At 37.0% G+C, this 144179-nt stretch overlaps 4 protein-coding genes and 1 pseudogene across 7 annotated transcripts; 3 read left to right on the top strand and 2 right to left on the bottom strand.

Annotated features, from left to right (window-relative positions):
• The first annotated feature begins 18061 nt into the window (after positions 1-18061).
• LOC127423976 (charged multivesicular body protein 7-like) lies at positions 18062-26129 on the top strand (annotated as a pseudogene).
• Positions 26130-31261: 5132 nt separating this feature from the next.
• Positions 31262-49804, top strand: LOC127423963 (ectonucleoside triphosphate diphosphohydrolase 4-like). 3 transcript variants are annotated; one of them, XM_051668690.1, is made up of 13 exons: positions 31262-31701; positions 31828-31996; positions 32400-32597; positions 37564-37769; positions 40556-40706; positions 40808-40911; positions 42825-42884; positions 42995-43149; positions 46018-46184; positions 46565-46889; positions 47257-47342; positions 48159-48320; positions 48456-49804. In XM_051668690.1, exons 2-13 carry the CDS (start codon positions 31989-31991, stop codon positions 48691-48693), a joined length of 1860 nt encoding a protein of 619 aa, XP_051524650.1. In that variant the 5' UTR covers positions 31262-31701; positions 31828-31988; the 3' UTR covers positions 48694-49804. The 3 variants fall into 3 exon arrangements, with proteins under 3 accessions (XP_051524650.1, XP_051524651.1, XP_051524649.1); XM_051668691.1 differs by having other exon boundaries at positions 31262-31996; positions 42995-43125; XM_051668689.1 differs by having other exon boundaries at positions 31262-31996.
• An 18318-nt stretch (positions 49805-68122) lies between these two features.
• Positions 68123-132052, top strand: LOC127423974 (mitoferrin-1-like). Of its 2 annotated transcripts, XR_007894401.1 has the most exons (6): positions 68123-68412; positions 88649-88877; positions 89755-89811; positions 95196-95821; positions 125839-125925; positions 130032-132052. XR_007894401.1 is itself a non-coding variant. In XM_051668713.1 (4 exons), exons 1-4 carry the CDS (start codon positions 68221-68223, stop codon positions 95741-95743), a joined length of 1026 nt encoding a protein of 341 aa, XP_051524673.1. In that variant the 5' UTR covers positions 68124-68220; the 3' UTR covers positions 95744-104033. The 2 variants fall into 2 exon arrangements, 1 of the variants encoding a protein (XP_051524673.1); XM_051668713.1 differs by lacking the exons at positions 125839-125925; positions 130032-132052 and having other exon boundaries at positions 68124-68412; positions 95196-104033.
• LOC127423982 (homeobox protein Nkx-3.1-like) lies at positions 118768-120600 on the bottom strand. The gene is made up of 2 exons (XM_051668722.1): positions 120113-120600; positions 118768-119768 (listed from the first exon to the last, which is right to left on the bottom strand). Exons 1-2 carry the CDS (start codon positions 120255-120257, stop codon positions 119335-119337), a joined length of 579 nt encoding a protein of 192 aa, XP_051524682.1. The 5' UTR covers positions 120258-120600; the 3' UTR covers positions 118768-119334.
• Positions 132053-138031: 5979 nt separating the features above from the next.
• Positions 138032-141591, bottom strand: LOC127423977 (homeobox protein Nkx-2.5-like). Its single transcript, XM_051668715.1, has 2 exons — positions 141047-141591; positions 138032-139170 (listed from the first exon to the last, which is right to left on the bottom strand). Exons 1-2 carry the CDS (start codon positions 141354-141356, stop codon positions 138671-138673), a joined length of 810 nt encoding a protein of 269 aa, XP_051524675.1. The 5' UTR covers positions 141357-141591; the 3' UTR covers positions 138032-138670.
• Positions 141592-144179: the final 2588 nt, after the last annotated feature.

Genomic DNA, 144179 nt, shown 5'->3' with positions numbered 1-144179 from the left:
ATTGAAATTAACTGTTTGAAAGAACCGGTTCACGAAAATGAACTGGACTTCCCATCACTAAGGACCATGACATCTTGACATACATATGATCAAAGATTTTCTTTTGCTCAGGGACAAAGGGAAAAGTTCCCCTCAGGCTATCATTGAACGCTTGTTAAACATGCGCATATATAAAAAAATTAAAAAAAACACACACACACACACTCAGGACCTTAGAGAACAAAGATGTCTACATCAAAAAACTGCCATAAAAATATTATATCTTATATATTAATATTATTTTCCACTTTCACTGACTTAGATTTTTTTAACCAACATCAGTCCTGATCATAACTACCAAATATTCCCTAAATAATAACCCTTTAAATGGCAATTTGTTTATATAATGTCACTGTTGTTTTTTACACAAACACATAAATTAGAGGCAGAAGAATTGCTGGCAATATGACTTCAATCTAGAAAACCCAACCTTTTAATCCTGGAATTCCTCAATGTCATAAATTAAAAGAATCTGTTGACTAAGGCGTCAAGAAGCCTAGCTGATGCTCACATCTGGCCAATAAAACTATACAAAAGAGACTTGTCCAGATTGCACATGACTTGAGAACTTCTCTGCAAAGAGGCCCTAAGTGCAAAGGTTACGAGCAATAAAAGACAGAGAACACACTCCCTGTAATTCCTGAGAAAGACTCAAATCAAATCACTTTTATCACTTTAGACTCAGAACACACTCTGATTTGTCCTCCGATATAAACCAATTTGCTACACTTAGGCTCATCAGATCACGAGACATCATGATTATTATCCTGCAAACAGCAGCTAAAAAGGAATCCATGAACATTGTACTTCGCAGAGTTAACCCTCTAAAATGTATAAAATGTACAAAATACCTAGACTTGCTAGATAATTCTGAAAATTACTTTGACCTGTGATTACTTTTATAACTGACAAATTAATGATTATAGCCGATGAACATTTTAAAATGTGTAGCGATTTGTAATCACTTCTAACTGACAAATCGATGATTATAATCTTTAATCTTGTATGATTCATCTCATTCTACTAAGAATGGTAACTATTCAAGGTTTAACCTGATAATATTACCCAACAATCAGGTTTCTCATAATGTGTAATGTTTTATCCATGTTGTAAAACCAATGAATTAACCAGTTTTGTTACTTACACGTATAATAGTCATGAAAGTATGTCACATTTAGTATGTAAATGCTCGCTTGTTTACGTAGAGAATGTTGATGACAACGAATGTCATGTCTCGCACCGTTTTCAAGATATAAAAGTTCATGATTAAACATGCACTATTTTTGAGCGGAAAGTCGTAAGAATCCTCCACACAAAGGATTGTAAATCAACTTTGAAAAGGACAGACCAGTCGACCATGTGAAAAGCCACTTCTGATTGGCTCAGGACACCTTTGGGGTACGGCTAATTTCAGTTCAAAAAGTTTCCTACCGAGGAACAATGCCCGCTCTTCTTCTCTCTAAGAACTGCCTCTCTTGGTCTTGTCTCTTGGAACGGTCTCTTGGTCCTGTCTGCAGCTCTTCAGTTCCGCAGCCTCCGTGCCATGTAGAGTCCAAGGAAGCCTCTCACTCTCTGCTCTACAGTTCACACACCCAACGGGAGTCACGAGTCTTCCTTGCAGAAGGCCTCGCTTCAAAGCCCACTTTATCAGCCATCCAGACAATAACTATCTGCGATCATAATGGAGTCCAAAACATCGACGGAACGAACTTTCTTCAAACGCCAATGAACCAAGCAACACAAGGAAACGCAATGACACGCAAGTACATCTCCAGACTTTTGCTCAAAGTGCTGGTGTATTAGTTAAATACTTTGGGTAATCCGATTGCAAATCGATGTAGACTCAAAAGGAGGATAAATGGTTCTTAAGGCATTGTCAACAGACTCCATAAAGTTCATTTTCTCTGTATTGGTCATTTATTTCACATTCTGTCACTTTACTCACCAACCTGTTTCATGTTGTATGTGTTAGATTAGTTTTATGTTTAGAATAACAATTAAGTTTGTCTGTATTCAAAGATAATTTGACTGTGGTATATTTTGATAAATAATCTCATCCCTGTTTTTAAAAGATTTCACTTCAAAGCTATACCTAAATGTCTGTGATATTAATTTCAATAAGCCTTGAGAATAATATTACTCCAATAAATGAATTAATCATAATTCCCTTATTAAAGCTAATTCCTTACAATAGAAATTGTGAGCGGATACAACGAGACGTTATTATGATTTTAATGGTGGAGAATTTTATACAGACAAATAATCTAGTTATTTGTCATTTATCTAATTTGTGATGGTTATCAAACATGACTAATTCCATTATAAATTTCCTTACATAATAATGATGTAGAATAAGAACAGTTTAATTTAATCCTAGCTCACACATACCGTTTCCCTACATATAATGGTGGGGGTACGCGTGCACTTTAACCCATCCCGTGTACATTTATACTACCAAATTTCCTTACAGGGGTGTGTGTATGAGTAATTCAAGATAACAAACTGTATAAGAATCAGAGTCTGGACTGAGAGAGTCAGAATGGACAGCTGGCCTTTCTCAGGTTTGTTTTTTTGCTCAAACTCTAACCTTTGACACCTGGAACTCCTGACTTCGAGAGTTTTCTTACTGAGAGAGAAAAGAGTCTTCAATACTCCACAACATAATCATTGGTGACAATGAAGGGACTGGTGTATTAGGCTTTGTATTTGATAATTGTAAAATGAATGATGAAAAAAGTGTGAAAGAAGTTTCATTTCAAGAACTAAAAACGTTCCAAGATATTGGCTTTGTCAATTATTTGAACATCATCCAAATTGCAGTTGGTGTGATCCAGATAAAGAAACAATTATTAATAAAGAAATGAAAAGTTAAGAAAAAGCACCTGTTTCTCTCTCTTTCTCTCACACACACAGCGAGAGTGAAGAATGCAAGGCTGATTGTGTGAGGTGAGGACCTGTGACTGAAAACAGAAAGAGCGAGAAGGGAGGGGCTGTCAGCAGGCAGATAGAGGAGGACTTTTTCCTCTTTTTTCCTCCTTACTAAAATCTAATATGGACCCAAACAACTGCCGAGTTTGAAAGAGTAAAATCGGCTAGAGTAGCTGAGGTAGAAGAAGAGAGAGAATTAGACAGAACATAAATAGAAACAAAAGGGATCAACAATCATTTCTGGAAGGAGTTAGAATATATAGATTGTACAGGACAGAAAAGGGAATTAACAGAACAAAAGAAGAATGAGTTACTGAGGAAGCTGACTAAGATCACAAATTTGAGGGGAGTAGAACATGAATGGCCATGGGTAGACTGGCAAGCAGTAGTAAATAAACATTTAACAGTTGAGCCATTGGTAAAACAATTGAAGGGACTTTATATGCAGAGTCCTACTCAATTGGGGCAATTGAAAGTGTCAGCAGAAATACCCATTAACTCAGTGTATATCCCCTTAGATGTGAGATTCCCTATTTCAGAAAGACTTCAGTGAGTCATCAGACAGAGGGACTAGGAGGAGGATGATCAACTTTCTTAAAGAATGTTGACCTTGCTGTCTGCTCAGACATACGACCAGTGCAGTGGGAAAGGTGTTATTCCATAGAGACAGCGATAGAGAAATAATGCCCATCTACACAATGAATGGGACGATAGGAAGGTTGGAGGTAACAATTGGCATAAGACACCCAGAACAGATAAGACAGATGTGGGTGGAAATATACAGAGGAAAGAAAAAATAAAAGTAACATATTTAGCAATCAACCATTGTAAATAATGAGTGACATTTATACAAATAGAAGAGGAAAAGGGAGAAAATGAGGGAAAAAAGGAAGGGGAATTTTAAACAAAGAAGAAAAGGAAGCCCTTATTGACTTCCTTGAACCTTTTCATCTAGAATACTGTGATAGAAGTGAATTAAATGTTTCTGTGGTTCTATGGGGAGGGTGTCAAGTAGAATTAACCCCATCTCTTACTTTTATGCATTGGGCAGGAGGAATAGCTGCCACAGGCTGCTGGTTTGCTGATGATGAGCTTTGGATTTTTTACATAATTAGCCTAATAGGAGACATTATCTGGATGCATAACAATTCACATTGGTTAGGAGCAGAGGAATTACCTGTAAAACCATTAACTAGAAAAATAATAAATGCTGTTCTGAAATATCTGAGAAAGACTAACAAATTACTTTAACTGTGACAAGTCCTCAACCCAGCAAAAGCCCAGGGGAAGTCAGAGGTCAGATACTTTTAGTGATCCTCGTCTGACCAGCCTGGTGAAGACTAGTTAAGAATAGACACGAGCTGGGGTTAGAGAGGTACGTTTAAACATAACATACATTGTGATGATAATTTCAAGCAACAATGACATCAACACCAGTAGAGCTGATGTATATCCAATATGTAAGGACATCATAAGGAACATTTGATGTGGCTATGTGTAGAGAAATGGAGACATTATTAAAAAACCAAGAGGTATTTAATTTATTCAAAAATCAGAATTGTGAAACAGGCAAAAAGATTATTAGATGATAAAACTGAAAAAACAGAGAGACCAGCTCCCTATGCACCACCTATTGACCAATCTGGAAAACAAATGTCTGTCATATCAGGAAAAGTAGAAATAAGAGGGGACATAGAAGTAAAAGATGAAAACAAGAAAGGGGCAAGTAATAGAGAAGAGCTAGGAAACATGACATCAGAAGGTGTGGAAATTATGAATGCCTATCAGAATTCTAAGAGATGAGAAAGACACAAGAAGACCAGGTTATATCACAAATGCAAGAAGAGTTGAGAAATAAACAAGAAAAAGAATGGAAGGAAAGGTCAAGGGCAAGATCTACACCTAAGAGACACCTAACAAAAATGCTAAAGACATTGGAGCAGGAGATAATATAGACTGTGGAACAAATATCAAGAGAAAAGCAAGCAAGGAGAAGAGACCTGACAAGATTGGAATCTGAAGAAAAACGCAGATTCTTAACTCCAAGAGCATGCTCAAACAGCCCTAAAAGAGAATATAAATATGTTACAGGCAGCCTGCTCCTCGAGGATTTGCCAAAAGAGAAGCCATGCTGGGAAAGGAGTACAGCAGGAAGATTAATAAGAACAAGTCTGGATCTACCAAGTGAGTACCCAAGCAATGTGCATCTAACTAATTATTTTTTTAACCAGTGTGGGACTATCTAATGAACATTCAAGCAACATGGACATGCCCGGAGAAGATTTGAACTATATGCATCAACCCAGAGGATATCCAAGCGACATGCATCCACACAGTGAGGAATTGGAACAATATTCCATGAGTGATGCAGAGATGCCCAGTAAATACCTAAAACAGTGTCCAATTTTAAATCAAAAGGCACACAAGGACAGTATGTGCCATGAGCCAATCAGGATCTTGATGGACTGATAGCCCACCTTCCAGACATCCATGAGGGGGCTGGAAAATGGATCAGAATGGTAGAAGTAGAAACTATGGGAAAATGACTAGCAATTGGAGATCGCAAGTAGTCAAAGCACTACTAGCTAAATGCTTGGGGGGGATCCAAGCTGAATGAGATCCTTAGAAAAATAAATCTAAGAGGAGCAATTGACAATACAAGACTGGATGGGGTTGCATTTGACAGATATCGCACTGAAATATGGGAAGCATTAAGAAACGAATACACAACAAGAAAGGACCTGAAATCCCTGAGAGGAGAACCAATAGGTGAAACAGAAAATCCTACCACTTATATTCCGAGACAACTGAAAAGATGGAAACAAGAGCTGGAGAGAACCCCAGAAGGAGATCCAGTGATGACTACGTTATTCAGAACGGCCATAGTGGATGCTATGCCACCCACAGTAAAAGGACAAATTGGAAGATGCAGTTGGACTGAACTCCAAGTTACACATGGAGATCTGTGAACATGTGACTCATGCTGTGAAACAACACAGGAAGAATGAGTTGAGACTGAAGCACCAATAAAGAGAACTACAGAGAATGCTGACACAACTACAGCTCGAAGAATTAACTGGGAAAAAGAAGATACAAGCTGCAGTAAAAGAGAAGGAAGAACAATCAGCAGTAATGGCTCCTGTAAACATGTCTGTACCTGCTGCCAAGATTTCACTGATACCACCTATGCCTGTTGTCCAGAATGCAATGTGACCAGCTGGAAATATGTCATAGCCACCAGCACCAATTATAATATACAACCAAACAACACAAACTGGAGCAGACCACAACAAGGAGGAAGACAGAACAATGGCCCTAGAAATAATGGCCACCAGGAATATGCTGGGGATGCAATCAGCCTGGACACAACAGAAGAGACTGCCCCACTAATCCATGGCAAAATGACCAACCACCAAGTCCAAGCAGTAATCCATGGCAGCAAGTATAACAGGCTCAAGCACCAGGTCCAGTCAATACATGGCGTGGACCACAACAGGGCTACTAGGGCTGCCCAGAGGATCCTACGGGGAGGGGTCAGCTTCCAATTATATTATCTGATGCTGATCAAGAACCTATGCTGCAGGTTAAAATAGAGGGCAAGACAACACCAGTTTTGCTAGATACTGGAGCTACGTTCACATGTATAAATCCAAATTATGCCTCTCACCTCCCCAAGTCTGGAAAATATGTAAAGACAGTAGGATTCTCAGGACTTACGCAGCTAATTCCAATGACAGCTCCAATCAGTATAAAAGTAAATGACACAGAAATAATAATTCCCATTCTAATACCAGAACAAACACCTGTTAACCTGTTAGGGAGGGATGCTATATGTAAAATGAATTTGCAGATATGGTGCTCTCCAGAAGGAATATACATAGACAGTAAGGGAATAAAACAAATGACTGTCACAAAATCTCAAGAACCTCAAGAGCCGCAAGCAAAGATATATTGGTTAGGAGATTTAAGGAAAGATGTAGAAAAAAAAAACAGTAAACAAATGGGGAAAATATATTAAAGAACAGCTCTGTGAATCAAGCCTGCCAAAAACTGAATTCCATTGTACCATAATATTTGATCCAGGTAGGGATCCAGAGCTTGAAAATAAATGGTTGAATGACACAAAAGAACAAGAAGCTCCATTGAGTTCACAATATATAATTGTAGGACCAGAGGGAGCTGCATTACAAATTGAGAAATGTAGCTTCATTGAAAAATGGTTCCAAGTATCAAATTCAGCTCCAGGTTACCTTATATGGTAAATGGTTTGCACTTATATAGCGCCTTTTTTAAATGAGTGGTTCTACAAAGCACTTTACACTGTGTCTTATTCACCCATTCATACACACACACACAAATGACTGCAAGTAAGGGAAGTCAGGCAAAAGATTTAAGGCTAATGATGAAGAGAGCAGAAAGAAAAAAGTGGGAAGCCACAGAAAATCCTTTAATCTTTGACTCAGCAGACAAAACATACCTCAAAATTCTGCATACTACTGTTATGACAGGCATCCCAATGGTTTTGGTGACTACTAAAGAAAAAGAAAAGTTGGATTCAAAAATAGCAGAATTAATGTTAGAGATAGAAAAACATGTACCTGCCGAACTGTGGTCTCAACATGATACAGACGTAGGTTTAGTGAAATCTGCTAATCCAATTAGAATTAAACGTAGACCAGGAGTACAGCTACCAAGAAAACAACAATATCCATTGAAACAGGAAGCTGTATAAGGAAATTAAAAAAAACTATTGAGGGACTGATTAAGGCAGGGGTGCTAATTGAAACAGAAAGTCATTGGAACACACCCATATTGCCAGTTGCTAATGCAGACAAATCAAAATGGCCTTTAGTGCATGATTTAAGAACAGTCAGTGAGGTAGTGGAAGACTGGCCTGTAGAAGTTCCAAATCCACATACACTGTTGACTAATGTTCCTCCTGATGCCAATTATTTTACTGTTATTGACCTGTGCTCTGCTTTTTTCATCATCCCTTTAGCAGAGGAAAGCAGACACCTTTTTTTATTCACCTATCAAGGTAAACAGTATACATACACCAGAATGCCCCAGGGATTCAAACACTCACCACATGTGTTCAATCAAGTTTTAAAAACTGATTTGGAAGATCTTAGATTGGATAGCATGTTGATACAATATGTAGATGATCTGTTGATTTGTTCAACAACATTAGAACAATGTCATCACGACTCTATCAAAGTGCTCACTAAATTAGCTGAAGGAGGCCACAAGGTCTCTAAAGAGAAACTGCAGTATTGCCTACCATAGGTAGAATATTTAGGACGAATTATTGCACACAAAACTAAAGCTATATCACCAAGCCAATTGGGAGGCATAAGCAAAGCACCTTAACCACTAACAGTGGGACAAATGATGACCTTTTTAGATATGACAGGGTTTAATGCTGATTGGATAGAAGATTATGCTATCAAAACAGCTCCCAAAACAGACAGGGCTCAACTAACATGGGATACTGATGCATTGATTGCCTTTGAATCATTGGAAAAAGAGCTTCAGACAGCTCCAGCTCTAACAACCCCAGACTATACCAAATCATTTCATTTGTATTTAACAGATAGAAGAGATGGCTATGCATCCGCAGTCTTAATGCAGGACATTTGTAGTGGAAGAAAAAAGCAACCAATTGCTTATTATAGCACCAAATTGGACAATGTAGCACAAGGCTACCCACCATGCTATCAAGGACTTGCAGCAGTGTATTTTGCTTATGACAAAGCTTCAACTGTGACAATGGGCTACGCAGTAATAATTTACACTCATCATAAAGTAACAGAGCTGTTAGAGCAAGGTAGGTTTGTTTTAACCCAAGCTAGGTGTTTGACATATTCAACACTGCTGACTTACCCAGACATCACCATAAGACGATATACAACAATAAACCCAGCTAATTTCATTCCTCTAGAAGGGGAGGGAACACCTCTTGAATGTGTAATAGAATCCCTAGCTTTTACTCATCTAAGACCAGATTTAGAGTCAACACCAATCATTGATGCGCAGACAGACTATTTTGCAGATGGGTCATGTTTCAGAGACCATTTGGGGAATCATGCTGGGTATGCTATTGTCAAGAGAGAAGACAAATGTTGTCCCAATTGTGTCACAGCATTGTGAGCAGCCATACTGTTTTATTTACAAACATGGAATTCCCCCCTCAAAAAAAAAAAAACAACTGGAAACGTGAACTAACCATGGACACGACCCTTGGTGAAGCACCTTCACAATACCTCACACCAGACAATGGCAAACATAAGGGCTTAAATACAAGGACATGGGTAAAGAGTAAACAAGACAACCAATCACAAGACTAAACTAATAAACAAGATAACATGACTAAAACTAAATGAACTTAAACCAATGAAAAGACAAGACTAATAACAAAGTAATCAAACAAAGAACCAATGAAAACAAGACACATGAACAGGGGAAACACATGACATGAACAGGAACTAAACTTGAAAATAAAAGACATGTAAAACATGAACCAAAACACATAAACGTGACACTATAAAAGTGTCCCTGTATTTACACAATATCACCCCATGGGGCCCTTTTACCCCACATGTGGGAGCCCCCTCACTCCCTTTTCTAAAAAAAAATTATAAAATACAATATTTAGAAACAAAACAATCTTCCATTATTATTTTTTATTTCACACATTTCCCTTTATGTTGCTCCATCAATATTCAATATATTTCTTTTTTCAACCTTGATAATATTTGTGACCATAAAAAGAGCACATTTTCCAGAAGGTGTGCCTTTAGCCCTATTTTACTCTACTGTAAATGCACCATCTGATACCAGTTACTGCTCTTGCATTAGTGTTCTTGCAAAGGTACTGTATGGCATCGCAAAAGCTAGCTCTTTCTGATCCTAACCCGGAAAATAAAAAATAAATAAATAAAATAATGGAGTGCAGTGATTTTTCATAAAAGCCAATTAAAATCTCATCAGTATAAAACACATGGCCACTATCCTAAAGTCTCCGTTATTTAAGCTGTGTCACTGTATGTCCTACATTTTTGTCCATTCAACTATAATTATTAAGTTGAAACAACAACATTTAAATAGCAAGTCTGAGTTTACTCTACTTGCATCTAGTTACCTTAACTTGTATTGTTGTTACGTTCATTCTACATGAGCACCAAGTTAAGTGAACTTAATTTCACAAGTTTTGGAGATGCCTTTACTCAATTTAATTCAGGGAATGAGTTTACTCGATCAATAGAGTCAACTTATTAGGGTTTTCAGTGTGGTGTTAACCTGTTAAAAAAGTGTTTACCTGTTTCATAAGTTTACCATAAAGAAAAGTGCTTAAGGTAATGTTAATTTGACCTGGCTGAATAAGATGTTTGAAGATGTTATTGTTTTTTCATGCGAGCATCTCAACATTGATTCACAGCTCCTAAGAACATTATAGGCCTGGTAAGCATATGGTTTCTTGCTAAAATGGTAGCCGCATTATATTAACTCATGGACGCACTGAAATGTATTACAAATATGAGCATTCATTTGCTTTTCACAATGATTAAAATGTTTAAGCCAAAACATGATATCCGAAACGGCTCGTTCCTGAAACTGACATTATTTGCAACATTGGCAGATATTTTTTAATTTTTTATTTCTGATGTGTTGTGCATAAAGGGTTTTCAAACTTTTCAATGCCAAGGACCTTCAATATGGTGATTGATACACTTGCGTGGGACCTCCTTTCCTAAACTATAAAGTCAGCTTTATACAGTATTTTCGTGTATAAAGACCCAGTTGTACTGTGTGATATTACAAAGATAATGAAGAGATATTAGCGAAATTAAATAATTGGCTTTTTATAATGCCATTGTGCTAAAGCAGAAAAGAAAAGAGAAAGAATAACCTAGGCTATTTTCTGTAAAATATTAACTCAAATATTTAAAAATTAAAATATTTATTTTGTATTAAGTTTACAGTTTATATTTTTCCTTATCTTATTTTACTGTTAACATTTGTATATAAACCTGAAAATAATAACCATTTTAAATTAACAAAAGTTATTGTTCCGAAGCAGCTTTACTGAGAATATGGCTTTACAAGCCCCAGTGAGCAAGTTAAAGGTGACAGCTAAAGATTCAAGAAATATTTTTTCCATCAAAAAAATAAATAAATAAATGTATTATTATTTCTTACGATTAAAAACTGTCTGTGAATAGAATGAAATAATCATGATTAATCTCATGATTTTTAACCACTCTTTTGCTTTTTCTAATTGTATTATTATTATTATTATTATTATTATGTATTTTTCTTTTATATTTTTTCACTTTTTGTTTTTCAAATTTTTCCCAGTGGGTCCCCGGACCCCAGTTTGAAAACCCCAAGCATTATTTATTTTTTGGGAACAGTTTAGTTTCGGCCATGAGGGGGCAGTGACTTACCATCAGTAGTTTTATGATGTGAAGCATCAGAATCAGAATCAGCTTTATTGTCAAGTATGCTTACACATACAAGGAATTTGTCTTGGTGACAGGAGCTTCCAGTGTACAACAATACAAAAACAATACAAAAACAGCAGCAAGACATAGATAATAATAAAAAATAAAAAATAATTATACACATACATACAGACACACATACACATAGGTAGTGCAAATCTAATACAATCTGTTATCTGTTATGTACAGTGCAAATACAAATCTGTTATGTACAGTGCAAATGTTTTTTTTTTTTTTTTGTTTTTTTTTTTTCAGAGGAATGAAATGGCAGAAGAGGTTGGATATGTTGGATAAATATAAAAAAAGACTAAGCTGTGTATTGCACATAGTTATTGCTCAATGGGGCAATTTAACTGTTCATGAGATTGATAGCCTGAAGGAAAAAACTGTTCCTGTGCCTGACGGTTCTGGTGCTCAGAGCTCTGAAGCGTCGGCCAGAAGGCAACAGTTCAAAAAGGTAGTGGGCAGGGTGAGTGGGGTCCAGAGTGATTTTACCAGCCTTTTTCCTCACTCTGGAAGTGTACAGTTCTTGTAAGGGGGGGCAGGGGGCAACCAATAATCCTCTCAGCAGGAGGGAAAAAAGCATTGTAGCGTGAATTTGACACGGAAATCATGACACGATTCTCGGAGGAATGCAACGGTCATCAGAGGCGGTGTGCTTGATGGCGGCGAACGCAGCAAAGTCAACAATGACAAAATATCGAAAAAATCGTAATGGAAATGGACCAGAGACACTAGTTAGTGTTGATGAAACAGATGAGGAGGATGATCAAATGGATGTTGGTAGGACAAGAGATGAGGGAAACAGAGATACGAAGGAAGATGCAAGCTCAAAGAAAAGAAAGAAAAATCAACAGGAAAGGGAGGTAAGAAGCTCTGGGGAGAGTGGAAATGAACAAGAAGTGAGGAATTAAAATTATTTAGAACTGAGTTGAAGGTAATACTGAAATTTAAAGAGGACGGTGGAATACAAAAGGTAAGTTCAATTGCATTAACAAAAGAGTTGAGGAAAGTAGTTGGAGAGATTAAGCTTTCAAGAGCGTTAAAGAATGGAGATTTGATGGTAGTATGTAACAATGAAGAACAAAAAAGGAAAGTAATGTGCAAACAGGATGTGGTGAGTAGCAAACTTGTAGATGAGAGGTGGGTAAGTGGAGTAATATCTGGTGTGCCATTAGGAGTGTCTATGGAAGAGCTTAAGAATAACATAAATGGAGGGCATATAGTTGGTGCTAGACGATTGTTATGAATAGAGAAGGGAATAAAATAGAGGGTCTCTCAGTTGAGCTTAGATTTGATGGAGTTATTTTGCCGGAAAAGGTCAAACTTGGATTTATCAGTTACATAGTGAGACCATATATGCCTCCTCCTTTAAGATGCTATAATTGCCCAAAGTTCGGGCATGTGGCTATGGTGTGTAAGTCTAAGAAAAGATGTGCAAGATGTGGGGGGGAACATGATTATGGCAAATGTGAAGGAGCGGGGCTTAAGTGTTTTAACTGTGGTGGAGAACACAGTGTTGCGTTTGGGGGATGTGAGGTGAGGAAGAGAGCTATTGAAGTGCAGAATGAGAGAGCTAAGAAGAACATATGCAGAAGCAGTAAAAATGGTTGTTGCAAAGAATAAAGAGAAAGGAAAAGAGAGACGTGCAAATGGAGGGGAGGAATGAGTTAAATTCAGAGATGGAGGGTAGGACCACAGAGGATACGATGATTGTGAATAAAGTAAATTTCTTGCTGTTCATAGCTGAAGTAATTAATTGTACTGCGCAAACAGAAAAGAAGACAATTAAGATTCAAATTATAGTCAGGGCAGCAGAGAGATTCTTAGGAGCAAAAGGTATGGGTAATGATTAGGGATGGGCTGGTGACTGAGACACAGTCAAGTCAGGAAGCTTGGTTTGGATAGGATGATTTTAATATTACAATGGAATGCGAGAAGTCTTGTGGCTAATGGATTGGAGTTTAAAAGCATTATTAATGAGATGGAAATTAAGCCTGATCTGATATGTATACAAGAGACGTGGCTTAAACCCACATTTGATTTTGTTATAAAAGGTTATGTGAGTGAGAGAAGAGATCGTGGGGAGGGTAATGGTGGAGGGTGTATTACTCTGATCAAGGAAGGTCTACATTATAGAACATTAGGGAAAGGTATAACAAAAGAGTATGTGGTAGTGGAGGTGTGGGTGAGTGGAATAAACTATGTAATAATAAACTTTTATAATCCTTGTAAGAAATTAATGTTGAATGATTTAGAACAAATAGAGGGCCAAAATGGAGATAGGGTGATTTGGTGCAGGGACTTCAATGCACAGAGTACGTTATGGGGAGGTTTAGTGAAAGATGGTAATAGCTGGTGGTGGAAGATCTGATGGAAATTAGGAACTTGGTGTGTTTGAATGATGGGGGTTATACAAGGATAAATGTGGACTCAATTGCAGGGAGTACTGAATGGGAAATAATGCGACGACACTATAGGTAGTGATCACTATCCAATATTAACATCAGTAAGAGTAAATACAGGAAGAACTGATGTGAATCAAGGAAATATGGGTAAATGGAGGTATGATAAAGCGAGTTGGGAAGAATTTATGAGTTTGAGTGAAGAGGGATTAAAGAACATTATAATAGAAACAGATAGATCGGTAGAGATGATGAGCAGAGAAATAGTACAAGCAATTCAAATAGCAGCAAATAAGTATATACCAAAAAGGAAAGGGGGTAGAAATATTAAGATAGTTCCCTGGTGGAATGAGGAGTGTGCATGTGCTATAAGAAGGAAAAGGAAAGCATTTAGGAGAGTCATGAAATCACATAATTTTCAAGATTTGATAGAGTATAAACAAGCACAAGCAGTAGTAAGAAGGATGGTAAGGAAAGCCAAGAAGGTGTATTGGATGTCATATTGTTGTGAAATAGGGAAGAATACATCAGTAGAGGAGGTGTGGGGCATGATTAAGAAAATGAAAGGAATTCAAAAGAATAATGGATATCCAGTTTTAAGCATGAATGGAGAAACAGCTGTGGAGGATGGAGAGAAAATGGAAATGTTTCTAAAGGTGTTTATTAAAGTAAATAGTTCAGAAAATTTGACTGAGCAGAGTAAGGAAATAAGAGAGGATGTGTTGAAAGAGTATCCAGATTTAATGGGGGAAAAAGAGACCGTTAATCATCTGTTGGATGTCCCATTCTCTATGAGTGAATTAAAGAGGGCAGTGAGAAGAATTAAACAATCTACTCCAAGTTTGGATGGAGTTAGTTATTGTATGATGAAGCATTTTAGTGAAGTTTCTATAAAGGTGATTTTAGCATTTTATAATAGAATATGGATAGAAGGTATACTTCCTCAAAGTTGGAAGGAAGCATTAATTATACCCATTATAAAGCCAGGGAAAGATCCAAGTAATCCAATAAATTATTGTCCAATAGCTCTAACCTCTCATTTATGCAAGGTAATGGAGAGAATGATAACTGATAGATTGACATATCATTTGGAAAAAGGGAGCTGTTTTTCTCCTTATCAAAGTGGGTTTAGGTGTGGAAGAGGGACTTTGGATCCAATAGTATTTTTAGAAGCTGATATAAGGAAGACATTTATAAATAAGGAAAGTGTCATCGCTGTTTTCTTCGATATAGAAATGGCATATGATATGTTGTGGAAGGAGGGATTATTAATAAAGCTAGGAAGGATGAATATAAAAGGAAAAATGTATAACTGGGTTAAAGAGTTTTTAATCGGGAGAAGAATTAGGGTGAAGGTTGGCGGTGCTATATCCTCTAGTGGTGTGATTGATAATGGAACACTCCAGTGCAGTGTAATAAGTCCACTTTTATTTATCATCATGATTAATGATGTTTTCTCAAGGATACATACAAGTATGGGGAAATCATTGTTTGCTGATGATGGGACTCTCTGGTTTAAAGGAAAGAATTTAGAATATAATATAAAGAAAATGCAATGTGCGTTAAATGAAGTAGAAAAGTGGTCAGGGGAAAATGGATTCAAGTTTTCAGTGGAGAAGACAAAAATAATACTTTTTACAAATATGAAGAGGAAGGAGGATGTTAAATTAAAATTATATAAACAAGAACTGGAATGTGTAAATATAATAAGATTTCTAGGAATATGGTTTGATAGCAGATTAACCTGGCGAGAATATATAGAAAATATGGTGGGAATATGTAAGCAAGTAGTGAATGTAATGAGGTGTATTTCAGGACAGGAATGGGGAGCAGATAGGTTGGCTTTAAAAACCATATATAACTGGATTATGGTTGCATAGTATATGGTTCTGCAAATAAATCTTATTTAATTAAATTGGATAGAATTCAGTCTCAAGCCCTAAGAATTTGTTGCGGAGCATATTTGACTTCTCCAGTTTCAGCCCTTCAAGTAGAGATGGGTGAAATGCCTTTGAAAATAAGAAGACAACAATTAATGGTGTCTTATTGGGTAAATCTAAGAGGTCAGAGTGGGAATCGTCCTACAAAAAAGATATTTATGCCTAGTTGGGAATATGAGAAGAAAGAGTGCAATAGTTTTGGATGGAGTGTGGGGAAATTAGTGAAAGGTATGAGACTGGAAGAATTAGATATGCTACAATAATTCCTTTATCTCCAGTGCCATTGTGGGTTATGCCCCAATCAGAAGTGGATCTAAATTTATTAGAAAGAAGGCAAAAGGAAGGTCCATATGAAGCTGAGGTATATGATGTAAGGGAGTATGTGGGGTCAAGATATGGGGATTATATGCACATTTACACAGATGCTTCGAAAGATCCAAAAACAGGTCATGTGGGTGCTGCATTCATAATTCCAAAGTTAAAAGTGTATAAGAATAACAGGATTTCATATTACCTATCAGTGTATACTGGAGAGATGTTTGCAATAATTATGGCAATAAGGTGGATTAGTGTAGTTAAAATATCTAAGGCAATAATATGCTCAGATTCTAGTTCAGCTCAAATAAGTTTGAATGAGCAGAAGTCAGAAACAAGACAAGATATGATAATAGAGATTATTCAAGAATTATATTCACTTAAGCAAAATAGTATAAAGGTACAGTTTTTGTGGGTTCCGGCTCATATTGGGTTGAGAGGTAATGAAGAGGCAGATGTTTTAGCAAAAAAGGCCATAGAGCGAGAGATAGTTGATATCCAGATTCCTTTTAGTAGGTCAGAAATAAAGTCAATAATCAAAAAGTATATTCTGAAATTATGGCAACAGTATTGGGACACTGACACAAAAGGTAGACATTTGTATCTCATACAGTCAGTAGTGGGTAAGGGAAGAGTATCAGGTGGGAGCAGATTTGAGGAGAACATAATTACAAGATTAAGATTGGGGCATACAAGGTTGAACAGTACAATGCATTTAGTAGGCAAACATCCAACGGGTCTATGTGAGGTATGTGGTGTTAATGAAACAGTTGAGCATGTTATAATGCACTGTAGGAAATATACAGTTGAAAGGAACGAGTGGAAGGATGAACTAGTAAATAAGGGTTGTTTACAATTACAAATTTACTAAATCCAGGTAGAAACATAACACCATTATTGTTACAATATTTGGGAAGTACAGGTTTGCACAAACGTATATAAGTATGTAGGTTAAGAATTGTTTTTTTTTTTCTTCTCTCATTTATTTTACCCCTCCATGGGGGCTGAGTGTGGGAACGGAGGAGCTGAACATGCAGCGCCGGACGAAACCTCAGCCTCTATGCGGGTGTAAGAATTAAGGGTGATTGTAGTATGTAGGTTGGTGGAGTAAGGTAAATCAGAAGATTGTACGTAGAGTGTCAATGGTCCATTTGGGTGATAGGTGGCGGTAATGCACTTATGTGTTTGCGATCCGCCGTAAAACAAGAAGAAGAAGAAGAAGAAGAAGAAGAAGAAGAAGAAGAAGAAAAAGCATCGTTGTCTTCCGGGTGGTTTGTTCTCATACACTGAAACGATAAAAACAAATCTGTTCGTGTGCCTTTCTCCCCTTACCTGTCATTTTAACATCATGTGGACTCCCGCCAATGGACGTCACGCCAAATACATTGGAGTATTTAGCTGAGAAATTCATTCAGCTGCTGGAAAATTGTTCTTTAGAGTCGGTTCTTTCCAAGAATCGATTCACAAATTAGCCTGAATGATTCCTTAGCGAATCAGTCTGAATTTTAATTATTATTATTATTATTATTATTATTATTATTTTAATGGAAAAGTTAATTGGTCAAAAACCATGGGAACCCTGAATTACCCTCATGCACGTCTTCATGATGCATGGCAGTAATCACAAACTGTCTTTTTCTTTCACAGCACAATGTCTGTTTCAGTACAGCAGAGAGATGCGTGGTTCCCCCCGGACTGGAAGAATGAAGAGCGGATGGCTTTCTTATTCTCTGCCTTTAAAGAGAACCGAGATGTAGACTGTACAGACTGGGATGGGAAGATCGACTTCTGGAGCCCTCTGATCATTGATCACTGCAGGAGACGCGGATCAGTGTGTGTGAATCTGCAGGACCTGAACGAGAGTTTCAGAAGAAAAGGGTCTGTACCTCTGGGCTTGAGTACTGTCATTCAGAGCATGATCAGGTAATTCACCGTCACCTCAAATATAGTGGGTTTCATGTACACAAGGGGCCTCCACATGACTTGCATCAGCTTTGCCCAATACATTGAACTCTATGGAGTGCATTTGACCCTGTTGCCGCTGACATTTCTTAGCATCAGCTAACGATTTACCAGACAGTTTGAATACATGCAAAGTCTGTTTTTGCAGTGACCGGTCCAAATGAACACCATAGTCATTTTCACACGATTAGTCGTTTAGAGTGCAAAGCAACAATAAATATTTTAAAACTGTCTAACATTATGAAGAGATGTTGAATGTTTCATAATTTATTTTTATTCATAAACATTTTGTTTCCTAAATATTCTTACCGAGCATTCAGAGACCTCTGTTCTTTTAACTAATTTAAAATTTACCAAAAACCTCTGAAAACCTTAAAGGAATAGTTCACCCAAAAAGGAAAATTCTCTCATCATTTACTCACCTTCATGCCATCCCAGATGTGTATGACTTTCTTTCTTCAGCAGAACACAAATGAAGATACTTTGAGGAATATGTATCAGCTCTGTAGGTCCTCACAATGCAAGTGAATGGTGACCAAAACTTTGAAGCTCATAAAAGCGCATAAAGGCATCATAAAAGTAATCCATACGACTCCAGTGGTTAAAGCTAAAATATGTAACTTTTTCAGATTTAAAATACTTTCTTCTATCCAGTCGTCTTCGGCTTGCTCACTGGGGTTCTAAATACAATTATTATTTAATTATTTACTTAATTATTTATTTTTATACACAATTTACAGTCATATTTTTATCAAACTACACAATGATGACTCTAAGACTTTATAGATATTACAGTTTCATTTTTTTGTTAAAGCATGATTTTCTGTAAAGCTGCTTTGAAACGATGTGTGTTGTGAAAAGCGTTATACAAATGAAAATGACTTGACTATCCCAGCTTAATATTCAGGGACAACTATAAGTTAAACTGTTAGCTCTGTGTCTCTGTGGCACTATACAAATTCCTGGGTTTGTTTTTGAACGACCCACTTAGACCCGCCGCAACAACCATTGGTTTAGTTGGGGGCGGGACTGTCTCATTGTTTGATCATCGGCAGATGAGGGGCGAATTCAGAAAGCTGTTTTTAAAACATTGTTTAACGATAAATAGCTTTTACTTAAGAACTGTATGGTTCTATTGCAATGGTTCACAACTGGTTTTGTATTCGGATCGGACCTAGATTTTAGATTAGATCAAGTGGCGACCCAACACACTACCAAAATTGTTAAACAAAATGTCCTCAAAATCAAATTCCGAAATGTACTTATTATAACATGTAATGCATAGGTCCAACAATGTGCAACATTTTGGAGCATTCAGTTTCTAAATGTCTCTTAAATTCCGAAGGTTTCACATTCTTTGAACTAAATGAGCATTTTTACATGCACGTTTTTACATCGATTATGCTTAAAAAAAATTTTTTTGGCCATTACCCAAATTTCGTGTCACATGTAAACCTTTTTACTGCCTTTCTTACTGGCTCATCCAATGTGCACATTTACGTTTTGACTTCAAAAGCAGAGAATAACCCGATGATTTCAAATCTCATGTAAACACAGTTTCCTTGCACTTATTTTTCAATAAGTTGATTTTTGGTAGTTAACAGCATATTGTTGTGCATGTAAACAAACTCAATAATTCAATGCATGAAAAACACTGCATTCCGCACAAACCATGTTTATCCACGTTCATGATTTTTGAGGCATGCAACCTGTCCATGTTGGCTTCTGCCTTATTTGGCCAGCTTCTACCAAGTGACAGATGAAATGACAAAATACTGCAGAGTTTAACTAGACGCACGGCCTTTGACGTCAACAACAAAAGATATGGGAAGCATTTTCACCTCCCTTTTAGTCTTTTTTTGCTATCATAATTATACACGGTTATATGGTTAGTTGCATTTTTATTATTTGCATTTAGCTTTGTTTTTTCCCTGCAGTCCACGACACTATCAGAACTGCCATGCACTGGTTGAGAATCACTGCTCTAGAGGTACTTATGATAACTCATCTCCATCTTAGCATTAACATGCACAATCTTTGAAGAGCACTCCCGGATGCTCAGAACATGATTAAAACAGTCTTTATGTTATTTATATGGCCTGCAGGTAGTTATCAGTTAGAGCTGAGTGTAGGTTGTTTCCCACTTGTAGGAAAAGTCTGCAGCACTTTTGGCGGCATTTCGGAGTTCTCTGTTAGCGGAGCACTCTCTGCTGTCTTTCCACGAGTTGCGTGCTCTCTCCTCTCACATCTGCCCTGATGAAAGCAAGCTCTGCATGGCCCTGCTACAGCTACAGAGAGAAAAAAATGTCACCATCTCACTCCACGAGGGCGAGAAGGTTTGTTTGTGTTGGTGAAAGAACCTGCTTACAACCACAAAGACTTCCGGATAGAAAACTTATGTATTTTCTGAACATTATGGGATAAAAAGAAAAGGTTAACTATTCATTTGGACACTTTTGGCTTTCTAAGTAACACTTAAAATGTCTGAGTAACATTGTGTTCGATACAGTACAAAATATCAAACCAATTGCCACCTTCGAACAAGTAATACCAGAGATTTACTCTGAACTAACTTCACTTTTCTTAGCCATTTGTTTTTTGTTTTTTTCAATTTCAATCAACTGGTGTCAAGCTGACTTTTAGTGGAGATATGAAGTCAGTTCCCCTGAAGTTCACACAGGTGTTCAAAAAGGGTCCAGATTCGTATTAATCTTATTTTTTAACAATATTTTTTAATAGATTTATTATTTTATGCAACCTAACAAATTTCATTTTGTGAAAAGTTTGCTTAAGGGCCCAACCCAGTGAAAAAATTTTTTTTTCTGTCATGTTGGATCTTTTTTTTTCCCATTGCTGGAACCATTAGCTCAGCAGGGAGTCCCAACGGTCAAGTGATTAATGACCTCCCGCTGGCAGACACTAATGCCCGCTCCGTCTCTCAACTACTGGCTGCCGATTGTGCTAATGAAGCTTACACCTGAAAATCACTGGAAAAATCGACTAGTGTGGCGCCGGCTTTTTAAAAAAAAATTTGTTTATACTGTACTTGGTTTGATATTATGTTACGTAATGCAATGAAATAGATTTATAACCATTATATATATATATATATATATATATATAGAGAGAGAGAGAGAGAGAGAGAGAGAACGAAAACGAACAGAGAGCTGAGGCTGCAGTTGGCACAGCCTCACCAAAACTGGACCATTAAAGAGTGGAAAAACATCGCCTGGTCTGATTTGTCTCGATTTCTGCTGAGGTACACATATGGTTGGCCCACTGCAGCCTCAGCTTTCTGTTCTTGGCTGACAGAAGTGGAACCCAACGTGGTCTTCTGCTCTTGTAGCCCATCCGCCTCAAGGTTTGACATCTTGTGCATTCTGAGATGCTATTCTGCTCACTGTACAGAGGGGTTTATTGAGTTACCGTTGCCTCTCTGTCAGCTCAAACTAGTCTGGCCATTCTCCGTTGACCTCTCTCATCAACAAGGTGTTTTCGCCCACAGAGCTCACTAGATGTTTTTGGCACCATTCTGAGTAAACTAGAGACTGGTGTGTGTGAAAATCCCAGGAGATCAGCAGTTACAGAAATACTCAAATCAGCCCATCTGGCACCAACAATCATGCCATGGTCGAAATCACTGATATCACTTTTTCCCCCATTCTGATGGTTGATGTGAACATTAACTGAAGCTCCTGACCCGTATCTGCATGACTTTATGCACTGCTGCCACATGATTGGCTGATTAGATAACCGCATGAATATGTAAGTGTACAGGTGTTCCTAATAAAGTGGTCAGTGAGTGAGTGAGTGAGTGAGTGAGTGTGTGTGTGTGTGTATGTATGTATGTATGTATGTATATATTTATTATTTAATATATTTGATTATATTTATTTATACATCATATTCTGTATACATATACTACTGTATATATCATATCATTTTAAATAACTTTCTGACCTTTGCCTTTCTGTCCATGTGTAGCTGGTGAAATTTAGTAAGGCAGGGCCGTGTGTCTCCCGTCAGTGAGGTCGATCTGGGCACCTATCAGCTCCAGCACAGTGAGAAACTTCTGGAGGAGAGGGTAGAGGCACTGGGACAGGAAGCAGAAAAGTGAGCCGGTTCATCCAAATTGTATTGCGATTATTTTGGTGATCTGTCATTTTTGTGTCATGCTGGGCTATTATTACAATGCTGCTGCAACTAACTTACGTATGTTGTGTGACATGTGCAGGTGCAAACAACAGGCAAAAGCTTTGCTCAAAGATGGGAAGAAATCCTAGGTATAAGCACACTAAATATCCTTTTTGTGTTGTATACCTATTTGTTTTAATAGACAAGTGAATGCCCTTTCTTGTGACAGGCACTGAGGTGTTTACATGGAGGCAAGCGGGTGGAGAAGAAAGCAGATCATCTGTATGCTCAGCTGGAGACGGTGAAGGGGATCCTGGAAAGGATAGCAAACTCCCAAACAGACCATCTGGTGAGACACACAAACATACAGATGCATTGACAGTCAGGTGTGAGTGATAACACATGCTGTTGACCAACACTAGCCAATGTCAACCACACTTTGTCATGCTGCATTTGAATTATTACAGTACATGAAAGACAACACTGGATTGAAATTCCACATACCTTCTTTATTTTTTCTCACAATTTTCTGCTATTATTTTAGCGCGAGCTGCTTATAGGAATAGTTTAACCAAAAATTAAAATTCTGTTGTCATTTACTCATCCTCATGTCTTTCCAAACCCATATGCTATTATTTTTTCAGTGGAACACAAATAACAGAAATTTTACAGAATATCCACGCAGCTCTTTCCATAAAACAGCAGTTTATAGTGACTACTGTTGTACAGCTACATAAAACCACTGTTTCAGAAAAGTAGTACATACGACTTATAGCTTTGTGGAAAGACCAGAACGAAATGTGAGTTGCCTACATACTGTTAATGTTTTTTGGCATCATACGTATGTTCAAATGTTCAATTCAAACGTGCCGATAGTGATCAAAACATTTGATTTGAACGTTCGAATGTGAAGACGTTTTTCACTGAAAATCATTTTATGGTGTTTTTTTTGTTTTTTTACTTTTTGGAGTGTTGTCTTAGTGTGTTGGAAAATAGATGTCTGAACATTTTTCTAAATTTCTCTTTTGTGTTCCACAAAAAAAAAAGCATACGGATTTGGAACAACATGAGAGTGAGTAAATAGACATACACAATCACCCACAACATTAAAACCACCTGCTTAATATTGTGTAGGTCCCCCTCATGCCACCAAAACAGCACCAACCCGCATCTCAGAATAGCATTCTGAGATGTTATTCTTCTAACCACAATTGTACAGAGCGGTTATCTGAGTTACCGTAGAATTTGTCAGTTCGAACCAGTCTGGCCATTCTCTGTTCAACAAGGCGTTTCCATCCGCAAAACTGCTGCTCACTGGATGTTTTTGGTTTTTGGCACCATTCGGAGTAAATTCTAGAGACTGTTGTGCGTGAAAATCCCAGGAGATCAGCAGTTACAGAAATACTCAAACCAGCCCATCTGGCACCAACAATCAGCCAATCGTGTGGCAGCAGTGCAATGCATAAAATCATGCAGATTCATGTCAGGAGTTTTAGTTAATGTTCACATCAACCATCCGAATGGGGAAAAAATGTGATCTCAATGATTTGACCGTGGCATGATTGTTAGTGCCAGATGGGCTGGTTTGAGTATTTCTGTAACTGCTGATCTCCTGGGAGTAGAGAGTTGGTTATTTCGAAGAACAATGGAGGCCTTCATTTTGTGATTTCATGGGTTTCCATGGCGATCATAAAAAAATAAAAAAAAGAGTTCCCCAGCAAATGGTCTGATCAGTCATATGATGAGTTGGGGGTTTACCTGATTAACAACAAATACGGAGGAGTTTCGGTGTGCTTCACCCGCAGTTAGTATTCGCCAGATGTAACAAACTCAGACTTGCTGGCACCAGTCCGAATTTCTTTATAGCTCAGGAGAATGTCATTGTAGATTCTGGATTTAAGTCGTTCTGCGTGGAATTGTTCAATTTCTCGTAGTTTTCCTCTGCCTTTTTCTACAGTATGGTGCCCATTTATATGAGTGTTTATGGTAATTCTGATAAATCAATCCCCCAAAAGTCTGTCTCCTTATTGTTAACAAAGAGTAATGCACTTCTAACAGCTGTAGTAATGCATTAAACAAAAATGAGGGGATAAATTAATAGCATGTAGCAAACATTGAACAACAAAACACACAAACAAACCCTAATCTCTGTATACATGGTGTAATATTTATGCTAGCAGCCAGACTGCGAGTGTAGTGGTGGTTTGCCTGTGTTATGTGTGTGCACAATAAATACTAATACACATATATACAATGTTTTTAATATATGGAAATAGGTGATGCAGGCATACCAGGCTGGTGTAGCAGCTCTGAGAATCTCATTGAAGGGTGTAACAGTGGAGCGGGCAGAGAATCTGGTTGATCAGATACAGGAGGTGATATATTAGAAATTTGCATTGTAGCTAGCTGTGCATGGTTATGGTATAACAGTTACAGTATAGTTTGACTTTTAAATAAAGTTTTCTTTTTCCATTCATGCTTGTATCAGTTGTGTGACACTCAGGATGAAGTTAACCACACTGTTGCCAGTGGATCGCTGGATTCTGGTATGTCAGTTTCAATTTACATTTTTCACTATTCCTTGGAAGATGTTATGTCAAAATGGATACATCTAAAGCTAATGAAAAGGTCTTTTAGATGTATTATATATCAGCTATGTTCTCTAAAGTTCAAATGTGTGTGGTGAGACTGGAATCCTTAGCTCTTATATTTTCTATTCAACAAATTCTCCTGTTCTGCTATGATTGGAATTGCTGCCTTACGGGCATCTGTTGCTCATGAATTAATGAGAATAACTTCACCTTTTACAACTGAATTGTATTGAGTCTTAACTATAAAGTCACCTTAAAATTTAAAGCTTCATGTGCCCTTACTGTAGGTGGGGACTCAGAGGAGTTGGAGGAAGAGCTGAAGTCATTATTGGAGAAAACCGATGTGCTACCAGAGGTCTCCACACACCCTTTTTCTCTGGGAAGGAAAACAGGAATATCAGGAATATCAGTGCCTGATGGCAGTCTAGTCATCACAGATGAAGAGTTGGAAAGAGAACTAAGTCGACTTGCAGTCTCTGACACAGGTTCCTTAGACCTTTTCTTTACTTTGACAGGTTTTCCTAAATTCGCTTGTTGCCTAATTGTTAGACTTGGTAGCAGGTGGTAGATGTTAGATACCAGATTATATATGGCATTTGAAATAAGATCCAATCAAATTGTTACATTTGTAATATTTAATTATCAAGTTCTCTTATAATGTATAGCTGTACAGCAGACTTGAGTCAGCAGATGACTGCGAGTGTGAAAGTTCCCCTTTTTGAGTGTTTTTCTTAATATTCTTTGTCTCTATTCCTCAGCTGTGCAGAAAGGAAACATCTCTCAGAGGAGGCTCGAGCCGGCACAGTGACGGTTCAGCACAAGTAACCACTAAAATGGGTTAATCGCTATCTATTGAAAAATCCATTAAATACAGTACAATACAAGTCATTGCATTGTAATAAGTCATTATTCATGTTTGTAATAGCATATTTATTTTTGTTTTTTAAATTAATTTTTAAGAGTGGCCTTTTTGAGTTTGTAATGTCTGTCAAATGTATTATTCTAATAAAAAATACAAATTATATGCCAAGTAAAATAATTTTCTTAGTGCATATTGTTTTGAGGAGTGAGTTGCACACAGAGATCTGTATTTTAAATCATACAAATATTGTGTTTATATGAATGATTTTTATTGCAAACGAGCAAGACATGTTTAGTTGACCAGATGCGTTCTATGATCAATCAACCAACAGGGATAAACAGACCACCCCCTTATTGTAATATTGGAGGAAGATGTACTGAAATAAATATGTAAATAAATGAAAGCGTTATAAACATATAAATGAATATGTAACTACAGAAATAAATAAAGAGAAAAATATAATTAATTTTAATGATCAGTTTTGCATTTCCTTCAGCATTTTTTGTATTTCCACATCCATTTATTAATGTATTATTTTTATATTTATGGCTGCATTTTTTTTATTTTTATATTATTGTTTGTTTGTTTATTTATTTATTTCATAAGGAATAGTTCACCCAAAAATGAAAATTCTCTCATCATTTCCTCACCATCATGCCATCCCAGATGTGCATGACTTTCTTTCTTCTGCTGAACACAAATTAAGAGTTTTAGAAGAATACAATGCCTGGCCAAAAAAAAAAGTTGCATACTCTAATATTTTGTTGGACTGCATTTAGCTTTGATTACGGTGCGCATTCATCGTGCTATTGTTTCGACAACCTTATGCAACATCACAACATTTTTTTCCCTCCAGAGTTGCATTAATGTTTTGCCGAGATCTTGTGTTGATGATGGGAGAGTTGAACCACACCTTAAAGTCTTCTCCAGCACATCCCAAAGACTTTCAATGGGGTTAAGATCAGGACTCTGTAGTGGCCAATTCATGTGTGAAAATGATTTGAGCGCGATGAATCTTGGCATTAACAATAACCTAGTTTCCATCCACTTTTCACACTGTTTTGTTAGCTTCTCATTTCTTAAACAATTTGCCCGTTCTGAAAATTATTGGCCAGCATCAAGCAAAGAAAACAACTAGGGAGATTGCTGAAATCACTGGAATTGGGTTAAGAACTATCCAACGCATTATTAAAACCTGGAAGGATAGTGGTGAACCATCAACTTTGCAGATGAAATGTGGTCAGAAAACAATCTGGAATGATCGTGACTGGAGATCACTAAAACGCTTGGTGAAGTCACATAGTGAAAAATAGACAGTAGAACTCACAGTTATGTTTAATAGTGAAAGTAAGAGCATTTCCACATGCATAATGTGATGAGAATTTACAGGATTGAGACTAAACAGCTGTATGGCCACAAGAAAGCCACTTGTTAGTCAGGCTAATCAGGAAAAAACGACTTCAATTTGCTAGGGAGCATAAAGATTGGACTGTGGAGCAATGGAGAAAGGTAATGTGGTCTAATGAGTCCAGATTTACCCTATTCCAAAGCGATGGCGCGTCAGGGTAAGAAGGGAAGCGCATGAAGCGATGCACCCATCATGCATAGTGCCCACTGTACAAGCCTCTGGAGGCAGTGTTATGATCTGGGGTTGCTTTAATTGGTCAGATCAAGGCTCAGCCACATTATGCGGCAATAAAATGAAGTCAGCTGACTACCTGAATGTACTGAATGACCAGGTTATCCCATCAATGGATTTTTTCTTGCTTGAATGCCTGTTTCAATTCAAATGGCTTTTTATCGATAAAAACGGTGTGCGTGATGTCATGCTTAAAAATACACTTTGTCAAGTTTTGGTTTATTGCAAAAGAAATCTGCTCTTAAGCCATTTCCATACAGAAATGTATGTATATCGCTAATTGTGTACCTTTCGCCTCCCAGATGTCCCTAATTTTTTCCCCCTAGAAGTCTTTGTAAAATGGGGAAAGTTTTGAGACAATTCATTGAAATTAGCCAGCTTACTGTCATTTTAATTTCACAAATAAATGCAATCAGAATTTTTTGATGCGCTACACATTTTGTCGCCCTTGGATGGAAACATAGTATTTAATTTTAATTTAAAAAAATCTTTGTGCACAGAAATTATGTTTTTTGTATTGTGGGCTAATTCCATGACTACCGTCTATTCGTCAGGCTAGCGATTGGGGTAAATTCTGTCATGTGACACTACATTTTTCCAATAATGCCGATTTTCTCCACAAAAAGTGTTTCCAAACCAGTTTTTCATGACATTTGAAGTATCGACATAGAGTTTATGCACTAGAGTTAAATGGAAAAATATTATGTCGACACTTGTGAAATTTTTAGCGATAATTTGCGTTTCTGTCAGCTATATCAGTAAACTTTTTGATGTGCTACACTTTTTGTCGCAAAAAAAAAAAATAAAATAAATAAAAACTTGGATGGGACAAGTGCACGGAGAACAAATGGTCACTCTTTATTAAAGTTGCTTTTCCACACCATTCAAAATAATAGACGGCAGTCCTGGAATTAGCCCAGATGTTTTAAATTAAAATTAATACACAATACTAGGAGAAAAGCATAATTGTGCTTTTTTGGAACACTAACATATAGCCCAATTCTATAAAATTATTATTTAGCTAAAAATGCCAGCAAAATTCACTGTATTGAATTAAATAAATTACCAAACGAATAAAGCATTAAATTAAACAAAAATAATTACCAAATGAAAATATAATATTGTTAGGCCTATATAATTGCCGTTTCTTTACACAAACTTAAAGTAGCCTTACCCTGTTCTGTAGACGAAAAAAGTCAGCTGAATGTTCTACACTCTTTTCAAGACTATAAACTATAAGAACTATTTGTCCAATGCTGAGTTCACTTTCAGAAAACTAAGTTTTGAAAATTTTAAAACTTTTAAATATTTTAAATCTAACCCCGTTTACCTCGGATCGAATTTGCTGGGATTCTTCATAAAATGTAAATTGCATTATGATGCTAAAATTAATTTTATATGACAATCAAGGTCAGTTGGTCATTAAAAGCTGCTGGACAAATATGCGGGACATAATGCAGCTGTGATGGCATTGCTTTAGATTAGATGATTGATCAAAATATCCTAATGAATATCAGGAATGTATCATATGTAACCCTGATATTACACTGCATCAATTTTTATTTAATAGCTGTGCATACAGCATATACACATCGATCACTTAGTTGTTTTCTTTGCTTGATGCAGGCCAATAATTTGCGACTTCTGAAATACAGAAGGGGCAAATTGTTTAAGGTTGTTTAAGAAATGAGAAGCTACACACTGCATCAGTTAGGGTTAAAATAATTGTTGCCAGCTGAAACATATTAATCACTGCAATAATGATCCAATCATAAGCTCTTAAGTATCTGCTTATTTAAATCCAAACGGCGACTTTTTTTTGGCCAGGTAGTGTATTTCAGCTCTGTAGGTCCTCACAATGCAAGTGAATGGTGACCAGATCTTTGAAGCTCCAAAAAGCACATAAAGGCTGCATAAAAGTAATCCATAAAACTCCAGTGGAAAAATCCATGTCTTCAGAAGTGATATGATAGGTGTAGGTGAGAAACAGATCAATATTTAAGTATCTTTTTACTATAAATCTCCACTTTTGACCAGCCCTCCTATGCGCGTTCACAAGAGGACCAAGTTCTTCTGTTTTATGGCGATTCACATTCTTCGTGCATATCGCCACCTACTGGGCAGGGAGGACAATGAAAAAAGGGATTGAAAAAGCAAAGACTGAATAAATCATGTTTGTACAAAAGCCCAGTAGATGGCAATATGCACAAAGAATGTGAATTGGCAAAAAACAGAAGAAGAACTCTGTCCTCTCGGGAACACGCATATGAGGGCTGGTCGAAAATTGAGATTTATAGTAAAAAAGGACTTAAATATTGAACTTTTTCTTGCCGACATCTATCATATTGCTTTTGGAGATTTAGATTTATCCACTGGAGTCATATGGATTACTTCAGTGCTGCCTTTAAGTGCTTTATGAGCTTCAAAGTTTTGGCCACCATTCACTTGCATTGTATGTACCAACAGAGCTGAAATATTCTTCTAAAAATCTTCATTTGTATTCTGCATAAGAAAGAAAGTCATACACTTCTGGGATGGCATGAGGGTAAATAAATCATGAGAGAATTTCATTTTTGGGTGAACTATCCCAATATCTCATTGTGTGTTTTATATATTTCTTCATTTTGCGGGTTTTAGTACAATCAACAATTGTCAAATTGAAAAATTGTTCAATACAAACTTACGTTCATATCACGTTTCTAAAGAAATGTACACAAACAGGGTTGGGGAGTAACGGAATACATGTAATGGGATTACGTATTTAAAATACAAAATATAAGTAACTGTATTCCACTACATTTACAATTTAAATAATTGGTAATTAGAATACAGTTACATTCAAAAAGTATTTTGAATAATGAAGAAATTACTTTGCATTTTATTGTTATTTGTTTAATTTAATATTTAGTCCTTTCAGATGGAAAACATTTATACATATAAATGATGCGATCCAAAGTGCATTTGAACAGCGGTGAAACACTTTCTTATGATGTGTTACATTCATCGAGCAGACAGAGAAGTAAGTTTGAAGTAAGTTTGGAGCAGAAGAAATAGAAATAAACCTTGTGTAAATTGTCAGCTTTACGCTAAGCTAAAATGCTATTTCTCGCCGTTTTACATGCACATGTTACCAGGCACGATCATATTTTTTTTATCAAGAAATTTCACGTTCATAATTTCTTTTTTTCTAGTTAGACCTTTGATATTAGGGCAAAAATCGTATTCTTTATAATAATTTTTGTATTGTTTTCCTGTAAAAATATCTGAAAATCCTTAAAACAAGATCAGTTTGATTTATCTTGTTTTAGAAACAACACTGCATAAGATATTTAGGTTTTTCAGAGAATGTATTTTTAACATGTATTCTGTCTTACTATACTGGCAGAGTTTTTATAGTCAAAACAAGTGAAAAAATCTACCAGTGCTGAAGAAGTAATCCAAAGTATTTAGAATATGTTACTGACCTTGAGTAATCTAATGGAATACGTTACAAATTACATTTTACAGCATGTATTCTGTAATCTGTAGTGGAATACATTTCAAAAGTAATCCTCCCAACCCTGTACACAAAATATATAACATGAGATTACATACAAAATAAAACATAATAGGAATGCAAAAAACAAAAAACAAAAAAAACAAAACAAAACGATATAATACATTCAAAAGAAAAGTTGGTTCAAGAAAAATCTCAGTTCAGACGTGTTATTAATTATTGGCCTAAGTGTATTTATTAAGTGTGCTGTTTTTAAAAAAAGAAATAGAAAAATCTATGTATCTTTTTTTTTTATCTCTTTTAAAAAAGTAAACTTTTTATCTGTTTTAAAAATGTAAACTTTCTCAACAAGGAGAAAATAATAGTTTTCGACAGGCACTGAACTTGACAGACTGGAAACGCGTATGACGTCAGTGTATACGTAGACTCACACGCATGCGCACTTACTGGCACTACTGAACTGTTGGTCGGTAACTACAGAGAATCAGCGGCTTTTCTCGGCCGAACGTGTACTGCATTCCCTACCTGAAGGGTCAAACTGCCATAACTATGTGTTCACCGACAGGATTTGAATCCGTGGAGTCTTGAATTCACAAATCAGCAGAGAATGACTCGGTTACGTACGCATCCTTTCCAGATTTAGCCGAACGGTGAGAACATATGCCAGTTTACATACCGGTACTTATCCAGTCAGACAAACCTGAAATCCATTGGACAGCTTTTTATTAGCTCGCTCTGTCGGTCCACAACACCACAGGTTAGTTATTAGGTGTCAAACAGAGATTTGTTCATTTGTTTAATGATTGAGCGTACTGTTTCTGTTTTCGGCCTGGGAAGCACACAGCTGATGAAACAGATATTCACTACTGCTGCGTTTTGAAACCTGGTGAGGCAGCATTGTTGGGCATCACACACGTTCAAACGATCGAATCGTTATCTGGGCAACTCACTAGGTTGTAAGACAGCAATTAAGACTGATACAAGTGTACATCTCTTCCCTCACTTCCTCAAGTCGGGGTATGCCACGTCTGCTCAACACACCTGCACACGTGTTAAAGCCCCTGATGATGGATGACTTGAAATATGACATAATGCTGAACCGCACCTGCACAGAGAAGAGGCTGCCCGTGAAGGCTTGAGTTCATCCACCTCACCTGTTCATCCACTCCAGCAATGGGAAGGCAAGTACACTCAGAATAGTGATTCCCAAACACACAATTGCTGAATATAATCGTGACGACCCAATGTTGTCAGTTCATGTAATGGAATCTTCCAGTTTAGGTCTCTTGAGCTAGTCTGCATGCGTTCACACACACTTTTTAATGCGGCACATTAATTTATGTGTGACTTGTGGTGTTGCTGTCTGTGTAGAGCATTCCTAATGAGGTTCCATGTTGATTCGGATGCTTCCACTGTGAGGAGGCAATGTGGCAGCTCAGTCGGCTTTAGAAAAGAACCTGGTTTTATGTTCTCGGTGTTTCCCAAAGTTTTATTTATTTATTTATTTTTTTTTAGGTTAACATCATCTGATTTCTCATCATCTGTTTTTTTTTATTTATTTTTTTTTTATTTTTTTCTCTGTAGGATTAGTATTTCCTGCCTGTTTCCAGCTTCCTGGCACTTCACCCTGTCTCCGGTGGTGGTGCCCCGGTTCCTGTTGCCTTCCTTCAGGCAGTTGCTGCTTCTGGGTCTGCTGGCTAGTGTGATGGGGCTGCTGTACCTGCTGCTGGTCACGGGGAAGGGCCAGTACAGCTGGTTAAGAGAAGACAGGCACTACCACACGTAAAACGCCAGTTCTGAGTTACATTAATTTTCTGCATGCTAAGTAGGGCTGAGTCGATACAATCAAATATCGATATATCGCGTTACTTTTTCTCACAATATTGTATCTATACTTAGATCCATGTATCGTGATATTTTCAGTGCAGTCAGAGATGCTTCTATGAGGCACGAAATAGACTAACTGATCCTGCAAGATTCACGGTTATGCTGGACCTCTCTCATGCGTTTGGATCTAGGGCCGGGCAAAAATATTGATTTTCTACTTGATCTTCATTTGTACTATCCCAATGTCAATTCTTAAAATGCCAAGCTTGCTCATTCTTTCTATCTGCAATCCCCTACAATCATATGTGTGAATACTTCCCATATGCTACAAAACATGTCTGCGATTAGCCACTGGCTGTTAAATTGTTTAGATTTCACTCACCAGTGTTTGAGTGGTGTAGTGGCGAAGAAATTCAGCACAGAGATCATTTTACTGCGTGCTGAATGTAAAAGTTTTGACTCTTTCTGTGTGATGTGAGTCAAACCATTTGATTAATAATGTCTCTCTTAATATCCTTGCTGTTCTTTCCAGTCAGTTATTTATCAAAAACAACAAAAGAAACATTTAATTCTAACCACATTTCATGCATGCTGTAAAGAAGCCATTCGACCAAACAGATACACTACAGTCAATATCCCTGCCACAGGTCTTAAAGAGACAGTACCGTTTTAGCGCTTGTTCTACAGATCTAAGTAAATACGTGTAAATAGTACAAAGCAAGTAAAAAACAAACTTGTAACAATATACTGTATATATGCAATTTTAATACATCATATTTATTGATGTAATACATGGACTATATTTAAAAAAAAAAAGCTAAAATGTGACCAAAATGGTGAAAAACTAATGATAAAATACAATTTGTAATATTGATACTGTACGTCCGTAATTTAACAAGTTAGAAGGTTCCCTGTATAATGAATAATAGCATTAGCTGAAAGGTAATTTCTTTCATACTTTATCAAATCAAATCACTTTTATTGTCACACAACCACATACACAAGTGCAGTAGTGTGTGAAATTCTTGGGTGCAGTTCCGAGCAACATAGCAGTCATAACAGTGATGAGACAAACCAATTTACAATAACATCAGATTTACACAACACAATTTACATATCTAATATACACATATTTACACACAACACAATATACAAATAATAATATACAATGTACAGTATACAATACACACAATATAGAATATACAATAAAAATATTATATATAGTATATATCAAATATTCAGTAGGCTGTATTGTACTGTATTGACATTCAGGCTGTCGGAGAGTGAACTAACCTCTGTTGCTTTGGTCACGGAAGCCCTCTCCGCGAGGGCGGTGTTATTTCCCTCGAAACAAGCATAAAAAGTATTTAGCTCATCCGGGAGAGAGGCAGCGGTGTTCACGGCGGAGTTTTTATTCCCTTTGTAGTCCGTGATGATATTAATTCCCTGCCACATGCTTCTAGAGTTGGTGGTGTTAAACTGTCCTTCAATCTTGTCCCTGTACTGGCGTTTGGCTGCTCTGATAATTTTGCGGAGTGCATAATTGGCTTGTTTATGCTCCTCTGTATTCCTGGAATTAAAAGCAGATATCCGCGCATTAAGTGCCACGCAAACGTCGCTATTTATCCATGGCTTCTGGTTGGGGTAGATCCTTATTGTTTTGGTCGGAACAACATCCTCTATGCACTTTCTGATGAAACACGTTACGCTATCAGTGTAAACCTCGATGTCGTCATCAGAGGCGGACCGGAACATCTCCCAGTCCACGTGATCTAGCAAATAGACATTGTAACTGATATATTCCCAAATTAATTGAAATTAAAAGCGAAATCTAAATCTAATCATGATATCGTGATTTATCACAATATATATTGAATCATGACGTGTATCGTAATACGTATCGTTAGGTGGCTGGCGATACCCAGCCCTAATGCTAAGGCTCAGTCACAGTTACCTTTGCACATCGAAATTCCGCAGGCAAAGAATCTGCAAAAACTACTTTCCAAGCAGCCTCTTTTTTCTTTTATGCTGCACTGTATACTCTGGGAGTGTGAATTTGTAAGGAAACTCACCGCAAAAATTATTATTTTTATTTTTTTTATTTTCTCCCCAATTTGGAATGCCCAATTCCCAATGCACTTTAAGTCCTCGTGGAGGCGTAGTGACTCGCCTCAATCCGGGTGACGGAGGACAAATCTCAGTTGCATTTACTGTCAATTCACACATCATATGTGGCTTGAGCAGCGCGTTACCGCAGAGACGTAGCGTGTGTGGAGGCACATGCTATTCTCTGCGGCATCCACGCACAATTCACCACGTGCCCCACCGAGAGCGAGAACCACACATTATAGCAACCATGAGGAGGTTAACCCAACATGACTCTACCCACCCTAGTAACCGGGCCAATTGGTTGCTTAGGAGACCTGGCGGGAGTCACTCTGCATGCCCTGGATTCGAACTCGCGACTCTAGGTGTGGTAGTCAGCGTCTTTACTTGCTGAGCTACCCAGGCCCTGCAAAAATTATTTTCTTGTTTACTGTGAAAATACAGTGTAGTTATGTGCGTAGCACTGGCCGCACAGGGCTCACTGCCAAACCAAGCAACTTACTATTGGTCAACGATGCAAATTCATGTCAAAGTTCAAACTTGAACCCAACACAAAGTTCTCATAGGAGCATTTTTCGCAATTCCTGTTGAGCAGGGTTTCCCAAACGGGGGTTCGTGAGAGAGTGTAGAGTTTGCATTCGAAAATATTCCCACCATTTACAGATGTTTTAAAACATTGATGGCTGATGTTGTTGTCCGTCATTTGACAATAAAAAAAACAAGAATGAACAGAACTTAAACCAAGCATGTCAATTTTCCTTTTAGCCAACCTTGTGTACTATGGCTTCAGTAACATTTTCTCACCGTCGATTGTATGCGAGCGTGTACTCTCTCTCGCTTTCTCTGCATGTGTGTGCGTGAACAAACGTTTTTCACTACGTTAATTGAACGTTGAGAGTGCGTGCGCTTCAAGTGTGAGTGCAAGAGTGCGCGCTGTCATGCTGACTGACAGTGAAAAAATGCCACTGTTTAATTCAAAAGTATATATGCGCTACTCACATGCAAAGTTATGACGTAACAAAGACTTTCATTATCAGCAATGCAATCATGTCTTAAAAGTAACCTTCATTAACATGACATTGTTTGCCCTGTAGTCCTGAAAAGCAATAGGTGATGGCTGTACCTCCTTGGTCTGTACTGTTAACCACTTATGTGTTGGTTCTGTTCACAGCCGAACCGACCGGTTGATGGAGGCTTCTGATGGGTCTTAAAGGTTTTCAATGAACTTTTCAATGAAAACACATTTTTAGTTATTGAAGATGTACATTTTGGCTATATCATATCAAGATATCAAATGTACATACACAAATGGAATGACACGCAAAATTTTCTAGGAAATTAAAAAATAAATGACAGTATATAAAATACATAATTTGACAAGTTGTGGTTGTTTAATATATTTTACTACTGTGATTATAATGCAATATCTGATTGGGATAGAAATACCTGTGCTAAATAAAATAAAATATAAATATTAAGAAAATAACAATAGAGGTTATAAAGGTTCATTAAAATATAACGATAAAAAAAATAAAGTGCAAAGATGTCAAATGAATTATATTTCGAAAGGTAAACATTACTTTAAATATTTATATAAAATATTTTCCCCTGCTGTAGAGTAATTTAGTAATTTATTGTGCAGATTTACATTGAGATGACAGATTCACCCACTATATTTCACAGTGCAAAGGTAAATGTGACCAAGCCTTTACATTTTTAGGAATCCTATGGGTGAATCTCAAAACCTGTAAAGAACATGTCCGGGTCATATTTCAAGTCAAAATAAATAAGAAATCATATTAGCTTAAAATGAAATGAAGCCTATTTTTAGGACTATATTTATTATTATAAGCCCCCTATTCTCATGACCTGAATTGTGAAAATGGCACTTTTGTTAGTATTTGTTTTAGAGGTAGACCGATATATCGGTTTTACCGATTAATCTGTGCCGATAGTTGCTTTTTGGAACTATTGGCAAAAATCGACACAAGTTTATTTTATTTTTATTATTATTTGTGATTAACAATCGCATGAGGATTTGCCGTTTCTAATAACTCATCAAATAATAATAAAGCAAAGCAAAATAAGAGCCCCTTGTGTTTTGGGCTTGTTTATAGTTAAAAGTCCCACATTATGCACCAAATCTGCATTTTATTTTTTCAGATTATCTGGATTTTGGTTGTACTAGCTGTATCTGGGATTTTGTTAATTATGGACTCTCTCAGCCTATATGTCTGCGCACGTCATAGTAAAGTTTTGTAACATTTTATAAGTCGATTTTAAAATCTATAGGCCGATTAATCGGTTATCGGACATTTCCACCACCTTAGTTATCAGTATGGGCAAAACCTCAGATTTGTTGTACTGCCAAGTTTTAAGCTGGTTTTATTTAATGTAATACAGTGAAAAATATATTAAAGTAATGAGGAAAATCTTTGACAATAATGAGAATTACAGAACTGTCTGGATGCATTCTGGTAATAGACATTTGGGGTGAAAATGTGCTTGATTTGCACAATTGATGTCAATGCAAAAAATCTTAATGGACCTAAAATCAGGCTTTTATTTTTTGGGGGGTGAAATTTAACCTGGGCATGTTTCTGACAAGTTTTGTGAGATTTGCTTCATGTTTTTATTGGGCAATTTTATAATTAATAGACTGGTATTGCTGAATGTAATGCTCATGTTTTGAAATTCAGAGCAAGCGTAGTGTTTTTCCAGTACTTCACTGTCTGAGTGTAATGCTAATTTTCTTTTTCCAGTTGTGCATGTCACTAAATCTAATCATGGCCTTGTGATGTTTTGTCTCCACTAGACGTTTGGGTCGCGTGCCGGACATGGAGGCCACGGACACCAATAACCCCAACCTGAACTATGGGCTGGTGGTGGACTGTGGCAGCAGTGGCTCCCGTGTGTTCGTGTACACCTGGCCCCGGCATAACGGCAACCTGCACGAACTGCTGGATATTAAACAGATGAGAGACAAGCACAGGAAGCCTGTAGTGATGAAGATCAAGCCAGGTTAGTGTATGAATGAATGAACATTGACATTTGTATGGAATGGTGAATGAGGGTTAGGAAATAATTGTAAAAGAATTTAACAATTCTGGTTCTGAATCCACTTAACAGTCGTCTTTGATTTGGAGAAAGCCTATGACACGACATGGAAACGTGGAATTTTAAAGGATTTGTACCAAATGAATTTTAGAGGTCGACTGCCAATCTTCATTGAAAGTTTTTTTTTATTGAACAGACTTTTTAGAGTTAAAATAGCAAACACCTTGTCTAACCTACATAAACAAGGACTTGGAGTACCTCAAGGAAATATCCTATCAGTAACCCTCTTCAGTATTAAAATAAATAGCATTGCAAAAGTCATTGGCTCTGATGTCCTCTGTAGTTTATATGTAGATAATATCTGTATTTGCTACAAGAGCAAGTGCATGAATACTATCGAGTGAAAAATCCAATTGAAAATAAACAAAATGCACTCCTGGTCAACACAGAACGGTTTCAAGTTCTCACAAACAAAAACCATCTGTATGCATTTCTGTCAGCTTTGTTCACTACACCGTGAACCAGAGCTGTTTATGGATGGAGTCCCCATTAAAGTTGTTAAAGAGAAAAGGTTTCTTGGTATCACTTTTGACAACAAACTGTCTTTTATTCTTCACATTAAATCACTAAAAAAAGAAATGTTTTATAGCTATGAATGTTTTAAAGGTTTTATCCAAAGCCAAATGGGGAGCAGACAGCTCAACTCTCATGAATTTGTACAGAACCATGGTATGCTCCTACACATCTGAGGAACCTGTATTATTCAGTTGATTCATTTGAAAAGGTTTTTAATCAAATGAATCCAAATTTAGTTTTAAGGTTTTTAGGAAAAATTAATCTTAAACACCTTATTTTAAATAACTAAACCTGGTTCCCGCCATGAATATAGCCATAGAAGTTGGCATGGCGTAAAAAATGAAAGAAACAAACAAGAATCCACTTAACGATTCCATTAATGATTCTTTTATTAGCTTTGAAGATGTACACCCCCTCACACACACACCCATAATTATGCCTAACTATATATTAAACAAAAATAATTTGTTCTTTTTGGTAGCTTTTTGTTTCTTCATCTTCAAGTACAATTTATTACAGCAAAACTCTATTTTGAATGTATATATTTAACAACACGTTGTCATGTGAGCAAACAGTCAGTAATTACACTGATTTAAGTCTCAAAAGCTTTAAAGGAATATTTCATCCAAAAAATGAAAATTCTCTCATTTACTCACCCTCATGCCATCCCAGATGTGTATGACATTCTTCTGCTGAACACAAAGATTTGTTTATATGGGAAGTTAATGGGGAACAAAACTCCAAAAAGCACAAAGGGGGCATAAAAGTAATCCATAAGACTCCAGTGGGTAAATCTATATCTTCTGAATTGATACGGTAAGTGTGGATGAGAAACAGCTCAATATTTATTTCTATTTTACTAATTATTCTCCCTGCCCAGTAGGTGGCGGTATGCACAAAGAATGCAAATCACCAAAAACAACTTACGACTTAAATATTTATCTTTTTCTCACCCACATTTTAGTCATTTTGACTTGATTCATTAAAAGAACTCACTCATAAGAGTCATGCGTTCCTGAAACGGACTATGCTGTTTGCGCTATATGTTTGTTGTTGTATGCAACCAGCAAGGACAACACAATAAAAAGAGGTTGTCTATTTAATTGTCTTGCGCCCACTCTTTCCCTCTCTACGTATTCAATTTAGACTGTAAGCTCAGCTAAAATGTCACCTTTTTTTTTTTTTTAACATGGTGCTGTAAATTCAACTGAAACACCTCAATCTTAGTGTTTTAGTGCCATGTTCCACCCGCAACGGCAGAAGAATGCAGACCAGCAGGAACACTTCTTGGGACCTAACATCATGAAATCATTTGGTTTTGGTATTTATTTTTAAACAATGGAACTAGTTCTTGATTCCCAACCCTAGCTTGAGGTAAAACTAGGACTGTCAAGTTAACGTGTTCATTTAGTTACTGTTAGAACACCATTATTCATTCCCTCTCACCAGTGCGTGAACTCCATAATAAGGGATTTTCCTACCAATTCTTTTTGAGCAATTCAAGAAGTTTTGAAGTAGCACTAAGAGACAACTACAGGTAACTAATCTTATGAAATTTTTTTTTTTCTTTAATTTTATCCCCTTTTCTCCCCAATTTTGGATTGCCTAATTCCCAATACTTAGTAGGTCCTCGTGGTGGCGCGGTTACTCACCTCAATCTGGGTGGCGGAGGACAAGTCTCAGTTGCCTCCACTTCTGAGACAGTCAATCCGCGCATCTTATCATGTGGCTCGTTGTGCATGACACCGCGGAGACTCACAGCATGTGGAGGCTCATGCTACTCTCTGTGTTCCACGCACAACTTACCACGCGCCCCATTGAGAGCGAGAACCACTAATCGTGACCACAAGGAGGTTACCCCATGTGTCTCTACCCTCCCTAGCAACCGGGCCAATTTGGTTGCTTAGGAGTCCTGGTTGGAGTCACTCAGCACGCCCTGGATTCGAACTCGCGACTCCAGTGGTGCTAGTCAGCGTCAGTACTTGCTGAGCTACCCAGGCCCCCAATCTTATGACATTTTTTAATCAATTAACATGACTAGTTTAAAAAAAAAAAAAACTTTCCTTATGAGCTTTATTTTCATGTTTGGTATCCACCTGCTAGATGAAAAATGGGCTTCTCTACTGTATGTATGAACAGTTGTTTTGTTCTTAAACTTGTTCATGTGTGTGCAGGTATCTCTGAGTATGCATCCACACCAGACAAAGCCAGTGACTACATCAGCCCTCTCCTGAGTTTTGCTGCTCAGCACATCCCGAAAAACAAGCACCAGGAGACCCCTCTGTACATCTTGTGCACTGCAGGGATGAGAGTCCTGCCTGAAAGGTGTCCGATCTGTCCATCGCACTCATGCAAATACAAATTCAAACCGTGGATGCACACAGTGCAAAAGCCGCCACATGTGCTCAGATTGTGTTTGTTTGCAGCCAGCAGGAGGCCCTGTTGGAGGATTTGCGGACTGACATTCCTGTGAATTTTAACTTCCTGTTCTCCGACTCCCATGTGGAGGTCATCTCAGGCAAACAGGAAGGTAAGAACCAACTGTTCTTAAAAGCAGGCGTTAATATGAATGGTGCACACATAGAAGACTCATTAGTGGTGTTTGCCAAGGCAAGCATCACTGTCACTTGTGAATATTTAGGGGAAGGAGCAGGGATGCCACGTTGTTTTTTTATTTTTTATTTAATTTTTTTACCCATTATCATCTAAGAAAAAATTGCTGAAATCAATTTACGATTATTTGCTAATTTTCTTATGCAACAGCACTGAGGTCTTTGGTATGGCTTGAACGTGTGAGTGGACACGTTTCATAGGGATGGATGGATGCTAAGCGCAGAGCTACAGTAGGAAAACTGATTAAAACGCAAATTAAAACAGTTCGCCAGGGCAAATTTTCAGGAAAACTTCTTACCGGCTGTTAAACTCCTTACTGCCATTGGTCCACATCATTGGCAGGTGTGACCTGGAGCTCCATCTACTTTGAGGCCGACATCTTAGTTAAGTCAGTTAAGAACATGAACTAGTTATTAGCGAACTGGTGCAAATTGACCTACATCTGTACAATCGTTCAAGTAGAGACGTTTTGTTTAGTCTACAAAAGGAATCAAATCTACTCAAATACTCAAGTGCCCATTCACTCTGCTTAGTATGTTACTTCACTCATCTGCATCCGAAAGCCATTCACACATCTGCCCAAAGATATGCCAGTCATCATTCTTTTTTCTGTATTCTACCCATTAACACTCTTTTGTACACCCATCTTTGCAGTAGTATCAGTGTCATCATAAATTACAATAACAGTGTAATCGGCGCATATTATGAATGCGTATAGCCTGTTAGTGCATTAGTGTTATGAATGCAAAAGGTAAACATTACAAATTACACATTATCTACTTCATATATATTACTTTAAATCATTATCGTGTAGTTAAAACAGCTTCTTTTACATATCTCGTGTGAATTCTACTCCGAGAATGAGGCATGAAGTCATTGATGACACATTTAAATGTCATATTAGTTGATGTTTCACATGTAGTCTTGAGTGCCTTCATATTTAAATGCTCCTCTAAATACCTCCACCATTGGTGTCACCGTTGTCTGAATGTTCCCAAACATTATGTTCGTTGCTCAGCTGTTCCGAACATCTTTTTGGCTCTGAGCGATTAATGAAGAACTACTACTTTGTGAGTGTGCTGCGGCCTTTATGCTAGTAAACATCCACCCAGAACACCCTATAAACCGTATACTGTTGCAACAAACTGAACAGGGTTCCCACGTTCATGGAAAACCTGAAAATATTAGGAGATTTTATAATTGTGATTTCCAGGCCTGGAAAAGTCATGGGAATTAATCAAATCTTGAACAGTCCTAGAAATTTTTATAGCAATAAAAAGTTTCTGGTTATTTAATATATGAAATCTTTTATCGGCTAGAAATAGCTTGTTTTCAGTGCAGTCTCTAGAAAATAAATGAACAATTAATTAGATATTTTTAATTATCTTTATTCAGCCATTTTGTAGTTTTTATGTATAATTGGAGCAATTTAAGCAATGTAGCAATTATGTAGCTAATGTATTTGAATTAGTGTCTTTTTTGGGGGATTTTCTCAGCAAATATTGGTATGCAATTAAGTTGATTTATTAATCGACATTTAATTTGATTGACATCCAATGGTCAATGGTCACAAGGTGTAGGAACCAAATGTACTTAATTTACAATGTACTTAATTATTCATAAAAAATCTACTAGCAACACTTTTACAGTGTCCGTGTTACACATATTACATGTTATGACTTAATTGCTATAGTAATAAAAAGTGTGTAAATTCTGATAGCTCAACAAAATAATTACACTGTAATTACATGTAGTTCAACTCAGTAATTACCTATGTAAATGCACAATAACATGAACACCTTAAAGTGTGACCAATCTACTTTTTGACAGGAGTATATGCATGGATAGGAATAAACTTTGTTCTGGGGCGTTTCAATCATGTCGAGGATGGTAAGTGTTTCGTCACATAAGTAATGAATAATGATTTACAACCTGCAGAAAGATTATGCAGCATCACTTCTCGCCTTTCCTCTCTACCTCTTTTTTTTTTTTTTTTTCAGAAAATGAGGCCGTAGTGGAAGTGCAGGTTCCCGGCAGTGACCAGCAGGTGACACTGGTGCGCAGACGTACGGCCGGTGTGTTGGACATGGGTGGTGTCTCCACTCAGATCGCATACGAAGTGCCCAAAACTGTAAGCTTTGCTTCTCCACAGCAGGTTATTATCTATAATAATTTCCCGTATTTTTGAAGCTAAAAGTTTGGCTTTGTCATTTACATTCTCTCCTTCTTGTTCTCCTGATACTCTGCTGTCCATGCCCCAGTGCAGTATAAAGTCACGGTGAATTTGTTGAACTGATGCCTTGGACAGAGATACGCCTGCTGCATGCATATAACGCAGCATGGTGATTAATCTTTGAGGATTATACTAACTTCTCTTCAACACAGAACTATGTATTAGAGGGGCCATATCATACACTTTTGTAGCACTGTATATTTTCCCTAAAGTCCACTTACAATGTTAGTCAAGGTTTATTGCACCAAAACATGTGACCATTTCCATTACTGTACTGTTAACTGGTATGGGTGGACGGGAGAGGGAACTTTGTATGTCTGCATAGTACATTAAACTCAGTTGTAGAGCAATGATCTAAAATCATGTTTTCCATGAAATGGCCCCTTTAAACAATATATGATTTAATTCATTCTGGTAGAGTGTAAAGTGCCAGTAATTTGGAGAGTTTTTAAGTCTAATCTCTGTAGTTTGAATTGTGGTGCACTTTTGAATTGTTATTCTTCTGCTGATTTTGTTGTCTGTCTTAATATGGTATGCCTAATCGTTTTATAGAAACACAACAAATAAATAGGATGTATAAAATAAGAGACACATCAATATAGGGCACAATACTGCTTATGCGTATCCTTTGCGCAGAATGTTGCGATTGTAATGTAATCGGAGCTCTTGGCGTCGCAGGGCGATCTTCGCTTCATATTCAAAAGTGCATAACTGTAAGATGATTTTTCTGTGAATACGAGTACTGCAAAGCAAATTCATCATTTTCAAGTTTGTGTAGCCCTAGTTTCACGTGGAATGAAAGTTCATGTTCAGTTTAATACCTGGCAAAACACCATGCGGACACCGCCTGTAACCATAGTAACAGCTGAACTGACACACCAGGCACAAGCACGAGATTTTCACATTTAGGTTTACACAGAAAATTTCCAACCCTTAGGATTAAATTTCAGTGCATAACTCGCACAAGGTTTGTTCTATGGACATACAGTATGTAGTGAACAGAATATTATAGAGACTCGGGGGTGGACTGTTTCCTACGCACTTCCTACGAAATCAAAAACGAATGGATGTGACGCCATTTAGAACAAAATCTGGCCAAAATGAATCTGTTTCTGAGTTCGTTTCTGTGGTTTGAATGCCACAGATGGCCCCCTAATCTGACATAACAGGATGCTGTTGGAATCAAATGTGATCACAGTCAATAAGAATGAAGTGTTCAGTGTTTTTATGTTCTTCAGAATCTTTCTGTGTCTGGATTGGACCCTGTGAACAATTAAAGAAATGTTCCTGGTTCAATTCAAGTTGAGCTCCATAGACCGCATCTGTGACATGCTGTCGAAAATAATCATGTTTACAATAAAGCACTTGGACTTGGTCTGGCTTTTAACACAATTTGCAAATTTTTTTAGGATGCAAATTGAATAAAGTTATATCTTTTTGCTAGACCCTTTTCAGTCTGTTTTGCAATTCAATGTGTAGTTAACTTTTGATTTTTGACTTACAATAAAGCACATACAATGGAAGTCTATGGGGCAAGACATTGCACTGCAATAATAAATCTTAAAAGTATATTAGTGGGATAAAAATCACTTCCGTTTAATAAAATACAGTATTTCAATACAAGTTAAGCTCAATTGACAGCATTTGTGGCAGAATGTTTGTTACCACAAAAAGTAACTTTGTCTCGTCTCTTCTTTAAAAAAGCAAAAATCGAGGTTACAGTGAGGCACTTACAATGGAAGTGAATATATAAATGTTACAATACTCACTGTTTCAAAAGTATAGCCACAAGATGTAAACAATATGCGTGTTAACATGATTTTAGTGTGATATAATCTCTTACCAACCTTTTCTACTTTGTTGCCATGACGACATAACGCTTTAAACCCTTAAACAACCAAAATTACAATTAAAAAACCCGCAAATTTTAACAACTTTATAGCTCAAACGAAAGATGAGTTTTAACAGAAGAATTATGGTAAGTGCTTTTATAAAATTATAAGCTTCACATTTCTGCTTTTATACCCTCCAAAAATGTACCCCATTGATTTCCATTGTAAGTGACTCACCATATCCTCGATTTTTTTTTTTAAGTAAAAAAAAAAAGTAATTTTTGTGGTAATCAACATTATGCCACAAATGCTGTCGATTTATTTTAACTTGTATTGAACCCCGAATATTTCTTTAACATTGTTTACGCAAAGTTATATCTAGTCTTTCAACTACTGTCATGACCATGTAAAGCCGATAAATCCTGTACTTTCACATATAAAGGGACTGTTTACAAGTTCATTTGTCTAGAACATTAGTCCCACCTCTAAAAGGATGATTTTTACAGCTTCAGAGCTCAAATAGTACCCTTTTCTGTGCAAAAGAATTTAATACAAGCACTTAAAAAAAATACTAGCTGCACATTTTAGCTTTAAACCCTTCTGAACGGTTTTCCCCCCTCGGCTTCCATTGTAAGTGCATACTGTTAACTTGTTTTGTTTTTTTGGGACTAGTTGAAATTATTTTGTAGTAATTGACAGCATGCCACCTACGCTGTCTAAGGAGATTAATTTGTAACCTGTAACACTCCTTTAAATAACAGTACAAATATGATATGCTGCTTCTCACTTCCATTGCCTTGCTGTCTGTTTAAAAACAAAAATGCAGTTCAGTCATTTTTCACAGTAGTAGTTTTAGTATTTTAGATGATGATCCCCAAAATTATGTTTCCTAAATGGAACCTCTTTTGTCTGTTTTCCACTCTTATATTTCTGTCTGTGTTTTGCTGTGTGGCATCAGGAGGAGATAGCCAAGAATTTACTGGCGGAGTTTAACCTGGGTTGTGACGCACACCGGACAGAACATGTGTATCGTGTTTACGTCTCAACGTTTTTGGGTTTCGGGGGAAATGCAGCCCGTCATAGATATGAGGAAAGCCTCATCAGCAACACGCAAATCCAAAACAAGTAAGGTCAAACATATCTAGGAAATTCTGCAGAACTTGGGATGTTAAGATGGGTAGTTGATATGAAATACTTTGGAAAGTTGTTTATTGTTGCTGTATAATTTCTAGCTATTATTGTAAATTTAAAAACCCTTTTTGCTGACAGAATACTTCTCATTTAATGAGAAATATAAATATGAAACATTCAGGAACACACAAAAAATACATAATGTCGTTAAAATCTTTAAAAAAGAAAAAGAAAGAAAAAAGTGACCATGAAATAAGAATCAAGAAGAGAAAATATATCTTAGAGGTTTTCATCTAAAATCTTGATTTTGTTCAAAAAATGTCCATGGACACATTATGCATCAACTACCCAGAATCTCTTCCCCATGTCTCCAGGCTGCTGGGTCAACATCAAGGAGAGAGCGCAGACTCTCCCGTCCTGGACCCCTGCCTGCCACTTACCCTCCAGGACGAGGTGGGACCTCCGGACCAGAAGGTGCACCTGCGAGGCACTGGAGACTTCGAACGCTGCCGCTTGCTGCTCCAGCCGTTTCTCAACCGCACCAATGACACAAACACATCGCTTAATGGAGTCTACCAACCACCTATTGACTTTCCCAACAGCCAGTTCTATGGCTTCTCTGAGTTTTACTACTGTACTGAAGATGTGCTGCGCATGGGAGGAGACTACAACTCCTCCAAATATGCCAAAGCTGCTCAGGTACACATTCAGATAGGACAGTGGCACATAGAAGATGCAGATATAGATATTCGTCATTGGGCTTTGTGGATAATATATGTTGATTATATAAATCAGGGAGATTTACATTTATTAGATCTATTTGGTCAAAATTATATATATATATATATTATTATTATAATAATAATTTTTTTATTTTATTTTTTTAATAAAATATTTAGTAATATTTTGTTAAAAATGTACATAAAATTTAAAACCCTACAATGTTTCCTGATGAATATTATTTTTCACCTGGAAATACAACAGATTACAGAAGTGAAATGCATTGTGAATGCAGTTTCACATTATTTCTAAAGTTATTGATTACCTGATCCATCTCATTTCACAGAATTACTGTGCCACCCAGTGGAAAACTCTGAAAGAGCGTTTTGATCGTGGTCTGTACGCCTCACATGCTGATGTACACAGACTGAAGTGAGTTTAAAATGTAAAACTTCTATCCAGGCAGTATTTTTTTATATTAAAGTGCATGTTAGGAAATTACTGTCAATCGGTTAAAATGTTTATCAAATTAATTAAATGATGTGCTGATTAATTCATCATACATCATATACTGTATTGTGGGAACAGACAAGTAAAGCATTTAGCAATTAAAGCAATTTCAAAAAGTTGCTTTAAAAGTCAAAGTGTAGTTTGTTGTTTTATTTCTATATAACGCTACATACCCTATATAACCCTATTATTGGCCAACATCCCCCTGCTCTATTTTTAATTGTTGGTCTATATACTTGTGTGTCTGGTTGTGTTGCTCTCACTAGTTTTCATCATCTGTAGTCATGAGCACTGTTTTCTTTGTTGTTTTTTTTTGGATGTGCCATGTTAAACGTAGTTTAAAACTTTTAAAAACACGTCTCGGGATCCCTGCATTCTGCTATGTTCGGTCCAGCTGTCTGTGAGTGCAAAAATCCGTCTTTGGAAGGCTGAGCTGCCTGTTGCTGCCGTTGATTTGTCGAGGCATGTTGCATGTACAGCTGGAGCGTTGACTGCCCCCTAATGCATCAAGGTGGTACATCAAGCTTGAATTACTCCAATGGTAGGAACATCCTTTATTACGGAATATGCGTACAGGTCGAGGGCATGATTAATTACGCGTTATTTTTTTAGCACGTTATTTTTCACATCGTTTTGCACTAAATTAACGCATTAAATCGACAGCCTTTATATACTTTGTTCTCAATGAAGCACAGTTTCAATGAAAAGAAAAAACTGACAGCTGCTCCCCTCTTGCAGGTATCAGTGCTTCAAGTCTGCGTGGATGTACGAGGTGCTCCACTCAGGTTTTGCATTCCCACCGGCGTATGAGAATCTCAGGACGGCCCTGCTGGTCTACGATAAAGAAGTGCAGTGGACACTTGGAGCCATTTTGTACCGCACACGTTTTCTACCTCTAAGGTACAATATTCTCTTTATTTTGATATAAGGTAACATTTCAACCTATTCACCTGTAGTACCTTCCCAGAATTTACTAAGGGACTTGTGTTGTTGAGAGATCTGCGCATGATTTGATTTATTGTATTTTTTTCTCAGGGACATCCAGCAGGAGATTCTGAAGGGCACTCACTCTCACTGGCATCACAGCTTCTCTTTCATGAATAACCACTATCTCTTCCTGGCCTGTTTTCTGGTGGTGGTTTTGTCTATCCTATTGTACCTGCTCCGTCTGAGGCGCATACACAACCGCTCGACACTTCACCGTGGTGCCTCTGCTTCTGTCCAATGGCTGGAGGAGGGCCTGGGTTCGTCAGACCTCCCAATTACCCTATAGGGCCTGGACCCTGTCAGTCACAACAACTGACCAATTGCCAGAAGAGAGCATTCACTCATGTCATTTGAAACTCTCGACATACCTCTCTAATGAAGGCGCTTTGGTTTTTGTAACTTTTTGTCACCAAACATGGTTCTGCACCCCAGCTAGTCCCTCTCCTACAGTCTTCATTTCAGCCCCTCACTGGCCAAATATGTCTATGTGAAGACTATACTTATTGCAGATTCACTAAATTAACTGCAAGGGATTTTTATGTTTAAATTATATTTTCAGGCAAGGCCAGTGAACTTTTACCATAATGTTCATGCATTAAGATTGCAGCTCCACTCGTGGCCCGGAAAAGACCGTATGCAATGATTAGGTTGCCTTTGCTCAGCTTTGATATTAATATTTGTTTATTTATTACTTGTATGGAGAATTCTGGGGCTTTTTGTTTTTTTTTTTCTTAATTTTCAGTGTTACTATCAATGTAAAAAAGGTCGATAACATAGAGTAGGGTTTATATATGTGTTCTCTTGATTTACTGTATACAACCCAAAGTTTAGACTCATATTTGCCTCAAACTCAAGATTCCGCACGTAATTAAAAATGATTAGAAGATGTGGTGGTGTCAAAGAGAAATGGAGCGAGTTAGATTGATTTTAATTGAATATTCAATGCTTTTAGCACCAAACATACCACAGTGGGAAGAGTTTTTGTTTTTCTGTATACATTAAGAGCTTTTGCTCTTGGATTTTAGACACTCATAATAGAATGCAAAACTGTTTTGAATATCCTTTAAAACTAAAATACCAGGCACATTTTGAAAGTTTTGGTACATTTTTAATACAGTTTGAAAGAAATTTTTCCATCTGAAGATTTTACCATAAATTGTAAAGAACATCATAAAATATCCATCTATCTTGTTTCACAAAGCACTGTGTGCATATTTGAAGGAATATAAAGGGTGAAAGAGAAAAAGTAAATGTAAACTTTCTTCATGTTATAGGGATAGTTCACCCAAAATTGAAAATTCTCCAATCATTTACTCACCCTCATGCCATCCCAGATGTGTATGACTTTCTTTCTTCAGCAGAACACAAATTATGATTTTTAGAAGAATATTTCAGCTCTGTAGGTCCATACAATGCAAGTGAATGGTGACCAGAACTTTGAAGCCCCAAAAAGCACATAAAGGTAGCATGAAAGTAAACCAAATGACTCCAGTGGTTAAATACATGTCTTCAGAAGCATTATGATAGTTGTGGTGAGGAACATCAATATTTAAGTCCTTTATTACTATACATTTTCCTCCTTGTCCAGTAGGTGGTGAAGAATGTGAAAAGCCAAAAACAAAAGAATGTGAAAGTGGAGATTTATAGTAATAAAATGACATAAATATTGATCTGTTTCTCATCATATTGCTTTTGAAGACATGGATTTAATCACTGGAGACTTATGGATTACTTTTATACTGCCTTTATGTGCTTTTTGGAGATTCAAAGTTCTGATCACCATTTACTTGCATTGTATGGACCAACAGAGCTGAGATATTCTTCTAAAAATCTTGAGTTAAAAGTCATGCACATCAGGGATGGCATGAGGGCGAGTAAATGATGAGAGAACTTTCATTTTTGTGTGAGGATGTAAAATAAGGTTTTATGGTAGATAATACAGTGTTGCAGTTTCAAAATTACCGCTTTATCATACTACATTTGTTGCTTGTCTGTGAGTGTATGTGGGATTATGAGCATGTATTTGTGTTTGAAGTATGCGCACTTTGAATTTTATTTGTTTTTTTGTTTATTGCCCGGGGGGCGGGGGCTACTCTAATTTGTGTTATATAAACCTGTAGAGGTAATCCGATAAGAATCAGTGCAATATTCTTCATGTTTTCATGTCTTGGGTTCAGCTTCTGTGTCCCAGAATGCTTACGATTTAAAAGATAATTACTTTTTGTAGTTTTGCCAAGGTCTAATGGGATTATGAAAGATTCCAACGATAAATGACAAAACATGCACCTATAAGCCATTTTTATGAGGATGACTGAACTGAATAGGTACGTCCATGTGTTTCAGTGCTAATTCTCAACTTGTCTCTTACTATCTCTGTCAATTGTTTTTCATTGCTCACTGTGAACTGTTGGTATTTATGAAAGGTAAAAAAATTCATAACTGTTAAAAAGACATATTTACTTGCAGAAAACATCAATCCTGTCAATGTTGATAAAGACAAAGAGAAATTAAGAATTCAAAATGTGTTAAGTGGGCTTATTTCCTTATTTATGGTGCTTGCTAAGGAGAAAACATCAGTGTTGGGTAAGTCACTCTAAAAAAAAAGTTGTAATTAGTAATTAATATCTTCTACAGTGTAATTAGATTACTGTACTAATTACTCTGTCTGAAAAGTAATTGCATTACTTATTACTAATTACTTTCTTAAACCCTTATCAACCTTGACCAGATGAAAAATACAAGGATAGACATGAAACTGTTCTTTTAATTCTTTCAAATAGATCATATAAAATCAAATAAACGAACTGTCCAAAGAATTTAAGGGGGCTGCATTAAATTAGAAAACATATTTTAACATTAGACGTTAAATTTCGATTTTAAATTCACTATTGTTATATATAGAATTGTTCTATAGTCTATAAAGTATTTAACACAATTACATCAGAAGTAACTAATTAAATTACTGAAAGTTTCAGAGTAATCCCTTACTTTTTCAATAAAGTAATTTAATTACAGTAATTAATTACTTAGTATTGCATTATTACACCCAACACTGGAAAACATTCAGCAGGCTTTGAAGGAGGGACCCGAGTCATAGGAACCAGAATTATACTTGGGGTGGGTTCTTTTTACTTGTGCCTGTAAGCAACCATTGAGTAATATAGAAACATGCTTAAAACCACTCAGAACACCTTAGCTACACTCTTAAGTCATGGTGCTGACTCCTTACTTACATTTGCTGTTTCGAAGAGCAGGATTTTTCTTCATGATCAAATTGAGAGGCTTTGAAATCAGGGTGGTAACGCTACAATATGGTTGTATTCATTAATTAAAGACGTTAACTACACCACAAAATATCCAGTGTTTTTTGTGTGTGTGTGTGTGTGTGTGTGTGTGTGTGTGTGTGTGTTAAAGGAGCAATATGTAACATTGATATCAAGTGTTTAAAATGGGTACTGCAGAGAGTTGTCTCCCCCGCCCCCTCATCCCCAGACTCGAAGCTCACGCGGGTTGCCAGTTTGAGGACACGCAACAGGAACAAGCAAACTGACAATGGCAAGCGACAAGCCTTACACTGAAAGTTGATTAGCTAATGTATACGTTTGCAATGTTTTTATTGTTTGTAAATTATAAACCAGCTCATGTGGATTTTTTTTATAACTCTGTCAATGTTAGCTAGATGTATTGCTGGCTTCCATGGCTGCAGCGTGCTGTGTTTGCTCGCTGACTTGTTTCAAATCTGGCAACCCAGGGTGTTGAAATACTATTGGGAAATGGGCAGTGGGTGGGATCACACAGGCCAAAACACAAACAGAAATTCCAGCCCGGAATGGACATTTCAAAGTAGAATATACTAGCTGTAGCACTGTTTTCGGAGAAGCCAGTATTTCAACTTAGCATGTTAAATATCTGATCATGTATATATATATATATATATATATATATATATATATATATATATATATATATATATATATATATATATATCTATATATATCAAATTGATTGAATTTTTTTATGAAATTGAAATGTGTAAATCTTAAAAACAGGCTAAAAGATTTTTTTGAGTGTACATAAGCTGAGACTGTATTTAAATTAATATAAATGAGCACAGCGTAGTTGTCATGGGTTTATTATGGTACGTGAAGAGAAGGAATCAGTTTTGTAAGTATTGAAAAAATTGGCAATAGGTCCGTGTGAATGATTTGTTGTTGTGTATAGATGCAGTTAATTTTTTCAGAATGGACTGCACTGATAACAAATTGAGCCAGTGATTTATATTATATATATATATATATATATATAATATTTTTTTTTGTCTTTCTAGTTAAGGAAACATTTGGTTTAATCTCATTTAGATTAGAGACACGTCTCAAGTAAAGCTACAGTGAAATCGTTAATAGTAGGTTGACTTTTTTTTTAGCTAAAATCATTCTGTAATGTGAAACACTGCCCCCAGTGGCTAAAGTGGTAAGAGTTGTTGGGCGTATGGGCACGTGGGAAATGTCCACAGAGGGTCGCCAAAAGCAAGTTGCGAAGCGAGTTGTTTTCAGCTGTACAGGCTATAATACAGTCAAGAGGAAGGCATGTTTTATAAACTGAACCCCCAAACCTAAACTTAACCATCACTGGAGTAAAAATGTAACGTTAGAGGGGAAAGTGCAACCTTCTAAATGTGCCCACCACTGATTATGCGAACACGATTACTTACTGGTTTCAATGCAGGATTTGTCCCACAGTGCTTGTGTGCTTCCGGTCGCGCCACAAGAAAAGGTAAACACACTTGAGCCGATGCAAAAATGTCTGATAGGAGGCGCCGCTTGTCAGTAAGTCGTCCTAATATGGCTGGTCCAAGGGTACAGGACCTCTTGGAAACAACATGCCAACTTCCTGTGTGATCATGTAGGGGATGATGAGGTCAAAAATCTCTGACAGCCTGCTCATGACCTCTGACCAAAATAATGAACATGGATGTTGATTCGGGAATGTGGACAGGTGTTATTTTGTGTGTAACCCATGAGGTTACGTTTGTATGTTGTAATGTGTGTCCTATGGATAATCTTGTATTGGATCAGTTGGATTTTGGTATTGCATGACATGGAGTATATGTTGTTGCAGACTGTTTGCCAATTAATATTGTGGTCCGACCAATGTCATTAAACCATTTTTGGGTTGGAAAAAAAAAAGACTAAGTATGATTGAAGTTATGATTGCATGATATTCCAAATAAACAAAATGCTTTTCCTTGTAATCTTTTTCTCAAAATAACTTGATCCGTCTCTGAAACGACTTTTTGGCTAACATCACAAATCTCACTTACTTTTTGACCCCTGGTAGGTATGTCACACCTAATTTTCATGGTCCAATCAATTGCCAATAGATAAAATAAAGTCCCACCCTAAATTTTTACATATTGAATATCCTGTTTCACTCATAAATATGTCAAAGTACAGAAGTAAAGGGGCCTGGGTAGCTCAGCGAGTACTGACGCTGACTACCACACCTGGAGTCGCGAGTTCAAATCCAGGGTGTGCTGAGTGACTCCAGCCAGGTCCCCTAAGCAACCAAATTGGCCCAGTTGCTAGGGAGGGTAGAGTCACATGGGTTAACCTCCTCGTGTTCGTGATTAAGTGGTTCTCGCTCTCAATGCGGCGCATGGTAAGTTGTGTACGGATCGCGGAGAGTAGCATGAGCCTCCACATCCTGGGAGTCTCCGCGGTGTCATGCACAGCAAGCCACATGATAAGATGCGCGGACTGACTGTCTCAGAAGCGGAGGCAACTGAGACTTGTCCTCCACCACCCGGATTGAAGTAAATAATTTAGATGTGCACCTCAGTTTGTAAAAATAAACTAAATGTGTATTTACAGTTATGTACTTACAATGGAAGACTATTGGCCAATTTATGTTCGTTTGCTTCATTAATTTATTCAAAAGACTCTCCTTACTGTCTTCTGCAAGCCTGGAGATGACAGAGGGGTCCTTCGATTGCATAACATTAAAGCAAATGTACACACTGTCCCATAAACAGTTACTTAACAGCATGTTAGCTTAGAGAGGGAAAGAGAGAAAGTTTATCCAGCAGACAGCAAACTGCGTATAGGGAGCTTTGGAGCTCAGATTTCATCCTGGGAAGAGGATACTGCTGGTGAATGAAATAGAAAAGAGCTTTTCCATGATAATATTTGTTGTTCTCCACAAATAGATTCATGTTGAGATTAAAGTGATGTTCCGGGTTCAATACAGTTTAAGCTCTGTCAACAGTGCCTGTGAAATGCTGTCAATTATCACAGAAAAAAAGTCTCTCGATTTGTAAAAACAATCAAAAGTCCTGTGTACAGTAGTGCAATACCAAAAGCCTATAGGGCAAGTCACTGCACTGGAATAAACATTAAAAAATATACATGGTTTCAAAAGTATAGCCATAACACTTGAACATTATACTGTATGTGTTAACATAAGACTTGTGTGACAGAATCACTTACTAACCTGTGAAAGTTACATACAATTTTTCAACTACTGTCATGACCATGCAAAGACGGTAAACATTGTTTCGTATGATTTATGCAAGGATACCAGAAAGAGACTGTTTACGTAGGGAAAAATACTGTAGTCCCACCGCTAAAAAACTTGATGAATTTGATGATTGAGGATGATTTAGACCAGAGGTTTTCATACTTTTGATGTTATTGTTAAAAAAGGACCCTCAAATATTTTGATTCTCTTGCATGGGACCACCATACAATGAATTAATATAATATAATATAAGATTAAAAAAAGGCACCAATATAGGCTACTTTCCTGTATAAAGACCCATTTATACTGTGTGATAAAAATAGTAAGCATGATATTGTATTATAAAAAAGTATGTTTTTGCAAAATGAAATAATTGGATTTTATATTGTTCATTGTACTAAAGCCAAAATAAATTATTAAAAACAATTCTAGCAAATATTTACTCTGCATTAAGTTGACCACATATATTTTTTCTACCCACTGTTAGAGTACATTTAGATGTGTAAACCTATAAAAAATAAGAAAAAATTTTTTCAATTGTAATCTCTTTGTAGTAGTAGTAATTAGAAAACAGGCTCAAATTTGGTAAATGCTTACTTTTATATGCATTTTTTTACACCTATTTTTCTCAGAATTTTTTTGTGGACCCCCACCCCTTGCGGCCCACCAGTTCGAAGACCCCTGCTTTAAACAGCTGTACAGCTCAATAACAAACATTTTGAGTGGAACAATTATTATGTGCTTTAACAAAAATACAAAGTTCATGTTTTGGTTTTTAAACCCTTAATACCTTAATCCTTAGACTGCCATTGTAAGTGCATTACTGTAAAAACATGTTTTGTTTTGGTTTAACAAACTGTTATTGAGGGACATGTTAAAACTGTTGCCAGCTGTAATTCACAGCATGCACAGATTCTGTCGATAGATCTTAAAGGAATAGTTCACCCAAAAATGAAAATTCTCTCATTATTCACTAACCCTGATGCCTTCCCAGATATGTATGACTGTCTTTCTTCAGCAGAACACAAATTAAGATTTTAGAAAAATGCTGAAGCTCTGTAGGTTCTTATAATGTAGGTAAACGGGTGCCATCAGGTTGCTGGCTGTTTGACGGTCCAAAAGGCATATTTAGGCAGCATAAATTAATCCACACAACTGCAGTCAATCAATGAATGTCTTCTGAAGCAAATCGATAGGATGGTGTAAGAAACAAACTGATAATTAAAACCAGGGGCATAACTAGAGGGAGGGCAGGGTGGGCAGCCACCCTAGAGCCCGGGGTGAGTGGGGGTCTGCAACGGTTGATCAAATGAAACTATAAAAGTGACCACGTGTCCGAGGGGTGATGAAAAACAACCAAAGGCCCCCCAAGGAGAGATCCAAGTTACGCCACTGATTAAAAAGTTTTTAATTTTAAATCGCTGCTTCCGCCCAGCGCTGTATTGCTGTTTGAAATGACCTAACTCTCCAGTGACATTCGTTCCTCTGTTGTAAACAAAGCACGCACTTCCGACTTCTTGCGTGAACGCGCCATAGAGCTTACGTCACTGATGCGTCGACTGCTGGCAAGAAGGGATTTTTTAAAGTTAATAAAGTTTTAATTATTGATTTGTATCATACACCAACCTATCGATTTGCTTCAGAAGACATTCATTGATTGACTGGAGTCGTGTGGATTACTTCTATGCTGCCTAAATATGCCTCCTGAACCATCAAATAGCTAGCAGCCTGATGGCACCCATTTACTTAAATTACAAGGACCTACAGAGCTTAAACATTTTTCTAAAAATCTTCATTTGTGTTCTGCTGAAGAAAGACAGTCATACACATCTGGGATGGCATCAGGGTAAGTGAATAATGAGAAAATTTTCATTTTTGGGTGAACTAATCCTTTAAGGTGTTTTAAACCCAGAACATTCCTAATATTATAATATTATATAATATGCAATATGACCCAACAATATTCATGAGAATACTAACTGACTGATGAACTTTTGATTTGACTGATTAACATGCATACGCTCCTCTATTCTGTCTGGCCTAATGTCCCTGTGTTATGTCTGCCGGTGATGTGTTGTCTTGGCTGCTGGGTTAAGACAGCAGAAAAGAATGAGGCCATTTCTCTAAACCAAATGTAAATTCACCATGCAGAAACGAGCTCTTTGTGAACTAAGCATGAATAAGCGCTGTGCTCTGGGGGAAAACACAATACACTCAGTGTTGAGCTCAAACTAAACTAAAATTCCCTTTCGCCCTCCCAATCCCACCCCGACCCCAACAAACATCCCTGTGGTCCAACTTGAGAATACAAACACACACACACACAAAAATAAAAAAATATAATAATAATAATAATAATAATATTAATATATAAAATCACACATTTAAACTACACATCTCTCTCCACTTCCCCTCCCCGAGAGCCCTCCAAATATGCCAAATAGCTGCCCCATTTTCCATTAAACAATTCCAATTTCCCTGCCTATATATGACATTTCTTCGAGTGCCGCCACCCTGACCATCTCTATGCACCACTCCTGAAATTTCACTTACTGAAATGTAATCTGGGACGTTTACCATTCCAAATGAAGGACTTTGCTAAGCAATCAAATTGCTTGAAATAAGAGAGGGGGACATCTACAGTTTGAGATTGTAGCAGGTAGTTGAATTTTGGAATACAATTCATTTTAATAACATTAACCTTCCCAATCATAGATAAATGTAATGAAGCCCACATTTCTCGAAAACCTTTCTATTAAAGAGTCAAAATTAACTGACTAAATCACACAAATTTGCTGGGAATAAAATACCCAAGTACTTAATGCCCTGTTTGGGCAACTGGAAGGCGCCCGGCTGAAAAGCCGTTACTGGGCAGTAAGCTGTCAGAGCCAAAGCTTCGGATTTAGACCTATTCACTCTGTATCCTGAGAACTTAGAAAAGGAATTAATAATTCTGTGGAGGCAAGGCATAGATCTAGTAGGGTCGGAGACGAATAATAAAATATCATCTGTGTAATGCAAAAGCTTATGTGCCATACCTCCTGCCACCACCCCTGAAAAATCATCCTCCTTATTTAACGCAGCTGCTAATGGTTCCGGGGCAAGACAGAACAATAAGGGGGTAAGAGGGCAACCCTGCCGGGTGCCCCTATCCAGAGTAAAATAATCTGAAATTAATCAATTTGTTTGTATCGCCACTACCGGGTGTCTAAAAAGTAACTTAATCCATCCAATAAAAGTATTCCCGAACCCATACATTTCCAAAATCTTAAAAAGATAATCCCATTCTACTATATCAAACGCATTTTCGGCAGCAAGTGAGATGGCAGCGACCAGAGTCTGATCATTCACCACTGGCCACATGATATTGATGAAACGCCTAATGTTATCAGAAGAGCTATGGCCCCGAATAAACCCCACCTGATCAATATGTATAAGAGATGTCATAACTTAATCGGTTAGCCAAAAGTTTTGACAATATTTTAACATCTAGCTGGATCAGGGAAATTGGACATTAACTCTTACACTCGTTTGGATCTTTGTCCTTTTTAAGAATCAGACTGATCCGGGCTTGTGTCATGGTTGGTGGAAGATTTCCATTCTTTAATGATTCCGTATAAACTTCTGGCAAAGGTGGAGCCAGTTCTGTAGCATAAGATCTAAAAAATTCAGTGGCAAAGCCATCTGGCCCTGGAGCCTTGCCTGTAGGCAAGGCCTTAATTACCTTGCCAAGCTCCTCCAAGGTTATCTCAGAATCAAGAGAATTGTTTTGCTCAGTTGTCAGTTTAGGAAGTTCTAATGGTTCCACAATGTTTCTAATATCTTCATCAGTAGACGAAGACGTGGAACTATAGAGATCAAGATAGAATTCTTTAAAAGCATTATTAATATCCATGGCTGAGGTAAATATTTCACCACCAGCAGATTTCACTGAGGAAATGGTAGAAAAAGACTCTCTCTGTTTTATATATCTAGCCAAAAGCTTCCCTGCTTTGTCCCCTGACTGAAAGTATGACTGTCTTGCCCCAAATAGCCAAAACTCTGCCTTCTGTGACAAAATAGTATTATATCTGTATTTCAATTGGGTCAATTCTCTGAGGCCACTAGACGACATTCGGTGCTTCAGCTCTGCCTTGGCACTTTTAATATTCCCTTCCAATTCCACAAGTTCTTGTGCTTTGGATTTTTAGGTGAATGAGGCATACTCTAAGATCCGGCCCCTAAGAACTGTTTTAAGTGCCTCCCAAGCCACGCCCACAGAGGACCAGTTGGTCTCCATATAGACATTGATTTTAGCCTTTAGCATTTGTTGGAATTCAGGATTTTGCAAAAGGGATACATTAAAGCACCAACTATATGATTTCTTTTTCTCCGTATGTGGCAACACCTCTAAACACACCAGGGCATGATCTGAGACTAAAATGTTTCCAATTGAGCAATCAACAACAGATGAAATGAGGGACTTAGATTATATATATATATAAATAATCTAGAGTAAATCTTATGGACTGAAGAAAAAAAAAAGTATAGTCCCTACCAGATGGGTTCAAAGGTCTCCAAATATCTGTAAAACCAAGATTTTTACACATCCTGTGAAGAATCACTGTTGCTCTAGGGGGCTTGGACACTTTAGCTTCACTATGATAAAGGACTGAGTCCATCAAAAGATTAAAATCTCCTCCCAATATTATATCACGAGGGGTGCCAGCGGCTTGCAACATCCCTTCAAGATTTATTAAAAAAAAAAGCCCTGATCATCAACGTTAGGTGCATAAATATTCGCCAAAATAAGACTCTGTCCCTGAATTTCAGCAAAAACAATAATGACTCTTCCTAATTTATCTTTACTCTGTTTGAGACATTTGAATTGTAAATGTTTACTTATCAGTGTAATGACTCCCCTGCTCTTACTTGAGCCAGCACTATAAATAAAAATGCCCACCCCATATCTTTCCAAATTTTTCAGCTTCCTGCGGGGAAAGGTGCAATTCTTGAAGAAACACTATATCATATTTCTTATGCTTAAGAGAAATAACCTTCCTTCTTTTTATGGGGTACCCCAACCCATTCACATTCCACGTGGAGAGAGACAATCCACTCATATTAACTTTTTTGTGTGTCAAAAACAGGATTATAAAGACCACATTCCAACATTAGTGCAACAGTCAAACCTCGAACATTCCCCAGAACCAAAAAAAAAAAAAATAAAGTGCACCTTTATGGCCATCCTTACCATCTATTCTCAATTTGGCCGGGAATATCAGTGCAAAAGCGAACTTCCGTCGACCTTGCAAAGTCTGGGAACAAGAAAATGCTGTGGTTCGTCCAAGAAAGCCTTCCTTTACTCCTCGCCTCACTTAACACAAGATCTTTATCGGATGATCTCATACATTTGGCCAGAATTGATCGGAGCCTGTCTCCCTCAGCGGATCACCGAGCTGGAACCCTGTGAGCTTGCTCGATTTCCAGCTTATGGCCTGCTATGTCGAGCAGAATCGGAAAGAGCCCGTCCAGGAATTCCACCATATTTTGTCCCTCTGCTCCCTCAGGGATTCCCACGATACAGACGTTATTCCGCCAGCTACGGTTTTCCATGTCCTCCAACTTCTCCCAGACAATAGATCTGTTTCTCGACATCCCCCACTCTCGTGACCACATCAGTAAATTTCACCTCCATGGCAGTGATCGATCGACGTATCACAGCAAGATCCTACAAGTCAGCAATGACCTTCGTCAGCATTGCCGACATGTTCAACATTTCTTGCCACATTTCTTGGAACTCTCCAACCAAATCGACTCCCTGGTCTGCGGCCTTCTCAGGTGTCAGTCTGAGCACGTAAGTGTCTTTTAATGTCTCCAGAGCCCGAGGATTTAGAATTCTTTGACATATTGTCCTCCTAGAACAGTTATGGAACAGAATGTATCGCGAGGTATCAAAACCAGCAAAGTGCGCAGAGATCACCGTTCACATGTCCGATCCTCGAATGGCATCACGCGACTCCCCGTTTTGTTTAGTTATTTAACAAAATTGTTAAAGAAGCAGTACAAATGCCTTTGGAGAATGTTTGATACCCATAAACTCAGTTTGTGTTTCACTCAAACAGAATAAGGGAAGATGCCTTCCAGGGTAAGATGACCCCACCACCTAAACTCTGTTCAACACATTTATTGAATGGCTGTACTCCTCTTAATCTTGATATTTCATCTGAATATTAACTTTTATGGGATTTATTCCACTGGAACAGTCTTGAGCTAAATTTATCTAATTTTGTGACATAAAATAGTGGTCTGTAATGTTCTAATATGCTGGATATTAAAAGTTTTCATGTCTAATCGTTAATGGTGAATTTGTGGACAAAGTAATACATTTAGATTTGTGGAGTAAAAAAATTTTTTTTAATGCCCCAGTGGCATGTTTCTTGTGTTGTTATTATTATTATTTAATTTAATAACTAATATAATTCATGGGGCTATTGTTAAAAAAAAAAATCCATGCTTTAGATACACATTTCAGTCATCCTCACTATTCATCATATAGACTAACTGAGTGGAATTTAATCTGAATTCATAGTTCTGCTATTATGACATCCCTTAAAAATATGGGTGTCTTTGTATATTAATTCATAGGCTGGCACAGCATGTAATTATATAGTACATAATGGAATAAGTTTACCGTTCAGATGAATCTATTTGACTGTGATTGTTATTTGATTTATCTGTCATTATTAAGTTATTAAAGGGAAAGTTCACCCAAATATGAAAAATTCTTTCATCATTTACTCACCCTTATGCCATCCCAGATGTGTGTGACTTTCATCTAGAAGACAAATCAAGATCTTTAAAAGAATATCTCAGCTCTGTTGGTCCATACAATGCAAGTGAAAGGTGGCCAGAACTTTGAAGCTTCAAAAAGCACATAAAGGCAGCATAAACGTAATCTATATGACTCCAGTGGTTTAATCCATGTTTTCAGAAGAAATATGATAGGTGTGGGTGAGAAACAGATACATTTTAAGTCCTTTTTTACCATAAGTTCTCCCTTCCCAGTAGGTGGAGATATGCATGAAGAATGTGAATCGCCAAAAACTTAAGAAGATTAACACTTAGGGGAAAAGAGTGCTTTGCAGGGCTGCTTGAAAGTGGAGATTTATAGACTTAAATATTGATCTGTTTCTCACCCACACATATCATATCGCTTCTGAAGACATAGATTAAACCAGTTGTAACAAACTCAGACTGGAGGTCGGGTTAGAATCCATTATACAGAAGAGTTTAATGAACAAATCCAATCAGAAGGCTCAAATGTGGTCAGTACAACAGGCAGCGGTAGGTAACATGCAAACAATCCAATAAGGTCAACAAGACAGAAAGGGTAATCCAGAAACGTGAATCCAATAAACAGGCAGATCATAACATGAGGCAAAACAAGAATACACTTGGTAAGGCAGGTGAACTGGCAATACTTCACAATAAGGGAGTGTGAATGCATGGCTTATATACAAGGCAAACAGGAAGTGACATGGCAGAAACTGATGTAGCAGAAAAAAGGAAGTGACAGTTCAGAATTCAGGTGAGGTCTTCCTCTGGTGGACGGGAGACCGCTCAGACGTTACACCAGTGGAGTCTTATGGATTACTTTTATGCTGCCTTTATGTGCTTTTTGGACCTACAGATCTGAAATATTCTTTGTTTGTATTTAGGAGAAGAAAAAAAGTCATACACATCTGGAATGGCATGAAGGTGAGTAAATGATGAGAGAATTTAAATTTTTTTGGTTAACTATTCCTTTAACCTCTTAACTTAACCCTGAGGGATGGAGTGGACACAGCTATTATAGGCTTAACACTGAACTATAAGGGGTTAACCATGGTTAACCCTTATAGTGATTATATAGTAATTATCCTGTACATGCTATAAGTACATACTGTATAAATATGATACATTTTAAAAGTAAATGCTAATTGATGTCTTCTTCAATGCTAAAATCATTTATTTTCTGAAGAAAAAAATAATTAAAAGATGACTGTGCCATCTGACATGTTACATTTACCTGCAAGCTCACACTCACTCAGTCATTAAGTGTAAAAGGTTCATGTAACAAAGATTATGTAAATGGGCTACCAGTGGGTGTTAAAATGATATAAAACTCTCTGAAGACCAAATTCATCCAAATTCAAGTTTGGTTGAGTAATTCAAATTTTTAAATACAGCAATTATTCTAATGAATCCTTTGATCCTATTGTTTGTTCAGACACAGAGAGTTAAGATGCAATTATTTTACTTATATTCAGGGAATGAAAAGACATTTATTCATTCTCCTATCTTATTTGAGCCCAAATATTTCCACAGAGTGTTGTCTGAGTTTGAATATTGGTAATATATATATATATAAGTGTTTGAGAAGCTGTGAGTTTTGAACCCTTCCTTTATATTAATTAGCTCTAATCATCCATAATCAGGAGTGAGCTCTGATGTGAAAGGTTCTAACCAGTGATAATCGGGACAAATTATTTGTCCCTCAATTTACACAAAGATTTTATAGTCAAACTTTGAACTGCTTTTATGATGAGCATTTTCATCACAAATGGCCAATGACATTGTATAATTATTTACACGTGATTGTGAACAGAGAGAGTTTGTCTGTGACTTAAGGTGAAATTTTTAACTGAAACCAGTTCAAGCCCAGGCATTTCTTGGTGACGCCCTTTAATTCCTCAATCGAGAGAGCGTTATCTTCACATCTTTAAGTGAAATGCAAACTTCACAGCAGATAGAAGATACGATTAATGCTATGTGCCTCGTGATGAATTATTGAATGAGTCTATTCAAAAACAGAAGTGGTGTACAATGCATTTCTGGTGTGTGACGAGGAGGAGGGCGGGACCAGACTGGGCCATGACTAAGCACGCCTGGCCCCCAATCGGGCTAATCAGCCGAGATGAGGGATAAGTGCAGCGGCATGCGGCAGTTTGAGAGAGATCGCCACACGCAGCTGCCGTGTGTGTGTTTGTGTTGTGTGTCTTTTTAAGTTTTCATTACCATTATTACAACCCTTATTTTGATGGTTCAGCCAGTTCCCGCCTCCTCTTTTCCCATTTTGAACCTTGTTACATTGGTGCTTAAGCCCGGGAAGGAGGAGGGATGCGCTGTCGTGGAGTCCTCACCACTGCCATCCACCCAAAGGAGCAGCTGCGACCGTCCGCGAGGGGAGGAGGGGCTCGCTATCGGCCGCCTGGAGTGGAGGGGCATTCCATCCACCAAGGGTCGGAGGACATGCTCCAGTCTGCCAGGGGAGGAGCGGCTGTCGTCCACCAGAGGGTGGAAGAGTGGTTGAGGACCAGGCGACGGCATGTCTGGGAACCGGTGAGCAAGGTTTTTTCTCTCTCTCCTCTCTCTCACTGTCGCTCCGCCTTGCCCTTTCCCTGTCCCTCTCCTCTTTTTTTTTGTTTTTCCCTCCCCTCGACCACCTCTTCAGAGCTGGGGAAAAGCCTGCCGGCAGGCAGGGCCAGAAGCCCCAATCGGGCTAATCAGCCGAAGAGAGGGATAAGTGCAGCGGGATGCGGCAGTTCGAGAGAGAGAGAGCCACATGCAGCTGCAGTGTGTGCGTTTGTGTACTGTGTCTTTTTATTTAAGTTTTCATTAAACTATTATTTTGACAGTTCAGCTGGTTCCCGCTTCCACCTTTTCCCATTTTGAACCATGTTACATTGGTGCCGAAGCCCGGGAGGGAGGAGGGATGCGCTGTCGTGGAGTCCTCGCCACTACCAGCCAAACGAGGAGCAGCCGCGGCCGTCCGCCCAGGGACGGAGATGTCACTGCCGGCCGCCAAGGATCTGAGGCACGCTGCCATTTCCCCCCATAGAAAAAAGACACACAACACAAACACACACACGGCAGCTGCATGTGGCTCTCTCTCTTTCGAACTGCCGTATCCTGCTGCACTTATCCCTCTCCTCGGCTGATTAGCCCGATTGGGGGCCTGGCGTGCGTAGTCACATGGTGTAAAATGTATATTATAAACACCAAGACATTAAACACATTCTTGTTCAGGAAAGGTTTTCCATGTAACTTTATATTCGCTATGTCCCTGAGTTTACATATACTGCTTGTTTGGTTCATGTCTTTTCTCTCAATCAGTGGGTGAATCATAAGATATGCTCACTTGGAGGTTGATAAGCACTAATGGTGGTCATTGGTAGTGGCTATATGTGGCTTTTCATGCTCCTGATGACTGCTCAAAAGTCAGCTATGCTATTTTGCTAAGATTGGAAAGTTTCTGAGAAAGGGGGTAATACTCCAATTGATAAATCATTTGATCGAGCGTCTGTGCTAAACTACTAAGTGTTACATCAACTGCTCTCACCTCTGAACTCATTCCCAAGTATTACACAGCACGAAAGGGACTGCAGTTTTAACGTGTTTTGTGTTTGTGTGAGAGTGCATGCTTGTAGGGTGGGGTTAAATGGACATCTGGTAAAAACCAGATTCTCTGTGGCATCGATGTTCACAAAGAGAACAGATGTTGCATGATAACAAGTGAACTCTTTGGAGCTGGTCTTCAGATCCATTCTGAGAAAGGCTATGCCTAAACTATCACACTCTCACATATGGTTTAGACCAATATCTAGATATCATATAAGGGATGACAAGACATCACAGTCAACATCTGACTTTAACTAATTCAAATGAAGCATAGCAGATAGCCTGATGCAGTCTGATATGTTTGTTTACAGAGACATTTTATAGTTAAAATAGTTAATAGTGAATCGTTCTTTTGAGTTGATTCTTTTAAATGATTCCATTGTGGTCTAACTGATTCGCATGACTGTGAAGGAAGAAGTTTGTTTCAGAGTAAAACTACATAATAAGTGATATATTGAAACCATAAACAATGCAATATTTGACAGAGTATTTTCTTTGAACTTGCCGTAAAATGCTATTTACTGGAACAAACACAATCAGGATGTGTATTAAACTGGAAAACGTAAGCCTACATTTTCAAGCAATGCAGCATAAACATCCTAATTTATATTCATTCACTGAAAAGTTGTGATAAACAGCAGTAATTAACTATATTTAAATCATAACTACGGTGGCCCAGGGGTGCACAACACAACTAAATTAGTAAAGCAAAAAAAAAAAAAAAAAGCTGAAAACACAACCAAATTAAGCCAGAAGGCTTATTTCTGGTGTGTTGTGGCTTTTCCATTGTGTTGTGCCTTAATTTAATTGTGCATAAATTCTGTTAGGTTTCGCTTACGTTTGTTGTATTGAGCTTTTCTGTTGTGTTGTGGCTTAATATTGTTGTGTTGTGGCTTTTTTTGTTGTGTTGTGGCTTTACGGTTGTGTTGAGGCTTAATGTCAATGTGTTGTTGATTAATTTTGTTGTGTTGTGGCTTTACTTTTGTGTTGTGGATTAATTTTGTTGTGTTGTGGCTTTTCTGTTGTGTTGTGGATTAATTTTGTTGTGTTGTGGCTTTTCTGTTGTGTTGTGGCTTTACTGTTGTGTTGTGGATTAATTTTGTTGTGTTGTGGCTTTACTGTTGTGTTGTGGATTAATTTTGTTGTGTTGTGGCTTTTCTGTTGTGTTGTGGCTTTACTGTTGTGTTGTGGATTAATTTTGTTGTGTTGTGGCTTTACTGTTATGTTGTGGATTAATTTGTTGTGTTGTGGCTGTTGTGCTGTGGCTTTACTGTTGTGTTGTGGATTAATTTTGTTGTGTTGTGGCTTTTCTGTTGTGTTGTGGCTTTACTGTTGTGTTGTGAATTAATTTTGTTGTGTTGTGGCTTTACCGTTGTGTTGTGGCTTTTCCGTTGTGTTGTGGCTTTACTGTTGTATTGTGGATTAATTTTGTTGTGTTGTGGCTTTACTGTTGTGTTGTGGGTTAATTTTGTTGTGTTGTGGCTTTTCCGTTGTGTTGTGGATTAATTTTGTTGTGTTGTGGCTTTACTGTTGTGTTGTGGATTAATTTTGTTGTGTTGTGGCTTTCCTGTTGTGTTGTGGATTAATTTTGTTGTGTTGTGGCTTTACTGTTGTGTTGTGGATTAATTTTGTGTTGTGGCTTTTCCAATGTGTTGTGGCTTTACTGTTGTGTTGTGGATTAATTTTGTTGTGTTGTGGCTTTTCTGTTGTGTTGTGGTTTTACTGTTGTGTTGTGGCTTAATTTAATTGTGTTGTGGATTAATTTAGTTGTGTTGTGACTTTTCCATTGCATTGTGGTTTAATTTCATTGTAATTGTGGCTTAATTTTGTTGTATTGTGGCTTAATTTCATTGTGTTGTGGATTAATTTTGTGTTGTGGCTTTTCCAATGTGTTGTGGCTTTACTGTTGTGTTGTGGATTAATTTAGTTGTGTTGTGACTTTTCCGTTGCATTGTGGTTTAATTTCATTGTAATTGTGGCTTAATTTTGTTGTATTGTGGCTTAATTTCATTGTGTTGTGGTTTAATTGTGTTGTGGCTTAATTTCATTGTGTTGTGTCTTAATTTCATTGTGTTATGGCTTAATTTCATTGTGTTGTGGTTTAATTGTGTTGTGGCTTAATTTCATTGTGTTGTGGCTTAATTGTGTTGTGTCTTAATTTCATTGTGTTGTGGCTTACTTTTGTTGTGTTTTCAGCCTTTTTTTTTTTTTTTTTTTTTTGCTAGTTTTGTTGTGCTGTGCATCCCCTGGCCACCATACATAACACGAAAACTGTCGCTCTGTGACTTCTGCAAACACATTTGACAGATGACTCGAATGAATCAATGAATAATTTCGCTTAGACCAGTTTACTGAAACGAACCGTTTGAACGAACCGCATCCCTTCCAAGGGTCAGTGAGTGAATAACTGAATTAATTAGATTAATGAATATATACAAATAAATTAGTGTAAATACTTATTTATACCCCCAATTAATGCACAAATGTGTGTTACTTCCATGAACACATTGGTGACATATAATAATCACAAAAAGGAAATATTTAAAAGTGTGGTGAATGACTGTACTCCTGAAAGTGCCCGTCGTGATACTGTAAGTATCAGTGGTTAATAAAAGATTATTTTAAAATCTTGACAGGCTTTCCATGGTATACTTTTTATTGGGCACATGAGTTTTGACTTTTGAACCCCGCCTTCACTTCATACTTTACCGTTCTCGTTGCCTGGCGCGGGACCGCTGCGTCACGGTGACGTCACGGTGTCGCTGAGATGACGACGATGCTGATAGTAATGTGCTCGTTCAAGTTGCCGTTTCACATCGTTGCCGTGTCTCATCCGTGCGGTTGAACCTCGCTTTCCCAGCGCCGTCTTTCACGCATGGAGTTGCGCACCGACACATTGCTGGCGAGTCTGGAGATGTCGGAGTTAAAAAAAGACGGTGGATCGTCGGAGGGCGACAAGGATTACGAGTGTTTGCCCGCGCACGCGTCCCTGTTCACGCACATGACAGCTGGCGCCGTGGCCGGAATTCTGGAGCACACCGTCATGTACCCTGTGGATTCGGTTAAGGTAACTCAAAAGACAGGAGGACACGAACACCTTCACTAACGTGTCAGATGTGCTGTTAGCAGCCTGAGACAGCTTAATGCAACGTTGCCTTCCTGCTAACTTATAAAACAAAACTTACACATTAACTTACAAATCACTTGATGACTCAAATCTTCTCAAATTGGTTAAAAACAACACACAAGTTACACAATCGGGCATGCTTTTTGCCGTTAACAAATGTGTGGATTGTCACCCTGCCATACAACATTCAGATTGCAGCTGTGCACTTTCCAGCACTAGTACAAAAGTACGTTTGAGAGTGACTACTGCTGTCACTAACAGCTGACCTAAAGGACCTTCACTCTTTAAGATCCAAATCCAGAGCTTTCTTACCATACTCTACCCATATAGAAATCTGATTTATAGCAATGTATGCTAAACATATGAAATGTATGTTCATATATGGCTTTCTTTGATTTAAAAAGTCTCATACTTGAACATATGTGCAACATATGTTTTAAAATACTAAAAACATGGCCATTTTCATATATGTAACGTCTATTTTTCCAAATACAAGTGGAGTTTGAAAATGTCCATACATGCTCAAAAATATTGTTATAACGGTTTGGGTTCATGTCTAGAATGCAGTGCAATTAATTACTATTATGTACCTTTCATTTGTTGATTTAATCAAAATCACAAACTTATGCAGTGTCTGTATACAAAAAGAAAGCATATTTTCCTTCGTGAGTGACCCATTTGAGTTTTTCAGTAGCAGACATACATGATGTAAAAGTGCTGGGTATTGTAACCGATTTTTCGATTCCGATTCACAAGCTTTTGATTCCGGTGGGTATAGATGGGTATATTTAAATTATACTGTCCACTTTGCTTACATATGAAATAAATTATTTTTCTTAAATTCCTTAAATTATTTTACATTACAAAAATATTCGTTTTACTATTTTATTAGTTTTTCATAATTTTGGTCACATTTTAGCTTCTAAAAATGAACAAATCCATGTATGCCATTAATAAATATTATATTATATTGCATATACTATAATTTGCAACATATTTAGTGTTTAATTGCATAATTTGTTCTATTTACAAGTATTTGATTTGTTGAACACCTACTAAAATGATACTGTCTCTTTAAGAAAACCAGCAGTTCTGTAAAGAGCTGTAAATGTACGCATATTAATATGAACTAGAGAGGACTCAAATGGCTTTATCTCATCTGTGCTATGTGTGATTATTAGAATTAAATGTTTATTTTTTGTTGTTTTTGATCAACAACTGACTGTAAAAAAACAGAAATGGTATTAAAAGAGACATTATTCAATGACAAATGGATTGCGTGAATCACACGGTGCTGAACATTTTCCCCACAATACTACACAGTCACTTATGAGTGGAATCTGAACATTTACCAGCCAGGTGCCATATATACATTTTAGTTGCATAGCACGAAATTTGAAAAGCGATTTCCTCTCATTGTAGTAGACAGAGTAAAAGACTGATCTAGGGATTTAAGAATCTATATCAAAATTGTTCAAATGAAGATTGTGATGCATCGGATAATCAATATTTTTACCCAGTCCTATGATGTAGTACAATTTTATAGTACCAAAATGAGAAGTACATTAAATTGCTGAAACATTTTACTCAGTCTACTTGCAGTATTTTAAAATAGTAGCCTATGTGCATTCTCAATAGACAAGGTTGTTAGTTAATTTTGTGAATGACACTTAACTGCAATAGGGCCTATATCAATAGATATATCAGTCCACCACTAATTCTCATCCACATTCTTGGTTATTTAATGATCTACCTAGAGATAGGAGCATTCGGACTGGCAATATTTTAACTTGTATTATAATTTATAACTTGTAAGAGGGACATGGATCTCACCTCACTGAACTTTGAACTTGTGGGTACTTCCGTGGATCTTTTACTGCAAGCCATGGCTACACTTTTAACTCAGCGTAACATTGCAATGAAACTGATATGGTGGCCTTACAAATCCTGTTCTTTTAGAGGAACAAGGGGTTATTTCTGTTTTCTCCCTTAGTAAGTTTGTTTTTTCCGAGGTGAAATGGCAGTCTCATGATGTTGAGTGGAAATGCCAGGGTGTTTTCCTGTAACGGCAGCACTAATCTTTGGGCTAGCCTCAGTCGGGGCTTTAAAACAACAGTTCTTTCAAACTTGCCGGTTAGTTCACTGAACAAAACAGTCGTTTTGATCCAGTGCTTTTCTGTAGGAATTCTAGGCCTTTCTCTTAGACAGAAGTTTGTTATGGGTGGGATAAAAATGTTAGGCTAAGGTTAGTGCCAGGGCTGAAAATTTGCTCTCCTATGTGAGTCTTTTTGGGAAACTTGTGAGTGAAAGTATCTATTGAAATTGAAAGTCTCAGTATCTATTCTGTGGGACTTGCATAGGCTATTGTCACCATTTCCTTAGAGGCTGCAAGATTTCACTCATTTGCTGGTCACCATAGAGCTACGTGTTTTAAAGGCACATACTACGTGTCTGGAGAGCACAGAGACCTTTCAGATTCCTGACTGACCGAGGCCCTGCTCTTCACCTGGAAGGAACTGGCCTGTAATTAGTTTGTGTGTATGAATGTGTGTTTGACAGTGGCAGTCAGAGATCAGAGAAGAGATTGGCTTTAATAGGAAAAAACGATTTGAGTAAAAAGTAGAGATGTGCATGCTAGCCGGTTGTAATATTCAGGTTAACCACGAGGGTTCTCGAACGGTTATTTTTTATTTTATTTTTGTCGGGATTCGGGAATAAAGAATGTTTATTGCAATGGATATGCATCAAACACTACTCAAAATAGCAGGGAATGAAGTTCACAGTGAGCCATGAGTCAAATAGCACAATACAGATCTTCAAATGAAAAATCACTCACATTAAAGTCAAGGAAAAAATAATCAAACTGTGACTGCCTGCAGCATGGTATTCTTAACCTATGGAAAATACATACAGTAATTTAAGTGCCAAACTTGCATGTGCTCTGCCCGGGCAGGTTGGCATTTCAGCGACATGAGGCAGCGACAAGGGTGTAGATTTGTCTTGAACATTGGGGGGGGAGGGTTGCAGCATGAAGCACTTGCATGTTTCCATTAATCATGGTATAAATAGTTCCATTAATCATGGTATAATATAAAAATTACATGTTTTGATTATTGGAGGGGTTACCTCCACCCCATCCCCCCTGGAATCTACGCCCCTGGGCAGCGAACACTAGTTTTATCATGTGCATTGAGTTACTCTGCTGCGGTTTATAAGCCTCTCTGGGATGTTTTGATTTTTAAATGGTTTAACATTTCCCATGTGTTTCAAGCGCTGAAACTTGTGAAAAACATTCAAATCATGTTTAACAGTCCCATGAAGTCCTCTTTGCAACCTGAACATCTTAAGAAGAATGTCAAAACTTCAGCCCTATTTGAATGGGATTATTTTTCTAAGCAATGTTAGAGGTACAGTTATTGTCACCCGACGTCTGTAATTTCATGTACTGATTCGGACGGGACTTAGTTCTCCATGTTTATTACTGAGTAATAAACACTCCTTACTGAGGAGTGTCTTTTTTTCTAGATGTGGCCGTTACAGAAGGTTGAATACATTGAATTAATTTAGGTGATAAAATTAATTTATCATTTTTTTTTCTGATCTTTTAAACTTTATCTGTTTAAATGTACAATTATCATTTTAAAAATAGATTTAAAAAAAAACTTAATTTATTGATTTAATTTGAATGTATTAATTATTCATTAGAACTTATTATTAAAACCCTTTTAAAATAAACTTCACATGTGATTATAGAAGTAGCTGCTTATAATAAACCCACTGAAATAAACAAGACTTATCTGTGAATTATATAGTTATAACGTTACGTAACTGAGCTGAAAAATTAAGGTGAGTGTCTTACCTGATGCTATTACAGTGGCCAGTCTCCGCAGATTCCGTGATTTGGCTCCTCTTATGGATTTAGTTTTCTTATTTGTTAAGTCATATTTTTGTTTGGTGATATTAGGAGCTCATATTTTAACTTAAAGGGATAAATTAAATTTTTGGGTGAACTATCTCATCATTTACTCACCCTCATGCCATCCCAGATGTGTATGACTTTCTTCTGCAGAATACAAATTAAGATTTGTTCGAAGAATATTTCAGCTCTGTGGGTCCATACAATGCAAGTGAATGGGTGCCAAAATTTTGAAGCTCCAAAATCCAAATAAAGGCAGCAAAAAAGGACTCCTGACAATTCTGGTGGTTAAATCCATGTCTTCTAATGCAATATGATGTGGGTGAGAAACAGATCAATATTTAAGTCCTTTTTCCTTCACTTTCACTTTCTCCTTCTGTTTTTGGTGATTCACATTCTTCGTGCATATTGCCCCCTACTGGGCAGGGAGGAGAATTTATGACAAAAAGGACCTAAATATTGATCTGTTTCCTACCCACACCTATGATATCGTGTCTGAACACATGAATTTAACCAATGGAGTCATATGGATTACATTTATGCTGCATTTATGTGTATTTTGGAGCTTCTTGGCACCTATTCACTTGCATTGTAGGATCCACAGAGCTGAAATATTCTTCAAACAAATCTTAATTTGTGTTCTGCAGAAGAAAGTTATACACATCTGGGATGCCAGGAGGGTGAGTAAATCATGAGAGAATTTTCAATTTTGGGTGACCTATACCTTTAAGTTTGTTGATAGTCACTGTTATTAAGGTTTGTGTGTTAAGGGTTGATGACTATTGTGTGTCTTACCAAATATTGTACATAGTGGCTTGCAAGATATACCTTTCTTCAGAGGCTAAGATTGCAGTTAACTTCATGTAAAACTAGTGGTGCACCGATCAGGAAATTTGAGGCCGATAACCGATCTCTGATTTTTTTAACACTAAGATCGGCCGATTTATTTATTTATTTTTTTCTTAAAGTGCCCTTTGCCACAATTTTGCAAGTTATATGCTGCAGTTATGTTTATGCCCCACACAGTAAAATTATGGTAACACTTTACAAAAAGGTTCCATTTGTTAACATTATTTAACACCATTACTGTAGTTAACATGAACTAATGAACTTAATGTTAGTTACAACATATACTAAAACATTTTTTAAATCAATTTGTATTTGTAACATTAATGCACTATGAACTAACAATGAGCAATTGTATTTTTATTAACTAACATTATGATTAATAAATGCTATAAAAAATATACTGTTAATTGTTTGTTCATGATACCTAATGCATTAACTAACGTTAAAGAAATGGAACCTTTTTATTAAGTGTTACCAAAATTACATAAAAATTACATTAATTGTGAATTGCTAACATGTATTTGTATTGAAAACAGTTATTAATAGATCTGTTCCCAATATCAAAAGGTCATTGTGACATACTGGCAACCAAAACCCATGAGAGCATCACACACAGCAGAGATACTTTCAAAAATAAGAAAAATATATCCATTACAAGCTCTAAAACTGCTCCAGTGAGAAACCATTAACATCTATGATTTGTTTACTGTCTTTGGCGTTTTGGTGTAATTATTAATCAAATGCGTGAAGACGTGGTGCCGTTATTGAAGGTTAAACAGTTACATCTGTTATTAGTGGTATTATGACCAACATTAATCTGATTTAAATTGGGATCCTCACAGAAAAGCGCTGGGATGAGTGACTGATGATGAGAATTTGAGAGCACCTGCTGAGCGCGCATGTATGACACTGAGAGTGCTCATATTGAAGGGAGTGAAGCTAAAAGCACTCATGATGGCTCAAACAGTCTCTATCGCTCAACACAACATCTGATTGTGATGACTCGCGTTACATCACGTGTACTCAGATTTGTATTTGCATGTTTATTTGTTGTTTAATTCGTTTTTATAACTGCTAGCAACCTCTTTATCCTCTTTCTGCTCACTGTGCAACGAGTCAGAATAACTACTGTAATGACTCTAGAAAATATCAAATCAAATCAAATCCCTTTATTGTCACTCACAATACTCACACAAGTGCAACAGTGGGTGAAAGTCTTGGGTGCGGTTCCAAGCAACATAGCAGTATGACAATTACAATAAACATCTGATTTACACACAACACAGTTTACACAACTGTTACACAACACAATATACACCTAGGTATACACAAAATAAGAAGACTATACAAAAAAAAATAATAATATACAATATACACAAAATAAGAAGACTGTATACAATAAAAATACACAGTACAGTGGAAATAAATATGAAGTGTAATGTTGACATTCAGCTGTCAGTTGTTAGTCAGTTGCCAGTGTGTTATTAAGAGAAGTATAAAATGTGAGTCCAGTCTGAGGCTAATAAAGCGCGGTGCTGATATATGTATCGTGATCGATCAAGAGTTCAAATGATTGCTTGGGGGAAGAAGCTGTCATGAATTCGGCTGGTGCGGGTCCTGATGCTGCGATACAGCCTGCCTGATGGTAAAAGTGAGAACAGCCCATGGCTCGGGTGGCTGGAGTCTCTGATGATCCTCCGAGATTTTTTACATAAACTTAATATTCATATATGTGTAATTCTTACACATTTCTAAAAATAAAATGGCATATTCATGTGAATTACATCATGTCTGAAAGTTTAAATTTGTGAATGCTTAGAATTGCCAACAACCTCCAAAGGCCACAATGTTATGCTTCAAGAGCTGAGCAAGCGCTCATTCATTAGATTAGCTGTGTATGTGTGATTCCCTGCGTGCTGCAAAAAAGATTGGCCCTGATTCTAGGCACGATCGCCGATCACGGATTTAAGACGAATATCGGCCGATTTCGATCAGTGCACCCCTATGTAAAAGTAATTGAGATGGTGACAAATGAAAGTTCTCGTATCGCTAATTGATAGTTGGCTGAACAAGAAATTAGTTATTTGCCCAACAAGAATTTTTGCATTTAATGAACAAATTCACATTGACTAAAAGCAATGCTACTGAGGACAGTTAAGGACAATCTTACTGCATCTTGTTTCCTTTTTTTTTTTTTTTTTTAGTTTGCTAAATATTTTTTACAGTGTAGATTTTACTTGATAGTGTAAATATGTTGTTTGAAAGTCCTTTGATTTTGTTTACATGGTGGTCAAGGTCAAATGAATGTTTAAGACCAGAATTACTTATTAAGAGCTTATTTATACTTACTGTAAGCAGAATTAAGTTGAGGACTTTTTTTTTTTTTTCCTCTCTAACACTAACAAAAGATACAGTTTAAGGCTTGTAATGAGTTATGATTCAGGCCTATAAATCATATGTCAGAAATCTAGAAAAAGATAAGCTGTAAAACTTGCCTCTGTTTGTGTGTTCAAAGTTTAAATATATGTAGGGTTTATGTACAAATGAATATGTTGATCAATGATTGGCTTAGATTTATTATCCATTTTAAAGTTCACCTGTATGTTTTGTACTCTGTGTTGTTGTATTGTAATGTTGAAATGCTACTCAAACATGATGTTGCAATTCAGTTACTGGAGCACATGTGTAATAGCACAGACTGCACAATGAAACTGGAATTTCCAGTGTGTGAAAAACTGTGGAGAACCTGCCAACTGTGTGAGGTTTGTATCACTTCCTGAGAGTACCTTTAAGGATCATTTCAGGACCCTTGGCCGATGCAGTCATGCTTTCATTTTTTTCCATATTTGACCTTTACACACACACACACAGTGCTTCCAGAAGACCTCTCCTTCTATTTCTTCTGCCTATTAGGCTGTCTCTGTGGGTGTCATGTGTGCATGTGAAAGTTCCTCAAAGGATCACAAGGTTCTGTACGGAAGTGTTTGTTACCACTATTGTGACGCATTTACAGTAGAGGCAGCGGGTGATTCAGAGAGATGCAGCAATAACAGAAGAACCAACATTGAGAAACCGCAATAATGACGTGTCTTTTCCTCCCCAGATGTAACCCATTATAAACGCAATAAAACGCAAAAAGTAATTTATCCCCCTTATTACATAAGTGCACCCACAACACAAGCTTTGTGTTCTTTGTGCATTAAGTGAAGAATACAGCCATATATGCAGACTATTTATAATATTAAGAAGAGTAATACTTTATATTTAATAATAATGTAATGCTAATATTAAGACAGATGCTATTTGCACCCTGGTGCAAATAATGGTATATGCTATTTAAACCCCAGTGCAAATAGTGTCAGATACTTTTTGCACTAGGGCTGTCACTATTGATTATTTTCAACTTTTTTTACTATCACTTGCATGCAAAACGGAACACAATATTCACTAAATACGAAAATTAATGGAATATGAAATGATTCACCTACAAGTGTAAATTCTGTATTCATGTGAGAGAGCCTAAATTTTTTTCACTCTTGCATTGACCTGCAGCAATTGCGGGCACTGTTGCGCTTGTGCGACGTACTGCAGATCGCAAAAGCTAGTCACTTGCCACTTACCGTGTGAAATGCCCTTAAGCAACTGGACATTCAGTACCTTACCGAGTAGAAACGTAATAATTTCACATGCGGAGATGGCCATTTCTCCCTCAGGCAAGCCAAAGTTTTATATTGCATCTGTGGGGCGTGAGATGCGCAGCTGTGGCTTTAACAGCACACTCACGCTGAGCTTTGACTGACAGCATACAGACAGTCCTGCGGTTTTATTCAGGAAATATAGTTCTCTAGATTCCCACATTGAGTTTTACCTGTAATAATGGCCATAAACTATAAAATATTTATTGGAAGTGGAGCATTGCGACCTATTTTTTAAACAATCATCACGAAATCTAATTTACACAAGGAGAAAATTGCATTTCATTCAAATGGTAATTAATTTACACAGAACAGAACTCAAACGATAATTTGCTGAAAGTAACCTTCTTAGATTTGTGTGGATTCAGTCAGATTTATTGAACAGAATGTTTGTGCATCCGTAACTACGTGTGTAACTTTAATCTTTTTTGTGAATATTTTATGTTGCTTCATAAAAGCCTATATTGCAAAACGATTGTGTAGATAAAAAGGTTAGAGTGCATTCCAATGTGTTTTTTGCGGAGTTCAGCGTGTCCCGCTCGGCGATGAAGGGCTCCTCTCGCGCATCTGGACACGCAGCACCACAGTCGCATGCAGATGAGCTTACCGTTGTCCAGGTGTGGGTAATCCAGTGGGTTTGTGAAAACTGGATGTCACCTTTTCAAATACTGTTGCATTGTTGAAGTGATGTTTTTTAGGTCCTCATTGTTTTTCAAATCTAAAGTGAAGCGCTGTCACACAGCTGACACCTCTCGTCGTTGTGTTTGCACCTTCGTCCATGGACTGCATCACTTCCGCCTTATTTTCGATTTCTCGATTCGGTAATTTTGTAATCGATGAATTTTTGTAATCGAGTAATCAAATTAATTTGAGTAATTGTGACAGCCTAATTTGCACCCATATTTAAATACTAACATACAGTATGGACATCACTGCAGTGTGTTTATTGTATTTATTTAGAGTCCCACAGACACACAACTAGTGGTCTGTGGATATGGGTTTTTTAATGGCCGATGCAAATATCCAGACAGCAGGGTAGCCGATAGGCCGATACAGTACTGATATTTCACACAAAACTTTAACTTCTGTAAAACTTGTAAAAAATACAATTGTATTTTAAATGGTAGAAAGCAGTTTTTTCTGATTTCTGTTTAGTCATCAAATTTTAGTCATTTATTTGCACATGAATACATTTAATATATTAGGATGAAGGAAATAACAGTAAACTTAGTAGTCCAGCAACCATGGATGGCATGTCCACATTAGCAAATGCATTTTCAAAAAAAACAAAATACAGAAACAAAACAATTGTACATACAGTGCGTAGTGAATAAAACATTTATTTATAGCACACGTGAAGCGCTTTTACTTTGAAGTTGCACTCAAGCACTCGTGCGGATCCAGCACGAGCAGCAATCTCCTGACAGTTTAAATGGCCTGGATCGCCTGCTTGGATTGTCACTGACTGACCGCCATGATTTGTGAATCAGAGGAACTTTTGATCCTGATCCTAAAGTTTTTGATTCTGGCTGATGGAATATGCACTTCAGAGGAAGAGATTAGATGAGCACTCGACGGGACTAAAACGCTGGATTTTGTTGAGGTCAGTGAATGACATCTGTTTAAATGAGATATCTGCATATTTGCAGACAGTATATAATAGAAGTTTTATTTATATTTGCCTTTTATCATTGCCTTATATCATTAGAAAAGAAAGTTAAAAGTGACGGGGAACTGCTGAGGAGAGGCTGATAGAATACATGCTTTAGAGGTAAATAAATGAGCGCTCCACAGGATGCTGGATTTGCTCAAGTTTTGTGAGGTCTGCCGTTTAAATGACACTGTGTTGCACACCGGTCTATTATTGTAGTAACACGATGGCACGTAGCAACAAAATGGACCATGACTAGTTGTTTACATGTCTCAGTCGCTTCACATGCAAGCAGGCGATTCTCGGCACCCTCAAGAAACAAATCGGCCAAATGGGAAAATTTATTGGCCAATGTGATAATGAAAAAAGTCAGAATATCAACCGATTTAGTGACCTCGGCGATATATCGGTCGACCACTACACACAACATCAAACTCTACCCCTAAACTTAACCCTAACTGAACCACGGTTGCTAGGACAACACTACACATTCACACACTGTCTTTACACCCCACACCACTTCAGCGATATCTTTTGATTAGTTTGTCGTATATTTCTGCAGTTCCACCAGACTAATGAGGTTCAAATTGTTGACCTCTGTGGCAGATGCTATTTACACCAGGGTGCAAATAGACACTCCGTAATATTAAACTGGTTGAGTGTATTTAAAACTGAATGCACTTCATTTTACAAGGAAAATTATGTATTTGGAAGCAGATTTCAGTGTGTATATATACTGTACAGTTGAAGTCAGAAGTTTACATACACTTAGGTTGAAGTCATTAAAACTTATTTTTGAACCACTCCACAGATTTTATATTAGCAATCTATAGTTTTGGCAAGTCGTTTAGGACATCTACTTTGTGTTTGACACAAGTAATTTTTCTAACAATTGTTGACAGACAGGTTGTTACACTTTTAATTGACTATATCACAATTCCACTGGGTCAGAAGTTTACATGCACTAAGTTAACTGTGCCTTTAAGCAGCTTGGAAAATTCCAGAAAATGATGTCAAGCCTTTAGACAATTAGCCAATTATCTTCTGATAGGATGTGTACTGAATTGGAGGTGTACCTGTGGATGTAATTTACGGCCTAACTTCAAACTCAGTGCCTCTTTGCTTGACATCATGGGAAGATCGAAAGAAATCAGCCAAGACCTCAGAAAAAAAATTGTGGACCTCCACAAGTCATCCTTGGGAGCAATTTCCAAATGCCTGAAGGTACCACGTTCATCTGTACAAACAATAGTACGCAAGTATAAACACCATAGGACCACGCAGCCATCATACTGCTCAGGAAGGAGACTCATTCTGTCTGCTAGAGATGAATGTATTTTGGTGTGAATCAATCCCAGAACAACAGCAAAGGACCTTGTGAAGATGCTGGAGGAAACAGGTAGACAAGTATCGATATCCACAGTAAAACGAGTCCTATATCGACATCTCAGCAAGGAAGAAGCCACTGATCCAAAACCGTCATAAAAATGCCAGACAACAGTTTGCAAGTGCACATGAGGACAAACATCTTACTTTTTGGAGAAATTCCCTCTGGTCTAATGAAACAAAAATTGAACTGTTTGGCCATAATGACCATCGTTATGTTAGGAGGAAAAAGGGTGAGGCTTGCAAGCCAAAGAACACCATCCCAACCGTGAAGCATGGGGGTGGCAGCATCATGTTGTGGGGGTGCTTTGCTGCAGGAGGGACTGGTGCACTTCACAAAAAAGGAAAATTATGTGGATATATTGAAGCAACATCTCAAGACATAAGCCATTTTATATATATATATATATATATATATATATATATATATATATATGAGAGAGAGAGACTATAATTACTATGACAGAACCAGAGATGAGAAGCTGTATGAAAATGCTAAGACTGAAGTCTGTTGTTTGGATGATTAAAATTAATAATCGGTTTGTCGAATGGATGGGGTGGTATGTTCTTATTGCTTATGGGTGGACCGGGGTGGGGGTCTTTATCTCACACATCCAGAAGGGTGTGTGCGAGCGCAAGAGTGTCTCTTACACGTGGGGAGGAACCTATTGAAGCTGATTAGCAGACTGCTATGAACACAGATGCATACTTGCACTCACATTACTGTTGAGTCTGTCACCTCCCTGTTACTATTGCAGCTTGGCATTATCCAGTTCAGTTTCTGTCATAATGTCACCTCACAACAGCTGCTTAAACACAGTATAAAAAGGCTTAAAGGAATGTTCTGGGTTCAGTACAAGTTAAGCTCAATCAATCAACAGCATTTGTGGCATAATGTTGATTAATTTCAGCTCGTTCCTCCTTGTCTTTTAAAAAAGCAAAAATCTGGGTTACAGTGAGGCACTTACAATGGCCAATTTTTGAACGTTAAAATAATCAGTTTCAAAAGTATAGCCAAAAGACAAAAAGGATATGTGTGCGAACATGATTTCACTTACTAATCTTTTCTGTGTAAAGTTATAGCCAATTTTACATCTTCGTAACCATGACGATGTAATGTCCACAAACCCTAAAACAACTGTAAAAATGACAATTTAAACAACTTTACAGCTCAAATAATACCCAAGTTTTAACAGAACAATTAATGCAAGTGCTTTTATAAAATTATAAGCTTCATATTTGTGTATAAACCCTACAAAAATTGGCCACATTCACTTCCATTAACCTAGTTTCTATCCACTTTTCGCACTGTTTTGCTATTGACAAAGTGAAAATGCATAAAACAGTTTTTTATTTTTTTTACATTTGCCATCTTCTGCCTGTTTCCATTCAAATGGCCTTTTATCGATAAAAATGGTGTGCGTGATGACGTCATGCTTAAAAAAAACACTTTGTCGCATAAGTTTAGGCTTATCACAAAACAAATCTGCCATTAAGCTGTTTCCATACAGAAATGTGTGTATATCGCTAATTGTGTACCTTTCGTCTATTCGACAATTCATTGGAATTAGCCAGCTTACTCTCATTTTAATTTCACAAATAGATGCAATCTGTTGATGAGGAATTGCAATCAAAAGGGAGCAGTTGCCCTTCTGATAGGACTGTAATATTGGTCCTGATGTTGCACCTATCGCAGGTTGCCACCGGTTCCGACCCGAAAGCGAATCGTCATGGCCCTGTTCAAGCTGGCAACCTGCAACAAGTAGTGGGGAAAACTTTTGGTCTTAGTATAAGGACCATCCATTGATGTGTATATGCTGTGTGCACAGCTATTAAAGAAACATGCGGTGTAATGTCAGAGTTTACATATGATACATTCCTGATATTTCGATCAACCATCTAATCTAAAGCAATGCCATCACAACTGCATTATGTCCCGCATATTTGTCCAGCAGCTTTTAATGACCAACTGACCTTGATTTGTCATATAAAATGAATTTTAGCATTATAATGCAATTTACATTTTACGAAGAAGCTCAGCAAATGCGATCCGAGGTAAACGGGGTTGATTTAAAATATTTAAAATGTTCAAAACCTAGTTTTCTGAAAGTGAACTTGGCATTGGACAAATAGTTCTAATAGTTTATAGTCTTGAAAAAAGTGTAGAACATTCTGAGAGTGTCATTCAGTCAACTTTTTTCATCTACAGAACAGGGTATGTCTCATTTAAGTTTGTGTAAAGAAAAGGCAATTATATAGGCCTAACAATATTATTTTTTTGTTTGGTAATTTATTTTTTTAATTTAACGCTTTATTCAGTTGGTAATTTATTTAATTTAATACAGGGAATTTTGCTGGCATTTTTTTCAAAAGTAAGCTAAACAATAATTTTATAGAATTGGGCTATATGTTTGTTCCAAAAAAGCATAATTATGCTCCTTGTGTATTTATTTTTAGGGTTAGGGTTTGTGCACAGAAATTATATCTTTTTTGTATTTTGGGCTAATTCCATGACTGCCGTCTATTATTTTGAATGGTGGGAAAAGCAACTTTAATAAATAAACAGATGGCTAAGAGTGGCCATTCATTTGTTCTCCGTGCACTTGTCGATGACAGGTGCATGATACGAGATATTTGTGTTGGCACTCCTGGAAGTGTCATGACACAGATGTGTTTGCAGCATCAGATCTGTGCAGGTATGCCATTAAGACCAATCATAATAGTGCAAGTAATGCTTCACGTACAATAAATTGGCTTTCAAGGATGTATACCTTGTCGTCATGATTAACACAGGCTAACAATTGTGGTAAATTCTGTCATGTGACACTACATTTTTCCGTTAATGCCGATTTTCTCTACAAAAAGAGTTTGCAAACCAGTTTTTCGTGACTTTTAAAGTATCGACATAGAGTTTATGCACTAGAGTTAAATGGAAAAATATGTCGACACTTAATACACAATAATGCATGTCCATCAGCTATATCGGTAAACTTTTTGATGTGCTACACTTTTGTTGCAAAAAAACCCTTTGGATGGAAACGTAGTTATTGTCTCCATACACTTTCATTGCAAGTGTCTCACTCTAACCTCAATGTTTGCTATTTTTTTTATTTTTTATTTAAGAAAACGAGGCTAAATACATTTTTGTGGTAATCAACATTATGCCACAAATGTTGTTGATTGATCTTAACTTGTACTGAACCCGGAACATTCCTTCAGTAGAAACGTTGGATACTATCAGGATGATTCAAGAAAAACTATGACTTGCAGTAATATAATATCAGTTGGTGTCCATGGTAAACAGAAATTTTAGAGCTTGTGTTTGTGTTTCATTTTCACCTTCTTATTTCCCACAAGGGCCTTTTTTTAATTTTTAAATTTTTTTTTTTTATCCCTGGAGCTTCCTGTGGTCCACACCCAAGGGAAAGACAGTGCCAGTTTTTCCACCTCACTGGGGACAACTCACTGATCTGGTGTGGACACCGCTACCTGCTCACATGCGCATTATTTGTAGTTTGTAATGATTACTTTTTAACAAGGTTAACAATGCATATTTTTTTTTATTTTATAATTTTTTTTATTATCATAACTCTAGAACTCCTTGTGGCTCCTATGGAAGTATACAAATGACAAAAGTTTTTTGTAAAAAAAAAAAAAAAAATCACACTGAATTGGACTACTTGAAAAATAAATGCATTGTATTAACAGTGCTTGCATTTTTTTTAGGGATGCAAATTTATAAGGTTGTGTATATATAAGATGTAAATATTATAATGAAAAACTTTTCAAAAACTTTTCATTTGAAATTCAATAAGAAATATTCACCTTCCAAAGTTATAAATATATACACCGATCAGCCACAACATTAAAACCACCTGTCTAATATAGTGTAAGTCCCCCTCGTGCCACCAAAACAGTGGCAACCATGCGATTATCTAATCAGTCAAACCAGGTGGGCTGGTTTGAGTATTTCTGTAACTGCAGATCTCCTGGGATTTTCATGCACAACAGTCTCTAGAATTTACTCTGAATGGTGCCAAAAACAAACAAAAAAACATCCAGTTAGCGGCAGTTCTGTGGACGGAAATGCCTTGTTGATGAGAGAGGTCAACAGAGAATGGCCAGACTGGTTCAAACTGCCAAAGTCTACAGTAACTCAGATAACCGCTCTGTACAATTGTAGTGAGAAGAATAACATCTCAGAATGCTACATCTTTAAGCCGGCTCCGCACTTGCGATTTTTCCAGTGACTTTTCAGGAGTGCGTGTAATTTTCATCATTAATCACTTGACCGTCGGGACTCCCTCCTGAGTTAAAAAACTGAAAAAGGACATCAAGCTTGCTTGAAAAACTCGTTTTGTCACCAAAGCGGGCTCTTTTATTCTATTTAAGTGACCAATGAGCTTCTTTTACTGAAGAACTCGCAAGACGTCAAGCTGATCTGAACGTTTTCATCGCACTCAGCTGCACATCATCACAAATGCAATAGTAATCCGTAGTGATTGTGTCACCAAGTGTTTTTCCTGCCTTTTTTCCTACACTAAAATGACATCAGAAAGCGGAGGAACAGTCTGTTTTTATTGAACGTAATTTCTTTACTCAATGAAATCTGCATATGGACATACGCGTTCGACAAGCCTGGAGGGGATAAATACTCTCACACTTTCATGAGATAAAGTTACTCCATTAATCACTTTCTAAATCAATCTTTTACAATTGTTTATGCTCACGTGGTACTCCTGTTGTTATTTCTGCAAGCTCCACATGACAGTGAATCAGAGATTGTGTGAGTTGTGGTGAGTCGGTATGTTTGTCACCCCTCCACCATTTTTTTATCAAGTGTCATACCTCCAACTGAAGAGAGCGAGATTTCAGCAAAACAGTCCGCATATGTGACACACTCGATTAGTAAATAATCATCTGATGGCAGTTATTTGATCTAACTGGATATTTCAGATAACAGCAATTATTGTGCACCTCAAATTCCAATCACATTTTAATGCCTAAATAAGAGAATTTTAAGCAAATATACTGTATAAATGCCATCAACAACATGTTTGTGTGTCATATAGTTGAACTCCAAATGTCACTGAGCTGCACCCTGATGCGCGCCGTCAGCAGTAGTGTTGCGCGATTTACTGGTACTAACGAAGTACCGTGATAACAAAAAAATAAAAAAAATTAAAATGGTACAATATCATCTTGATAATTTCGGTGCCATATAACAGTATGCTGTCATTAGCAAAATGATATGAGATGTGACAAATTTGAAATGAAATCAGTGACAATTTGAAAATAAAATAAAAAATCTCTGGATATGACCAAGTGCGAACTTTAAACAGCAGAAGGATGTAATTGAATTAAATATTATACAGTCACATGTGCTGCACGCTACAGAATGAACAAGAGGTGCTGCTCTGCTCTGTCAGCTGATTCCCACACACACACGTGCGCACACACACATGGGCGCAGGCATGCGCACACACTCACACAAATGCAACACACACTACTGGTGCTTAATTTTCATGCAGTGTGTTTAGAGTATAAATGGCTATTAACACTTAAATGAACTCCTTGGGTGCAACTCGGAGATTTCAGCTCGACAGTCGCAACGAGATTATCCCAGCATTAATGGGAAGCTTGATATAACTAACCTGTCAAAGACATGAAGAACTCAAAGGTCTGTCAAAATAAAAGTCCCGCTAACATGAAAGCTCTATTCAAATGGATGCGTGAAATTGAAGACTACTGTATAAAAATGTAATATTCAAAAAGTATGGTTGTATTATTATTATTATTATATATCACGAATGCAAGCAGCCTTGTGCCACAGGTAATCAGATTTTCAGATTTTCATTAATGTTTTCATTAATACTGTGAAGCTCTGTTGTGCTGTATTTTATTTTACCAAAAATAAAATTGCAGTATTAATAAAATGGAGTACGAGATGCATGCATGCTTTTTTTTTTGGAGTGATGAAATGATGAAACAAAATCTCCGTTTGCTTACTGAGAAGTAAGGGCTCGTGGGTTTAATCAAAGTTAATGTGTGTAAGTGAAGAGAAATATTTTACTATTGCATGTTATATATATATATATATATATATATATATATATATATATATATATATATATATATATTTTTTTTTATAAAAAGTATAACATTTGAGTCCCAAAAACAGAAAATGTAAAATTGTCCAAAAGGAGAGACATATTTTAAGTGTTTAGAAATATTTTGATACATAAAAACATTTTTCATGTCATTCATTAGTTGTTAAAGCCTTAAAAGGAAATCATATATCCCTATTTTATTACTGATTTAGGTTATGTATTTGAAGTTAAATATGTGAAAATGACATCTTAAGGTGTATGAAGCATACATGCACCTTAAGAAATATGTAAATGTATATGTCAACTAATCGTGAAAGCCCTAAAAGAGACAATTAATCGTCATAGCCCTAAAACAGATAATCGTCATAATCTCATTTATTTGTTTGACAATTAATTGTCAGCCAAATTTCATAATAGTGACAGCCCTACCCTCGACCAAAATCGAGTTGTTTAGAGTCTGCTAGTGTGGTGCCAGCTTTAGCTGTTCTTCTGCAGTTCGTTTGCTTCCTTCTATGAAGGAGGCCTAAAGCCCTTTAGGAGTGCACTTCTTTGTGTTCTGCTAAGTGGCTCCACAAGTCAAGTCAACAAGTTTTTGCTTAACAATATGGATTTCCGGGGCCTGGGTAGCTCAGCAAGTAAAGACGCTGACTACCACACCTGGAGTCGCAAGTTCGAATCCAGGGCATGCTGAGTGACTCCAGTCAGGCTTCTGAAGCAACCAATTGGCCCGGTTGCTAGGGTGGGTAGAGTCACGTTGGGTTAACCTCCTCGTGGTCATTATAATGTGGTTCTCGCTCTCGGTTGGGTGTGCGGTGAGTTGTGTGTGGATGCCGCAGAGAATAGCGTGAATCCTCCACATGCGTTATGTCTCCGCGGTAACGTGCTCAACATGCCACGTGATAAGACGCGCGGATTGACAGTCTCAGACGCAGAGGCAACTGAGATTCGCCCTCCACCACCCGGATTGAGGCGAGTCACTACGCCACCATGAGAACGTGGAGCGCATTGGGAATTGGGCATGCCAAATTGGGGAGAAAATAAATAAATATATGGATTTCCAAAAGTATGTATTCCTGTAGTGTAAACCTATTATTTTAACTGCTGTAACAAAAGTTTAATTTACAAAACTGTTTGAAATGAGGTCAAATGTGGATCTGCAATTGAAACCTTAACTCGTTGTCCCTGATGAATGTTTTGTGAGATCTTGGTTAAGCCGACACAATCCCACTTTCCTAATGGTAGCTTCAGCTGTTTGTTGCCAGTGATTTGGTAATGATAGCTGTGTGGAAATTAAAAAATATCTGGTTGTTTGTCTTTGGTAAAGAAAAGCTTTTCAAATCCTGTTGATTAGCTGTAGATCTAGTTCAAAGTAAGCCCTAAGTGTCTAATATTTCGGAATAAAGTGGTGGAATTAGCAGGAAAAGGAGAGAAATTAAAGAATGAATGAAAAAGATTAAGTGATTTGGGTGCAATACAGGCTCAAACATGCTCTACAAAGACTATATACTGTGGATGCTATTCATCTTAGTTGTGTCTTGGAGAGCATTTACACTTGCTATGTTTTTAACGATCGGATATGATCGTGAAAAGATCAAGTGACCAAGTTTTAAAAAACCTTTTAATAGTCAAAAGTCTCTCTCTGTGAGAGGGCCTATGCTCCCCAGTCATGTCTTGGTTATGATTGTTCTTTCCAAATCATTCTCATTAAACAAAGAGTGTTTTTATTATTGAGCTGAAATGTTGGCAGGAAAATGGACTGATCTGTCACTCTGTACATATTGATTGTTTTTCCTTCCCTTTTTTGTTAACAGTCAAATCTTTTGTTTCTTTTAGAAACAGCTGTCTATTTTTAGAGGTCTCTGTTAAATTATATTTTTGGTAAAGCAAATGATATCAGAAATGTGTATTAAACAAATGCTGCTTTGTTTCCCAGAATATAAGAAAAGTGAATTTGGGTTTTCATGATTTGGACCTTTTCTTTTTCATGTATTGTTTGTCCTCTTTTATTACTGGTGTTTACTAAGGCAAGCATGACTATACCTATTGCTTATATATGAGGTTAAAGGTTTTTCAAACAGACTGATCTCGCAGTGAAATCTGAAACAGTAGGTTAACTTTTCTTTAGCCAAAATTGCCAGTGGCGAAAGCGGAAAGTGTTTTTGGGCGTATGGGCACGCGTGAGCCCCATTTTCCGAAAAATCCACAGAGGGGCGCCAAAAGCAAGTTGATTTCAACGGTACAGGCTGTAATACAGTGAAGAGGAATGCACATTTATGCTGCAAACATAAATTATATCTCAAATCATGTTGCTTAATGATGAGAGGTATGATAATACTTTTTACTATTGAAGGAGGATTCTGAGTCATATCTAGGGACCAGAAATATATATTTGGATGGTTGGCTCTTTTGACTTTACCCACTAAGCAACCACCTAAAAGCCCCTAGCATTGTGTCGGAGAGTTTTGTACAGACAAGCTCCACTCACAATTTCTCCAAAAAAATGTAAAATTATGGTTGATCTCCACATTCTCCCTTCTTATTTTCTCAGTTTATCATTCTTTTTCCATAGACGCGTATGCAGAGTTTACAGCCAGAGCCAAAGGCTCAGTACCGCAGTGTGTATGGCGCACTAAAGAGGATTGTGCGAACGGAGGGTCTCCTTCGGCCGCTGAGGGGCCTGAATATCACTGTGCTAGGGGCCGGCCCCGCCCACGCACTCTATTTCGCCTGCTACGAGCAAATCAAATGCAGCCTTAGTGATGCCATACAGAGTGGAGGCAACAGTCACATCGCAAACGGTAGGAGTAAATCAGTTATTTCCTGATAAGTGTCCATTGCTAGATTTCTATTCTGTTTCTGTTGAGTTGTTTCTACATTGGGCCAGAGTTTTGGGGGCATATTGTCACACTGTATGGGGCAAGTTGTCACAATGGAACTTGCCACTAAACCAGTTGCATTGGTTTCATGTTAACGATGGGGGGTGACGGGGGAATGTGTCTCCATTATCACAACCACCAAAGTCTACCTACACCTGTATTTAAATGTAAGCCTGTATTAAGTTTTTGGGCAAAATTTTAAAAGTAAAACGATGGCACAAATCAATTCATGATACAACAAAAGTTTTAAGTATTTTTTTTTTTTGGAGAATAGAATTCACAAAACTTATTCTTATTGAAGAGGGTTTTGATATAGGTGTTTGAAACCAAAATACAAAGTATCTGCTAAGGAAAAAACACATTTGCGCAATTGGACATTTGGCTCCAAATCTTATCGTTTCTGAGAGAAAGCCTTTGTAACAATTTGCCAGTGTGACAACTAGCCCTGGTCTCCCTATAATCAGTCAATGAGTCACAAGAGGCTGTGTGCTACAGTGATTTTATCACAGTTAAGGGGTGCCGTTAAGCTTACATGAAGTGGAGTTGCTAAAACACCTTAACCATAAAACCACTGCATTGAATGGCCTTGAGTGGCTTATTGCTGCTTGTAAAATAAGTGTTGAATACAGCAATATTATAAAAGACACTCATGTACTAAACATGGCAAATACATTTGTGGTGCATACAAGTTCCAAGTAATAGGGTTTACATTGGCTAGTGAAAATGTAGTAAATGAGTTTCTGTTCCTCACTTTATTTCACATGCTGTGACATAAAGTTTCTTTCTGTTTTCCCCTCAGGGGTTGCTGGAAGTGTTGCCACTGTCCTCCATGATGCAGTTATGAACCCAGCAGAAGGTATTCTTCTCTTTCTGTCCTGTTCGCACTATCTGTACTGTGAATATTGGATCATACCTTTTTAATACTATTATAAGGAAGCTCTTAATGTGTTTGAATAATTCATTCTAAGATAAATGTTGCAAACAATGTCTGAGCAATTCCACATTTCATTCTAAAATAATCAAATGAAATACAAAATTATTATTATGTAAGCATTAATGCATGGATTACTTCTGATAAGATTAGGCAACAGAAAAAAATACAAATGAATATAATGTATTTTATAGATCTCCAATTTTTTAGATCATGAACATTAATTAATAATTTAAACAGACATTTAAAGTTGATGTTATATCAAATGAAATTTGTAATAATTTTTATTTAATCATTAATGTAGTTGTGTTTGATTTTATTAAGATTAGGCAATCGAAAAATAATATATACAGTGCATTCAGAAAGTATTCAAACCCCTTAATTTTTTTCACATTTTGTTATGTTGCAGCCTTATGCTAAAATGCTTTGAAAAAAGTTCACATCAATCTACACTCCATACCCCATAATGACAAAGCAAAAACCAGATTTTTGATAACTTTGCAAATTTATTAAAAAGAAAAAACTGAAATATCACATTGACATAATTATTCAGACCCTTAACTCAGTACTTAGTTGAAGCACCTTTGGCAGTGATTACATCCTCGAGTCTTTTTGGGAATGATGCGAGAAGCTTTGTACACCAGGATTTGGGGATATTCTGCCATTCTTCTCTGCAGATCCTCTCAAACTCTGTCAGGTTGGATAGGGACTGTCGGTGGACAGACATTTTCAGGTCTCTCCAGAGATGTTTGATTGGGTTCAAGTCTGGGCTCTGGCTGGGCCACTCAGGGACATTCACAGAGTTGTCCCAAAGCCACTCTTGTGTTGTCTTGGCTGTGTGCTTGTGGTCATTGTCCAGTTACTTCGGCCCAAACTGAGAGTCCTTTAGATGCTTTTTTGCAAATTCCAAGCAGGCTTTCATGTGTCTTGCACTGAGGAGAGGCTTGCATCTGGACCCTCTGCCATATAGCCCAGATCAGTGTTGTAGTGATTGTTGTCCTTCTGCAAGTTTCTCCCATCTCCACACATGATCTCTGGAGCTCATCCAAAGTGACCATTGGGTTCTTGGTCACCTCTCTTACCAAGGCCCTTCTACCCCGATTGCTCTTTTTGGCCGAGCGGTCAGCTTTAGGAAGAGTCCTGGTTGTTCCAAACTTCTTCCATTTAAGAATTATGGAGGCCACTGTGGTCTTGGGAACCTTCAGTGCAGCCAAAAAAAATTTGTAGCCTTCCCCAGATCTGTGCTTCGACACAATTCTGTCTCTGAGCTCTGCGGGCAGTTCCTTTGACCTCATGGCTTGGTTTTTGTTCTGATATGCATTTTCAGCTGAGAGACCTTATATAGACAGGTGTGTGCCTTTCCAAATCATGTCCAATCAATTCAATTTGCCACAAGTGGACTCCATTCAAAGTGTAGAAACATCTCAAAGATGATCCAGAGAAATGGGATGCACCTGAGCTAAATTTCAAGTGTCATAGCAAAGGGTCTGAATACTTATGTCAATGTGATATTTCAGTTTTTTCTTTTTAATAAATTTTCAAAGTTATCAAAAATTAGTTTTTTGCTTTGTCATTATGGGGTATGGAGTGTAGATTGATAAGGCTGCAACATAACAAAATGTGAATAAAATTAAGGGGTCTGAATTCTTTCTGAATGCCCTCGGTGTGTGTGTGTATATACAGGTGCATCTCAATAAATTAGAATGTCGTGGAAAAGTTCATTTATTTCAGTAATTCAACTCAAATTGTGAAACTCGTGTATTAAATAAATTCAGTGCACACAGATTGAAGTAGTTTAAGTCTTTGATTCTTTTAATTGTGATGATTTTGGCTCACATTTAACAAAAACCCACCAATTCACTATCTCAAAAAATTAGAATACATCATAAGACCAATAAAAAAAACATTTTTAGTGAATTGTTGGCCTTCTGGAAAGTATGTTCATTTACTGTATATGTACTCAATACTTGGTAGGGGCTCCTTTTGCTTTAATTACTGCCTCAATTCGGCGTGGCATGGAGGTGATCAGTTTGTGGCACTGCTGAGGTGGTATGGAAGCCCAGGTTTCTTTGACAGTGGCCTTCAGCTCATCTGCATTTTTTGGTCTCTTGTTTCTCATTTTCCTCTTGACAATACCCCATAGATTCTCTATGGGGTTCAGGTCTGGTGAGTTTGCTGGCCAGTCAAGCACACCAACACCATGGTCATTTAACCAACTTTTGGTGCTTTTGGCAGTGTGGGCAGGTGCCAAATCCTGCTGGAAAATGAAATCAGCATCTTTAAAAAGCTGGTCAGCAGAAGGAAGCCTGAAGTGCTCAAATTTCTTGGTAAACGGGTGCAGTGACTTTAGTTTTCAAAAAACACAATGGACCAACACCAGCAGATGACATTGCACCCCAAATCATCACAGACTGTGGAAACTTAACACTGGACTTCAAGCAACTTGGGCTATGAGCTTCTCCACCCTTCCTCCAGACTCTAGGACCTTGGTTTCCAAATGAAATACAAAACTTGCTCTCATCTGAAAAGAGGACTTTGGACCACTGGGCAACAGTCCAGTTCTTCTCCTTAGCCCAGGTAAGACGCCTCTGACATTGTCTGTGGTTCAGGAGTGGCTTAACAAGAGGAATACGACAACTGTAGCCAAATTCCTTGACATGTCTGTGTGTGGTGGCTCTTGATGCCTTGACCCCAGCCTCAGTCCATTCCTTGTGAAGTTCACCCAAATTCTTGAATCGATTTTGCTTGACAATCATAAGGCTGCGGTTCTCTCGGTTGGTTGTGCATCTTTTTCTTCCACACTTTTTCCTTCCACTCATCTTTCTGTTAACATGCTTGGATACAGCACTCTGTGAACAGCCAGCTTCTTTGGCAATGCATGTTTGTGGCTTACCCTCCTTGTGAAGGGTGTCAATGATTGTCTTCTGGACAACTGTCAGATCAGCAGTCTTCCCCATGATTGTGTAGCCTAGTGAACCAAACTGAGAGACCATTTTGAAGGCTCAGGAAACCTTTGCAGGTGTTTTGAGTTGATTAGCTGATTGGCATGTCACCATATTCTAATTTTTTGAGATAGTAAATTGGTGGGTTTTTGTTAAATGTGAGCCAAAATCATCACAATTAAAAGAACCAAAGACTTAAACTACTTCAGTCTGTGTGCATTGAATTTATTTAATACACGAGTTTCACAATTTGAGTTGAATTACTGAAATAAATTAACTTTTCCACGACATTCTAATTTATTGAGATGCACCTGTATATGTATGTATATATGTTTTTTTTTATATTAACAAATATTGTCTGCAGTCAAATGTTTTTAGAATAAATTGATCATTAAACCACAATCTTTTTTTTTTTTTTTTTTAAAGAGTAGGCAATAGAAAAATATATATATATTATTATTGATGTTAATATCATTAGGCATGAGAAAAAAATATTATTTTTCCGATTAATCGCGATCTTCATTTGAACGATCTCTATTCTTAAATCCCAAGATCTATCTTTCTTTGCGCAACCCTCTACTACAATGAGAGGAAATCACTCGCATTTGCAACAACATTTCGCGCTATGCGACTAAAGTGCATATATTTGGCTGGAAAAGATTTACATTTCACTCACCAGTAATTGTGTAGTTTAGTCGTGAAGTGTTCAGCAGCGAGATCAGCGTGTTGAGTGTAAATGTTTTTAGTGTAATGTGTGTCCAAGACGAGATCCACACAAACGCATTTGTCATTGAATAATATCTCTTAATATCCTTTCTGTTCTTTACAGTCAGTTGTTGATCAAAAACAACAACTAAAATTAAACATTTAATAGAATTAAAAGATTTAATTCTAATCATGCATCGCACAGATGAGATAAAGCCATTCGAGTCCTCTCTAGTTAACATGCGCTCATTTAAAGACACTGTTTACAGAAATGCTGGTTTTTGTTAAAGAGACAGTACCGGTGTTCAACAAATCAGTGTAAATACTTGTAAATAGTACAAATTATGCAATTTAACAATAAATATGAATCAAAAATAATATATGAAATATAATATCTTATTGATTGATTGAATACATTTATTTGTTCATTTTTAAAAAGCCAAAATGTGACCAAAATGATGAAAAAGTAATAAAATATGTTTAGTAAAATTTATATTTTCCTAATGTACCTAGTTTAAAGGTCCTCTGTATAATTAACAGCATTAGCTGGGAGATAATTGATTTTATATGTGAACATTATTACTGAAATAAACCCATATGAATCGATATTGAATTGAATCAAAATTGGAATTGAAACGTATTAAGAGCTTGTGAATCTGAATCAAACTGAATCTGGAAATCTGTATTAATACCCAACCCTACAGATCATGAAAACTGTATGTCTGCATTCAAACTTTTTCGATTTTTTTTTATTTGTAATTTTTTTAGTAATTTGATCATTTAACAATTTAAATTTGAGGTTAAATCAAATTAGTTAAATAGTTCAAATTGTTTTTATTTAAGCAAATAATGCAGATATATTTGACTATTAAGATTAGGCAATAATGAAAAAAATCTATAATAATATTTTGGATGTTAAGAGATCATGAAAACTGTATGTCTGCAGTCACATTTAACATTTAACCACAAATTTTTACATTAAAATAAATATTTAAGTATTTATGCAGATGTATTTGATTACTTTTATAAAGAATAGGCAATAGAAAAAAAAAATTGTCTGCAGTCAAATTTTTAAAGTAAACATTTTTTAAACAAGTGAAATACAAAATAATTTTTATATTTTAAGCATTTATGCAGACATATTTGATTACTTTAATCAAGATTAGGCAATAGGAAAAAAAAATACATCATTAATACAATGAATTTAAATGAACACTACTCAATTTGCTCAAAATACACAAAATATTTGAAACAACTTGTTTATCGGCTAACAGAGACAATCTCAAAATGGCTAAATATCGGCCGATTAATCGGCCTGGTCAATGCATATCGGTCTATCACTACTGTCTGTGGTGTTATTACCCATCACAATAGCAGCACAGAATTGTCTGAACTCTTATTATACAAGCTTTGTGTATTTGTAAGTATTTAAAGATCAATAAGCGCATGGAAAGCTAATTAAGTTTATGGAAAAATAATGTAAAATGCTGTCAAATGTCTAAATCTCAAATGTATTTTTAAATTTCTCGGCTGGTTTGTAACAGTTAGCGTAAAATCAAATATGCACTTTCAAGAATGAGAAGTGCTATGCAGATGTTTTCAGTTGTAACATTTATGTAGTGTTTTCCCAATAGTTTCTCTCATGTTCTGTCCTTCTCTTAGTGGTGAAGCAGAGGATGCAAATGTATAACTCTCCATACCGCAGTCTATATGACTGCATACTGACTGTCAGTCGTAGGGAAGGCCTAGCCGCCTTCTACCGTAGCTACAGTACTCAACTCTCCATGAACATCCCCTTCCAGGCTGTTCACTTCATCACCTACGAGTTCATGCAGGAACATTTCAACCCTCAGCGCCAGTACCGTCCCGAAACGCACATCCTGTCCGGAGCGGCAGCGGGAGCAGTGTCTGCTGCCGTGACGACGCCGTTAGACGTGTGTAAGACTCTGTTAAACACACAGGAGAACGTAGCGCTCAGCTCTGCGCATGTTAGCGGACATCTCTCGGGTATGGTCAATGCGCTACGGACAGTTTACCGCCTAGGAGGCGTGCCAGCATTCTTTAAAGGCATCAGAGCGCGAGTGATTTATCAGATGCCATCTACAGCAATCGCCTGGTCCGTGTATGAGTTCTTTAAGTACTTTCTAACTCAACATAAACCACACATCCAGGAACCAGGAAGGGACACGGATAAGGCTGGAACCACATGAAAGTGACACCGTTAGGCCTGTTAGCACTAAATTCGAAAGGCCCAGCTGATCCAAAGAGGAGATGATTGAAGATTGTGGGTAAATTAATGTGTATGCATCTTATTGAAGAGGCCTTTGGCTCAAAGGGGAATGTAGTCACTAATTTCTTATGCAGAGAACACTCCAGCACTTCTAGCTTCTTTTTTTTGTTTTTTGTTTTTGTTTTTGTTGATAACACATTAATTTATTGGAAGAGTTTATTGGTGTTACAAGAACAGGGGATGTATGGACATTGCACACTATGGAACATAACTGCTATACAGATAATGTTAGTCATGTTTCAACCCACCTAACATATATTTATGATTGCAAATGATATTATATACATACTCGTTTACATTGCATATTATATACACATGCATATTTATATATATTTAAAAGATGTCATCTTCTCAATGACGAACAAAAGGTATGTTTAACTTCACTCCGTTTATTTGATTGGCTTTTCTAGGCTTATGGGTTCAGATGAGTCACATTTGTTTGCCTTTATCTAGATGTGTGTTTTTAAATGACATTCCTGAGTTCTGTTGCGGAATAAACAGACCAAATATTTTATTTTAATGCCTAACCACCAGCGAAAAGATGTATGGGCTTCAAACCCTGCATTTTGGTTTGAATCAGAAACAACAGAGGTTTTAAACCTCAAAATGTGTCTTATCTTGTTTAGAAAAGCTCTAAAATCCAGTGAAAAGATCATGTGGGACGTCAGATCTCAGTTTTCATACATTCATCCCAAAGATGATTTTAAACTCGCTCAGTTATAAAAACTATTTATTTTTGACATTTTAATTTCCAAAGACTGAATTGGATCCCAGGTAAATCAAATTGCCTGATTTCACTGCTGTAGGTAAACTGAAGCACTTACTGATTGTGTATTGTGTCCTCTTATTTATTGGAAATGATGATATTCAGTTTAGTAATGAGAGGTAGTTCAGACAGTGAAAAGCTGTGATCGAATAGCTGAAATCGGTGTGTGTGGTAACTATAGATACTTTATCTTTTAGGACATAATTGTCATTATATATTACCAATCAAGACTAGCATGTATATATGCATTGATTTTTGTGACTTTGAAAGATCTCTTCTTTTAAGACTCCTAAAACTTCAGTGTGCACGAAAGTTTTGTGGTTGCAGTTTAAATCCACAGCCTAGAATTATATCTTTGTTCATAAACAAAGTACATAGGAGGATGCAGAATTTCACAAATCTCATGAAAACATCTCTGGGTCATATTTCACCCCTGATACTATATATATATATACACACACACGGTTGAAGTCAGAAGTTTACATACACCTTAGCCAAATACATTTAAATTCAGTTTTTCACAATTCCTGACATTTAATCATAGAAAACATTCCCTATCTTAGGTCAGTTAGGATCACAATTTTAAGAATGTGAAATGTCAGAATAATAGAAGAGAAAATTATTTATTTCAGCTTTAGCATTGCCTTTAAATAGCACTGCCTTTAAATTGTTTAACTTGGGTCAGACGTTTTGGGTAGCCTTCCACAAGCTTCTCACAATAAGTTGCTGGAATTTTGTCCAATTCCTCCAGACAGAACTGGTGTAACTGTGTCAGGTTTGTAGGCCTCCTTGCTCGCACACACTTTTTCAGTTCAGCCGACAAATTTTCTATCAGATTAAGGTCAGGGCTTTGTGATGGCCACTCCAATACCTTGACTTTGTTGTCCTTAAGCAATTTTGCCACACCTTGTTGGTATGCTTGGGGTCATTGCCCATTTGGAAGACCCATTTGCGACCGAGCTTAAACTTCATGGCTAATGTCTTGAGATGTTGCTTCAATATGTCCACATCATTTTCCTTCCTCATGACGCCGTCTGTTTTGTGAAGTGCACAAGTCCCTCCTGCAGCAAAGCACCCGCACAACATGATGCTGTCACCCCCATGCTTCATGGTTGGGATGGTGTTCTTTGGCTTGCAAACCACCTCCAAATATAACGATGGTCATTATGGCCAAAAAGTTCAATTTTTGTTTCCTCAGACCAGAGGTAATTTCTCCAGAAAGTAAGATCTTTGTCCCCATGTGCACTTGCAAACTGTAGTCTGGCTCGGTTTTGGAGCATTGGCTTCTTGCTTGCTGAGCAGCCTTTCAGGTTATGTTGATATAGGACTCGTTTTTATTGTGGATATAGATACTTGTCTACCTGGTTCCTCCAGCATTTTCACAAGGTCCAATGCTGCAGTTCTGGGATTGATTTACACTTTTCGCACCAAACTACGTTCATCTCTAGGATACAGAATGCGTCTCCTTCCTGAGCGGTATGATGGTTGCTTGCTCCCATGGTGTTTATACTTGCGTACTATTGTTTGTACAGATGAACATGGTACCTTAAGGCATTTGGAAATTACTCCCAAGGATGAACCAGACTTGTGTATGTCCACAAATTTTTTTCCCATGATGTCAGGCAAAGAGGCACTGAGTTTGAAGGTAGGCCTTAAAATACATTCACAGGTACACCTCCAATTAGTCAATTAGCTTATCAGAAGCTAATTGCCTAAAGGCTTGACATCATTTTCTGGAAATTTCCAAGCTGCTTAAAGGCACAGTTAACTTACTGTATGTAAACTTCTGACCCACTGGAATTGTGATATAGTCAATTAAAAGTAAAACTGTCTGTAAACAATTGTTGGAAAAATTAGATGAAGTAGATGTCCAAAACGACTTGCCAAATTATAGTTTGCTAATATGAAATCTGTAGAGTGGTTGAAAAATGAGTTTTAATGACTTCAACCTAAGTGTATGTAAACTTCTGACTTCAACTGTGTATATATACACCGATCAGCCACAACATTAAAACCAAAAAAAGTCCCACTCGTGCCACCAAAACAGCTCTGACCCATCGAGGCATGTCTCCACAAGACCTTTGAAAGTGTCCTATGGAATCTGGCACCAAGACATTAGCAGCAGATCCTTTAAGTCCTGTAAGTTGTGAGGTGGGGCCTCCATGGATCTGACTTTTTGGTCCAGCACATCTCATAAATGCTCAATCGTATTGAGATCTGGGGTATTTGGAAGCCCAGTCAACACCTTGAACTCTTTGTCATGTTCTTTAAACCATTCCTGAACAATTTTTGCAGTGCGGCAGGGCGTATTATCCTGCTGAAAGAGGCCACTGCCATCAGAGAATACCGTTACCATGAAGGGGTGTGCGTGGTCTGCAACAATCATTAGGTAGGTGGTACGTGTCAAAGTAACATCCACATGATCGCCAGGACCCAAGTTCCCATCAGAACATTGCCCAGAAAATCACACTGCCTCCGCCAGCTTGCCTTTTTCCCATAGTGCATCCTGCTGCATCTCTTCCCCAGATAAACGACACACACGTACCTGGCCGTCCACATGATTTAAAAGGAAACGTGATTCATCAGACCAGGCCACCTTCATCCATTGCTTCAGGGTCCAGTTCTGACGCTCACTGTAGGTGCTTTTGGCGGTGGACAGGGGTCAGCATGGGCACTCTGACCGGTCTGTAGCTACGCAGCCCCATACGCAGCAGGCTGCGCTGCACTGTGTGTTCTGACACCTATCTTGGCCATTATTATGTTTTTCAGCAGTTTGCGCTACAGTAGCTCTTCTGTGGGATCAGACCAGACAGGCTTGCCTTCGCTCCCCACGCGCATCAGTGACCCTGTCGTTGGTTCACCGGTTGTCCTTCCTTGGACCACTTTTGTTAGGTACTAACCACTGCATACCAGGAACACCCCACAAGACCTGCTGTTTTGGAGATGCTCTGACCCAGTCATCTAGCCATCACAATTTGTCTCTTGTCGAAGTCGCTCAGATCCTTACGCTTGTCCATTTTTCCTGCTTCCAACACATAAAATTCAAGAACTGACTGTACACTTGCAGCCTAATATATCCCACCCCTTGACAGGTGCCATTGTAACGAGATAATAAATGTTATTCACGTCACCTGTCAGTGGTTTTAATGTTGTGGCTGATCAGTGTGTGTGTATCTTTTTTTGCATCATGACATTATTTTCAAAACAAGTTTGCCATAAAATTCCCTTTACCATAAAGCATCCAGATGTTTACCTTTAAATTTTTTTTGTTATTTTTGTAATTGTCTTTATTCTCAATTATGGAGCTTATTAGTTTATTATTAGTGTAATACAGTTTGACAGTAAAACATTTGTAATTAAAATCAAGATAAATTTAAGAAAGTACGACAAATGCTACCATAATGTATAAATTCAATTTATAAAATAAATATTTTTTTATCCAATTAGTAAAAAAAAAATAAAAAATGTTAAAGAAAAAAAATCTACTAACTCTAATTTCTTTATGCAAAACAGCACTTTTTTTTTCTTTCGATTTTAGGGCGAAATACAACCCAGACATGTACTTGACAGGTTTCATGAGATTCACCCTGATGGCATTAGAAAAGGACTTGCGCCATCAGCAATGTTCTTCCCTTGACAATCTGTTTCAGTCCGGGACCAGGTTTACTCTGTTTCTGAACTGTTGTGTGGTTCACTAAATTCAAACTCCAATTCAGAATGTAGCCTTGAGTGTTTACCTTCATTGGAGTAGATGCTGTATTTAATTTGACGCGAACGAAAACAAGGCTGTGCGGGATTATGAAAATGTGTCTTTCTGCAAATTCAGTATTTAGTTGCCAAAAAAAGTTTTATTGTCTGAATGGTGGACATCAAGGTACACAATAGTTCCACATACTGGGCCTCATTCATGAAGCACAAGCAGAACAAATTCCTGTGTAAATCATTTGTAAATCCAGTCTTGCATAAATTGCACTTTGGATATAATGCAATACTGTATGGAATAATGTTTTTACAAGCTATTTTACATCTGACGTACTCTACGTCAATCCCTCACAGCCTTGTTCATTAGCATCAAATATGGTGCCCATTCGCTGGTCTACGAAGGATTTACACTGGAATCACGCACAATAATCTAACGAGTGGAGAAATACAATTGTAAATGGTGTATAACATTTTGAAAAGTTGTCAATTTTGGCAACTTCTTATTTGAATTTTAGCTCTTGATTGAGAGGATACGTGTATGCAAGTTATCATGTTTGACAGATGAAACAAGCGCACATACACAAAGCGTTTAGCTGTCTTAGATGACACAAAGGCAGCTTTTGTTTTTCCTGAGTGTGATATTTATTTTTATTTTTTTAACTTGCCACTTTACATGCTAGCAATCAATGTCTGAAATATATGTAGTATTGCGCTTTTAGCCTTATATCTAAGTTAAGCCATTTTTCAGTGTTCCTTGAAGTTTCCGTTTTCTTGGATGGAGTTGGTGTGTCTCCGAAGCCTATGCAGATTCCCATGTTTGTGTGTGTGGGACGGTGTGTGAGAATTTCTGGCTGTACAATGGGCTGACTGGTTCAGCTGGCAGTGTTCTGTTTGGTCTATGCCTTTCCTGTGTCCTCTCACATCCTGTTCCCTTAGACTATTGTCTCTGGCCTTCTGTTTTTTTTTTTCCAGTTCCAAAAGGTTAAACACTGGAATTTGTGAATCCAAGGACATTTTTTGTTTGTTTGCCTTCTAATTATTGGTTTATTGGTTCAGAGCTTCATTACTAATGCTTTTCTAGTTCTGCTATCAGACCAGTTGTTTTTCTGCTGCCACTAGCATCTAGGAACCAAAGAAATGGACTCTTCGGTCATTCCCTCCCTACCATAAAGTATGGCTTTTTAACATGTAGAAAGCTAAATTTTTGTATATTTAATAACTTAGACCTGCCAGTAGTCATCAGTTTAATTTGTTGATGGGAGAAAATGGTGTTAGCGTTGTGTTTTTACTAAGGTGTAGTGACATTTTTTCCTTTTTAGGCTGCATACAGCTGGGATATTATTTATAACAGTGATAGTGGACACTTCAGGCACACTGTCTGACTGTCACTGCATTAGATAACAAAATACCAAACCAAGTGGCATCTGCAAACAGATGATTATTTTTTCTCAGAACTCAGTACTTCACTTTTCTGAGCCATTTTTGCAATGACTTTTAATCAGCTGGTGTCAAGGTGATTTTAGTGGATGTGTAAGGTCAGTTCCGCTGTGTCCTAGCAGGGTAACCACAGGTGTAGTTCATTACTTTATGGACATATTCCACAAAAACCATAAAGTGTTTGAGGCCTATGTTTCCTATTTGCTATTTGTTTTGAGCAGGATGTCTTTTGTTGTGTTTAAAACCTGACAGACTTTTTTTGTGTGTGTGTGTGAAGTATTTAGCTTGAAAAGTGTGCTTATGCTATCTTTCTTAAAAAATACATGTCATTTGGTTTTATATTTTGTAATGTAATGTAATAACATCCATGCATTAAGTGTGCCTTAAAGGAGTAGTTCACCCAAAAATGATAATTCTCTCATCATTTACTCACCATCTCAAACTCTTTCTTCTGCAGAACACAAAGATATTTTAATGGGGATATAATGCGAATATATCCATAAAATGCAAGTGAACGGGGTCCAACACTTTCAAGTTTAATAAAGGCAGCATAAAGGTAATCCATACTGGAGTGGTTTAATCCAAGTCTTCTGAATAAACAGACCAGATATAACTCCTCTTTCACTATAAATCTCGCCCTCTGCAGTCTCCTAGGTGCGATCATGATTTGAAGCTCGATTACACTTCGCTTGACACAGTTGCTGAGCGAGTAAATAATGAGAGTTATTTTTGGGTGAAATATTCCTTAAAGTTTCCACTTAAAGTTTCCAAATAGGTTTTGGGACCACTGTATTTATCTTAAAGGGCATACAAAGCAAATTCCATGTTTAACCTTTGTGTTGACTGACAACATACTACTGTCTTTTACTATTTGGCATCATGTTGTTCTGCGGTGGAAACCCCATGGGTTCGATTTGCGTCCAGCATTTTTTTAATTCTTAGTATCTGATTGCTTTGCAAAACTATCCATTTTTAAAATAAACATTGTATTTTAATCTATTTTAAATCATATGTCAGTTTTACTTTGAAAATGTTTGGTTTTGGGCCAGTATAGACAACATTGCCTTTGGTTTTGCCTTAAATTTATCTTCACCTACTATGCTTTAAGAAAACAGGAGCGCGATTTATCAATGTCTTTTCTTGATAATTGCCACATTATAGAAAAGATTTGCTGCAATTGTGCTCCTATTAAAGATACAGTGCAACATGAAGAACTTTGATAATGCCAGCCGCTTTGTACGCTCATTCGAAAAGAAGTGGGAGGTTTTTGAAAGAGTGCCATCTAGAGTACTAAAGTGTTTTTTTTAACAGCATAGAAAACAAACAATAATGTAGACACATTAAGTTCATTGATTTGTGGAAACGCTGCTACAGTCTGTTACACTGGAGCTGAAATAAATTTCACAATGAAGATTAAAAATGACAATGTTCTTATGAACTGATTTCAATAATGAATTTTTAAATAATCAAGTTCAGCTTTGGCCAGCTTTTAAATAAACGAGATGGTAAATATTAGATTCAGAAGTAGAAGAATTTGAATATGCAAAGTGTTCTTGATAAAGAGACCAGGGCTAGTTTTCACACTTTTTCAGTGTGGGACTATTTTGAAAGTCTGTTTCACGACACATACATTGAAGTCTTGACTACATCAAAACTATTGTACATTTGCCCAGAAAAAAAAAAAAAAAAGATACTGCTCATTTAACATCTGATAACCTTTAATGACTATGTGCCGCAAGGTGAGGCATGTTGTCACACAATATTGGATAAGTTGTCTCAATGGGATCCTCCTGTTATTTACACTGATTTGAGAAGAATACCTTATTGGCCAGATATGAAATACTGTAAACTCAAAGAAGCCATCTTCTACATATCTGTGTTTAAAATTTATTAAAGGAATTATAGGATTCATAAAAACTATATTTAAGTTTTAGACTATTGGAGTTTGAAACCAACATGCAAAATCACTGCAGGGAAAAAACAAGAATTTAAACTTTTTTTCTCAAATGCTCTTAGTGTATCATATATATTCCTGTAAAAATGTTTCCTTATGACAAATGTGAGTTTACTTGAGGGTATTTTGCCTGTAGAGGGCGCTGTAGACCAGAGTTCTGTTCACCATGTCTTGTACTACAACTTGTTATATTGTGCCCTTTTCATTAAGAACTAAATAATAGAAGGGACTGGTTTCTGACTGTTGTGAGAATGCACGGGAGTGTTACTGGAATCATCAAACACAATCTACTATGAAACAGTGGTTGTCAAAGACCTTTTAAATGCATTATTAAAACTTCAATCATTTCAACATGTCATCAGTGCTTTATTTAATCTCGGCCTAAAGTCAGTCATATTGCTTTTATAGTATATTATTCACCTCTCTAGCTAATAAGGCTCTTACACCCTAGCCAATAAGTTACCATACATTTTCATTATAATTTTTAGGTTAAGAATTAGTTTATTTAGGATTTAAACACTGAACATGCGGCCCCTATTTATTTATTTTGCCATCTTCTTGCTGCAGGGCATTGCTATGGGGGTTTATAGGGAGTTCTTGGTAGTTGCTAGATGGTTGCAAACTAACCAAAGTCAAAAGAGCCCACCTCCTTAGGTGTCTGTGATATTCTAGTCCCTAGACAGGGCTGCGGTCAGTTATACACTTTATTATCTGCCCGGTGAAGATCATAGGTCTGATTGTTTAGAAAAGTAATAGCATGTTTTTCTCTACAAGCAGCACGATTTATGGTAAAATTTCAAGTCTGTAGCTAGCATAACCGATGTGGGATGAGAAGTTTGTTCAAATCCCTGAACCTAAGCATGAGTAAAAGAAATATTGCAAGCACCTAATCTGCCATTTAAGGTGTACTTTCATTTGCAATTTTTAGAATTTTCATTGAGTTGTTGGTGCTTCACAGGATGCTGTTTAACTCAGGAAAGATGATATCAGCTCAGGGACTCTGCAGACTAAATGAGAGACTTCCCCCTTAAAGAATGATATGCATACTTCATGAAACCCAAACCGTGACTATACTATACTGTTAAAAATATCTCTTCTCACACATATTCTCTTTATTTGCTAAGAGGGCTTGTGTATGGACACAACTATGCATGAGGAACAAGTTTTTAGCTTCATTCTTCAGCTTTAGACTGATTGGATGGGAGGAATTCCAGCTCTGCTACTGCTTAATACTGTTAAAAGAGTTTACTGCCTGCCTGTGTTAAACATAGCAGACACATGAATGTTTTAAGGTTTAAATGTCTGAGAATATGTGTGTGATTGCATGGCCCCGATTGACCCTCTAAGTGAGGAGCCTTCACAGGATCGCAGCAACCCTGACCTTTGACCCCATCAGGAGTGACCAATCATGTGCAGGCAGGGTCAGATAGCGGGGGGACGCAGACATGGGTCTCTGACTGTCGGCATTATCATGACGGATTCACGCAGTGCTCTTACCAGCAGCCCTGTTACAGGCCATTTACAGGCTTGGGACAAACATGACTATTAATCAAACGCATTGGGATTCTCAATGGGAACTTGAAGAAGAGATACAAAATGGAGAGAAAGGATTCCAGTTGGGTTTGTGATTCAAATAATTTGAAAAGGTGGAAATGGGTGCCACCAAATGAATGCAAGTGGTGACATTAAGCTGAATGTTCCACCACCACCCATTGGCTTTATGATGCTATTGTAGTATATTGCACTGAACAGGGTTCCCACACTTTCCGACAAATGTATTTCCATTTCCATTCAAATAAATGTTCTTAATCAGCGTATACTGTATGGTACAATGAAGAACCTTTAACATCCATGGAATTTTCCCATTGCACAAATGTTTCTTTGTAGTGGAAAATGGTTCTTTATACTATAAAAAGTGTCTTTAAAAACCTTTTACTGAACTCTTTGGGGAACCAAAAATAGTTCTTCTATGACATCGCTTCGAAACCCCCCCTTTTTTTAACCTTTATTTTATCTTTTGATCGCTGGATAAGAATTTTAGAAAGTATTTTCATTCAGACCGATTTTCTAATGAACACTCAGACTGACTTGTGAACTGGTTTAACGAATTCATTGAAAAGAACCAACTCAAAAGAATGATTTGCTCACAAGTTGGACATCACTTGTTTCACCACTCAAAATCAATATCTAGCCAGTTAAGTATGTTAGAGCTGACCATAACTAGAAAAATGTATATTCAAAATGACATATTCACAATGACGTGGAGTCCAAGTCAAGCCTCGTGTTTTTGGGGTGGAGTCCAGTCATTCAAGGACTTCTTTCAAGTCTTACTTTTTGTCACGAATCCCTTTAACTTTTGAAGATTTGAACTTTTATGACCTTTCAAGGCCTGGAAAACACAAATGTAAAATTCCCTGATATTTCCATGGTCATGGAAAACCTGACAAGAACTCAGCAAAGCATAGAAGAAGAGTTTCATCATTTACCTTTATAGCTTAAATTAAAATTTCTTGTGAGATGATTTATTTTTTTTGTCAAGTTTAAAAAGTGGTAATTCTTCGACAACAGTGTACGTCAGTTTTGATAGAAGGAAGATTATTTTATTATCCTCTCAGGTTTGCACTAGTGTCATCAGATAAGACTAAGCTGTTGACGCAACCCCAACTCATTGATGTAATTACCAATCAACCTTTTTGACACCTGTTGTTCAGAGTAGGACATGACGATGTTATGCTTTTAAAATAAATAAGCACTCAAACAACCAACTCCCTGAATGTCTTTCACTCCACCCTTTTCTGAGTACATCAACGTAAGTCTAAATGCTTTATTGGTGAGCACACTTAGACAATGTTCTTGCCAAACCAATAAACAAACAAAATAATATAATAGAGAGGCCCGAGTAACATGAGATCGCTCATTGTCTTGTAAACTGACTGTAGGAGCGTCGTCCTCAAGCACGTCGCCAAACTGGCTCTTCAAAATATGGAATATCAGATCGATGATTTATTCCATCAAAGTGGATGGATGTGAATGAAACTCAAAAAACATGTAAGACTGCAAAGATAGTCTGAACGCTATAAAATAATCTTTGCAAACTGATTCGTTCCCAATAACCAAAATGATCTCCAATCCAATGTTGCAATTGCAAACATCTATAAAATTCACTCATTGCTTTCATACACGTTAGCATTTTTTTTTTGTCAATTTGCTTTTGATGTTTTCTTCAAAGCTCAATTTTATAATGAATTCAACATGAAGTATTGAATCTACAGTAATTATATTCTGCGAGAACCCGGAACTGAATTTTATCTCTATCATTGTATGGTCTGATTGGCTCTTAAGATTGAGCGTACAGTGTGGTCGCAAGACCATTACAGCCTCCATTGAGGCTTGGCAAAACAAACAGAATTTCCTCCTCTGCAACGACGGGCATGCCCAACTCCTCCACAAAGAGCAGCATTGTCAGCGCTGCAATATGGCGTGACAGGGTAACAAATTTGCCCATGCTGATAAGACAATGCTCAACAGCACATCCTCACAATGATTTGTAAAGTCCACATAGTGAGAAACCAGATCCACAGTGTAGCCATGAAAACATAGGACTAAAACCTCAGATTTGGAGTTTTCCAAATCTACATGAATCTCAGTTGTTTCCCAAAATTGTCATGCAAAAGCAAAACACAGTAACTATAGTTTGTCAAAATTGAGTTATGACCAAAGTAAGGTGTTTTATGATCTGTCCTGTGAAACACTAGTTTGGCTCAACTATGCTCAGATTCAGAGATAACAGAGTCTGAAAATTGTTGAAACAACAAAATTCACACTTAACCAAGTAAGCTTCAAGACATTTTGCTTAGATTTTACTATTGCCATTGTTCTTCCTTTGAAGAGATGAGTCTGTTTGTCTGTGGATGTTCTGAACCACACAGATAAAAAGATGGCATATGGCATGATGGCTTGAGAATCATGTTTCTGCTATATGTATTTGTTTTGTGTGGGAATGTATAGGGAATGTACATACACTTAAGACCTGGGTGCTTGGCCAAACTTATCTGCGATAAAGGGACACAAAGTTGGGGACAAATGTTTGTAGATGAAGTGATTGGGGTGAGACGTTATGAGGTGATTTCAGGCCAGGATGATGGAGGTCTATCTTTTTGTACCTTCCAGATAAACACTCATCTAATCATACAAGAGAAAACAAAAACAGAAAACAAAAGAGAGAGCAGTGTGTGTGGGGAGTGTGTACGTGTCCACAGACATGTCAGGTCACAATGGGAGAACCGGGGGATGTTGTTTTATGATAGGCCCCACAGTAGTGGTCAAAAACTCTGCTGAATAGATACATGGAATACATGTAAACTGACCTACAATTTTTATTCTCTCATGATTACACTGAGGCTGAACCCTTATAGATGACTGTGGTCTGTTTGGTGTTAGTACCATTGACATTACATAGTTACTTTGAAAAATAGATCACAAATCAATTAAATTACTTTTGTGCTGCTTGTCCTCTAGATCATCTAGGGCCAATTTTAAAAGAGATTGGACAAAATTTGCCAGAGGAGTTGTGAATTATTATTATTATTATTATTTATTTATTTATTTATTGTCAAAATACAAGATGGTGGCCAAACCTGTATGCAGAAATGACTTCACTGAACTGCATTACAAATCAGAAGAAAAAGAATAATGTTTCTAGAACAAAGGATTCAAAAGTGAAGAAAATGATGAAGAAAAAAGTAAAGTTTAAGTAGCTGATGGGACTAGACTTTGAGTTGGAGACCCAAAAGTTGGTCAGAGAACTTATTCAGACTCACCCCAATCAGTGTGCCAAATTTGACCACGTTTACCATTTTTACAATTAAAATGGTTTTATGGGCTGGTTTAGGGGCCTTAGACACTATACCACATAAAACACCATAGCAGACTAGCACCACTGAGTTGTCAGCCAGTGTCTCCTTTAAGCAAATATGCCCTTGACTTCCTAACTAACACATTCCAAGCTAAATGATTTTCCCAGCAACTTTGAGCAGAAGCTGAGGACAGGCGATAATGAACATGTAGGCAATGTTGTCAGTCAGGTCAGGTGTGGTTACGTGGAATGATATCTTACATTGGAAGGAATGATGCCTCACCCAATCACTCAATAGAGCTCTATGAGAAGTGAAGATGCCCTGCTGCCTGCAAATCTGGTAGTGTTTTCATAGAGGGTGTGTGTGTGCTAAAAGTGGTGTATAACAAACAAAGAAGCTGATCAATTTCTGGTGGTCATATGACGTGTTTCATGAATTTCTTTGGAGGTGTGATAAAGAATACCGCACAACAAATAACAAAATTCAGATTGCGTAGATGTCAAATTACTTCAACTATCTAAGAAGATTCTGCCTTTTTCTGAGAAATAAAGGACATCTCTTTGGTTTGTTCATGGAATGCTGGTCAAACACCCACTCTAAACCTGTATTTACCATTCTGTCTCTACATAACCAGACCCAACACCTAACACTGCTGACCCACCAGTCTAATCAGTTTGTTTACAGGTTTCTGTCTTCATCTGTCAGGGTCGACATGCATTTACTGCAATTGTCTGCCCACACCAAAATGTTATGCATCATTCCTGTGCAAGAGGTTTTGTTAGCCGATCACTGATCATGGAAAATAGGATTACAGGTTTAAAAACATTCAAAATGAGCTATTCTGAATATTCAGACTGATCTCACAGGTTGACTTTTCTTTGACTGTAATCAGTCTGTTCTTACCAAAATTCAAAACACCTCCCCCAGTGGCCAAAGGGGTAAGTGTGATTCAGTATATATGCATGTATGAGCTCCATTTTCCGGGTGGAATGTCCACAGAGGGGCGCCAAATGTGTGTTGTGAAGCAAGTTGTTTTCAGCTGTACAGGCTGTAATACAGTGAAGAGAAATATAGATTGTATAAACTGTACTCCCCAATCCAAACCCCAAACCTAACCATCAGTAAAGTAAAATGTAATGTTAGAAGGAAAAATGCAACCTCCGAATCACACTCGCCACTGGTTGTGTGAACGCAATTACTTTTTGGTTTCAACGTGGAAACCGAACCCAGGTCTCCCACACTGCTGCCATAACGTGCTTCTGTTCACGCAACAAGGTAAGGTAAACATGCTTGAGCTGATGCAAAAATGTCTGATAGGAAACAGTGCTTGTCAGTGAGTCGGCATTATGTGGCCTATCCTAGGATACCTGGAACTCTTGGAAAGAACAGGCAGACTTCCCGTGTGATCATGTTGCAATATTTCCCCTTACAAAAAAGTACTGTGGCAGTCCCATGATACAGTGATGGTATCAGATGGTAACACCAAGGTATAGATCAATACCACTGTACAGAATGATGACCTGATTCATATGCAATGGTATTGCCATTACCATAGGATTATAATAGTACATGTCCAAAAATACGTGGTGCTTAATCAATGTAATAAAAGTACACTTATTCCATATACTTATTACTTATTCCATATTACTTTATGCAAAACAAATGACTGATTTATGTCAATAACCTGTAGTATGCTTTCTTCATTGCGTTTCAAATCCCAATAGAGATTTTCTTATTAAAATCATGGTTAGGTTTAGGGTTTGGGTAAGGGGTTACACTTTATGGTTTGATTTATGTTTGGGATAGGTTTTAAACTTAGGAAAAATCATAATATCATTGTTCGTTGGTTTGTTTATTTTTCACTATGGAAGTATAAAGCGTACATTTGGACTGACTTTGTATGTCTTTAACTACTTAAGCATTTGATACAATGTACTTATTATGTATGTACAGTATGTGTTGGTGCATTGTACTTACATTTAAAGTGCCTACATTTAATTACATCTGTAGTTACACTGTTAACATTACCCCTAACCCTTAACCTAATCCTACCCCAACCCTTACCTTAAACCCTAACTCTACTCCTACCGCTACTCCTAATCCTACCCGTACCTCAACCTCAGAAGTGAGAATTTTACAGAATAACATGTAGTTACACAATAAAATACATTGTATTGTATATATTTTAATATTAGTACATAGTAGTTAAAGACACCTAATATAAAGTGGGACCGTACATTTTTGTACAAGCCAACTCACAAGATTTCATAGGATTTCGTACTAATATTATGACTTCTCATAAGACTTATCATGTTTGTAGTACAAACAGTGCAGGACAAGTTATGTCAAAGTTTAATATTTAAGGTTAGGGGTCAAATATCTTACCTCAAGTATGAGCAATAGTAAAAGTGATGCTTGCCCTAGCACAAGTTTAATTAGCAAATGTTCACAAATCTTTAAAATATAGTTTTCCTAAATATGAGCTTGGCCATCAGGGACATGCTCTTCAAAACTGACATTACTACAAACCCTGCCATTTCCCCACAGAGATTTTATCTTTGTCTGTATATGTATTGCAAATAGACATTACTCAGAGCATGAACACACAGATGTTACGGATGTGAATAACAGAAACAACAACATGGCTTAATCCTCACTCAGAGCAGGCCACACTCCCCTGTAGAACCACTGTCACTCTTCTGATAATAGCTGTGTATAAACCTGCACTAGACAGCGAGGGAGGTGAACCTTCTTTATCAGGGGTTCCAACTCTTTTAATCCTTTAATGATGGAGCCAAAGTGGCTGAGACACTGGATCAGTTGGACCCAAAGGCTTTAATCCTGTTTATCCCTAAATGTAGACTATGGCATCTTCCTCCCAAAAGGCATTGCTTACAGAAGCACCACACAGAAATAAAGAGATCCAGTGAAATTAGCTTAAATGTATATGCAACTGTCTCAGACAAAGTTACATGAAAATTACATTTGCAATTAACTTTGTCTTATAAGACATAAGACGTTTGCTACGGTAACAGTACAGCGCTATAAAATCATTGTGAATAGCATAGCTCACACAATTGGTCTTGCAGGAATTTGATGAGAAATTTGTGAGTTTAAATTGATTTATCTCACTTTTGATTGCTGACTTGGCAAATCTGAGCACAGTTTGAGACATTGTTGAGTTTGGAAACACATTATTTAACAATGTTCATGTACACATATTACTTATTGCTATTTTAAATGAATATAGTAATAGCAATAATGAGATGTAGCCTACCAGCAGCTCTGTAAACTAATTATGCAGTAAAAGTACATGTAGCTCATTAGTACTGCTTAGTAATTACTTACAATATGTATTCACACAGTAACATGAACACTAAAATAAAGTGTAATCTGGAGATCTCTAGAAACTCTAAACTAGAAACTCACTTTCACTATAAATTCTCCTCCCTGCCCAGTAGGTGGCGACATGCACAGATAATGTGAATCAGAAAAAACAAAAGAAGAAGAATGTGTGAGTGAAAGTGTAGATTTATAGTAAAAAAGTACTTAAATATTGATCTGTTTCTCACTCACACTTACTGTATCGCTTCTGAAGACGGATTTTACCACTGGAGTCTTATGGACTACTTTTATGCTGCCTTTATGTGCTTTTTAGAGTTCAAAGCTCTGGCCAAAATTCACTTGCATTGTGTGGACCTAAGAGCTGAAATATTCTTCTAAAAATCTTCATTTGTGTTCTGCTGAAGAAAGAAAGCCATACAGATCTGGGATGGCATGAGGGTGAGTAAATGATGAGAGAATTTTTATTTTTGAGTAAACTATTCCTTTAAGGAGATTTCATTTTTAATTTTTCTTTCTACTGGGTTTATATGTAAATGCAAATATGAATTTGTTGTATAAAATTTATTCAGTCTCATTGTTAAATAATTTGAAAGGAGACTATGACACCTGTGCTACAATTTCTACATCCATCACCTTTGAAATTCTGTTCAGAGTGGTACTCAAATTCCCAAAACGAGAGCTATGCTCATAACCGTTACGCCACGAGGCTGTTTAACCTGTACGTTTAAAGGCATATGCGTGGTTCTTTATCTTCTATAAAAAGGTATGTTTCATCTAACAGTTAGCTCCACCCGTAATTGCGTGAGAGAGGAGTCTAGTTTGATTGGCAGGTGTTACTTTAGGTGAGTCACTATCAAGAGCTTTGTTAATTCTCCATCACACACCTGGGGGGTCACCTGCTCCACCCACTTTGACCTTGACCTGTAGAATGACAAAAATAATTCAAATCAACTCATCTGACTCAACTGGACCCCAATCCACCAACATTACACAACCCACTTACAAGAGTCGTCCAGTGAAAGTATTTTGCAGGACCAATGATTTCAATTCAGTATTTCTTTATACTGGAAATATTTCTCCAAATATTTTCATTAGTTTGTTTTCCCTCAAATTACCATGCTATTGCTTTGGAATATTCAAAACATCTAGTAATGCCAGGTACTCAGCATGCAGATGATAAAAGAAAATATATGAAATAGGCAAATGATTTGGTAATTACAACGTAAGAATATTTTACATAATGCATTCTAACAAATAGATAAAGTGAATAATTCAGGTGTGGCTTGACAACAGGTTCATTAGAGACAAACAGATATCTTTGATACTGATGCCGCATGCCTGGACAAGTCAAGTCAAGTCATTTTTATTTGTATATGCTTTTCACAAAGCAGCTTTACAGAAATTCATGCATTAACAGAAAATGAAACTGTAATATCTATAAAGTCTAAAAGTCATCATTGTGTAGTTTGATTAAATATGATTGTAAATTGTGTATAAAAATAAATAATTAATAATAATTGTATTTAGAACCCCAGTGAGCAAGCTGAAGGCGACTGTGGCAAGGCACACAAAACTCCATAAGATGTTGTTTAATGGAGAAAAATAAACTTCCATTTTAAGATTGTAGTCCATCATTAGACCAAGGTGATGCAGGCAGAGATCAGTGAGGTGCATTGCAGTTCAACCGGTAGGCCATTTCTGTGGGGTCCATCCTAAGTCCAAGGTTCAGGCAGTGGCATATAAAGTATCCCATGTCTTATGGTTAGAGTTGGCATCAGTTCATCCTCTGAAGTCCATCGTAATAGAATGAAGTGATGTCTGGCTGGCACCGGCTGCATTTAGTCATCATCACTCTGAGACATGTAGCAGTGGAGTCCGACACCAAGCAGGAATGGAAGTGGATCTGGCTGGCTCTGGTAACCTCGGGGTATGAACCCCGAGGATGAGACAGGGAAACAAATATAAAAATATTAACGTTGATGCCATTCAATTTTTTGGCAGTTATGGATCATGATAACTGTTTCTGGTTCCGGCAGACCTAACTAAAGCAGCCTTATTGTGAGTTCATGGATAAATTAGGTGTATGCCTGTCTAAATAGATGAGTTTTTAGTCTAGACTTAACTCAGTGAGTGTGTCTGCATCCCAAACAGTGTTAGGGAGACTATTCCATAGTTTAGGAGTGAAATAGGAGAAGGATCTACCTCCTTTCGTCGATTTTGATATTCTAGGAACTATTAACAGGCCAGAATTTTGCTATCGTAATGAAGGTTATGGAATATAGCATGGTAGAAGGTCACTTAAGTACTGTGGGGCTAGACCATTCAAAGCTTTGTACGTAGTTAACAAAAAATAATTTTAAATTAATATGAAATTTAACAAGTAGCCAATGTAACGATGATAAAATGGGATTAATATGATCATATTTCTTGGTTCTAGTCAGCACTCTGGCTGCTGCATTTTGAACCAATTGAAGTTTATTTATTGAACTTGATGGACGTCCTCCCAGTAACGCATTACAATAATCTAGTATTGAGGTCATGAACGCAAGAATTAGTTTTTCGGCATCAGCAACAGAGAGCATTTGTCACAACTTAGCAATATTTCTGAGGTGGAAGAATGCTGTTCTATAAACATTGGAAATTTGATTTTCAAAGGACAGATTGGTATCAAATATAACACCTAAGTTCTTCGCTGTAGAAGACAATGTATCTATTCAAGAGAATGTCATGATCTATCATGTCGAAGGAAGAGAGTAAGATCTAAAAGCACTAGAAACGAAATGCAGCTGCGATCAAATGATAAGAGCAAGTCATTTGTGACTGACAAGTGCAGTCTCTGTACTGTGATGGGGCCTAAATCCTGACTAAAATTGTTCATATATACTATTTCTCTGTAGAATTGAACATAGTTGTGTGGACACTACCTTTTCTAGTATTTTCTGACATAAATGGGAGATTTGAAATCGGTCTATAATTAGCCAGTTCTCCAGGATCAAGCTGTAGCTTCTTGATAAGCAGTTTGATAACTGCCATTTTAAAGTTTCTTGGGACATGTCCTAGGGATAGCAAGGAGTTAATAATATTAAGAAGAGGTTCTGAAATTACAGGGAATACCTCTTTTAAGAGCTTAGCTGGTAATGGATCTAACGTGTATGTTGTTGGCTTTTGATGTTTATACATTTTGTTAGCTCTCCATGACCTATGACAGCGAAGGATTGAAGTTGCTCATGAGGACAATTATGAGACACTGTTTTCTGAGGTACTGTGACAGACGATTGCATAATTCCAATTTTATTTCTGATCATTTCAATTTTATCAGTATAGAAATTCATGAAGTTATTACTATTGTGCTGTGATGGAATATCAGGTTCTGTCGAGGCTTTATTCCTAACTAATTTAGCCAAAGTACTGAATAAACACCTAGGATTGTTCAAGATATTTGAGAATATCGATAAATGCTAATTCCAATGTGTCATTTTCATTATATATGTGAATGTTGAAGTCACCAACAATTAAAGCTCTAATCACAGTAACTACTAGATCAGATAGAAAATTGGCAAATTCACCAAGGAAATCAGAATACGGCCCGGGAGATCTATATACTGTAGCAAGGGCAAAAGATGACAGAGATTTTATATTTGTATCTGACAGTGTCACATTAAGCATTATTAGTTCAAAAGACTTTAACTAATATCCTGTCCTCTGAGTAACACCAAAAACTTCACTGTAAATTGTTGCAACACCTCCTCCTCGACCCTTCAGACAAGGCTCATGTTTATAACAATAATCTGGGGGAGTAGATTCATTTAAACCAATATATTCATCTGGTTTAGGCCAGGTTTCAGTCAAACAGAGCGTATCCACACTATGATCTGTAATAATTTCATTTACAATTAGTGCGTTGAAAGAGATCTAATGTTTTTTAGCTCTATCTTTATATGATGTTTATCTTCAATTTTTTATTTTTTTATTTTTTATTTTTTTATTTTACCTTAATCAAATTTATTCTAAATGATTTATTGAGAGTTTTGAGTTTGGTAGTTTGGGGAACAGACACAGTCTATTCCAAGTGCTATGATTCTTTCTGTTGTCTTATATTAAAGGAAAAGTTCTTTGAATTCCTTTTTACTTTTGAGGAAGAAATATTTTGAAATAAGAACTGCAATTCTTATTGCATTTACTGCCTAGCAGCCTGTCCCTAAATTAGGCCCTAAATAAGATAATTCAGATCTCAACAGAGCAGATTTAACACATGAGAAATAAATGTTATACAATTCCTGCAAAAGGCATGTTTACAGACTTTTCATGACTTTTCTAAGACTTTTTAGAGGCAATCCAACACTCTCAGAAAAAAAGGTGTAAGGAACGTCACTGCGGTGGTACCCTAAAGGGGTACCCTTCAAAGGTACATTCATAAGTTTTGTTCCTCTGGGGGGGGGGGGGTGGAGGAAGGGGGGAGCATTCCTTTTTTCCTCCTTAACTATACAACCCCAGTGACAGCTTTGTACCTTAAACAGTACCTTTTTCCTGAAAGCAAATAATTGGTCCCTACTATATATTACATAATAATATAAAAATAATTTGTTTATTTTTTTAATTTTTTTTTATTCCTCTGATTACAACAAAAATCGATATAGTTGAAAGCGGCAATTATCAGGGTATAAGCAGTCTGGGAAAAGTGGAGAAAATTACCAAAATTGCCAAATTTGAAACAACAGATCAGTCAGGTGCAAGGCAATTTCATTACTAAGTGCTCTAGATACTTTGTTGGTATTTCAACTGCCATTTTGAAACTCCTCCTAGAAAGTTGGTCCAAGATTAATTTGTTTGGGAATCAGACTGCACTAGTCACACTATGTTTTGCGCTGTAGACTCAGTAGAAGGGCAGCGCTGCCCATTGAGAAAATGTACGTTCAAGAACCCTTAATGGAACTGAAAGTCATATGGTTCCGGTATTTCGTAGGAACTCGGTTCTCGGTTCCCAACCCTAGCTTTGTGTGAGCTAAAATTTACATTTTATTCTCTGGTGAATGACGTGAAACCTACCGTGACGCAAGGATTCACCATTTTTTTTTTATCTAAATGTGAACTAGAATGATAATATAGTGCTTTGGCAGAGGGAAAGATTATCAGCGAGTAGCAACTTAAATTTCAGTCTGTTCCCAGTGCAAAGCTATCATATGGCTTTAGAAGATTTTGATTATAGCGCATGGATCATGTGGACTACTAATGGTGCTTTTGTGGTGTATTTTTTGTCCTATTTGGAGTTTGACAGATGTGGTCACTATGAACTGTCCTTGTATGGAAAAGAGGAGCGGGAAAAAATTTACAAATTATCTTGCATTAACAAAATACGGCTTTGGAATGTCATGAAGGTGAGATAATAAGGACAAAATATTCATTTTTGGGTGAACTGTTCCTTTAAAGTTGTCAGTTAAAATGTAATTTCATAGTGTTTGTCATAACTTCTAAGACTATTTGTAAGACTAAAGAGTTTTACCTGGTTCTCTAGTCTGCACACATGGATAATAACAGGCCACATTTCATTCTCTGTCAGTCAGCTGACTAATTACCTTTGACATATTTGTGAGAATGGTATTGCAGCTAATTCCATACATGTTTTCATTTGACATCACAAGAAATTCCCCAGTGCATACGCATACAATACGTACAGTACAGTTTATTGGAAGTTTTGGGGTGTAACCTAGACATTTTTTTTCGCTTTCTACACAGAACGGACAAAACTGATATGAACAGACTAAGCCTGCGAGAAATGGATAGACACCGAAAAAGTCCAGAGTTACTCTGGAGCCAGGCCAAGTGAGTGGCATTCTGGGTTGAACCCGTGCTCTCTACAGAGTATCCCTATATAACAGCCCGCTCTTATCTCAAAAAACCAAAACAATATCACCACACAAATTGCTATTATTAAGTGGCATGACATTGTTGTGGAGATAGGAATATGCAGGGTGGACATTCTCTGGTTGGGTGGATCTGCAAGTTCACTTTAACTGAAAGAAAAGGGCCAAATCTAGAACAAGCTTGATGTCAAAGTCAGTCTTCACCAGACAGGTTTGAGTTTTAGGTGATAAATAAAACCGGGTTTAATCATTTGAAATGGTAAGGGGTAAATCCTCTGACTGATGTATGAAGTATTGCAATTATTTTCCCATCAATCATAAAACAAATGGGAATAAAACTATTGCCTAAAATATGCAGTAATATCAGTGCTGGAAATTTGCATGATGCAACAAGTGGACAAAATAAGAGATCAGATTTTTTTTCTTGTTTCATTTCTTTTCTTTTTTTTTTTTTTTTTTTTTTTTTTGGTGGTAAAGTTGATGTGAATATTTAAACGTTCATAACACGTCACATAAATGTGTGCCAGATGTTTAAATGGGAATAATTTAAAGAATGAGTTCTTCTACATAGCTTCAGTCCAGCCAAAACTATAAAGCCAGTCATGACACTAAAATATTAATGCATACCTCAATTTAACACCTCTGTAACAAACATTTCCTACTGCTATTCAAGTAAACCATACAGTATAGTTACTGAGATACTTCTTTATAGAAATAGCTAAAGAGGTCTGGTTATGTCTGAGTGGTTTTTAAATAAAGGTGATTGATGATCTACATAGCAGTTACTTCCTCAAGACAAACAAGTTTTTGAGCCAAAACCCCAAATATATTATCCACGGAATCTTCAGATTTTTTGTGTGTGTAAAGTAAACTATGAAATGGATCAGTTGTTCGCTTTTATTTACATGCAAATTAATTATTCATCTTTCTGTTTAGTATTGCATTAGGCAAATACTGTGGTTATGCTCAAAGCCCTTTTCAGAACAGTGTTCTCATTGATAGGACCATCTCTTACAGGGTACATCATGTCATCTTTCCTGGAGAAGCCTACCTGTATCCCTCAGACAACAGACCACCTCCGGTCCTGGCAGTTTAAGCTATTGCTCTGTTGAATTCAACTTAGCCGAATTAGACAAGGATAGGGGCGATTGCTATCTCTTGTTGCAATGTTAAACTTCTATGTTTAGCACAGGCCCGCATGCTTGACAAAAGAATCCTTCTATTGATTTATCAGCCTTTATGGCTGTGAATATGGCAAGTGTTCAAGATGAAGAACAGTCACAGTCATTGCTAAGTGCAATGGACAGATTGAAGACAAAATTATTTACACGTGTTTTTTTTTATTTTTTTAAATGAGTTCTTAGAAGAGTGCTCTGATTTCATGTCTGATGGGTTTCAAAGAAACTTGAGGGGCTTTTGGGGCTATAATCTCATTCACACAATACTTACAATACTTGCACCTTTCAAAAATATACTTTTATTACACATAATACAAAGCTGTACAATATATATTCAAAAATCATAATAATAAAGAATATCATGCACAATAATCTGAGAACATTCACAAAGTCCAGTTTAATGTCCCTGTCATCAGAGTGCTGGTCTCCATACACTCAGACCGTGTACGTCATACACATAGGGCCGGTATGGATATGATTTATACGCTGTCGCTAAAAATGATGCTCTGAGAAAGTCCCCCTCCGTAGTAACCAAAGGGGTTCCGTCTGATTTATGAAAGTAGTCCTTGTCGTGCTCTGTCGTTAATTGCCTCCGTTTGGTTTTATACCTCCGGTTCTGAAACCAGATTTTGACCTGAGTCTCCGTGAGGTGCAGCGCGCTCGCGAGGTGCGCGCGCTCCGGCGCGCTCAGGTACCGCTGACGGCTGAACAACTTCTCGAGCTCCAACACCTGCAGGTGAGTGAAGGCAGCTCGCGAGCGCTTCTTTTTCCCGCCGCTGCCTGTCATCTCCGTCAACGACGCCGCTTTATCCTCAGCGCTCCGACAAACCGTGATGACAGCTGAATCTGTGCACATAAGGACATGTAATGGGGTTGAGAATGGAATTCTGGATGCACAATAAACTTTTTAACTCATTTTCTCAAAGGAAAACCGGTAAGAAATGCCAAAACCTGACAGGAATGTGTGTGGTGATCACGCGAGTCCTTAAACATACAATTTATGTTGAGTTTAATATAACTAACTAACCAACCAGCTAACTAACTAACTAACTAACTCGCTTATGGTTTCACACAAATTTGGAAACTATTTCGTTTTAATTCTTAGGTTGTTTTCAAAGTACACGTTTTTCTAACTAATTTTAAATAATATATTGTATATGTTTTTCTGATTTCTATTCAAAGTGCAGTACCTGTTCGTGTGTCAGTGCTGTCGCTTTCTCCTCTGCTGCTCTTAGATTTGCATAAATTGCCACATGAGTCATTTCTCTCGTCGACTTTTAAAGATAGAATGTCCTCTATGAAAAACGACGTTAACTGCTTGTTTGAAGCCGCCATCTATGCTGATTAAATCCCGAAAATGTATGGATATAGCGTGTACGTCCAGTGAGTGTTTCGGTCCGGGTAAGTGACTGGTACTTTCTCTCTCCAAATTTCCTGCTTGACTTTAAATAGCGCGTGAGTGTTGTTGTCTCATCTCCTATTGGAGGAGCGCTCTGTGTTGCGTCGTCGGTTCACGTTCCTTGATTGCTAAAACAGACAAGTCTTCACGGCAAAATCCACAATTTCCAAAAACAGCAGTTGTGTGTCCTGAAGTCTTAATAAAGAGCTAACACAGTGGCATGGGTATTTTATACACTTTTATACAGTTATAAGGAAGAATGTGTTCTTCCAAACTTATTCTCCTTTCAGCTTACAGTTTTATGCATATGTTTTATAAATATTTATTTGTCAATATTTCTATTTCTCTATGTTTTGTAATAATATTATAATATTTTACAATTTTAATAATAATGTTTTGTTTGATATTAGCTTGTATTTACAAGTACAGTACCTCTTATTTTTGCTCATTTGAATTTCAAATAATAGGTCATTTTTTTTATCTCATAATTTAAAGGAATATTCAGAGTTCAAAACAAGTTATGCTCAATCGACAGCATTTGTTGCATAATGTTTATTACCACAAATAAAATATGACTCATCCCTTGTTTATATATATATATATATATATATATATATATATATATATATATATATATATATATATATATATATATCTGTATAACAGTCAAAAATTGTGGTAACAGCACTTACAATGGGAGTCAATGGGGCCAGTACATAAACATTAAAGAACGCAGTTTCAAAGCTATAGCCAGAAGATGTAAACATCATATGTGTTGTTAACATGATTGAAGTGTGATACAAATTTTTACTAACCTTATCTGTGTAAAGTTATATCCAATATTACAACTTCGTTGCCATAATGACGTAGCGGCAGTAAGCCATGTAAGCAATTTTAGCACACTAAAATCATGTAGAACAGAGATTTGATCACACAGATATCAGGTTCACATGTATCACTTGTGGCTATACTTTTGAAAAAGCATATATGTTTATGGACTGGCTCCATTCACTTCCATTGTAAGTGCCTTACAGTAACCGCATTTTTTTCTTTATCTTTTTTTTTTTTTTTTTTTTTTTGAAAAAGCAATTACTTTTAGTGGTAACCAACATATTGCTACAAATGCTATTGATTGAGCTTAAGTTGTACTGAACCTGGAACATTTATTTAATTCCATTGATTCTTAATTCAGTTTCTCTTATTGTAAATTATATTTTATATTTAATTTTTTCCCTCTCAAACGTATTGTAGGATACCCCTGTTTAATGAAAGCTGAAGAAAGATATACTAATGGCTAGTGCAGTAGTAACTTTTTGTCACTTTTGCACATCTTGACCACTCTGCCCCTCATCCTAAGTCAGTTGAGAATCTGGTGCGATTTATAGTGTAACAAGATATCAGTATTAGTCTCCTATCATCCCTGAATGTCAAGCCGGGGGTAAGCCCCAAGGTTCAGGGCACTGAAGTATGTGTTCATAAGCAGAAGAAGGTTCCATAGACAGGCAGGGTCAGGGTGGGTGGCCCCCTCCCCATGGAGCTAATGAGTTCAACATATTTGGTCTCGGCTCCTTCTCTTGACCCACACGTTTTTGTATGGCTGTTTGTTTGTTGTGCCCCTGTGCTTCTGTGTGACCCCACAGTGTAGGGCAGTGGAGAGAGAGGGAGAAACCTGGACACTGAGGGAGATGGAGTTAAGGGGGAGGCCAGATGAGGTAGAGAATGGGACAGGGAAAGAGGACGCACTGACCCCAAGAAGGTACAGGGAGTTTGCTTGGAACAACACAAAGCCAGAGAGTTACAAACGGGACTATTGTCCACTAGTATGACCTCCCACCATAAGCCCTGAAATACTCATGTCTGTAGTTAACTCATTTAGTTAACAAGTCAGTCTATGTCTACTGAGTGGCAGAGTGGTTCCACTGGCCCCATGTTTTATAAAAACACTTTGATAAAAATGCTCTAGAAACATTTTACAAACATATTTTTATTTTCAGAAGACCAAAACAAAGAGCTGACAATATACTGAATATTAGCTTCCCATACAGAAATATGGTCATATATGAATTAGTATAACAAATTATAGAAATTCATATTCAAATTGCACTAGTATCCTCTAACCCTAACCCTACCCCTAAACCTAACCCTCACAAAAAACATTCTGCATTTTTACATTTTCAAAAAAACATTGTTTAGTATGTTTTTTAAGTGATTTGAATTATGGGGACACTAGAAATGTCCTCATAAACCACATTTATAGCATAATACCCTTGTAATTACCAGTCCTCGTAAACCACTTAAACCTGCCCACACACACACTATATCTATATCTATACACAAATTATAGATATTCATATTCAAATTGCACTAGTATTCGGGAAATTACAGTATATGTTACATATACGATAATGAAAATTTTTATAGTATGAGTTATTACACAGAAATATTTGTAGCCACGACTGTAAAACATAAAGGTTTTTTTGAATGATGACATATTTTTTTATTTATTATTTACAGTTTACACATTTGCAGTGTAAAACTGTAATCATTATGTTTACCTCATCAAAATGTTGACCTCATTTTAGCTGTTATCATGTAAACTTTGTATTTTAGATGGTTTTCACGATAGTGCTCACCTTAAATGCTGTCTGTCTCCACTCCTCTCTAGAACACACACATAACCACACACACACACACACACACACACACACACACACACACGTGTTGGTGCGGCTGTCCTTATGAGGACTTTCCATAGACATAATGATTTTTATACTGTACGAACTATAGATTCTATCCCCTAACACTACCCCTAATCCTAACCCTCACAAAAAACTTTCTGCATTTTTACATTTTCAAAAAACATTGTTTAGTATGATTTTTAAGCGATTTGAATTATGGGGACACTAGAAATGTCCTCATAAACCACATTTATAGCATAATACCCTTGTAATTACCAGTTTGTAACCTAAAAAAAAGTCCTCGTAAACCAACACACACACACACACACACACACACACACGAGTAGACTACCTGCATTGCTCTATCTTTGATCAAGTATTTTTCCTGTTTCGTGTATCTTTTGATACCTATCTTAAATGCACATACACATATTCAGCTCCTTCTTTACACTGCAAGATTAATTTCAGAGGCTATGTCATGCTTTAGCCATGCAAAACAAGCAGTAGTAATTGGATGAGCATTTCTTGCGGCTTGTGTAATGCATCTCCTGGTTTCTCCCCTGACCCCTTGTCCCTACACTAACACAATGTGGAAGAGATGCATAGCACCGTTTGCTTGTTTTGGGCCAGATGTGGGCTTGTTAGAATCTGACCCTGTCGACAGGAAGGCATATGTCATACTTGCTGTGTGATCTGGACATTTTGCTGTTGTCCTTTGTTGGGTGGCATCAAAGTTTTGGGCTATATTTTTGTAATATTTTACAAGAGACTAGGTGTACTGTTATGTATGTTGATATATTTATATTATATTTAAAAGACAGCCTGGTGTTGAAGCTCTCACAAGGAAAAGGTGATTAAATCATTGACTTTCATGACCACTGATGGTTTTAAGCACATCCTGATTTTTTTTATCTTGTATGATTCACATAATATATAAAGGGGAGACCAGGGCTAGTTGTCAAACGAGTAAGTTGTCACAAGGTCTATATATCAGTAATGATAAGATTTGGTGCCAAAAGTCCAATTGCACAAATGTGTTTTCCCTAGCAGAGGTTTTGTGTGTTGGTTTCATACACCTAGTTCAAAACCCTATTCAATTAGAATTTTTTTTTTTGTGAATTTCACTCTACAAATTGAATTTTTATTATCATCGTGAACATAATCAAACCACACTGGCATACATTAAGGCAAGGGACAATTATATCAATATGGCAATTTTTACCAAAAGGTTTGACTGTGTTCTTAGGACAAAGGTATTTTTCATGAAAATCAGTTCAGGGCATGTTGTCACATTTTTATTGGGGCAGGTTGTCACATGTGTCTGGAATGTCATAAATGTATACAATTTAGCAATTACAATATTTGTTGATAAAAGCAATATTTACAGAAATATTTTTGTACTTCACCTTGCATTTTTGTTGTTTCATTAATTTTTTGTGCCTCATAATTGTTTTACTTTTAAAAGTTTGCTGAAAAGCCTTTAATAGAATTTTTAATGCAGGCATAGATTTAAAGAGAGGAGTAGATTTTGTTTTGTGGTGGTGATCAAAGGGTGGTGGTGTGTGTGTGTGTGTTTGGGGGTTGCTTAAAAGTAAAACTTATGCTCACATGAAAGCTATGGCACTGGTTTAATGTGAGGTTCAGTGTGACATCTAACTCCGGTCTCCCCTACAACCACATTGATATTAATTATATATACAGTATATTCCATAACATAGTCTTTAACTATGTGGTATACTGTATATGGTTTCAATTTGAAATATTAATAACCATATTTTATCATTTTAAACTATTATTTATGTGATATTGCAAAATATTTGTGGGTTTTGTGCTTTTATTTATTTACTTATCATATTCAATTTATTGTAACTTCTGTACAATTTTGTTCAATGAAATAGATTTCAAGAAGCTTCCATCTACTTGTAAATTTCCTTGTAATGCTACAGCATGAGTTCTGTACTATTGTCGTAAAAAAAAAAAAAAAAAAAAAAAAAAAAAAAAAATATATATATATATATATATATATATATATATATATATATATATATATATATATATATATATATATAGTTTTTCCCCTGTAATTTTTGGACAAGATGGTTTTAGGATAAGGTGAGGCAGACATTAGAGAGTGGTGCCCTCTTGTGGACTCCTCTTTCCCTTCATTCTAATTAAGAAACGTCCCTCAATTCAGAACCTACTGCAAATACATGGATATTTTACTACTGACCACACAGAGTAATAAAATATATTTTGTGGATTTAAGTGATGCTTTAAAGTTAGAAGTTAAAATTGAGATTACAATTGAGGATTCCTTTTCTGGGAGTACTGTTTTATGTGAGTAGCTCCAAGTACTTTCCAGGGAGTTCCATGATCCGATTAGTACAACAGATCCACATTCTAAGTGCTATAGGCATCATTTGTTTCACTAGAGTGCCCGCAATCTTTGTTTTGAAAGTGTATCATGGTAACTGCAGTAGTCAAACATAAAAAATGTGACCTCATCTGTAGCTGAAATGAACATGTCTTCACTGATACTTGTCTTTGGGTTAGATTACAGTTTTGACTGGGGCCTAGTTTGTGTTGGCTGGCACTCACATACTGTATATGAAGTAATGTAGTCTCTCTGAACTTTTTCACCAACAAAGTAAAATGCTTGGACTTGCAGGTCTTTAGGCCTCATGTAGATAAGTGAACAGTGTCTTAAATGATGAAGCAACGTCAGCTCTTGAGCTTTATATTTGTTGATTAACAATTTGTGAAAATGATACAGATGAGGGTTTTGCTCCTGCAAAAGAATACCTATATGTGCAATACTGTTACTTTGTCTTTCAAACAGCAGATGGAGCTACATGGCAGCATTTAAAACAACAACATAACATGGTGTGCTGATGGGGGAGCAGCCTGGAGTTAAAGTTCTCCCAAGGTACATTTAAGAAAGTGATTACATCATGGACTTTTATAACCACCCATATTTTGTATGGGTCACAGCCAGTATGTTTCTTAAGTGAGTCCTGCAACAAGTGTATCGTAGCAACAGGAGATCATTCTTGTGGAGCATGTATTTGATGAGGCTAAACCTAGACTGGTGTTTTTGCAAGTGACATGACTGGTTGGGGCAGAAAAGCTGGCAGTTGAGACACAGATAAAGTGCAGAGACAGACAGCAGGGCGAAAGCTTGATTGACAGAATGTCCTCATTCCTGCTGAGGTTATCCCTAAACAAACAACCAGCGCTTAGCTTCAGGCCAGTGTCTGTTCTACAGTTGTGTTTGCCATATACAACCAAATGTAGCTTTGATTTTAAACAAAAGATAAACTGAATTGGTAATGTTGTGATGAATGTATAGAATGTAGTGACATTATCCTGTCTGAATTTTTAAAGAAATGTTTTGACTTCCTCACACAATCCTACCCATGCCAATAATTTCCAACAAGAACTTCCACCAGCAAGAATGCAATGCTGTTTGTAGAAAAGGGAAGTGTTCCATTAGTAGTTTCAGATAATATTGAGCTAGAAGTTTCATGTATGAATTTTAGAGAATGGAATGACCGTTCTAGAAGTTTTCAGCTGTAAACTGCCTGTCTCCATTTTAAGCATAATTTGTTCATGTAAATCCTCTCATAAATCCTATTTGTCAAATCAGTCTGTTATTACGACAAAAAATTAATTGCTGGTCTAAAAGCAAGTTCTCTTATTCATTTTTCATGCATTACAATTAATGCATTACCTTTAATAAAGGGAATTGAAGAGGGTATCGTAAAATAACATGGCACTTCTCACAAGTATCATGCTGTCAGTGAACAGTCATTATTAGTGACTTTATTTTAGTTAAAAAACCTTGCAAACTTCCTTTGCAGTGATTACAGTACATATTAGTAACCTTAAATGACAGACATGTCACTATAGAGATTTCATCCAAAATGTCGATTGCTGGACCCAAGATAGTTCCTCTGGGCTATGGCCCTGCCAGTCCTCAGGTAAATACATCCTACTGCAAGACCCAGACTAGGAAAGCTAGACTGCCCTTAATGTCCAAAGGTGGAAGTGGTGTTGTTGTTTTAAAAAAGTGAAAGTGACCCATCAGCATAGCTGTCAGCATCACCCAGGATGAAGGTAATCACTTGGGCCCAGCTGCAAGAAACCCCTTGAGTTAAGAAAACCCTTAAATATTAACCCAAGCTGGTGCTTGGTCTAGTAGCAGCTGTGTTTTAGATAATTGAGCCAAGGAGAAAGAGTAATGATAACAATACACCCTGGGTAAACCAAGGCCCTTACAAGCTGCATTCATTTTGGTACAAATAAAAAGTGTTTTTTTGCTTATACACATACATATTTTTATTTTATTTTATTTTTTTATACTGCTTTCTGAAGTCTCCTCAATAAATTGGGTGGAAACGACAGTGGTAGTGATTGAGTAATATAATTAATTTGAGGTATAGTTATCATTTTCATTATATTTATCTTACCTAATAAGAACCTTAATTTACACCTATTCAAAAACTTACTCTCAATATTCTGTATAATAGGAAGCAAATTTACTGTCATAATATTATCCAAACTCTGTGTCAATTTAATTTCTAAATATGTCAATCCTAAAGGGTGGCATTGGAATTGCCATCCCTGTCTAATACTAAGAGAAAGACTCTTGATAGCGGCATAGCCTCTTTGTCCAGTTAACTTTATATCCCGAGTCCGAGGAGAAAGAGTTCATCAATGTTAAAACATGGGGTACAGCTATAGCAGGATTAGTTGTTAACAGTAAGATATCATCAGCATTTATTAGTAATTTATGTTCAGTCCATCCAGCTTTAATACCTAAAATATTATTATTTTGCATAATTGCAATGGCTAGTGGCTCTAGTACAAGAGCAAAAATAAGAGCGGAGAGGGGGCACCCTGCCTTGTACCTCTACAAAGAGGGAATGAATCAGATGTTATTCCATTAGTCATTACTGAGGCTTTTGGACCAGAATATAATAATTTGACCCACCCAATAAAAAACTCTCCAAGCCCAAACCTTTCCAGCGTTTTAAACAAATACGACCATTCAACCCTATCAAATGCCTTCTCCGCGTCAAGGGAGAAGGCCACAGTGGGTATCATACTAGTTCTTGTCTGCCACATTAAATGGAGTAATCTACGAACATTATCTGCTGCAGTTCTATTCTTAATAAAACCTACTTGATCTGAATGTATTAGTATAGGTAAAAGCTTTTCGAGCCTTGCTGCCAACACCTTAGATAAGATTTTCACGTCCATGTTTATTAATGAGATGGGACAGTAACTTCTTGTGGGTCCTTGCCATTTTTATGTATTTACAATGCTGTAATTAAGTAATTACAGCATTTTGCATACTGTCAGGTAGATAACCTTTTTATTTGGCTTCATGAAAGACTCCCTAAAGTTTGGGGGCTAGAATATCTGAGAAGTTTTTTTTATACAAAATCAGTAGGAAAACAATCTACCCCCGAAGACTTTCCTGCTCTAAGATTTTTAATTGCTTGTTGAACCTCCTAAGGTTCGTATCGAAGAGGAACTCACAAAGCCATATCCTCTCCATGCTTTTATTACTCAGACGTGTGGTGAGATACCCCTTAAGTATCCTATGTTAGCATTTGCAAGAGAAACCTGGAAAACCACACATCAAAGAATAAAATCTAATCCATATTTTACAGGCAGATGCTCTATTTGGAATAATAAGTTATTACAAATTGGAAAGAAGTCTCTTCATTGGGTGGAATGGATTACTGAGGATGTGGTAAAGTGGGATCAATATATTTATTTCGAACATCTGGTGACTAATTTCAAACTTGGACATATTTCTGGAAGTATCTTCAATTAAGGAGCTGTATTATGAGTACTTTAAGGAAAATGCCTGTAATTTCTAAAAAATTATATCCAGAAGTTGTTCCAGACCTGTTGTTTAAAAAAAAGGTGGAACATCCCGGTTCTACTCTTTATTAAGGCGGTCACATCCACATCATTTTATAGGTTTAAAGAGAGCGTGGGAAAAGGATATTGGGTACGAGATGGCACAAGAGACCTGGCAAGAGATCATTGGTTCATGGTATAAAAACTCTCGAGAAATGCAGACTCGATTAATCAATTATAAAATATTGAATAGAGTTTACTTGACACCTTGTAAAATGGCTACACTAAAATTAAAAGATACTGATAAATGTTGGAGGTGTAGTTCTTATAAGGAATGCTTTGATGTATGTTCTATGAATGTTCAAATGTAAGATATTTTGGTCACATATTATTACATTTATGAGTGATGTGCTTGTTGTAAAGCTTAATGCAAGTCCAGCTTTCTGTTTATTGGGTATATTACCAAAGATAGTAGATGTGAATAAGTATGAAATTCAATGGTGTAGACTGGCTTTGTTAACAGGTTGTAGATCAATACTAACATACTGAAAATCTGTTAGAAATATTCCTTTTGATGAATGGTTGGGTAAATTGACAAAAATTCCGTCATATGAAGAATTGATATGTAAGATAAATAATGATTATAACATCTTGAAGAAATGGGGCCCTTTCATGTATAAAATTGATTAAGAAATCCAGACAGCTTTATTGGATTATCGCCACAATAGATGTACGAAACTGATTTTTTATAACTTCCTGCAGTTGTATGTGTCTGATTGGTAGGTCTGTTGTGTTTATGTTTGAAATGTTTTTGTGTTTGTGTATGTGTGTGTGTGTGTGTGTGTGTGTGTGTGTGTGTGTGTGTCTGTGTTATTGTGTACTTTCGTCTTTTATTAAATCATAAATCAATAAAAGTATACACTCTGTAGTAAAACAAGAAAACCCTAAAATATCATTGTAAGTGTATTGTCAAGGGTTTCCTTAACTTAAAGTGTTACTTGCACCTGGCTGTTGGCCTCATGGACAATCAGAGCTGGTGAAGTGGAGACACCTGTTCCTCAGAGGAGATCAAGGGAGAGAATGAAAGGAGGGATGTTGTGCCAGAATGGTGAGCACTTCTCTATGGCAAAGGATTAAGGACTCTTCTCTTTCCCTTAGGAAGTGATTGAGGATGTATACTGTCTGCTCAGATTTCCATGCTCTCATGCACCATAGCATACTCACTGGCCCACTGGACTACATTCATATCCGTGCACCCATTTCCAATCTAAACTCTGGACTTCTTCAGTTCCCTACACCTTTGTGCACAATAAAATCCACGCTGGGACCATTTTCACTGGATATGCAAGGTGGTTGGTGAGTCTGTATTCTGGAGCAAATGAAAAGACGCAGGGTCTTTAAGACTTTTGAAAGATCCTATGTACTTGATATGAGTGTTCTGAATTGCAATTTATGCCAACTGCCCACTTACCAACTCGCAACAACTTGATAACTATAGGGAATGTTACACCTATTGACTGTTGTTGTTAAACATTTTTCTGATGTTTCTACATGATTCACCATAACCTGTTGGAGCACAGCAATGTGCAGTTTGCTGAATTAAGAACAGGAGTACAGTGCAAACAAAATCAATCGCCAGCTAATTTTTGACAAAAGAATTACATCACCTTTAGGTATGTAACTGTGAGGTAGCCTAAATTCAGTCTTACTTTCCTCATCAAAAAGAGTAGTTGTTCATTAGCTGACCTCCCAAATTTGACTGTAATATGTTGACTGCAATGTCTATAATGTGGCTTTTAAATCATTGTCCGGCAACACTGTTAATAGTCAATATGACAGCTTTTGTTTTGCACAGATATACATCTTTGTGTATGTAGGGGGATGGGGCTTTCCCATTGTCTTCAGTGCTTTTCAATATAACAAATGTTTGCTTGCCCAATACATGTATTTATGTGATGAAAACTACTTTTCAGTTTGTTCAACTACATTATGTTCAGTGTAGGTTTTACTGCTTCTAGCTTTTTCTGATGCCACAACCAATACTTCAGTAACTACACACAAACATTAGTGCACTTCTAACTCCATCACAGAAATTATTACACATTATTGCATAAATAATTATTGTTCAGGATTAGTGGGTTGACTTGCTGTAACTTGTCAAATACAATGAGAGGCCACAGTTGAGAAAACAGCAATGCAGAAATCAGTTGCATCAATCAGCTGCTGCATTGCAATGCCGCTGTCAGTAGTCTTTTAAATGTCCTAAATGAGCTGACAAAAGGCTTTTTTGTAACTCTAAAGTTGTTAAAATGCAGTTTTGCCAGTACTGCACTCAGTTTGAGAATGTCTTGCCAGGGGACATGAGTGTGTTTATGTATGAGGCAGTTGAGCGATATCTCTTAAGTGTGGACAGATGTGTGGCATAAGCATTGTTAGGAAGCATGAGAGTCTTTCTAAAGATGTCTAGTCTTTATGCAGACAAAATGTCTAAAACATTTCCTCCGATGTAATAAAAGCATAGCCAGTATCCACACCATCCAATTTCTCTTAAAGACATGCTGATGATGTTCTGCAGAGCTGTGGTTAGTCTTTCCATGGTTAGTCTGTTTTAATGCCACCATTCTTCCTGTCCTGTTTTAAAAATGTTGTGTGCTCCAACAAGTTTCAGCAATAGCTTCAGAGGCCTAATTTGTTTTTCACATTTATCCTGTTGTTTATTTCTTGATATAGTTTTGCTTTGACCCAGAATATAGATTCAGTTAAATCAGCCTACAATAGTTGTTTTTCACATTCCACATTTTGTCATTTGTTTCTGAAATTCATGAAAATTCCCACCCAATGTCATTTACGGCACATCACAAATTCTGCACTGTAAAATCTAATTAGTTGACCTTACTTAGATTTTTCAAGGCAATCGGTTTGCATGCTTTTTCTAAGTAAACATACTTATTTGGCTCAAGTAAACTGAACATAATTTTGTAAGTAACGTTAACTAGTTACAAGTAAGCTTAACTCATCTATTTTTAAAGTGTCATTGCTTTGATTTAATTATTTAAATTGGGTTATAACATGTCTTATACGGAAAGATATGAGGGTTAAGGGAAATTATGACTAGACTCTAAGTTAGCCATATGGCACACTGGACTTGAAAGGTACCAAAAAATAAAAAATAAAAATAAAAATAAAAAATGAGGAAGGCTTGGTAAAAAGTTTCCAATTTGGTTTTAGTTTGACCTTCATATTACAAAGAAAAAAGTTGAAATCTGATTGTTTTAATAAAAAATCAACCCCTGGCTGGGACATGAAATTGCCCAAAGTTGATGAAACTCCCGATGACATTCTCATTTATTAGGTTGTACTTTATTCAATTTTTGGGGTTTTACCATTTTATAAATCATCTGATGGAATGAAGTCAGCTTAACCTTTAGCCCCTATTTCAGTTCCCACTTCCATCAGAACAGTGGAACATTTTAGCAGGGGAGCAAGTTTTCTTGTATCTTTCAGAGTGACAAGAGAGAAGTGAAGATCCGGGCCTCCTCTGTCTTAAACCTGTCTGTCACTTGCAGACTGAGTGAGTCTCTGATCAGATCTCTTCCTGTGGAGCTACCTTGTGGACAGTGCTTCCAACACTCTCTCTCTTTCTCTCTCTCTCTCTCTCTCTCTCTCTCTCACACACACACACACACACACACACACACACTCACACAAACACACACAGTCCTTCAGTCCTTCATCCATATGTATCTGTATTGTGCTCACATTCTCACACATTCTCAAATGTGCAGCACAAAACAACTAACCATAGCCACTTGCAAAATGACTTGAGCTCTCTCTCTCTCTCTCTCTCTCTCTCTCTCACACACACACACACACACACACACATACTTATCTGATCTCTTGAAGTGGCATAGTCTCCACTCTGTCTGCTGCTAAATACTGCTCTTAGCTACATATATCAATCTGCTAAATACTGCTCCAAGCCACATACTATTTCCTTATCTGAGTTCAGTGCTGATGAGACTCTTGAGTGTGTTTTCTATCTTTGCCTTGGTCCTATCCACCAGAGTCTTAAACAGGAAATAAATTGCCCATGAAGATACCACTGAAGGAGAAACTTTTTCTATAGACCCTTTTAATGTTCAATTCATTAGGGTGTTCAAAAGTGCAAAATCATTGGTAGGCTACCCCATAAAGCTTGAATGTTTACAGACCACCTCTCATTTAGTATAGCATAATGATTAATGCTTAGATTAAGTTGTGTTATGTTGTGTAGTATGATTGAAACATGTTTAGTTCAATATAATAGAGCCAAATGAAGCTCTTGAGATGCACTTTCACATTTATTTATTAATTTATTATTATTATTATTATTATTATTTTTTTTTAGAAATGAACAAATGAATTCTGTGCAAAAGAGAGGTGCATGATATCCGTTTCCAAACTATGATGTCACGAAATGGCCAGATTTGTTAGCATTCTCCCATAGGGCTATAGCTGATCAGGTACCATCATGGCTTGCACGCTGTCAGATTTGATTTTAATCGTTTCCCTGACAGATCGAGATACAAGGGTGAAACAGTGCCGTCTTTTCTGCGGTTGTGTTTCCTCTCGGCCCTCCATTCTGGACAGATACTCTCTGATTTATCACGCCGCTTCTGTTGTTTTATCTATTTGGCTAATGTGAATGCAATGACAAGCCCATTGGAAAGCGTTAAGATTGGGAGATAATTGTATTTGTTTAGTTTACGATGTTAAAGCGCATTGATTACAACAGCAGACTTGCTTATTGGTACTTATCCCATTAGTGTCAGTTATTTAAATCACGTTGACTAACATAAATTCATTTGGTAAAATTACAAAATGCAACAATTTCTACGCATAAATATTAAGAGCCACAGTATATCGCGTGCGAATATCGCAGAATTTAAAACAGAACCGTCGTTCATCTCGGAGCCTGTTAAAGGAATATTCCGGGTTCAAAACAAGTCAAGATCAATCGACAACATTGTGGCATAATGTTAATTACCACACAAATTAATTTCGGCTCGTTCCTCTTATTCTTTAAAAATAAAAATATAATAATAATTTAAAAAAATAATAATAATAAAAAAAGAGTGTGGCACTTACAATGGAAGTGAATGGGGCCAATTTTTTGAAGGGTTTAAACAGAAATGTGAAGCTTATAATTTTACAAAAGCACTTACATTCATTCTTCTGTTAAAACTCATGTATTATTTGAGCTGTAAAGTTGTTTACATTGTCATTTTTACGGTCTTACCATTACCGTTACCGTTTTAGGGTTTGTTGACATTACATCATCACAGCGTTGTAAGTTGTAAAACTGGCTATAACTTTACACATGAAAGAGCTGGTTTTCCCAAAACACTAATTAGAACTTTAATAGCACTTAAGTAGTACTTAATATCAAGGGTATTTAAAAAGGTGATTTTGTCCCCCACACTTTTTCAAGCTAAACCCATACTGAGTCCAAATGGTGGATTTGTCTACAGAATACTATTTTTTTTTTCCCTCCCCAATTTGGCATGACCAATTCCCAACGCACTCTAAATCCTTGTGGTGGCTTGTGACTCACAAGTGATCCGCGCAGCTTATCACGTGACTTGTTGAGCACATTACTGTGGAGGCTTTGCTATTCTCTACAGCATCCACGCCCAAATTACCACGCTCTCCACCGAGAGCGATCCACATTATGGCGACCACAAGGAGGTTACCCCATGTGATTCTACCCTCCCTAGCCAATTTGGTTGCTTAGGAGACCTGGATGCCCTGGATTCGAACTCGCGACTCTAGGGGTGGTAATCAGCGTCTTTACTAGCTGAGCTACCCAGGACCCCTCTCTAAGGTATTTTCTGCATTTTGTTACTTTGGGCTGACTGAGCAACCATCCAGCCAATCACAGGTGAGTTTCATAAACAACCCTTACACAGGCCGTCAGTCAGACAGTCTAATCAACGCAGCTCCATTTCTACAAAGTTTCTTTTAACAATGCTTATTTATCCATGTTTTTTATTGCAATGATGTTTATCTACATTATTAATCTAGAGATGAGGAACACACAAATGAGAGTTATTTATCGGCATATCGTCCATGATTGACAGCATTACGTGAAATGCACTGCAGAAAAACAAAGGACAATCTTTCTTTTAGCCACACATTGTAAGTGGAGTTTATATCAGTCTTTATTACGTTATGCTTTTTACATTATGTTTGTGAGGTAATAGTTTGATCATTTGTTTTTGCCAATTTGAGCAGATTACTAGATCTGTGTTAAATATGTAAAGCTATTTTTAATATCAGCTCCTGTTTTTTTTTTGTTTTTTTTACCTCTATGTTGGTGTGCAGTCGACAAACTGTAGGAAAAAAGACAGATCTGCTGTTTTCTTACAACACTTAGGCATGTTACAGAAGTCAATAGATATGTAGACGCACTTTTTTATACATGAAAAGGTACAGACGTTATTGAAACTCTTATTATAAGGCTATTATTGTTGTCTTTTGATAAAAGTCATGCTCAGCAGCTCACAAACTATATAAATGATAGATTTGCTATGTTCTTATAATGCTTAAAACCTCTACTAAAGTCTCTTTGTAGGTCTGTAGACATACACATTTTAAAGGATTAAAATTTTGTTTTGATTTGTTGATTCACTGATTAACTCATTTCACACAAGACATCACACCAGGTGGCATCACCAGAAATGGTCACTGAACGAATCATTAAATGGATCTGAACGAATTTTGGTGAATGTAGTCAAAACACTTGAGCCACTTGGATACATTTAAATCCCACAATGCACAAGCACAGAGTAAAAAATAAAATTGTGCACATGCACAGTTGTCATTATTGTAACTGATTAAATAATTTATTCAGGACCAGCTTGTGCTCAGTCTTTTATTGTCATGTGTGAAACAGAAGCAAGTGCTCCACAAGATGCCCTTTATTTTTGCAGCTAATTTTGCCAAATTTTGCAATTAATTTGCAATACTTAATCTTTAAAATACTACAAAAATTAAAAGTATATAATACGGATATATTAATATAATACTTATTACATACTTATATATTAATATATACTGTAATATATTAATGCTGCATTATAAGTGTTGGGTCCCCCCCCCCCCCCCCCCCACACACACTTTTAAAATGACTGCTACACCCGAGATTCCCAAAAGCATCGTTAAGTAGTTCGTAAAAACGTTCGTAAATTAAGGAGAGCTTTGAACCGCTCTTAAGTCCATTAAGTGCAACTTAAACGGATCTTTCTGGCATCTTTCACAGTTTATCAAAGACAGTGGGACATTTAATAAGTTGTATTAATATATTTTGATAATTGGAAAGCCATTGTAAACTATTTCAGAGGATATAAAATTGTTGAAAAAATCGCTATGAAATCAACAGGCAGTCTCCTTCTGTGCATGCAATGTTATCTAAATGACAAGACACGTAACACGGTATAACGTTATATTAGCCTTCAGGCATAATTGTAATGGCTTTATTAAACAGATTATTTAAGAAGACATATCCTATGTGAGTAATGTGACAACGCAGTTTAAAACGTAAATAAATATGCCTTAATAAATAATTAAAATATGGTTAACAGAGGAGATTAGAGTGAGAGTGTGCAATGAGAGATTCCCTCTCTTCATCTTCCTCCTCTTCTTCTTCCTCCAATGGCTGGTTCAAATCGGCTTGCCTATAGTCTTTTTACAAGGCAGTAACAAATTGCATGATGCATTATGGCAGTAAGGCTACAAGTACACGGTGCCCTGAACTCTAACCAGCTGATCTATTAATATTTAGAAAGGTCTATGAGTAGTTCAATACTGATGCCCGTCATTTTAATTCTGTTCTATGTACATTTGTTCAGTTTCCAGCCAAAGGAACTAAACTTTAGGCTACGTGAGAGCCCCTTATATTTCACATCGCGTACATTCACGTTACATGCATTTATTGCGTCACTTTCATTAATCTCTATAATTGAACATCAATATACGTGAAAATCCGTCTTACTAAAGCCATCATTATTTCTTTAATTCAATTCTGTAATAGTTAATAAATGTAGGCGCGTCGACAAGGTTACAAACAACTTCCATGTTTGTCAGTATTTCCACATTATTTTCATTTTGTGAAGACAAACACCTGGACATACTGGCCAAAGTGATCAGCACCTTTGAACTGGACAGCTCCCGTATAAAGCACTCAAGTTCAACTTTATAACGAGCAACCTAAGTGCTGGTTTGGGAAACAGGCGTTACTCCATCATAAAAGTAAATCGTAAAGGCTTAAGTTGCAACGGTATCAGGTAAACCCAAGGTTAATAAGTGATTTTATCACTCTAAAATCATGATTACATGCATATTGTTTGTCTTGTGGCTATATATATATATATATATATATATATATATATATATATATATATATATATATATATATATATATATATTTTTTTTTTTTTAATATTTAATATTAAAAAGTTAATATTTTTTAAGTTCTAAAATTGTCCACATTCACTTCCATTGTAACTGCCTCACTGTAACCCAGATTTTTGCTTTTTGGGAGGGATGTCAAAATAAATTTTTGTGGTAATCAATATTATGCCACAAATGCTGTCGATTGAGCTTAACTTGAATTAATCCTTTAATTGCGCTGATATATATATATATATATATATATATATATATATATATATATATATATATATATATATATATATATATATATATATATATATATAAAACAAATATTGTTGCTGACTAAATTTTAAACATGTTTTGATAGCTAACCTAAAAATGTGTTTGCAACAATTAACTTCTTTTACTACCAAAATATAGTTTAATATAAATTAATCCAACTAAAATATTTTTGAAGGTCAGATTAGAAAAACATATTAAGGTAATCACTGCGCATTTTCAGTTTTCAATTTTCAAATTTTTTAATATTTTTGTTTTAACGATGTACGGTTACCGATTCGTTTGCGAATTTAACGAATTTGTGAAGTTAACGAATGTCAGCAACCTGACAAAACTTTTTCTTTTACATTCTATTTCTTGCTTCATAATATTCATAATGAATTAAATTATACGAATCAGCCTACATCATTTGCACAAAGGCTTGAATTTATTGGGCCTCATGTTTCAGAAATCTGCGTGTCTTTTCCGGAAGAACAAAAAAATCAACCCACTTCAACCTGAAAACCCAAGTTTAACTGCTGCCATAAAGTTGGAAGTAAAATCAAATCCGTGCCAAATGTATAGTGTTCACTCCACTTTATCCGATCACGCTGAATTTACCTGCTGATGAAGAAAGTCGAATAGAAATTAAGGAAATTGTGACGGGTTAATTGGATACTAACAAATATATTGTTACAACACAATGATGAAGTGCATTATACATTTCATTTTAAGGGTATTAGTTTAAATAAAAACAATCTTTGTCACATTCTAACTCACAGACACATTTTTTTCCTTTAATGTGATATATCGCTCCACTTGTCTGAGAGAGACAGACAGCAATCAACTCAACACATAACTCACGATATAGGCATACAATATTTTGCATTAGAGCAATGTAAAATCTCAAAATGGCTCTTCATACAAGCACAGAAAAAAGTTCATCGAGCTTCTGTTAAATATTCTTTATTTGGTGTTAAACGCACGGATATAAAAACACACACATATATATAAAATCAGTCAACATTTTATAAGCTGAATGACTGTTTTTTTTTTTTTCAACGCATTTTCAGCAGTGTCATTAAATAGTCTTCGTTCAAAAGCTCTCACCAAGCTCTGATCCCATCAACAGTTCCTGTCGTCAAATTCATATCCACAAAGTGGTTGGGTATTTGGCTTGTATTGACAAACGAGGGTACAGAAGTGAAGTTACAGTGGTATGGGTTATTTCCATAACTGTTGTAATAGTAGGATCCTACAGTGACATTGTACGGCGCTGCATGACAGGGTTTGCCATCTCGCACCAGCACGGGCACTGCCACCCTCCGTGGGCCGGCCAGCTCTAGAGTTTTATCCTGTCGCTGTCTCTTACATTTGTACCTCCTGTTCTGGAACCATATTTTCACCTGTGTGGAAGTGAGCTTCAGGACATGAGCCAGGTGGTCTCGCTCGGGCGCTGACAGGTATCTCTGCTGCTTGAAGCGTCTTTCCAGCTCAAACACTTGCGTTTGAGAGAAGAGAACTCTGGGTTTCCTGCGCAGCCTCTGCTTTGGTTTCTCCCTGGGTGTATCGTTTTTACTACTAGAGTCGACAAACAGACACATGCCTGTTTACAAACAAACAAACAAACAAACAAACAAACAAGAACAGATAGTATTTATCCAATTCCAATTCCAAAGTACCATTTTACAGCCATTGATAGACAATTCCATAATTAACTAAGACTGGCTGATAAATTTCCCGATAATATTTAAGATCATCATAACGCCATACGTCATTTTACTATGGAGAAATGCCTGTTAACAGAAGCGGCACGCAGATCGTTCGTTGTTTAACTGAAGTGCATCGTTATGGCAGCTGTCAGGTCCAAAGGTGCTGATCTATTAGGCCAAAGCTTTCGAAAATATGCCCATGGAGTTTAATGAAGAGATTAATGAAAGTTGCCCAAAAAATTCATTTAATGTGATTGCATACGATACGAATAGATCACGGGGCTCTACAGTTGGAAATTAGCTTACAGGTGTTTGGAAAGGATTCACTAGGGCTACACAATTAATGGAATAAACAATCAAGATTTTTCCAATTACAGCTACCATTATTAATTAATGGGGAAAAGTGAAAATACTCCTGTCACTACGAAAAGGGGCCATAATTACAACATGTATATGTTTATGTAATTAACAAATGACATGTCAGTTGCTCGATTTCTGTTTGTGTATATAGAAATAGTAATCGATTTCAGCGGGTATACACAGTATATATATATATATATATATACTGTGTATACCCGCTGAAATCGATCTGGCACCAACAATCATCCATGTGATTATATAATCAGCCAATCGTGTGGCAGCAGTGCAGTGCATAAAATCATTCAGATACAGGTCAGGAGCTTCAGTTAATGTTCACATCAACCATCAGAATGGGAAAAAAATGTGATCTCAGTGATTTGGACCGTGGCATGATTGTTGGTGCCAGATGGGCTTGTTTGAGTATTTCTGTAACTGCTGATATCCTGGGATTTTCATGCACAACAGTCTCTAGAATTTACTCAGAATGGTACAAAAAACATCCAGTGAGCAGCAGTTCTGTGGACGGAAACGCCTTGTTGATGAGAGAGGTCAACAGAGAATGGCCAGACTGGTTCAAACTGACAAAGTCTATGGTAACTCAGATAACCGCTCTGTACAATTGTGGTGAGCAGAATAGCATCTCATGCTATTCTGAGATGCGGGTTGGCGCTGTTTTGGCAGCAAGAAGGGGACCTACACAATAATAGGCAGGTGGTTTTAATGATGTGGCTGATCGGTGTATATATCACAAAAGTTTTGTTTTTCATTCTGCTAAGAGGGCAAATGTGAAGATCACCGTCCTTTACTGATATATTAAATAGCAATGAAGCAATGAAGCATTTAAATGCAATATATATTTGGCTATAACTGACACAATAAGTTATTTTATTTAGTTTATTTTAATTAGATCACATAGCCTACAATTGTTGGGGGGGGGGGGGGTTAGGCTGTCATATGGTCATGTTACAATGTGCCCCTCACCTGTTGGCGGAGTACATTATAGTTTATAAAAAAGTATACGCTGTATTCATGCAACAAGACATATTTGTACCAGACGTGTAAAACTAATGTGAAAAAAGAAAAATACTATGAACCAAGTGCATTTACCCAAAAGTGTTTGTGCACCGCTCTCCCCTAATTTACAAACAGCTTGTTTTTGGATGTGTAGCATGAGGAAGATGACATGCAGATGCCCCATGCAGACAAAATAAATAAGTAGCCTAATGTAAATTCAATTGATCGAAATTAATCGTTGTTACAATATCAAGGGAAATAATCGAAAATCCTGATTCTTGTTTCGCGGGGAATCCAGCCCTATGCGGTCCAATCAGATAATTATACCCCAATTAAAACGGATCCTTCATCCTGCAAAGATTTTACAGTAACAGTAACGATCTACATTCTACTCACTTGTGTCTTCGCTTGGATCCATCTCCTCCTCCGTTGGAGAGCCACATGAACCTCTGACGATATCAAAGTCATCTGAATTCAAGGCACGTTTCACCTGTTCCCCAGAAATCGCGTTGTGTTTCTCTGGACTGTAGAGGAGATCTAGGCTCCGGCTTAATGTGCTCTGCATACACTGAAGCTGAAGCGACTGCAGCGGTACAGTGTCCTGCTCTGCACCCATGAATCCATTTGGGTTAAGAGTATGTTGCTGTTCCAGTTTGAGGATGTCCTTTACCGAAAATGGAGTTGAGGTTACAGGACTCGGCGGCATCACTGCTCGCTGCTCCAAAGCGATCCAAAAAGGCGTGCGGATTGTTGAAGAAACGTGGAAGAAAGTTGACTTTTTGACGTCCACTGTTATGCTGAAGAGTATTGCCTATACGATAGTATATTTTTATCTTAATATTTTCAATCGAAGTTGTTCGACTAACTGTATGCATGCATGTAATACAGCTTATGTCCTCGTAGAAGCAGCACTAGATAAAGAGTAGCCCATCGTCCTTCCTCCGCTGCTAATGCTGGTTGAAGAGAGAAGCGCGCTCTTATCTTATAACGACCCCTCCCCTCCCCTCCCGTTCGTCCAGTCGTCACCTATCCTAATTCACAACAAGCTTTAGATTGTTTTACAGTCTCCAAATCACGATCGTTATATTAGCCTCTAAATGCCATTTGACTTCGGAGTGGTTTAATCAGCAACAGAATTTAGTTTTATGCAATAATTTATTAATTAGTGACGATAGAGTGACAGTGTGAAGCTAATTTATGTTCAACATTTAGCTAAACATTTAACTTTAAAGATAAAAAATAAATAAATAAATAAATAAAAAAAGAAAATCAGCAGGAAATAATTAGCGGTACATAATTATTAATGAGCAGTACATAAGGGATATTCCATATGTGCAAATTATTGCGTTCCGCGAAGCCTATACGACTTCCTCCATTCATCCTCATGAAGCCATGGCGATAAATTGGTTTGTGTTTCGGTGAAGCAAAGTGGATGTCCGAAAAGGTGACGCCGACACTGACTTTCAACAGGCCTGTTAGTGTACACAGGCCACAACAAACAGTAACCCTACACCTGATGTAGTCTCTGGCGCCAGCCTGCAATGCTTGACTGATGTTCAGACGAAGGAAGAGCCGCGACCACCGGATTACACTTGAGCTGTCTGTCCAATACCTGCGTTAATGAGAGAGACCATAGCATTGGCTGACGTTTATTCATCTCATGTATACCAATGATATAGCCTACCTAATTATATATATTTTTTATAACATGAAACCATTCGTTTTCATTCGTTTAGGTCATTTATATAATAATGGCACGATTCCTGAGTGGACAATTCAAATAAGACACAAGACTTGTATTTGATTAATATGAGACTATAGAGCTGTATTGCTTTAGCATATTTCTCAGTCAGGTTAATGCAATTTGAAGATTTTATTTTAATTTTAAACCTGTGATTTTTTTCTTTCTTTCTGCACGTTGGAGGCTAGGTGTTTACACACCTTAAGCGACCTCTTGATTTATCATATGCAAGTCTCAATGTGCTAAAATCTTTTAACTAGTTCTTTTTTCTTCCTACTTCGTTTATTTTAAGATTTTATAGATCTGTCTGCATCAGTAACAACAGGAACAAAAATTGCCACACAAAATATATATTTTACAGGATGTCTCCATCCAACCTATTTTGTCCACTCCTTAATAATAATATATTTAATTATATATATATTTTTTTCATTTTGTGTTACAAAATTCAAATATTGCAATATTTTTCAAATCATTATAATGTTTTTTTTTTTTTTTTTAATTTAATTGTATTATTTTTTTTTAAATGTTTTTATTGAAGCACTTGGGGGGAAAAATAGCATGGGAAATTGCGCCTTTGTTTTTTTTTTTTTTTTTTTTAAATGATTTACTCTTCGCCAAATTTCACCTCAAGTGAACGTTTTTTTCTTGTTTTATTAAATTAGAAAACTTTATGTAAAATGTTGCATATCTTTTGTAGCCTATTTGATTGCGGTGGCCTGTTTTCCCTCTTGTTGTGGGATACGCGTATGGTTACAATAAAATAAAACATCAGGCAGTGATTACATTTACGGTCTCTTTTGTTAAATGTCATACCCAATTTTAACTGATCATTAAAAGGGAAAGTAGATATTAGATATACTAGTAAATAAATGTCTTAATATATATATATATATATATATATATATATATATATATATATATATATATATATATATATATATAAAGTAATGTAACTGAATAACGAATATCAGTGAATCAAGTTCAGCCAATGCCGCTTCGTCATATAACGTGGTAGGGGCTACCTTTTCATACATGTTATTATTATTATTTTTAAAATTATATATTATATTAATGAAAGTAGTCCCTGTCCATCTTTGTCACTGGCTTGGTGATGTTTTAAAGGTCTTGTGGTGTCAAAAAGTTTGGTGAAACCAGCAGGACTCTGATGAGGTAATGACTATAATTGCGCATCTCCACCTTTGTCCTTGGCAGTGTGTTCTGCAAATTTGGGGGCCCAGTGTTCGTAAAACTAAACGAACCCCCCGGCCTCTGAGCACAGCTGATGGGCTCGATCCCATCGCTACCAATAACGGCAATGTAACATTACACGGTAGTTAAGTAATAGCCGTAATTAATCATACTTTAAAATAGAGCGCTGATGGCTGCTGAAAGGAGACACTGGCCTTCAAGCAGTCTTCTTTAAACAGTTGGTCACCGGAGAACTTCATCAAAACGTTACTCGAGATTCTCTTTCAAGCGTTCAGTTGGTGTGCTATTCTGAAACCTGTAATTTCACACAGCAGTGGACTCCTCGAGAAGTGTATTTTGATTGACAGCTCTCATAAGCGTATGGAGAGGACACAGTCAAAATTGAAGAGGGTTTAGACCAGATACTGAAGGTGATTAAGTGTTTGTTTCAGCAGTGCAGTACTCGTAAACATCTTACAGTATATGTATTATGAAATGTTGGGTTCATTTTATGCGACGTTTTGGTTGCTGGTTAAGTCTCATAAAGGAGCATCATGAACATTTGTGTTTCAGAACTGCAGTAAGTTTTGTTCACCA

The sequence above is a fragment of the Myxocyprinus asiaticus genome, chromosome 33, assembly GCF_019703515.2.
Source record: "Myxocyprinus asiaticus isolate MX2 ecotype Aquarium Trade chromosome 33, UBuf_Myxa_2, whole genome shotgun sequence".
Taxonomy (NCBI): Eukaryota; Metazoa; Chordata; class Actinopteri; order Cypriniformes; family Catostomidae; genus Myxocyprinus; species Myxocyprinus asiaticus.
This window is presented reverse-complemented; position numbering and strand designations above follow the sequence as displayed.

What these genes read in the sequence shown, in the direction of transcription:
- LOC127423963 (XM_051668690.1), top strand. An exon ending in AGTGATGAAGATCAAGCCAG is followed by an intron (nt 37,770 to 40,555) that starts GTTAGTGTATGA and finishes ATGTGTGTGCAG; the next exon opens with GTATCTCTGAGTATGCATCC. An exon ending in GCTGATGTACACAGACTGAA is followed by an intron (nt 47,343 to 48,158) that starts GTGAGTTTAAAA and finishes CCCCTCTTGCAG; the next exon opens with GTATCAGTGCTTCAAGTCTG.
- LOC127423974 (XM_051668713.1), top strand. Translation starts at nt 68,221, where the DNA reads ATGGAGTTGCGCACCGACACATTGCTGGCGAGTCTGGAGATGTCGGAG. An exon ending in CAACAGTCACATCGCAAACG is followed by an intron (nt 88,878 to 89,754) that starts GTAGGAGTAAAT and finishes TTTTCCCCTCAG; the next exon opens with GGGTTGCTGGAAGTGTTGCC. An exon ending in AGTTATGAACCCAGCAGAAG is followed by an intron (nt 89,812 to 95,195) that starts GTATTCTTCTCT and finishes TCCTTCTCTTAG; the next exon opens with TGGTGAAGCAGAGGATGCAA.
- LOC127423982 (XM_051668722.1), bottom strand. Translation starts at nt 120,257, where the DNA reads ATGGCGGCTTCAAACAAGCAGTTAACGTCGTTTTTCATAGAGGACATT. An exon ending in CAGCACTGACACACGAACAG is followed by an intron (nt 119,769 to 120,112) that starts GTACTGCACTTT and finishes TTATGTGCACAG; the next exon opens with ATTCAGCTGTCATCACGGTT.
- LOC127423977 (XM_051668715.1), bottom strand. Translation starts at nt 141,356, where the DNA reads ATGCCGCCGAGTCCTGTAACCTCAACTCCATTTTCGGTAAAGGACATC. An exon ending in GGATCCAAGCGAAGACACAA is followed by an intron (nt 139,171 to 141,046) that starts GTGAGTAGAATG and finishes GTTTGTAAACAG; the next exon opens with GCATGTGTCTGTTTGTCGAC.